This window comes from Ahaetulla prasina, chromosome 7 (genome assembly GCF_028640845.1).
Source record: "Ahaetulla prasina isolate Xishuangbanna chromosome 7, ASM2864084v1, whole genome shotgun sequence".
Taxonomy (NCBI): Eukaryota; Metazoa; Chordata; class Lepidosauria; order Squamata; family Colubridae; genus Ahaetulla; species Ahaetulla prasina.
The window spans coordinates 80,828,337-80,950,232 of NC_080545.1; the positions used below are offsets into that span (position 1 = coordinate 80,828,337).

A 121,896-nucleotide genomic window follows, 5' to 3' on the forward strand; every position below is an offset into this window, starting at 1 on the left:
AACTCCAGATTTTAGAAGAAAATAGCTGGGTTTATTCTTGACACCAGGTCATAATATATTTATTTAAACATAGCAAAATGTTTGAACATAGCATTGTGACTTGAAAACCATGATTTAAGCTTCGTGCAACGTGTTTAATACAGCAAGCCTGACCATTGTGGCTTCTTCAAGATGATAATCACAAACCATAGATTAGTACAATATGTAAACTTAACCATTGGTTCAGAAAACTTTGGTCAAATTATCCTGTTTTGCCTTATGTGTGTCATTGTTTTGTTACCCAGTGCAGAAGTTATGGTGGTTGGGTTTCTATGTTAAACCCTATTGACGTTGTTTGGTTCTGGTTTAGTGGATTGTATGAATCCAATTATTCTGGCTTGGAAACAATGTTTTTTTAATAGCAGGGTAAAATATCAATATGCTAGCTGTGATTAGGTGACACACCTCTAACTTTTATGTGTCTCACAGCTGTGCTTTGATGACACCATCACGTCACCATTTAAACATTTTTTAACCATACCATGTGGACCCTTCTTCTTAGCATAATGTCTGAACCCAGTCATTCAAGATTTCTGAAACTAAACTATCACAGGCAACACCAAGGTGCTTTTTTCAAAAGATAACAGGACTTTCTTGTTTATTTGTTTTTTAAATATTTGAATCCATTCCCCACCAGTCAGTTAGAACTGAAGAAGCTTCTTGGATGAGAAGTGAAACATTTTCAAATAAAATAATAAACAGCAACAACAACAAAGTCCAGTTGCCTTTTGGAAAAAGAACCTTTGGGACAACCATGACCTGAATGATTGAGAATCTCCATAGACATCACAGACAACACTTCTTAAGAGCAACTCATAGTTTGAATTTCAGAAGATCCAAGAAGGGTGTTGGGATGGATAGGAAACATACATCATTTTAGAATAGAATAGAATAACAGAGTTGGAAGGGACCTTGTTGGTCTTCTTGTCCATTACCCTGGTCAGACAGGAAACCTGATACTATTTCAGACGAATGATTGTCCATTCACAACTTCTGGAGGCAATTTGTTCCACTGATTGTTCTAATTGTCAGAACATTTCTTCTTCGTTCTAGATTGCTTCTCTCCTTGATTAACTTTCATCCATTGTTTCTTGTCCTGGCTTCAGGTGCTTTGGAGAATATTTGACTCCCTCTTCTTTGTGGCAGCCCTTGAGATATTGGAACAATGCTATCATGTAACCCCTGGTCCTTCTTTTCATCAGACTAGACATACCCAGTTCCAGCAACCGTTATTTATATGTGTTAACCTCCAGTCCCCTAATCATCTGTGTTGCTCTTCTCTGCTCTCTTTCCAGAGTCTCAATATATTTTTGCCAATAAGGGATAAGAAAGGGGACAAAAGAATTGGCATGGCGGTCTGTGCAAAAAATTCTGTGGCTTTTCTGGCAACTGAGGGAAACTAGAATCAGTTGAAGTGCGGAGGCTATGAACCTTTCATTTCCTACTCAACCATTTCTATCTTAGATCACAAAAGTCTTGTCCATTTTACTGGATGTGTCAATATGCCTCACTCCTGAGAAATGGTGTGTGTATATATATATATATAAAAAATAGCACATGCTATTGCTCAAATATTCTGCATTGTAGGCTTAAGTGAGCAACTACAATACAAGATGGATCCGTATGGGGATCTTTTTACTGACAGTGTTTTGCAAGGAAAAAATGTAGTGCCAGTTTGAAAAGGAGGGGAAAAAACATGCTATTGAATCTGAGATGTTTAAACTATTTATGTATGCACAAACCAGATTTGTCACCTGTTGTTCTATCCAAACAAATATGTGAATCTCCTGAATCTCTTCTATTTCTTTGGGTTTCAGAAAGAAAATCTTTTCTCACAACTGGCTTTTGTAAGGTGGGAATGAAAAGGAATAGAAACAAACATGTACATGGACTTAGTAAGTATAGACCATGTTGTTTACTGCATTAAAAAGCTCAGTGCAATGTGTATTTACAAGACTTTTAGTGAATAACCATTATGCTAACAGAATTTAACTAAAAGACTTCAATTTCTATACTTTATAAGGCAAACGTTTAGCTGCTAGGTTCAGCTTCCTCCATAATGACTTATCTTCAGCAAAGACTGAAGAGTACTAACAACATCTTCTCTTGATACTTAATGTTTGCCTACTACATGGAACCAGAGGTGGGCTTCACATAATTTAACAATTGGTTCACCCAGAATCGAAAATGTGAGCGCACACGCTCCCTTCGTGCACACATGGGCCTCGCGCACATGCGCGCTGCATCAAAAACACAGCGATTGAGTAGGACAGGATAGCTTTGTTTGCATGTGCACCTTGCACACATGCACGCTGTGTCAAAAACACGGCAATTGTATAAGACGGGATAGCGTGGGGGTGTATGGGTGGGCCTAGCCGCTGGCCATAACTACTGGTTTGCCCGAACCAGTCCAAATTGGCTGAATCCCACCCTTGCACAGAACTGTCGTGTCCCACTCCTCCGCTGACGGCCGGGTCAGGGAAATCCGAATCAGGCTTGCCTCTGCAGCTCTGCCCAAAGTCCTAGCAAAGTCCTCAGAGCAGGCAGGAGACCAGTAAGTGACTTCAGCAAGATAAGTTCGACTTTGCCTGACTCAGAGACTGCCAGAAAGCAGATCCTTTATATAGGCCATGGGGTGTGGCTCCATGACTCAGCACTCATTAAGGCCTGCCCCTCCCTTCCTTCTGTTGCCTCCGCCTATCCAATCTTCTGATGCGAGGGTCACTCCAATCAGCTGTTTGAAGTAAACTTTCCTCAGACTCACATGCTGTGGAGGAGGGGGAGGGGTCTAGCTGCTCCGTTTGCCTGGGCATGGAGCCAGGGCTGGGGCCGGGGGATGCTCCCTCCTCTGCAGCCTGCTTGGGCATGGAGCCAGGGCTGGGACCGGGAGGTGCCCCCTCCTCTGCAGCTTGTCTGGGCATGGAGCCAGGACTGGGGCCGGGAGGCATACATTCCTCCGTGTTCGGGAGCAGATAAGCAGACCCCGGCTGCAGTGAGAGCGGACAAGACACAACACAGAACATAGAATAATAGGGTTTGAAGGGACCTTGGGGTCTTCTAGTCCAAGCCCCTGCTACCCTATATCTTTCTGGACTTGGTGGGATGGATATACATGATCATAGAAAGAATAAGAGTTATCCATTACTTGAACCATTTGAGTTTGTTCTCCACAGTCTACAGTCCCAGGTGGCATTTTCCTTTGTGCTATTACTTTTCTTTTTCTTCCTCTGCTTTTAGCATCTTCAAGCTCCTTCCTGGGTCTTCTTCCTGGCTGCTTTCTATCTGCTATAGCTTCTTTCATACTTTATTTTTAACCCTTTGGGGCCACATGGCAAGTAATTCTAAGGAGTTTAAATTTTTCTTTCCTCTGCAACTGCCTACATGCCCGAGTTATAACCCTGACAATCAAACTACTAAAAAGAAAAAAAAATACTTTGATCTTGACAATCATACATAACATTTTTTCTGTTTCAAGCCAGTGCAATTATTTTATTTATTTATTTAAAAGGTTTACATGGCTGCCCATCATCAACAATTCAGGGCAGCTCACAAAAACAGTAAAAACAATAAAACAACCAAAAATAATAAATAGTAAAACGATAAAACAAAAACCCTGCACCTTAATCATCCCCTTAGAGTGCCCTGCAACAAGCTCCAATTATTCTCATGTCATGCTTTGCATTCTACCTTTCCATCCAAGCTGACCAGAATGCTTCTCATTAAAAGAAAGGAAAGATGAGCAGTAAGAAAAAAATTAATGCAAATTAACAGGCAAACAATTAATTAATTACATAGCCTGCTTCACCTTAACTTTTTGGCTTTATGGACTGTATATTTTAGAATAAAACTGGAACTATGCATATTCCAGAATCTGAAAAATTAAAACACAAAAGGTATGCCGATGAGTGGGATTTTTTTTTAAGTCTATTTTTTTAAGTCTATGATTTCCGTACTGTATACCCAGCCTCTGACAGAGTCAGCCAAAAGTGTCAAAGTTTTAGGACACGGTGTAAATTGATAATAGAACCGCACAACACAGGACTAATTAAGGCCACTTAATTAGCTTTCCCCAGCTTGTCGTCTTTCAAATATGTTGGCCATGTGGTTCATAATTAATTGGAATCAGAGTTAAACCTATTCAAGGACTGTCAAGAAGAAGACTGAATTATATACTGCAATTTCAGGACTCGGCAGGATAGGTTGTCAAGACAAAAACAGCCTCAAAATGATGATCTTAAGTGCTAGAGATATTCAATAACTTTAGAAAGTAAAGGAAATGACCTTGACAGAGACATGAAAGCTCCAGAATCAAAGCAACAAGAAGTGGCATTTCTGAAGTCCACAACAGACCAATAATATTCTGAAGATACTCAGGCAGAAATTTCTCTAATTCACGGAAGTATAAGAAGGAGAAGACAAGCGGCATAATCAGACTTAAAGGATTCTCTTTATAGCCAATCACAATTTTAAAAAATTAGCCTTCCTGCAGAGCGATTGTTTGCTCTACCTAGTGTTGCTGACAATAAGTAACTTAACTAAATAAGTAGATAAGTAGATTCCTTGCAGGGAATTGGGAAGCCATGCTTATAAATGTCTCCAACACCTGGAGTTAACAACTTAGCAACACCTGAAATTTGCACTGATTTAAATTCTGGGCTTCTTCCTTCCATTTTCAAGACACATTCATTGGGTTGTTGTTTATTTCCAAACCTTGACAGTTTCTCCCATTTGCTCCTTGTTTATAAAACAATTTCTGTTAGATACTGATAGCCTGATAGTTTTCCCTCTGGTCCGTCATTTGAGCGGGAAGAATACTCAAACGTGATTGGCTGAACTCCCTGACAGTTCCCTATATAAGGGCAAGCTGTCAGACAGGCAAGCCACTGGATTGTAGATAGCTGTCAAATAAAGAGCTGTTGTCTAAAGCCCGTTTCCAGTCTCTTTCCTCGCCCAACTTAACAATTTCCTTCTTGTGAACTTCAGCCCTTATATATGAAGATAAACATTCCTCTGTTGTGTCAGAAAGTCCCGCAGTTAAATTTAATCTGATAATTTTTAATTTGGATTTCAATGTTACTGTTTCATATCACTTTGTTGAAATCTTCTTAAGCTGGTCAAAGATTGCAATAAATATTCATTTATTTACTTACTTTTATAATTATTGGAATTTTTACTACATGAAGTCTTCCTACTGTTTTTAATACCCGATATTTCTTCCCTAGAATATTATTTCACATCTGCAATTCCTCCTTCAAGGATTGTATTTCTTTTTTTTTAATCAACCTAGCAAATACTGTGTTCTGTTTCTTAAAATACTTGTTTGATTTTTATGAAAAATTGAGAAGAGTCTTAACTAGCTAAGACTGTGCTTATTTGCCTGTCAGATTCGTTCTTTTTGAGGCCTTATATATTGCAAAGGTTACTGGCATTTTAAAAAAAGAAAGAAAAATAGACACAGTAAATGACATGACATTTCAATAATCAGGTTTCAGATTTTCACCTTTATGGCATTATGTTTCAGTGAGACATTTTAAGAATTTGCTTTTAAATATTTCTTTGGTTAGTCAATTTCAATTGGAGTTGAAGTATGACCTTATAATCTTCAGCCTGCAAGATGAAACGTGTTCCCTGAGGAACTAATGTTTAGACATACAGTCATGTGGATATGTTATACAGTAATGTTTAAATTTTCCAGAACTTTTTCTCACGATGACCCATGATCTCTGAGAAAATTCCAAGAGATAGGAGTCATAACAAGCCCAAGAAAAGGGGTGTCAAACTGGATTTCTTCAAGGGATAGATCAGCATTGTAGTTCTCAGAGGACTGGTGGGAAGGAAATAGGGAGAGATGGGACCGACATCGCTTGCACCACCCTGACAGCCAAAATGGGGCAAAGGGGGCTATGTGTGGTCCCCTCTGCCCTGTTTTTGGCCTAAACGGCCTCTTGCAGCACTTTGCTGGCTAAAACGGGCTGCAGGGGAGCTGCAGGCAGTCCCACTGCCCCATTTCCAGCCTGAATGGCCTCCTCCAACACTTTGCTGGCCAAAACAGCCTGTAGGGGAGCCACGTGTGGCCCCCTCTGCCCTGTTTTCGGCCTGAACAGCCTCCTGCAACACTCTGCCAACCAAAAATGGGCCACGTGGAGGCCCTGCAAGGCCTCCGTGTGGCCCATTTTTGGCTGGCAGAGTGCTGGAGGCCATGGAGGCTGAAAATGGGCCATGGGAGGCCGCAGGCACCCTCATGGCCTGTTTTGGTCAGCAGAAGCACCGTGGGCCGGTCCTTTGATATTTCCATGCCTGCCCCACAGGCCAGATTTAAGCACTCCATGGCCCAGCCTGTTTGCCTTGAGTTTGACCCCCCCTGCCCTAGAATGTCTTGAGAGCCCTCTTGGCTGGAGCTGTTCTTTAATTATTTAACAAATACAGGTAGTCCACAACTTACAACCACAATTGAGCCCAAAATTTCTGCTGTTGAGACATTTAAGTGAATTTTACCCCATTTTATGACTCTTCTTGCCACAGTTGTTAAGTGAATTACCGCAGTTGTTAAGTTAGTAACCTGGTTGTTAATTGAACCTGGCTTCCCCATTGACTTTGCTCATCAGAAGGTCGCAAAAGGTGATCACATGGACCCCCGGGACACAGCAAAGGTCATAAATAAGAACCAGGTGCCAAGCATCTGAATTTTGATCACATGATCATGGGGATGCTGCAAAGTTTGTAACTATAAAAAATGATCATAAGTCACTTTTTCCAGTGCTATTGTAACTTTGAATGGTCATTCAAACTGTTGTAAAGTTGAGGGATACCTGTAATTACTTTTAATAGGGGAAGTCCAACTTCTTTTTAAAGATCTGGAAAATAACGGAAGATCAAGCCAGTATTATTTTAAAATTTACTCTCATATTTGGAACTGCCAAACTCAGATCTTGTGAACCTGCTATAGACACAAATTGGGTGTTAAAAGTCAAAGTTCATGACTGCTTTATGAATAGCTATTAGTAGCAGGTTTGGCACTTACTGTATATATAAACAGGGAGGTGAGTAATATGTAAGTTTCAGTGCTGTAGGACTTGCATGTCTATTGGTTCTATTAATAAGAGCTGATGGGAATCTGATTCAGGCAATACATTATCTATTCCAGTCTATATGAATCTCCCAATTATAGAAATAGAATAAGCAAAACTGCACTAGAAAGCTATACTATAAGTGACTCTCTTCTGCTACAGATTCAGTCTTCTAAGATCGTGCCTGTATTACATTGATGGTCATGATTGTTTAATTTATTTTCTCTACATTTAATCTTCTTCTAAATATTATTGACAGACAGGAGTACAATGTGTTAATGGCCTTTTTTTAACCAGTAAAATTAATATCCATTACTTTAATGAATTCAACAGCACAGTTCGATATTGCCTGAGTTAAATAATAAATAGTTCTCCATTTCATAGACTGCAAAAACGCCTTGGATAGCGGGAGTCTAGGAGCTGGTTTCTTGTGGGAAAACTTCATCTCAGGCACTGTAAGTCTCTTTTACAACAGTTGCATTTAGGATGTACGAGTGTATGTGTATTAAAAAGTTTTTAAACATTGCTTTAAAAAATTACATTTCCTCTGAATTTCTGGGTCGACTTTATAGTCAATGTGTTACAGATAGTCCTTGATTTACAACAGTTCATTTAGTGACCATTGTAAATTATAATAGCACTGGAGATTTATGACCGTTTTTCACTTATGACCTTTGCAGCATCCCCGTGGACATGTGATCAAAATTCAGAAGCTTGGCAAGTAGTATATATTTATGTCATGTGTATCATGTGGTCATGTGATCACTTTTTGTGACCTTCAGACCAGCAAAGTTGGGGAAGCCAGATTCACTTAACGTCTGTGTTATTAACCTAACAGCTGCAATCATTCACTTAATAACAACTGTGGTAAGAAAAGTTGTAAAATGGGGCAACACTCACTTAACAACCATCTCATTTAGTAAAAGAAACGTTTCAAGTCACAAAGCATCCCTGGCCTGCTCTTGAGTTGCCATAGGCAAAGGGGATGGGAAACCGATGAAGCAGCACAGCAGACAAAGACAGGAGCACATTCCAGATATATATCTCTCAAAGCTGTCTCCCAGGGTTACTCACAGTGGCTGGAGGGGAGTGATTTTTACAACCTGCGAAACTGCTCCATTGGCGAATGTGATTGATGACACAATCACATTGTGGGGAGAGGGGGGAAACAGAGTCATGATTGGGGCTGTAAATTATGTGGGGTCAAAGTTGGCTTCACCTGGAACGTGCGGACATGAATCTCCTAATAAATAACTGGATTTCTTTTGAAGCTTGGCTCAAGGCTCATGATTTAATTAGGGCATTCTTCGGAATCCTGACAAAACATTGGGCTCAATTGTGGACAATCGAAGACTTCCTGTACTTCTTTACCACATATCAGATATGCCCTTATTTACAATCTACAAAATTTAACGCAAATATATTGGAAAGTTCCTAACCTTGCTGGACAGCACCAGATTGAGAAAAGCTGCATCCCGCTTTAAAATCCTGTATTAAAGAAGTCCGCAATCCTATATTACAATGCCCGCAAGCTAAAAAAACGAAACCGAGTTACCTCAGAGAAGAATTCAGCCTGGAAGACAGGTCCGTTTAGTTATTAGCACAACAATAGCCTAAGATTGCAGTGATTAACTTCTGCCTTTGGAGAAAACACGATGAGGGGATCACTGTGACCTAATTCTACTTAGTATAATTTCTCTGAGTTCGAAGAGCCCGAGATAGAGCACATTCTATTAAGAGCCTTTCATCTAATATTACTCTGGCTTCCAGAAATACAGCTGCCATATAATTATGGGGAAAGAAAATTAAGTGGTTAGGTTGATGTTTTTCACATCAAATATAGAGACCCACAATCAATGTTAGGGTCAGGTTATTTCAACTCATGTGTGAACTTAAGTCTCATCACGAATAACATTACCCTTAGTCAATTTCATCCACCTGTCACCTGACCCTCCTTCATTTTCCTGTAACAGTTAATTTTCACTCTTCCTTCCACAGGAAGGAAGAAAAGGACAGGATTTTAAACAGAAAATAACACTTGTTAAATGTCATTTTCAAGAAAAAGAGTATGATCCATGTCTGTTTCCTTCATTATAACAATGCTTGTTATAAAAAAATACCCAGTCAAATGCTTTAAATGTTGCGTTCATGCAATAAGGGAGACTTTAAGCCTCGGCAGCAATTAGCAAAATCCTTTCAATCTAAGTAAGAGTCTTCAGATATGGGCAGACTAGGGCCTATGTAAAGCCATAGCACCATTTTATCATGGGCCGCGGTGTGGCTCAGGCTGTAAGACAGCCTGTTATTAATCACAGCTGCTTGCAATTACTGCAGGCTCGAGTCCCACCAGGCCCAAGGTTGACTCAGCCTTCCATCCTTTATAAGGTAGGTAAAATGAGGACCCAGATTGTTGGGGGGGCAATAAGTTGACTTTGTATATAAATATACAAATAGGATGAGACTATTGCCTTACACAATGTAAGCCGCCCTGAGTCTTCGGAGAAGGGCGGGATATAAATGTAAATTAAAAAAAATGTAAAAGTGTATTCCAAACTCTCAGGGTGCACCTATTGGTGGAATTCAATTTTTTGTACTACCGGTTGTGTGGGTGTGGCTTGGTGGGCATGGTGTAGCTTGTTGGGCATAGCTTAGTGGGTGTGGCAGGGGAAGGATATGGCAAAATCTCCATTCCCACCCCACTCTGGCAACCAGAGGTGGTATTTGCCAATTCTCCGAAGTACTCAAACTACTCAAAATTTCTGCTACCGGTTCTCCAGAACCTGTCAGAACCTGCTGAATAGCACCCCTGGTACACACAGTCAATCCCTTAGGCAAAATTAAATAAACCAAGATGGGGAGCTCTCAAGAGAACATGAGACAGGCCAGATAACTACCAAAAAATTGTCCAAGGTGTAGAGGGAAGAGGGAATGGCCTTGAAGTATAGGAGGAAGAAAGTGGTCAGATCAAAAAGGACTGAGTCTGAGGCAGAAGTTTAACCTGGATAAACCTGAATAAAGAACCGTGGTGGTGCTGTGGTTAGAATGCAGTATTGCAGACTAATTCTGCCGACTGCCAGCAGTTTGGTCCCGACTGGCTCAAGGTGGACTCAGCCTTCCATCCTTCCGAGGTTCAGTAAAATGAAGACTCAGATTGTTGGTACCAATATGCTGACTCTACAAACTGTTTAGAGGGGTCTGTAAAGCACTGTGAAGCGGTATATAAGTCTAAGTGATATTGCTAGTAATAGCTAAACATCCCACACAAAGTCTTCCCTAGTTCTTTGAAAGATAAAGGGAAGGAGTGGAAAAATACATTAATCCTTGCAAGATTTTGTTACTACAAAACGTACTTGCCCAGTAAAAAAAAATAGTACTAGACACCCTGAGTTGTACAAAATAATGGTGAAATATAAATCTATAAAGAAATATTTTCACATACATCTATATGCATACCAAGTAGAAAAAACAAGGTCAAAAGACTCTCAACATGTCATAGCAGTTTGTGAAGGTCTGACGAGAAATAAGATTTCCTGTGACTATCATTATTCAGAAATAGCTTCAGTTTATTATTCAATTAAAAGAAAAAGAAGATCCCAAAGATAATAATGCTTCTTGATGAATTGTAGAAATGATTGCTCAGTTTCAATGCCATGAGAAGAGTACCTCTTACTGTTTGAAAAGGAGGTTATGGATCTCTCTCTAAGTGCAAAGCTACAATGCTGATTCTGAAAGCCCACAATTTCTCTTCCAGCCCTGACAAATAAACCACCACTCTTTTAAATACAAGTAAGTTTTACAGAAGAATGGAACATGGATTTCTGATATACATGCCTAGTTAAGCCCTATTGAATTCTTTGAGGGTGAATTCTTCAAGGCCTCTCCTGGAGCAGCATTTTAGTTTCCAATAGATCTTTTGGGATCTATTACATTGTATGCATCTTGAGGATTCAGCTTTTCTTAGAGCTATCCATGGTCCTGACATCTTGCGTGGACTCCTACTCTCTTTTTTCTTGGCTGAGAAAGGATTAACGAGCAGCATTACAAGCTTACTTTTAACACAAAACCAAAAGTGTGCCAAATATGTCGGATTCAGACTAAATATTTTGCCAGCCATTTTGTCTGAAGATACTGACATATTCATCCCCCCCCCCGGCATGTTTACATGTTTTATTCCTAGAGCTTTATTTATTTTTATTTTGTATTTATTTGTGACCCACGTTTCCTTTAGGAGACCAAGTGACATATATAGCACTCCTTCCCTCAATTTTTCCCCACAGCTGCAATCCTGTGAGAAAGAATGAAAAAGGATGAGTGACCCAAAGTAATCCAATCATTTTATTTGGCCAAGGATGGGCTTGAATCTAGTATCCCTGATGCCAGACAAATTATTAATCACAATATTTTATTACATACATATCCATCATACTATTCTATTTTTCTCAATGGCTAAGATGCTGAGCTTGTCAATGGAAAGGTCAGCAGTTCAGCGGTTCGAATCCCTAGTGCCGTGTAATGGAGTGAGCTCCCGTTACTTATCCCAGCTTCTGCCAACCTAGCAGTTCGAAAGCAAGTAAAAAATGCATCTAGTCATGCCGGCCACATGGCCACAGAGACGTTTTCGGACAGCACTGGCTCTTCAGTTTTGAAACAGAGATGAGCACCACCCCCTAGAGTCGGAAACAACCAGCACATATGTGTGAGGGGAACCTTTACCTTTATTCTCTTTTGCGGAAAGCAGTGTTATACAAAGCACAGAAGTGGTGGTTTAAGGCAAAACCAATTAAAGATTAAAAAATAAAATACAGTGAAATGTTATTTATGTAGCAACAGTACTTATACTTATATACCACTTTACAGTGCTTTACAGCCCTCTCTAAGCAGTTTACCGAGTCAGCCTATTGCCCCCAACAATCTGGGTCCTCATTTTACCCACCTCAGAGGGATGGAAGGCTGAGTCAACCTTGAGCCTGGTGAAATTCAAACTGCCAAATTGCAGTCAGCTGGCAGTCAACAGAAGTAGCCTGCAGTACTGCACTCTAACCACTGCGCCACCACTGTTCATAAATAAGATTCCTATAAATAAATAAGATTCATTCACTAATTCTATGCACTATCCATTTTTTCTAGTCTTGTAATCATCCTTGTTTTCACTATATGGTGTCAATGAGAAAAATTAATAAGTGGGTGCTCCCTCACTGGAGATTTTTAAGAAGAGATTGTCCATTCATCCGGAATTGTATAGGCTCTCCTGGCTGAGTTGGGATAGAAGACCTCCACGGTCCCTTCCAACCAGGAGTGGTATTCTCTTACCTTCCCTACAGATTCGCAAATGTAAGCATGCACACAGCTAAAAGGCATACTCCTTCCCTTTTCTGGGAATTTTCCTCTACAGCCCCCCCTCCCTCCCTCTCCCCCATCTTTTGTGGCTGGATCCCTCCCCCGTACTGCTGTTGGCTCCAAACTGACAGAACCTCCCTCTGAACTGCAGCCCCTGCTCTACTCCCAACCCTACTCAAGCCCCCGAGCCCCTGCACCGATTGGCTGGCTTTGGACTGTCCTATTTGCCCAAAAGCCCAATGCGAACTGTACTGCGATGAATGGACCACAACGAAGGGACTGAGATGGAGGGGCCATGGCCCAAAATGCTAAAGTGTAATAACACAGAGGCAAAACCCTGGTGGAGAAACAGGCAGCTCCAAGAGTTCAAGGCAAAATGTCCTAGACCCTCCCAAAGGTTCTTTTTCAAAAGGTTTTTTCTTTGAAAATATTTCACTTCTTATCCAAGAAGCTTCTTTAGCTAAACCGAAGGAACTTCTTGGATGGAAAGTGAAATGTGTTCAAGGAAAAACCAGGAAAGTCCAGTTGTCTTTTTAAAAAAGCACCTTTGGGATAACTACCTTTATGTTTTTCTTAACATACTCAATTTTCACTTTATTACAAAAAAAGAGGCATAGTTTTATATGCCTCCATTTTTGTCGCAAAAAAAGCATCTGCACCTTTAGCTTTATTCTTTTCCAACATCCCCACACTATTCATGACGCCTTTTTCATTTTATTTTTCTTTAATCCAATATTTATATAATTTTTCTCCATTCTGCACTTCAACACATTACTGTCCTCCCCATAGATCTCTCCACGATACTCATTCCAGCATTCCCTTCATTCAGCCTCATTACAAAACACTTTACCAGTTTTATTTATAATTACATCCTCTTTGCTAGAAACGCCTTTTTTTTAGAACACTTCACTTTGCTTATTATGGGTTTTTTTATCCACTTTCCACTTTATCATTCTACCAAGATTCTTTCTTATTCTTCATTAGCATAACTTTTATGGCATTCTCTAGCATTTTTTTTTTCATTCTGAACTACACAGGCAGCTTCTACAATCTTTCTGTGTCATATGATGCAGGGGTCTCCAACCTTGGCAACTTTAAGCCTGGCGGACTTCAACTCCCAGAATTCCGGGAGTTGAAGTCTGCCAGGCTTAAAGTTGCCAAGGTTGGAGATCCCTGATATAATGTAATGACAATAGCATTCCATAGTTGCAGAATCTTATAAGTCTGTCTGTGTCTTCCCTTCCTTTTGTTATTGTTAGCCCTTCAAGATAAGGTGACATGGTGACTCAGTGGTTAAGACACTGAGCTGGTTGGCTGGAATGCCGGCATCCCAGGTTCAAGACATGAGCACCACACAACAGGATGAGCTCCCATCCTCACCCCAGCTTCAAACCCAGCAGTTCAAAACCCATGCAAATGTGAGTAAATAAATAATACCATTACAGAGCTCCACAATGTCATGCTGGCCTGGCCATATAAACATGGAAATGACTTTGCACATACTGGCTCAATGGCCTTGAAACAGAGATGAGCACCACCCCATATCATCGACTAGTGGAGTAAAATCCGCAGGGATTCCTTTACCTTTACTTTTACCTTCAAAATAAGATAAGGGCCTCTGGTGGCTCAACAGGATAATGCAGCCTGTTATTAACAGCAGCTGCTTGCAATTATTGCAGGTTCAAGTCCCACTAGGCCCAAGGTTGACTCAGCCTTCCATCCTTTATAAGGTAGGTAAAATGAGGACCCAGATTATTGGGGGCAATAAGTTGACTTTGTATATAAAATACAAAAGGATGAAGACTATTGCTTGACCTAGTGTAAGCCGCCCTGAGTCTTCGGAGAAGGGCGGGATATAAATGCAAAAAAAAAAAAAAAGATAGACCAGATCAGAAAATAGACTCCATGAGAAGAATAGAACTATATATTGATGCCCAAAGTGACACGCAGAGCCATGTCGCCTGGCATTGTCCGTTCCTCTTCCGGGTTTCTGGCGCACATGCATACGTGATGATCAGCTAGCCTTTTTGCATGCGCCAGTGCTGGAAACTGGAAGAGCTGGTCTTCCGTTTTCCTGCATGAGCATGCATGCCGGCCAGCTGATCGTCACACGTGCATATGCACCAGGAACCTGGAAGACTATCTGGCCAGCGTGCATGTACGCACCGGAAGTCCAAGGTTCATTTTCAGGGAGTGCGCATGCACCCAGGGCAGCTCCTCTTCTGGGTTGCAGCCCAGGCAAGTGCACGCACGTGCAAACACGCTCCCTTTTTGGCACTCGGTGCCAAAAATGTTCACCATCACTAGACTACAATAACAATATGGCAAGTTTGCCCATGTCTTCCTTTCCCTCCCTCTTACACCTCAGAGAGTCAGGGGAGAAGGAAGGAGTTGCTAGCCTGACCCTCTTTGCAATACTCCCCCATCTCTCTGGATTTAACATTTTTTCATCTGCACTTGGTGTTACCCTAACAGCCTATGACTTCTTTCTCCGAAGACGTTTGATTGGTTCTGTACCAAGAAAACATGTCTATGCTGCTGAATTTACAAAAAACTCACAGAAGTAAATCTCATATTCAAAACACACTTTTCTTAATCAAATGATTATCAAACATTTACCATTCTTATTTATTTACGGATTGTCAAATGTCTCAATTATTCCCCCCGCCCTCATCTGACATAATAAATGTTATGTCTGGCACATTTATCGGGACATTGCACAATTTCCTCCTCAACTTCCTCTCTGGTTGTTTCATTGTTATTACTCACTGGAGCATTAAATGCAACCTATAGATTCCTACTTTTATATTCATTTACATTAGCCTAAAAAACAGCAGCTAATACTTGCCAGTGAAATTTTAGCTATTACATTGACAATCCCTCTTCCATATCTTTATCAACTTCACTCCAAAATAGATCACCTACACCGTGATGGCGAACCTATGGCACGCATGCCACAGGTGGCATGTGGAGCCATATCTGTGGGCACGTGAGTGTTGCCCTAGCTCAGCTCCAGCATGCATGAGCGCACCAGCCAGCTGATTTTCTAGCCTTCCGGGCCCACCGGAAGTTGGAAACGGGCTGTTTCTGGCCTCTGGAGCGCCTCTGGGGGGTGGAGAAGGCTGTTTTCATCCTCCCCAGGCTCCAAGAAAGCCTCTACAGCCTGGGGAGGGTGAAAAACGGAGCTACCGAGCCCACTCTGCCATTGCATGCCAAAAGCGGGGGGAGTGGGGGGGGGGTCATGCATGCAAACGCAGGGGTGGGACGCATTGAATTATGGGTGTGGTCATGTGCGTGACCCCCCACACTCCCCTTGCTTTTGGCACGCGATGTCAAAAAAGTTAGCCATCACTGACCTACACTCACATCTATTATGTAATTCTCCATTCACTTAGTTTAACCATCACATACAATAACTACTTTTATTTCTTATATTTTAATTCACAGTCTTTACCATTTACTCCTCTTGCATTCCAAGTTGCAATCTTCTACATGCCATCACTAGATGGGTTCATAGATATTGATTTCCACCACCCAGCATGGCTCTGATCAATCAAAGCTTTTACATAATACTTTTAAACTATAGAACATAAAATAATGCAGTTGAAAGAGATGTCTAGTCCAACATCTTGCTCAATAATTTCAGACGAACGGTTGTCCAGTCTTTTTTTGAAAGCCTCCACTTTCAAAATGGAGCACCCACAATTTCTGAAGGCAGGTTATTTCAGTGGTTGATTGCTCTCACCATTAAGAAATTTCTCCTTAGTTCTAGGTTGCTCTCTCCTTGGTTAGTTCCCATCCATTGTTTAGAATCATAGAAATATAGGATAGGATAGGATAGGATAGGATAGGATAGGATAGGATAGGATACCACAGCATAGCATAGCATAGCATAGGATAGCATAGGATAGCATAGCATAGGATAGGATAGCATAGCACAGCATAGCATAGCAGAGGATAGGATAGGATAGGATAGGATAGCATACCACAGCATAGCATAGCATAGGATAGCATAGGATAGGATAGCATAGGATAGGACAGGACAGGACAGGACAGGACAGGACAGGACAGGACAGGACAGGACAGGACAGGATAGGATAGGATAGGATAGGATAGGATAGGATAGGATAGGATTCTTTATTGGCCAAGTGTGATTGGACACACAAGAAATTTGTCATACAGTCATAAGTGGGAGGAGATGGGTGATAAGAATAATGAGAAGATTCATAGTAATGCAGACTTAGTAACTGGTTTGACAGTGTTGAAGGAGTGTTTAGCAGAGTGATGGCTTCTGGGGAAAAACTGTTCTTGTGTCTAGTTGTTCTGGTGTGCAGTGCTCTATAGCATTGTTTTGAGGGTAGGAGTTGAAACAGTTTATGTCCAGGATGTGAGGGGGTCTGTAAATATTTTCACAGCCCTCTTTTTGACTTGTGCAGTATACAGGTCCTCAATGGAAGGCAGGTTGGCAGTAATTATTTTTTCTGCAATTCTAATTATCCTTTGAAGTCTGTGTCTGTCTTGTTGGGTTGCAGAACCAAACCAGACAGTTATAAAGCTGCAGATGACAGATTCAGTAATTCCTCTGTAGAACTGGATCAGCAGCTCCTTGGGCAGTTTGTGCTTTCTGAGTTGGTGGCGAAAGAACATTCTTTTTTGATGTTGGGTGTCCATTTAGGTCGTGAAATATGGTAGCACCTAGAAATTTGAAGGCTCTACTGTTGATTGTACATGTGTCGTGCATTGACAATAAAGATTAGATTTGATTTGATTTGATTTGATTTGATTTGATTTGATTTGATTTGATTTGAATTATAGACGAGTTTGCAGGCCAACATACTATTGCCTGCATCTCATCAACCTATGGGGGAAGGAAGCAAACTGACCCAAATACTCAGGATATTTATTCTAGAAATTTAAAAATAGAAAACTAAAGTAATGGTATCTAGCACAATGAAAGATATAAACATTGGAAATGTTTATTAAATGATTATTTAATATTAAATGATTATTTAATATCTCCATGGGATAAAGCCATGGTTACATTTTATAAGATTCATATGTAAAAGTATCCATTCTGTCATGAATGCAAATTCCCAAGATTGGACCCAGTCCTATTTCTGATGGGAATTTATTGTCTACCATTCAACTATCATTAAACATCAGTCTGTGATATTGGGCTAATGAAACAATCTCATCTAATTGTCTTCACCGCTATAATTTATCATTTTTACAGTGCCATCAAAGACAGTGTGACAATTTTATGGAAGAAATATTAAGCCTCCCTTTTATGCATCTTGATAAAGAGCCGCACAAAGGGCTCTTCTGAATCAAACATAAAGAATTTCTTGAAGACTTCCAGAGAGGAGTCATGGTGAGCTAGATATCTCTGAAGAAGAAAGGATAGCATAGCGATGAAGATCGGCATCAAATGCTGAATTTTGGATGTCAAAATCTCTTCACTCTAGACAGACATTCCATGTGAGTAAACTGCAGAAAGTTTTATGCAGCTGGCTCATGAATTTAGTGGCTGGAGTTGACTCCAACTCAGCTTTTAGCTGCAATTTAGCCTATAAGAACACAAAGTATGACTAATTTCGTTTCTTATTCACCTTTGGAAATTGCTTCTTCATTGTTTGTCAACTATTAAGGAGTTTTGGATCAGCATGTTTCATAGTACTGGCTAAGTTTCCTTTAATCTTTATTGAAAGAAGTTTAAAAGATAAATTTATGGACTTAATTATTATTATTTTTTAAATAAAGAGCAAAAGGGTGATTGACTTTAGAAATTGACAAACAGAGTAGGGGACCAGATGAATTTGAAATAAAATTTTGAAATTAATTATAAGAATTTTCCAGTGGGAAAATGCTTCATACTCAAGTACTGTACATCTGGATAGGAATTTGAATGTCGGATGCTAGCGGGAACGAGATAGAGGAGAGCATTTAATCTGATTTACTAATACAGAATGGAGCAAGACACCTTAGCTTTAGATACTTTAGATGATTGTAACAATAGACTCAAATGTTTATTTTAAGAGTTTCTATTATTATAGATTTTTTTCTTTGTAGTTTGTATTAGTTTTTATCTGTTTAATGTAAGTGTTAATAAAATTATTATTAAGAGTTTCTTGGGGAAAAAATCTGACTTTTAAGGTAAAAAAAATCAGTTTAAGAGATATTGGAATGATTTCTTATTGTTATAGAAAACAGACTTTAAAAAGACAGCCCCGGACTTTGGAATCAGGATATTTCAACCATTAATTTCCTTTACAAGAACTAGCCAATCATATACTTACGATAAGTTGGCTCTATTGAGATTTTTATACACATTTATTAAATGCATAATATTGATCTGAAGCCATGGGATATGCATTGTTTTATCTATAGTTTTTCCCAAAGCTAGGATGTATTCTAATTTCAAAAAATCATGTAAAGGTAATCCTTGACTTATGACAATACTGGAGCCTGCCTATTTCGGTCATAAGGCGTTAACTGAACTCATCAAGTAAAAGAGCCCTTATCCTGGATCATTTATTATTTATTTATTTATTTATTTAAATTTTTATACTGCCCTTCTCCCGAAGGACTCAGGGCGGTGTACAGCCAAAGATAAAAACAATAAAGTATACAAAGTTAAAATATCAATTTAAAAAACATATTCAATAATGGCCGAATTAAAACCGTCAATTGACCCAACCTAAAATAACCCATATAAAATTACAAAAAGTTAAAATTTAAAATTTAAAATTTAAAAATCAGGCCAGTCCCGCTTGGATGAATAAGTAAGTTTTTAATTCCCGGCGAAAGGTCTGAAGGTCAGATATTTGGCGCAAACCGGGGGGAAGTTCGTTCCAGAGGGACGATCATCCCAATGCATATGTTAAACAAATGTAGGGGTGAATGCAGGGGTGCTTATATGCACATGGGGTGCCTCAGGGATGCCTGCCTTGGGCTTCCCAGGGCCTCCCTTCTGCAGAACTCAGTATTGTGGGCCACTCTTACTGGGCCATGTGGAGCAGCCATGAGCAAAGCATTTCCCCCACCTTCTGCCTTTCTATATGCCCTCTTTAGCCCAAAACAGGATAATGAGCCACAGTTTTATGGGCCTCTGGTGGCTCAACAGACTAATGCAGTCTGTTATTAACAGCAGCTGCTTGCAATTACTGCAGGTTCAAGTCCCACCAGGCCCAAGGTTTACTCAGCCTTCCATCCTTTATAAGGTAGGTAAAATGAGGACCCAGATTGTTGGGGGCAATAAGATGACTTTGTATATAATATACAAATGGATGAAGACTATTGCTTGACGTAGTGTAAGCCGCCCTGAGTCTTCGGAGGAGGGGGGGATATAAATGCAAATAAAATAAAAATAAAAAATAAATAAAATAAATAAGTTTGTGCTTTGCAGTTTCTATATTTCCTCGTGGGGAAAAAAAAGGTTTAAAAGGAAGGGGGAGAAACAGGAGCCTGGTGCAGTGAGACAGAAGAGACAAGGGCGATGCAGAGGGAGCTCCTTTACCATATTTGTAACCTGGCCTGGAGTGCAAAGTTACTCTTCCCCCTTCCTCTGCATTGCCCTTTGTTATCTTTAAATGTATTGCATTAACAATTTAATTGAGCAAACAAATATAAATAATACTTTGATTCAATCACCATATTATAGTAACAGGCATGTAGATTCCACTTTTCATGGCTGCTATTCCTCATGTTAGCCACAAGGTGCCAATAGAGCTTCTTTTCTGTTTTTAAGTTCCTCATACACTACAGTATTAGTAACAACATGTAATCAATATTCACTGTAGAGTTTAGTCTGGAAGTATGTCAAAAGCATTTTTGTTCACCCTGGACTGTATTTTCACATTGTGAAATCCTAAAAGTGAATCCATGTGTTCTTGTCAATGAAGTCTAAGAAATTTACTTTTAGCTGAAAACAAAATACCTTATCCCACCAGACTTGAAATCCTAGGCTTAGAAAACTTGGAACTCCGTCGCCTTCGACAAGACCTAAGTTTAACTCACAGAATCATCTATTGTAATGTCCTTCCTGTCAAAGACTACTTCAGCTTTAATTGCAATAATACAAGGGCAACCAATAGATTTAAACTTAATGTTAACCACTTTAATCTAGATTGCAGAAAATATGACTTCTGCAACAGAATCATCAGTGCTTGGAATACTTTACCTGACTCTGTGGTCTCTTCCCATAATCCTAAAAGCTTTAACCAAAAACTTTCTACTATTGACCTCACCCCATTCCTAAGAGGACCATAAGGGGCGTGCATAAGCGCACAAACGTGCCTACCGTTCCTGTCCTATTGTTTTTCTTTTCTTCTTCCTATATATGTTTATATGGTTATATACTATATAATCTTTTTGTATGATGTTGTGACAAAATAAATAAATAAATAAAATACAGATTAACAGAGTTGGAAGGGACCTTATAGGTCATTTAGTCCAACCCCCGGCTCAAGCAGGAGATCCTATGTTATTTCTGACAAATGGCAGCCCAATCTTTTCTTGAAAGTCTCAAGTGATGAAATTCCCACAACTTCTGAAGGCAAGCTTTTCCATTGGTTGATTGTTCTCACTGTCGGAAAGTTCCTCCTCATTTCTTGGTTGAATCTCTCCTTGGTCAGTTTCCATCCATTATTCCTTGTCTGGCCTTCAGGTGCATGTATATGTTGATGCTGTGGTCTGAGTTTTGAATTTAATGGGCATGATTATTGAATTTCATATCATGCAAAGCATGTTTCCAATCCATTATTTTCTGTAAAATGGATATATAAGTTCACATATCGGCTTTAAATAATGGATATTCCAAACTTAGATTTAATTCACTAATCTTGTAACATTCATCTATGAGCAGATTGCAGGCCTGTTGAAATATAATGCATGCATCCACATAAATCATCCACAAGTAGATATTCTTTTGTCCTTTTCCCCTTGTCCATTATTTCTTGCAAAACAGGAAATTCAACTGTCTTGGAAGATAAAATTGTTGCTGCTGTTTCAAAAATGCAGACCAAGAAAAGGCTAAAATGTACATATTTACTTCGTTCAGACTAAGACCATCCTTGCTTGTAAAACTTTTAAGACTATGGGGTTGAGAGAGACTTCATGTAGAGTCTTCTATTTTTATTTTATTGGGCTATTTTTTTTGTTCCCTTTCCGTTTTTTCATATGATCGAAGTAAGGAATGTACAAACAAAAACAAATTCATATAGTAATATCTGAATAACTTTTTAAAATTCTAAACACTTTAAAGGGAAGGCACCAATTTAATTAGAATCTGTATAGCAGCTCCAGAAATTAAGTTACTTTTACTTTCCAACATACCAGTAGATCAAGGGACAGCAACTGCATAAATCTTACTTAAAGGTTTTCAGAGAACTCAAGGGTGAGGTGAGATTCAAAACAGGTTTTTCATGCTTTGCAATTCAGGCTCTTGGATATTCCACCTGGGTAAGGAACCTCTGCATTTCCAGATGTTGCTGGTCTACAGTTTCCAACAGCCCCTCCAGCGTGGAAGGCAAAACTGCTTGGTTTCCTATTCCTTCACTACACTCTACGCCAGATCAAACAAAGCAACAAAAAAATAATAGCAAAACATTAACCAGTACCATATTGTAAAATTAAATTTATTGGAAGGAGCCTATAAAAGAAAGAAATATATAGACTGCATCCACAGCCAATCCAAGGTATCTTTCAAACTAGGAATTTGTTCACTTGTTCTTGGGAACTGGGAAAGTTTGCCACCTAACAGATTTTAAAAACTTAGGTGCAAAAATCAGCGAGGTTCCTCACTTCAGATAAAGTGAGAATGAACAACCTGCTTTTTCCAGCTGAATGCAAAGACAGGACTAAATCTTCTTTGAGTTTGCATGGAATAGTGCCTGCAGGGAGAAACATACTGTCAGTGGTGGGTTTCTAATGGTTCGCCCCGATTCGTGTGAATCGGTAGTGGCAGCAGCAGGAGGCTTCGCCCACCTGCCCAGACGTCATCACGGACGCTCTGCACATGCGCAGAAGGTTCTATGCATGCTCAGAAGCACCGCGCGCAAGCAAAGTGAACATGCACACACGAGCACTCACAGTTCCGAACCAGTAGTGAAGATAAGTGAAAACCACTACTGCATACTGTCCTATTCTTTGGTGGCTTATTCAAGGAACTACCAAATTATTTTTTAAAATCTCTCCTTGGCAAATTTTATCTTGACATTTTTATTTTTTTATTTTTTTATTTTTATTTTTTTGTTTACATTTATACCCCGCCCTTCTCCGAAGACTCAGGGCGGCTTACAGTGTATAAGACAATAGTCTCATTCTATTTGTATATTTTTACAAAGTCAACTTATTAAAGCTGCTATTCTTTTAAACATACGTGTGTGTGTGTGTGTGTGTGTGTGTGTGTGTGTGTGTGTGTGTGTACTGGTGTGTCTCGGTGTATCTGTGTACTAGTTTAGTCTAGTTGGTCAAGCTAGAATGAGTTCTATTCCCACTTTAGAAATAGAAGTTGGCTCGGTGACCTTGGGCCGTTCTGGACAGGCTGTAGAAATTCTAAACTGATATCCAATAGATATACAGTATCTATGGGGTCCTTGCAAAGTCAACCCTGAACCTCAGATTCTATGGTTCTTGGCTATTAAAAGCTGCCCGCTCAGTAAAGAGAAAGAAATTGTGAAATCCTTGGTGTTGTCTGGGCTTGGTTGTTTGCTTGCATTCATTTCACCACCCAACTAAGTAACATCATCAGCCCAACTGAGTGTGGGGTTTGCTCCCTGTTTATATACAGTAGCGTGTCCTGCCAGTTTTAAATTGGGATGTGCTTTTCTCCTTAATGGTTCCTTAATTGTTTTCTGGTTCTTTGTCTGGTGTTAATCCCTGCTTATGTGGATGTTGACTACTGGAGAGGATGTGTCCTTTTTGTTTACTTCTTAGCTTTTTTTATTATCTCTTTTGGATCTGGTTTATCTCTGTGTCTTTGCATTCTATATATTCTCTTCTGTTGAAAGGGGGGAAAAAGAAATTTGGTACGTTCATAAAATCACAAAAACATAGGAGGTATTCTTCTACCTAAGGAGCTGTGGTGGCGCAGTGGTTAGAGTGCAGTACTGCAGGCTACTTCTGCTGACTGCCAGTTGCCTGCAATCTCACCAGGCTCAAGATTGACTCAGCTTTCCATCCTTCCAAGGTTGGTAAAATGAGGACCCAGATTATTGGGGGCAATATGCTGACTCTGTAATCTGCTTAGAGAGGGCTGTAAAGCACTGTGAAGTTATGTATAAGTTCTATTGCTATTGTTATTCTACTCCAGGAACGCATTAGCTAACAAAATAAAAGCAAGTAGTATCAAAAAAAATGGTATTATATTGGCCAACCACAACCACTGAGTTGGTAACTTAAGAATTATTAGAATTCTAATAGCCATCAGTAATTACTCAGATACTCTAGTCTCAAGAATTGTTCATAAGCATTCAGGTATAGTTGCCCTTTGGAGTTGAGCCTTTGCCTTTAGGTGGTTTCCAAATTCAGCAGTGCTGGCTTTTATTTATTTATTTTATTTATTTATCTATTTGATTTCTATACCCCCTTCTCCCGAAGGACTCAGGGCGGTGTACAGGCAAAATAAAACAAACAGTGCAATATATAATTTAAAATGCAATTAAAAAAACTTATTTTAAAATTGGCCTGAAAATTAAAATATACAGTAAGCTAAAAACCCCATTTAAAATTAATTAATAAGAATTTTTTTTAAAAAAAAAATTGATAAAATTCAATTTAAGACAGCCCCGCGCGAATAAAAAGATGCGTCTTCAGTTCGCGACGGAATGTCCGAAGGTCAGGTATTTGGCGTAAACCCGGGGGAAGTTCGTTCCAGAGTGTGGGAGCCCCCACAGAGAAGGACCTTCCCCTGGGGGCCGCCAGCCGACATTGCTTGGCGGACGGCACCCTGAGAAGTCCCTCTCTGTGAGAGCGTATGGGTCGGTGGGAGGCATGTGGTAACAGCAGGCGGTCCCGTAAGTACCCAGGCCCTAAGCCATGGAGCGCTTTAAAGGTCGTAACCAGCACCTTAAAGTGCACTCGAAAGGCCACAGGCAGCCAGTGCAGTCTGCGCAGGAGCGGGTGTTATATGGGAGCTACGCGGAACTCCCTCTATCACCCGCGCAGCTGCATTCTGGACTAACTGAAGCCTCCGAATGCACTTCAAGGGGAGCCCCATGTAGAGAGCATTACAATAATCCAAGCGAGAGGTAACGAGCGCATGAGTGACCGTGCACAAGGCATCCCGATCAAGGAAGGGGCGCAACTGCCGAACCAGGCAAACCTGGTGGAAGGCCCCCCTGGAGACGGCCGTCAAATGATCTTCAAACGACAGCCGTTCATCCAGGAGGACACCTAAGTTGCGCACCCTATCCTTTGGGGCCAATAACTCGCCTCCAACAGTCAGCCGCGGCTGCAGCTGACTGAATCGGGGTGCCGGCATCCACAGCCACTCCGTCTTGGAGGGATTAAGCTTGAGCCTGTTTCTCCCCATCCAGACCCGTACGGCTTCCACGCACCGGGACAGCACTTCAACAGCTTCATTGGGGTGGCCTGGGGTGGAGAAGTACAGCTGGGTGTCATCAGCGTACAGCTGGTATCTCACCCCAAAGCCACTGATTATCTCACCCAACGGCTTCATATAGATGTTGAACAGAAGGGGCGAGAGAATCGACCCCTGCGGCACCCCACAAGTGAGGCCCCTCGCGGTCGACCTCTGCCCCCCTGTCAACACCGTCTGCGACCGGTCAGAGAGATAGGAGGAGAACCACCGATACACGGTGCCTCCCACTCCCAATCCCCCCAACCGGCGCAGCAGGATACCATGGTCGATGGTATCAAAAGCCGCTGAGAGGTCTAATAGGACCAGGGCAGAGGAATAACCCCTGTCCCTGGCCCTCCAGAGATCATCCACCAATGCGACCAAAGCTGTCTCCGTGCTGTACCCGGGTCGGAAGCCGGACTGGAACAGGTCTAGATAGACGGCTTCATCCAGGTAGACGGCTTTTCCTTTGTTTGCATGATGTCAGTGAAAAGTTCATTCAGAGTCATTACCAAGACTGGCTTTGATAATGTGGTGTGCAAACAGACAGGAATATGGCTCAGTGCAATGCAAAGCAGGCTTCCCCTTTCTCCTTTCTATTTATGGAATAGTATTTACCAACCCCAACCCCAGTTCTGAAATGTGTCTCTAATACCATTCTTTCTTCTTTACACCAAACAGCAAGAAATTCCAGGAAAGCAATTTGTTTTCCTTAAGTGAGATGCCATTACAAATTTGAGGGATCTTCATAATATTTATATATAAAACATAATGAAGAACATTGGAAGCAAATAAATCTCTCTCCCTATAGTCCCAAAGGTACTTTGGGCAACTGGACTATGTTTTTTTTTTCTTTGAAGACGTTTCATTTCTCATCCAAGAAGCTTCTTCAGCTCTGACAGGATAGTGAGGAATGATGAAGAGAAGCCTAGTTTCCAGGCCTTTCAAAATTGTACTTAAGAACCAAAGATTCCCTGACAGATTTACAGAAAAAAAGGTGGGAACTATAAAATCCAATCAAATACACGTACGATATCTAAAAGGGCAATAAAACCAGCTATCGTGTAAATTCACAAAAGGAGATAACGTAAAGGTAAAATTTGCAGAAATAAAAAAAGAACACATTTTCTGCTCTTAAAGACCATCCCATCCTTACTTTATTCAAGTCCTCGTTCATTCAGTCATAATGCCACTATGTGCAACTCTCAAAAAAAAATAGTTTTTACCAACCATAGGTATGCAAGGGTATCCGTAGAACGCTACCAAAAAAAGGAGTAATTCAACACTTATTCCTTTTTGGGTAGGGAAGAGATTGACACCAGCTTGGAAAATTTCCAAACATGGATTAGCATTCACCTGAAACTTCCTGAGTCACAGACAAAAAACAGTGTGTCAGCATTGCATCACAAGACGGCAGATAAGAGCTTACTGAAAATGTTAATTTGTAATCCAGAAAAATTACAAATCCAAGATCCAAGGGTGAACAGTTTATTGGTGTTATTTTGAAAAGATGAACATATTAAAAATTGTAGAGCCTAGGGAATAAATTGATATCCTCTTCAAACCATTTTAACTCAAAAGATGGCAACTGTTTCTTACAATGTCAGCGCAGCATTATAATAGGTACCAATGGAATATTTTAGCTCAGGGTTGAACTTTGGGGTTCCTTGGTATTCTCTGAGCTTGCAGAGTGGTGTTCTTGCAGACATTTTATTACCAAACTTGGTAACATCATCCATGCCGGTAGGGAAATAGGGTTTGCTCACATTTTATACATTAGTCGCTTGTTCTGTCAGTGTTGGTGAGAGTGGTCTTGGTGGGTCCTTGATTGGGCTGTTCTTTACTGTTAGCTTTTTTATCTGAGTCAGTAATTTCTTGATTAGGGTATTGTTTCTCCTTGACTGTTGGTCTAGTTTAATCATGGTGTTAATCTCTGGTCATTTTAATAGGTAATTGCTCCAAAGTTTTCCTAAGGTATTTTACTTAGTGAGGTTGGCACAAATCTATCAATTGCTCTTTCATATCAAATTTAGCAGATTATTTATAAACCTGAATTTAGTTGAAGAGTTAAGGCTATTGAGTCAGCAGCCAAAGGTCGAGGTTTACAGTGGATTCGGGACTGAGAGTTTATACAGTAAGTGAATAGTGGGATCCCATTACACTAGAAGTGGGGCCAGCTGATTTATAGAAGAGTTTGGAAAAGAGCTCCATTATAAGAGACCTGGGTGTGCGGCATTTTGTCATGCTCACAGAGAAAGGTGGGAGCACCAGGGTAAGGTCTAACTTTTGGAAAAGAGGTTATTATAAGAGGAGGGCCTGCGACTTTATGGCAGCATTAAAAAAAGTGATGGCAACTTTCCCAAGTAACATAATTTATTAAAAGGCCAAACTTTTGGTTAGCTGTTTGGAGAGCTTTGATGCTCTCTGAGCTTGTAGGTTTTACTGCAGACGTTTCATTACCAAACTAGGTAACATCATCAGTGCACTGATGTTACCTAGTTTTGTAATGAAATGTCTGCAAGACAACCACCAAGCTCAGAGAGCACCAAGGACCTTACAATTCAACCCTATAGCTAGTTTTGGACAGCTGCTGCCCACTTCATCAGATACATAGAAGGAAGCAAGCAAGCCTGTCTTCCCATCCCTTCCCCCCCAAATTTAAAATGGGAGGGAGAGGATGAAATCAACCAGGTGAAGAAACAAAAGCACTCCCGAGGAAGTGGAATAAATAAATAAATAAATATTTTCACAGTCCTCTTTTTGACTCGTGCAGTATACAGGTCCTCAATGGAAGGCAGGTTGTTTAGCCATTGTTTTTTTCTGCAGTTCTAATTATCCTCAACGAGCCCACTATCCCTTAACTCCCGAGCAAGGGGGCAGAATCGAGTCCCGACCGGCCTCGATCTTCTGGCCGCCTTCTGCAATTGGCTTCCCACCGCCTGCCCCGCCACCAGATTGCAGGAGAATTTCACAGCCGTTCCCGGAGCGCCAGAGGCGACCAGGAGGGCCAGCTGGATGGAAGGTGACGCGCGCCCAAACAGGAGGCGGAGCTGCCCCGCGGGTGCGGCCGGCAGATTCCCGCGGGGGTGAGTGGAAGGGAGGGGCTCGACTGTTGCAGCCGCGCTCATCCGCCAGAAGGTGGAGACTAGCTCAGCCCCTCGGCAGGTCCCTCAGCCCTGCCCAAGCCTAGCCCAGCTCAGTCCGTCCCGGCCGGAGCGCGGCCGACAACTGCCCGCCAGTCGTCGAGTTCGCCCAGCCAGCATGGCAGTTCCCGTCTCCGGTTCCGACTCCGGCTATATCCGCACCGTCTTGGGCCAGCAGGGTCTGGACGAGCAAGACAGTTCCACGCTCGCCTTGCCGTCGAACCTGTCGGGCGGGAGAGCCGAAGCGCAAAAGTCGCTCCGCATCCAGAGGCAAATCCAACAGACCTTGGCCCGGAAGAGCAGGAGCTCACTGGTCAATGGTGAGTGGCTACGGTCGGTAGGGAAGCCGACTTCCCAGGGCCCTTTTTCGCCTCCCTCCAGCTTTTTTCGGAGTAGGTTTTCTTGAAAGTTTCCTTTCCCTTCCTTGCCCACCTTAAGGTGCGAGAACCAATTTTTATAACGCCTCCGCTTCCTCCTCTATTTCAAGGGCAGTGTGAGAGGGGGAAAAAATATTTTTTTAAAAAAAAGTCTCCTCTTTGCTTTTTAAGTTGAACCCTTGTAAAACTGCCCCACAAAGGGCCAGGAAAAGAAAGCGGATTAAATTTAAGGGAAAGTTTTGTAGGAACAAAAGTGTTTGCAGAGTTTTCTTGGTGTTAGGCAGGGTTGAGTACCTGAGTTAACCACCTGCAGAAAACAAAGTAACTTTCGGAAACTTTGAGACTTTCAAGAAAAGATTGGACTGCCATTTGTCAGAAATTGTGTAGGGTCTCCTGCTTGAGGGGGGGGGTTGGACTAGATGACCTATAAGGTCCCTTCCAACTCTTGTTCATCTGATTTCTAACTTTTAACTTTGGACTGGACTGGAGAGAGATGTTTTTAAACCTAAGCAAAGGCACCTGTAATGCAATCTCTTGTTTACAGGGAACTTATAATGTTGTACAATCTGCAATTTAGCAGGTAACTCTTACAGTTCATTGGCAATCTTGCCATTGCTTTAAAATAGGCTTAGAGAAAGGTATGTGAAAACCAGCTTGCTGTAGCTGTTAGGGTATAATCTAGGAGACTGTGAGTTCTAGTCCTGGTTTAGGCACAAAGCTGGGTGGGTGACCCCCCCCCCTCTCTCTCAGTCCTAGGAAGGAGGCAATGGTCTCCTTCTGAGGCAGCTTCTAAAAAAAAGAAACTTCTAAAAGTTTTTAGACTTCTAAAACTTCTACAACTTGCAGTATTTTTGGCAGCTTCTAAAAAAAAACTTGCTAAGAAAACTGGGGAGAAAATGACAGAGATAGGAAAGTGTATGGAGGATAAGGCTACTAATGTCCTGTTAACAAAACCATACATATATAGTAAGTCAACTGGTAGGGAACCTAAGCTGTTTTCTTGCGATATACTGTATGTCTCATAATGTTGTGGGAACATTATGCTGGTCTAGGCTGTGGATAAAGCAGCCAATTCTCCAGGTAGATGAATCCATAATTTCTATCCTCCCTTCTTTTCAGAAGTTTAAAATAGCCTAGATCAGGAATCTCCAACCTTGGCAACTTTAAGCCTGGTGGACTTCAACTCCCAGATTCCCCAGCTAGCAAAATTGAAGTCCTCCAGGCTTAACATGCGTCTGTCTCTCCTCCCCCTCTCCCCCCCCACCCCCGCCTAAGTGACTATCTTCTTCCCATTGTTCTCCCTTCTCTCACAAGCCTGTGAGATAGGACAGGCTGGGAGAGAGTGTCTGATCCAAGTTAGCCAATGAGTTTCTTGGCTGAGTGGAGAAATTTGAACCTGGGTCTCACTAGAGGTCATTATTCTCCATTTGTATCTCTATTAACAGTACAAACAGTACAATGTCAAGGTTCCAGAAAAACTGGACCTTGACCGCTTGAAGAATGTTACCATACCCCTCAACCCCCCTTCCTCCCCTCAGGGGAAAAATGTGGCAGCGACTGGGACCCTAAAGTCTAGTATGGTTTCCAGGCCTGACATACAAACTATGAAGTTCTGCTTCTTCCCCTCTGTTCCTCCTTCCTTTTCCTCTTTCAATTTCATATATATATATTACTAAGTCACCTTGTCAGAGTCACTGGGAGTTGGGAAGCATATAAATTTAATAAATCATCATTATTAACATTGAGGATGGAGCCAATGTCCATACAAACCACCCCAGTTTAAGATGGGTTATTTAGGTCATTGCAGATAACATTTTTAGATAGAGTAGGATGGACCATTTTCAGATTTATAGTACAGCCGACTTTCATCTTGCATAAGGTCAACTGATAAAAATCTGTTGTAGAATACATGCAGCCACACCGCATTGCAAATTTTACTGCTTTCTCTGATATATATTTAAAAGAGAAAAAAATCTGTGCCCATCTTTATAATACTTGAAATTAAAAAATCTCAGTATTAAAAATATTTCACTTTTAATGTTTCGTCACACATTACATTATGTTATATGATAAATACAATATCAGAAATAAATACTACTTTACTATTATTGGAATGAAATCCCCATAATATCACTTACCTGTTGTGATCACTAGGCCTATAAAAGCTTTACATAGTTAACATAAAATGTTTTCAGCCAAGGCTTTTACGCAATAGTTAAAACATTCACTTTTCCAATCCTGTACGGGTAGTCCTCGACTTATGACCACAATTGAGCCCAACATTTCTGTTGTTAAATGAAACATTTGTTAAGTGAGTTTTGCCCCATTTTATGACTTCTTGCCACAGTTTTTAAGGAAATCTGTTGTCAGCAGGTCACAGAAGGTGATGATGTGACCACAGGACATTGCAACCGTCATAAATATGAACCAGTTGCCAAGTATCTAGATTTTGATCACATGACCACAAGGATTCTACAGTGGTCATAAGTGTGAAAAGGGTCATAAATCACTTTTTTCAATCCCATTGTAACTTTGGTCACTTAATGAACTGTTGTTAGTTGAGGACTACCTATATATTAAAAATTTTAAGTCTTATTACAGAAATCGATATTTCAAAGAAGGATGTGGTGGCTCAGTGGCTAAGATGCTGAGCTTGTCGATTGAAAGGTCGGCAGTTCAGCGGTTTGAATTCCTAGTGCCATGTAATGGGGTGAACTCCCGTTACTTGTCCTAGCTTCTGCCAACCTAGCAGTTCGAAAGCGTGTAAAAAATGCAAATAGAAAAATAAGGACCACCTTTGGTGGGAAGGTAACAGTGTTCCATGTGCCTTTGGCATATAGTCATGCTGGCCACATGACCACAGAGACGTCTTCGGACAGCGCTGGCTCTTTGGCTTTGAAACGGAAATGAACACCGCCCCCTAGAGTCAGGAACGACTAGCACATATGTGCGAGGGGAACCTTTACCTTTTTATATTTCAAAGATCTAGTCAGGGAGCCCTGGGAATGCTGGTAGTTCTTTGATATTAAGTTGAAAAAGACTAGAACAGCGGAACCATATTAACACCACTCAATAAAGTGGCTTTTATCACCACACAAATTTGGGGTGACTTGTGTGCTTTCTCCCAGGGGCATCCTCTGGTGAGCCTTCACTTCTGCAGTTGTGAGCACCATCTTGACACTTCGGTGTCCCTTGTTGACCCTTTCCTGTTACTCTTTTCCCTGGCTGTGTATGTATCTCATGTGCAAAAGAAAAATTCTAGTTTCTTTGATTTTCCCCCACATTACCCAACCAACTATTCAAAAAGAGACCCTGCTAATCAACTAAGTCATCAGATTCTTCCAAACTGCCTTGACGTTTTAGTATTTGGAAGTCAAGTGATATGTGTTTGAAGCAGGCCTTTTGAGGGTAAGTTCATTTGGATCTGTTTCAGCGTCCATATTATCCCTTGGCAAATATTATTTTTGATACTTGGTATGTATTTAGCATGAATGCTTCAGTGAAGAAATCGGAGGTTGCTATTTTCATAACCCACTAAAAACAATGTATGGTATAGAATTGCATGAAGCATGATTTGTCAACAATAGAGTAACGAATATATTTATCACTCCTTCTTACTGAAATGTTTGAAGACTTTTTTTTCCCCAAACTCTTTGAAATTCTGGCTCTTTCATTCAAGAATGGAAGCTTGTCTCTATTAGCTGTTTCTCTAAACGTAGAGACTGAATGTTCCCCCAGGGTGACAAGCATATGACAAATGTCTTTCACTAGATAATTCTCCAATCAATCCAAGTATATCTTAGATACACTTCTTGGCCTGAAGGTGCCAACCATAAATTAACCTACCTCTCTTTCTCCTCGTGTTTTATCTCTTTACAACACAGGTAATTGTAAAAGTTCTGCATAGTATATAGCAGTGGTGGATAGCTATGGCCCCTTTATGACCTGTGGACTTTGTCTAGAATTCCTGGGTTGCTGGCTCAGGAATTCTGGGAATTGAAGACTACAGGTTGAATAGGGATCATAGTTGCCCTCTGATAAATAGGCTATGGCTTTATCAGTCTCCCAACTTAAGGTTTCTATGAAACATCACAATTCATGTTTCCTTGCTTGTTCCAGTCCAGAGATGGATAAAAAGGTAGCCAAAATGTGTGTTGTAGCCTATAGACTTAGATGACAAAACTCACTATCTCCTGAGTGGAATAAGACAGGTTCCCTAATTGCTTTTAATTGTGAAGTTGAGATAAATTAGTTTTGCGACTTTAGGTTTGTGGGTTTTATGCAACTGTATGCCATTTTGTATGTGTGCATGATATAGTCACTGACCAAAACAAAGCAAGATTGATTGTGTTATGTATTAATGCTGTACCTTTAAATATTTGAGCGGGAAATCAGCACGTTGCTGATTGGTCAAAACCTCCAACAGAACTGTATAAAAGGAGAGGGTTTTCGCCCAGCCTGTTGCTGGGTTCACCCTATATTAAAGAGCTGTTGTCACTACCCTGGTCTCCAGCCTCGTTACTTCCCGAACTTAACATTGGCGACGAAGGTGGGATCTCGAGGCTAAGGAGAACCAGAACCGAGCTGAAGCACGATAGTTCCGAACCCAGCAAACTCAGGGCAGAAACGCGGAAATGGCAAACACGCCACCCGCACTGCATAACCCGGCAAGGAGAAATGGGAACGATATGACCCGCTTCAAAGCTTTCTAGAAGCCAACGAACTACAGGGGATCCCTGATAACCGCAAACGGGCTTACTTCTTAAGCCATTGCGGGCCGGAGGTAATCGAGATTGCGGAAGCCCTGGCAGAGCCAACGCCGATACAATCGGTATCGTGGCCGACTCTGCAGACTTTGCTGAAGAACCATTTCGCACCGACGCCGTCCAAATACGTGCAGCGGTTTGAATTCGGAGAACGTAGACAGATGGAGGGCGAGTCCATCGGTGACTACATGGCCGCTTTAAGAAGAGCGTCCAAGGACTGCGGATACCGAGACCTAGACGAGGTGCTACTCGAGCAACTCATCCGAGGGGTCAAGGACATCCGCCTACGGCGACGGCTGCTAGCCAAGAGCAACCTGACACTAGCCAACGCTCTGGACGAAGCCAGAGCACACGAAATGTCTACTAAAGCAGCAGAGACCCTGCAAAAGCCTCTTCAATCCAAGGCGAGCGCAAAGCCAACGCCAGTACACCAGGAGGAGATTCAGTCCGAATCCGAAGGTGAGGGCGAGGATGAGGAAGGGGTCTGCCGGACCGAGAAACGCGACATTGAGGACCGTGATGAAAAGCGGAAGCTGCGGAGGGCAGCATCAGCGCCAACGCTGCAGGTTTAAAGACGCAACATGCCGGCGGTGTGGGAAGAAAGGGCACTTAGCTCAGGTCTGCAGAGCGCCCAACCTTCCGCCGAAAATCCAAATCGGCCAATCAAAACGCGGAACCGGAAAGGCGGCCCGCGATTGGTTCAAACAAGAAAGGCGCGAAGTCTAACCAAACGACTGTCATTATAGGCCGCGCCTCAACCAAAGTGGAAAAGAAGATTTTCACAAAGCCCAAGATAGAGGGAGTACGGTGCAGGCTTGAAGTAGACACGGGATCAGCGATCACCATTATGTCCTGGGACACTTTGGCGAAGTCGCTGCCGTCCGTCGCGAAGCGCCACCTGCAAGCACAACGGCTACGAGTGCACGACTACCAGGGGAATCGCATCCCTGTTCGAGGGACCACCTCCGTCCGAGTCGAGTATGGTCCACATAAAAGACCCTGCCCATCACGATCGTCGAAGGAACTCTGCCCAGTCTGTTGGGACTAGACTGGTTTCGTGCCCTGGGCATGGGAGTGACTGGCATCTACAAGTGACTGTAACCTGAAAGACATTCTCTTTAACGAGTTCAAGATGTCTTCAAGGACTGCCTGGGCAAGTACAAGGGACCCCTATTTCCTTCAACTTAGACCCCAGGTAGCCCCATTAGGCTTAAGGCGAGGAGAGTCCTTTGCCCTAAAACCAAAATTGATAAGGAGCTGGATAAGCTCATTAATCAAGGGATCTTGGTGCCAGTCGATCACGCAAGGTGGGAGACGCCAATCGTCACCCCATAAAACCGGACGGGTCAATTAGAATTTGCGCTGACTACAAGGCGACGCTAACAAAGCCTTACAGAAAAGCGCTTACCCGGTTCCCGTGGTGCAACACTTATTGCACTCTTTGGGGCAAGGGCAAGTCTTTGCAAAGTTAGACTTGGCCCAAGCCTACCAACAACTGCCAGTAGACGCCCGCACAGCCGAAGCCCAAACGATTGTGACGCACAGGGGGGCCTTCAAGTGCACCCGATTGCAATTTGGGGTCAGTGTGGCACCAGGGCTGTTCCAAAACCTGATGGAACGACTACTGCAGGGGCTCCCAGGGGTAGTTCCCTACTTCGATGATGTCCTAATTTCAGGGGAAAACATGGAGGAATTGGGGGAGCGGTTACGGAAGGTCTTGAGCATTTTCCGGACAGCCGGGTTAAAAGTCAAGACAAACAAATGCCAGATAGGGGTCGAATCCGTCGATTTCTTGGGCTACCGGATAGACAAGAAAGGAATTCACCCTACTGAGAGCAAGGTTAAGGCAATTAGAAGGCTCCAGCGCCCAAAAACAAAGCAGAGCTGCAGGCATTCCTAGGATTGGTTAATTTTACGCGGTCTTTTAAAGAACAAAGCAACTGCTATGGAACCGCTGCATAGGCTCCTAGGAAAAAATACTGTTTGGTCTTGGGGAAAGTCAGAAAATAGGGCTTTTGAAGCAGTAAAGAACCTGCTCTCAAGTGATAGCCTACTCATCCAATATCACGACTCATTACCCCTAGTGTTGGTTTGCGATGCCCCTTATGGGGTGGGGGCTGTACTCAGCCATAGACTTCCAAACGGCACAGAAGCCCCTATAGCGTTCTACTCTAGAACGATGTCCTCCCCAGAGAGGAACTACAGCCAATTAGACAAAGAAGCACTAGCCATTGTGTCAGGGGTCAAAAAATTCCACGAGTATGTCTTTGGGCGGAATTTTGAAATCGTGACTGACCACAGACCGCTACTAGGATACTGGCTGGCGATCACCAACGCCTGTGGCACTTTCGCCACGCTTGACCCGATGGACTATATTCTTAGCCGCTTATTCGTACAAGCTGCAGCATCGACCAGGAAAAGAAGTGGGGCATGCAGGCGCGTTAAGCCGATGCCCACTACCAGGGGCGATCAAGACCCCACTCCGGGACACCCATCCTACTTATTGACTCTTGACTCTGGCCCAGTCACATCTAAGGAAGTGGCTCGGCATCATACCGACATTGTGTTAAGGACTGTACTCGGTTGGGTACAGAGAGGGTGGCCCGCTGCGGTGACGGTTCAAAGAATTTGTTAAAAACGAGATGAGCTCTCGGCTCAAGGGGTGCCTGTTATGGGGTGATCGTGTAATAATTCCTGAAAAGTTAAGGGGAAAGGTATTGGACCTCCTCCACGAGGGTCACCCAGGGATCGTAAGGATGAAGGGGTTAGCCAGAAGCTATGTATGGTGGCCACTCATGGACGCAGAGATTGCTGAGAGGGTAGGGAAATGTCAGGCTTGCCAAGAATCCAGACCTCTACCCCCAACGGCCCCAGTCAGAGAATGGGAAAAGCCCCAAGGGCCCTGGTCAAGAATCCACATTGATTTTGCGGGCCCCTTTCACGCCAAACATTCCTAATTGTTGTGGATGCATTTTCTAAATGGTTGGAGGTCATACTCATGAAATCCACTACGGCCGAAGCAGTAATCGCAACCCTGCGCCACCTATTCGCAACTCACGGGTTGCCGGACACTCTGGTGTCCGACAATGGGCCTCAATTCACGGCAGCCCAGTTTGAAGAATACCTGGCAGAGGAAGGCATCCGACATGCCCTCTCTGCGCCCTTCCACCCTGCGTCGAATGGTTGCAGAGCGTTCCGTCCGGAGCGCTAAGGAGGCATTGTCCAGGCTCAAGCCAGGTGACTGGCAAACAAAATAGACTTTTTCCTAGCCATCCAGCACAGAACCCCAAGCACGCCACCGGAAAAGCCCAGCCGAATTGCTAATGGGACGGAAACTCCGTGCCCACTTGACCGCTTGAATCCCCATTACACACCAGAGGGTTACAAGGAAAACTAGAAAAGACAAGGAAATGAGCATAGGCGACCGGTGTGGGCCCGAAACTATGGGGACGGCCCTAGTTGGCTCACAGGACAAATAATTAAAGTAACTGGCCCAAAATCATACGTGGTAGAGTTACCCGACAACAGAGTGTGGAGGCGCCACATAGATCAGTTAAGGAAACGAATAACCGACCGAACTGAACCAAATGAAACATATCATGATCAATACCAATTTGATTCCACAGCCAACAATGACCCGGGGGAGGCGCAAGACTTAGCTGAGATCCCAGAGTTCCAGCGACGCCATCAGGTTCCCGAGGGAAGCGGCAGGGAAATTGAAAAAAGTAATCCAAGGCCCGATGGCCAAGAAAAAGAGTCGGCCAATAATCCGGAGCCCGTTGGCTCAGAGAAAGTGCTGGGAGGAGAAAATAGCCCCTCCGACCAGCTCAAAACACCACCCAGAACTGAACCGCGCAGGTCAGAAAGGACTAGGAGACGCCCAGGTTATTTGCGTGACTACGTCGAAAAATAACATGTAAATAATTATGTAAATAGAGGCAAAGTGTTTTCTGGGAGGGGAGGAGTGTTATGTATTAATGCTGTACCTTTAAATATTTGAGCGGGAAATCAGCACGTTGCTGATTGGTCAAAACCTCCAACAGAACTGTATAAAAGGAGAGGGTTTTCGCCCAGCCTGTTGCTGGGTTCACCCTATATTAAAGAGCTGTTGTCACTACCCTGGTCTCCAGCCTCGTTACTTCCCGAACTTAACAGATTGAATGATTGATATAGATTATTCCAGATTGTAGGAAGAATTCCCTTCTTTTTGCAATATTGCAAAGAAAGTGGCTCTCTGCTTTTACTATTTTGCAAACTGGACTTGAATTGTTATGGTTCTTCACTGACTTCCTTCTTGGTTCTTATTGTTAGCTTGTATGTCATTTGAATGTCAGATTAGTCTTAGTCTAAATATCCAATCACAGGACAATTATCACTTAGCATATTGAACCATTCAGATTCAGGATATTGTTGGAATTCTTCTAATGGGTGATTTATTTAATGAAATAGGGTTAAAGACAACATGACCTAGGACAATGCCTGATCCAAGTTATCTCTTAGGTTAACTTACATTATATAGTAGTGTTTGTTCTAAAGATAGAACAAAGTAGGATTCAAGATTATGATCAGAAGTTCTCAGAGGAAAATTGAGCTACTAAATGTTTTTTTAAAAATCTGAGATTTCAGTAGCTAGTTTTTAGAGAGTAGTTGATCCAATATTAGGATTTGAATGATATGTTATAGTTAATTCAAAGCCATGTACATCACCGTGAATGGATCTAATGTATGATACTCAATCCACTGTAAAAATACATACTATGATTTCTTAAAGGCTCTTAATTTGTCCTCACCAGCAATCAAATACTGTAGGGGAAAGTCTTTTTTTTACAATTGCATTAATAGAAGAAGTTTAACTTCTTTCTTCACTGACAGTAGGTCTACTGCCTTAAGAATTTCAGCCAGCATTTGGTTCACAAAAGCATTTAAAAAAAGAAAAAGAAATGCACAACAACTGAGCTTTTATCAACTTTCTCCTGAGCTTTTACAGTAGTCTGTCCTGTATTTACCTTTTATTTAATACTATGCTTTTGAATTGTGCATTTCACAATCAGTAAGTGGAAGTTCTTTAAGCAAAAGGATTATCTATTGGCTCCTTTCCCAGTGGATATATTTGAAAGTGTGAGTGTTTAAGAAGCACAGGGCCTATCCACCAGTGGATTTCTTAAAGGAACAGGTGGCTGCCTGAAGGCTAGAACTATAAATATTAATAATAAATGTCAATAGATCCTGGAAGTAACTACAGAAGTGTAAGGCTTAATGTTACAGTGACTCAAGAATATACTATATTAACTGGGGTTACAGACATGAACGCAAAAGTTTTATCTGCATCGGCAAAGATTTCTACTAAGTTGTTTTTTTTTAATTTAGCCAAAGAGGTAGGAAATCAAATACACGGTTACTTGAATTAATTAAGTGATGATAAGTTTGGGTGAATCTGTAGAGAGAGAGATCCAATTCTGTAAGATTAAGGGTAAAAGCTTTATCATCAAAGTTCTATACTGCCTAGAACAGGGGTGTCAAACTCAAAGCCCGGGAAACATGGAATAATTAGATCTGGCCCACGAGGCCACCCTGGAAACACTGAAGGACTGGCCTCTGCCAGCGAAAATGGAACTTGGGAGGGCCGCATGCAGCTGAACTTTGTTTTTGCTGGAAGAGGGTTGCAGGAGGCCATCGCAGCTGAAAACGGAGCTTGGGAGGACTGTGTGCGGCCTTCTCAAGCTCTGCTTTTGCTGACAGAAGGTTGCAGGAGGCATTTGCAGCCGAAAACGGAGCTCAGGAGCCTGTTTTCGCTGGCAGAACGCTCAGGCCACCACAGGTGTCCCTGACATGGGTGACATCAAACTGGCCACACCCACCCCAGCCCTTCCCCCCCCCCCCGAGGTCAAACACAACCCTGATGCGGCCCTCCATGAAATCGAGTTTGGTGCCCCTGCTCTAGAAAACACTGAGACGTTTCAATATTGGCATTCTTTGTGATTCTTCTTGCCTACAAACCTTGATACAGATAGTCAATAGATTAAGACCACAAGTGGGACCAGAACTTCAGTCACCAAGCAGTGTGATTGTTAAAATAGTCGCATCCAATTCTGCAATTTGGTGATCATGTGACCCTTAGGATGCTGCAGTTGCCCTAAGTACATACCCGGTTTCCAAGCACCCAAATTTTAATCATATGACTGTGGGGATGCTGTGATGGTCATAAGCACCAATGCAATGGTCATAAGTACAAGAACTAAGTCATAAATCCCTTTCTTTGAACGGCTAATTATACAGGTACTCCTCGACTTAAAACAGTTTGTTCAGTGACTGTTCAAAGTTATAACGGCACTAAAAAAAAGTGACTTATGACCACTATTCACACTTATGTGTGAATCAATTGTGTTGTAAATGTTGTACCTTGATGAAGGTATCTTTTCTTTTATGTACACTGAGAGTATATGCACCAAGACAAATTCCTTGTGTGTCCAATCACACTTGGCCAATAAAATTCTATTCTATTCTATTCTATTAATGACCTTTGCAGCATCCCTATGGTCATGCGACTTAACATTCGGATGCTTGACAACTGGTTCATATTTATGACGGTTGCAGTGTCCCGGGGTCATGTGATCAACTTTTGTGACTTTATGACAAGCAAAGTCAATGGGGAAGCCAGATTCACTTAACGTCTGCAGTGATTCACTTAACAAACATGAGAAGAAAAGTTGTAAAATGGGGCAAAACTCACATAACCGATTTCTCACTCAGCAATGTAAATTTTGGGCTCAACTGTGGCCACAAGTTGAGGACTATCTGTAGTCATAAGTTGAGAGCTAGCTGTAGAAAAGAAAAATAAGTTGCCTGTTTGGTGCCATCCTGAGGGTATAATTATCAATCAATGCAATCAAGGGAACAGAAGTACATTTATTAAGATTATTGTGCATTGATGTAACTTTGTGAATAATTCTCCATTGTTTGCAGAGCAAAGATCATTGAAAAACATGACCTTATCAGAGGCTGGCCAATGGGCTTGATTGAAAATTGGCATTGGGCCCATAGGCGGAAATAAACCTGGTAGAAAGATGTAGTATAAATCTCTTATTAGAATATACCTGTAACTGAGAAATCCTAAGAACAGTTTAATTTTCTGTGAAACATTTGCAATTTACGTTTAGTGGCAACAGCTTTTAGTTTCCCTGTCGCTTTTTTATTTATTTTTATTTTATTTATTTTGTCACAACAGTATATATAAGCATTGACATGTAACAACTATATAATATATAAGCATATATATGAGCATAAGTATGTAATAACTATATTAATCAGATATAATGAAAGGGAATAATAGGACTGGAACAGTAGGCACGTTTGTGCTCTTATGCACGCCCCTTACAGACCTCTTAGGAATGGGGTGAGGTCAATGGTAGATAATTTTTGTAAAGCTTTTGGGATTTTTTCTATTTTTTTTTCCTTTTTCTACCTTTTGATTTCAGATCGTTTTGCATTGTTGAGAGACTGCTTTCTGGAGACTTTAATATCCATGCAGTAATTCCTCTAAATGCTAGAGTAAATGTTTAAAGAACTATGTAACGATTGAAGTTTCTTAATACAGGAACTGCATAATTATACATTAAAGTGTGCTTTATTGCACATGCACCCGTTTGAAGTTAAAAGACGTTTGATCGCAACGTAAGACCTGCAATCCTCAAAAGTGATCATTTGTACGTAGGAGTCTGTTTCAGGGATTTCTTTATATAGCAGTGAATTTTCATACACACACAAAAAAATTCTGCACCATTCTTCAGTTCTTTTCCCGCAGAGTTCTTCAATTCTAAAAATGTGACACTGGATTACATGTCTGACATTGTTCATTTTCTATATACAGAACAAAAGGTTTCTGTTATGTATGAACAATTAATTTCAAATTTACTTGAGCAAATAGGGCATATAATTCTATGGGGATTATGCAACTAAAAAAGTAATTACATCAATTATTTTGGGATGTTGCTCTGTTTTCCGTGGTACAGATTTTTGTTTCTCGTCCAATATCTCTCTGTCGAAATTTAATTTTTTAAAGGGAGTGTTTTAAATATATTTTACTATGTTAAATAAGCTCCAGGTGATATATAAGATGTTGCCTTACTTTTCCTGGAACGCTGGAATGTTTATAGTTCAACCAGGCTTCAATTATTAATAAATAATATCTTTTGCTAACAAATCCGTCTACAGTAAACAAGTGTGGTAAAATGGCCTTACATAGTTTAAAAATATGTTTCGTTGTTTATGGTCAATGGATTTAATTTCTTGATCTCAAATACGTGGTCTAAGAAGGATGAATGAAAGGATAGCAAGGAAAGAATATTATTGAAGACCTTCAAACAGCTGGAAAATAATGGATCTGGTTTTGTTGGGAGTTTAATGAGCAAAGCTTGAAACCAGGACAAAGTTGAGGTCCTGAAATTGGAACTTAATGCAAAATCCCAACATCAAATCCTTTTTAAGAGTACTTGATTTCACCATGAGCTGCTTCTTGTTGGCGGAATATTATAAGCTAACCATTTTGTGAGGATCCTAATGATAGACTGCTGGTTTTCTGACTCTGAAGACAAGGCATCCAGCTTTAAACTGATAAGATCCCTTCCTTTTTACTTTGAAATCTAATCTCTCCTTTAGCCTTTGTTCTAAATAATTGCTTTTCCTCTGAGTGAGAGGAAAATAAATAAAAGAAGGCTTTCTGGCACCTTAAAGGCTAACCGATTTATGGTGACACAAGGTCTCCAGGAATGGAAGCAACTTCATCTGATGAGGTAGATAGTCTTCGCCCCCGCCCCCCCAAAAAAGTTTGATTTCTAAGTTGCTATACTAATATCTGTATGTGTGTGAGAGAGTTTGCTATATCAAATTACAGTGCTTCAATCTGCCAAAAGTATTCAGGAGATACTATTGGTACTATGGTACTATGATAGTATTGGTACTACTATTGATACTATATAAAAATTATCCAAGTTTTATGCAAAGGAAGTCATCCAAGCCCACACTTACCAGATGCTAAATGGTATGAACCCAGATGAGTTTGGGGTAACCCAATGATTAGATCAGATGTAAGCCCTTGAGAAGCTATCTACTAATTTGTAAATGAATTGCTAAACTGGAGTGGCTAAACTGTATCAGGACAGGCAAAGCCTTGGTGTATTTGTAGGCAAACACATCTACGTATGTTTAAATTAGATCAGGGTGGTTTTATGCAGAGAAGGAAGAATATGGATTGAAAGATGAATGAGACCACTGTGGCAAGAGTCTCTTGACGGCTGAACCTTGAAACAATGCGGATAAAGCATCTTGGTTGTTTTGTTTTTAGTATTTCCTATGAAGACTTATTTGAGTAATTAATATGCAGCTCCCTTTAGCTTTATTTTCATAAGGGAGTTTCCATTGAGATTCACTGTATTGCCTCTCACCCAAATCATATGGTTTGTGCTCTGGCAAAGAGATTCAAATTATTTTAAGAATAATTAATGGGTCCTTTAAGTAGTTGCCCCAACAACATGGAATATTTTCTTTGTTGTTGCAGATTTACTCAGTCTCATCACAGACCACCTTCATTAATTAGGGGTAACCAGATCGGGAGGTCGTATAACACTTGTGAAAAGAAATTTGGGCATTTTGCAAGCAGCGGATGTCCACTTGCGTAGGATCAGCAACATAATCTTCACTGCAATGGGATGTACTGGAAGGAAGGGTGCAGTTGTATCTCAGGCACTCCTTGAAAGTTTAAATACTGTTTATGTGCAGAAGTTCTTGCAAACCTTTGTATGACATTAAGATACAGAAAGACAAAACAACAACACATCACTGGAGACTTTACCAGAGGCAAATATTGTTGTGCCTGGAACTAAATGGCAAGACAGCATGGATTTAGGTGGTAAATCAGGACACAATGCCGTGGGCATCTTGCCACCCAAATTAAAACTTTTTAAAACGCAAAAGTGAAAATAAAAGAACCCTCATGAAAGAGCTAAATCTTCTAGATTTCTTCTAGGTTCTTGCAGAGCTCACTAGATTTCAACCACTTTCAATTATTCTCTCCCTCCCTCCCTCCCTCCCTCCCTCCCTTCTCTCTCTCTCTCTCTCTCTCTCTCTCTCACTCACTCACTCACTCACTCACTCACTCACACACACACACACCATTCCCCATGCCCAATAGGGTTGGATGACCACTACCTGAAAAACTTATCCATCCTTGATTTGAGTTCAAGAAAGGTCCATATCCAAACTGCAGAATGCCAAATGGCTACTACATAGCAAATATATTTCCTTATTGTCATTTAGTGGTCACTTCGATTTGTGAAGCCAAGGTACAACCATCTAAGCTAAGGTCAAATTATCTTGCTATGCTGTTTGAATCCAGAATTCACAACCAGCCACTGGGAAACGTTTCTACTTTAATCTGTAAAGTATTGCCTTGGACTGTTTGTTAGCACCAAAATGTTGTTAACTGATTTCTAAATGTAGATATTATTTTCATACTAGTAGAACCTACATCAGTTCTCCTCCAAATTTCCTGTTTTTGTTTTCCAGCTGACAGTTTGTAGCTTCTGTGAACACTTAAAATGTGTTTTATAATCTGAGGTGATTGGCCTGTTACCAGCATTAACCATTAGAGGCAAAATATACAGCAATTTATATTATATATATCAGAAGTGTAATATATATATTATATATATATATATATTATATATATATATATATATATATATGTATGTATGTATGTATGTATGTATGTATGTATGTATGTATGTATGTAAAACAATTCTGCTCTTGTGCTACGACCTTCAACTTTTCTTTAGTTTAGTTCTTTAGTTTTAAATTAAAACTAAAACATCTAGTGAGGGAAATCACATCACCATAGTACTTAATCTTGTCCAAACCTTTTAATCAAGTAATTTATTTCACTTCTGCTATATATTTTGGGCATATTGCTATCTGCCTTTAAGAATTTCACAACTCAAGCAAATACAAGTATTCCAGTTTAATCAACTGAATTTGGTATGCTGGAGACCTTAGGATAAGACTCCGAGCCTAAGAGAATGATTAAAAAATAAATTAGAACAGAAATCCGATTGTAACCAGAGAAATAGGACAGCTCAAATAATTTGATCTTTCAGGAATGCAAGACAAAACAGGGTTCCTGCCTCTCACATTTTCGGCAGAAATGCTTAACTTTCCAGGTATGGGTAAAGAGTTCCATTAATCCACAATTCTGTCCTACAGTTTTATCTGCCATATGTTTCTTCTAATCTACGCAGTTTGCTGGTGGTCTCAGGGGAGACTGGGGAGGGAGATTAAGGAATGCTTGCTCTGGTTGTAATTGAAAGATTCCAGAGCATGGGAAAGTAATGGAGGATCAATAGCTGGAGTCAGTATAGAATAAGCAAAAGTTTATTGATACAACAGACAGACAGTCTGCACCATAAGAGCGGGCAGATGCATTCTTATGGGAACAGGGTGTTTTTTTTTTAGTTTAAAGATAATGATGCATCTTATTTAGGGATGGTTTATGTCCTGTTTAACCATGCTGCAGAATTCTAACTGATGGCGTTATTTATCTTAGGAGTGGGAAAGCTATGAACTTTCTACTGGTCTGAATTCAAATACCATTGTTTCATGGCCATTCAGACTCCCTGAGATTGAGCTCAAACATTTAGCAGAAGGGTAACAGAATTTTAAATCCATATTTAACCAAGAAGATCTCAGAGAGTTGGGGTGCCAGAGGACCTTCAAAATAGATGAGCTTACGCCAATATTTTAAGGGCCAAGATGTACGCAATCCTCAAAGGAGATTAGGCAGAAGTCTAGTTTAATAGCTGGATATACAATGGGGTATATCTAACAGAGCTGACTTCAGTACAGTATTTACAAACGTAGGCACCATTGATCATTTAATACATGACCTTAGCCCTGTAGATCTTAATAACTGTCATGCTTGTTAGCACTGCAACATGCAAAATAGCATTTGCAAAAATAGTATTTCCCCCGCCTTCAATTCAAACTTTACCCTTCCAGGATGTTAAGGGAAAGAAGAAACTTAACCCATGAAGGATTTAACCTGATAATGCTGATGTAATCAGTTTCCCAAGACTGATGATGCATGATAGTAAAGATTAGGTGGTTTTTTTTAAAAAAATTTTGCCGTGATAGACAAGAAAGGCATTTTCCCTACAAGTAAGAGGCAAAAATCCTGACATATATACTCAAACCAACTTGGGATGTAGAATCGCTGTGGCATCTACAAACATAGAATGCCTGCCTGCCTGCCCGCCTGTCTATCAAGTTTATATGCCACCCATCTTGATATCCAAATCAATTCTCTATTGATGAGAAAGGGAGGAATTCTTTTGACAAGGCTTTCACAAATGAAATAACTGCAAAGAATACATGGTAGAATGTAGCTTTATTTCACCTTTTCTGGATTGGTATATGGCAAGAGTGGTGATCTGGTTAGCTACTGGCTACCATCTGTAATTTTAAAAAACCAATTAAATAAAATTTAGCTTTTGCCGTGTTTGAATTCAAGTTCTCAATAGGCAATTCAAAAAAAAAATTTTTTTTTAAAGTTTTTTTATTTTATAGACAAACATACATTTAAAACATCAGTAATTCCTTCCGTGTGACGTCTCAGTGTTTTCTTCCTGGCTCCATCTTTTGTTGTTTCTTCTTTTTTCACTCCAATTTAAGCTATTACCATTTTTCCCCAGATACATTATTATCATTTTCTCACATAATTCTCCATTGCTCATCTATATCTTTCTTCTAACCAATGATAAAATTTATCCCATATCTTAAAATATTCTGAATCCTCTTTCTTTAACCATCAAAGTTAATCTGCTTATTTCTGCACAGTCTAAAATTTTTCTAATACTTTCTCCTTCCAGTGGTATTTTCTCTGCTTTCCAATTTTGCGCAAAACAATTCTTGCTGCTGTAAATACATGTATAATCAAATAAATATTTTCTTTACTGATTTTCTCTGGTAGGATCCCCAATAAAAACCACTCCGGTTTTGAATCAATATGTTGTTGGGTCGTTTCTTCTAACCAACTCTTTATTTTCTCCCAATAGTTTTTGGCTTCCAGGCATGTCCACCTCATATGATAATAAGATCCTGGTAACTGATGACATTTCCAACATTTAGCTGATTTATCTTTAAACATTTTTGCCAGTTTCTCAGGTGGCATAAGGCAATTCAAAAATCAAGAGCAGCTAAAATAAGGAGCAGCAAACCTAAAATAATTGTACATATTTCTTTTACTTTGAACAGCTTTTTTATGTTTAAAAAAAACATAAAAGGAAGAATATGAATCTTCAAGTTGTCCTTAAACGGTTCTTGGACACAGTTGTTTTGGACAGCAAACAAGTTATATGTAAAATGACTTCTATGCTATAGAGAATCAACTCTGGTTTCTACCCTTGTATTTATAGAAATAGGCTGAGATACATTTTACACAAGTTTTTGTTTAGTGCTGTAGGGAAAGTATTCCAAGTATGGTTGCTTTGTTATTTCTGATCTCACTAATAAAGCATAAAAACAGTCTAATCATCATTTATTGTTCATTGACAGAAACCCACTTGATGGGGCTTCCAGATTCTTTGAATGCTGTTGCAATATTAAATTTCGAACGTAGTGCCATAAAATTCTGGGCTTCAGTTTTACTATGCAGAAATTTTGAAAGTGTTACTTGATGTTTGTTCTTATATTTTTTCTTATAACTGTACAGTGTTCCCGGTTTTCGTTCAGAAAAGATAGTGTGTTCCACTACTGAAGTTTGAAGTCCGTATCACTAAAGTGGCTTTAAGTGGCTTTTGAACTTAGATAAAATGAACGTAACATGAAACTGTGAAGCAAAGATTTGACATTACATGAACCTGGAAAGTGCCCTACTGAATACAGCATCCAATTTTTACTGCCATTCAAAGTAAAGGCCTTGCTTATATCCTATAATCATTGTGGATAAAATGTTGTTTAATATTCTATTTGCAAAGGTGGGACACGCACTTATCCAACCACAAAGCAAATATTTTGTCTGGTTGATCGCTGCAGTATTTGAAAAAGAAGAAAATAACTAGATGATGTGATTCTTGAAGTGCTCTCTAGTTATTTTTACAAATGTTGAAGTTCTTCTAAGCATGTTAATATAGATTGTCCTCAAGTTTTGATGATTGTTGGGATGAGAATTTCCATTGCTAAGCAAAGCTTTTGTTAAATGAATCACACCTGTTTTATAACCTTCCTTGCCATGATTGTTAAGCGAATCACTCTAAATGTTAAGTGAATCACACAGTCTTGTCGGAAGCTGTCTGGGAAGGTTACTAATGGCAATCACACAATCTCAGGACACCACAACTGTCGCAAATACATGCTGGTTGCCAAAGTGCCCAAATTTTGATCATGTGACTGTGGAGATGCTGTGAGTATTTTAAGCATCAGGGCCAGTCATAAGTCACCTTTTTTTTTTTAAAGTTGTGGAAACTTTGAATGGTTACTACGTGAATGGTTGTAAATTGAGGATTACTCTTCTTTTTATTTCTCATTAATCCTGATTTGGCTTTCCAGCTGATATAATTCAACGGCCTCAGGTCTAATTTTACAGGTAGTCCTCAACGTACAACCAAAATTGGGCCCAAAGTTTATGTTGTTAAGTGAATTTGTCTCATGTTATGACTTTGTTAAGTGAACCGCTGCAGTTTGTTAAATTAGTAACACCATTGTGAAGTGAATCTGGGTTCTCCATTGTCTTTGCTTGCCGGAAGGCTGCAAAATGATTCCTGAACACTGCAACTGTCATAAATACAAGTCAGTTGTTAAGCATCTGAATGTAAACCACATGACCATGGGAATGCTGCAATGGTCATAAGTGTGAAAAATAAGTCATAAGTCACTATTTTCAGTGCCGTTGTAACTTCGAACCATCACTAAATGAACTGTTGTAAGTCAAGGACCACTTGTATTATGTGATTTACTGAAAGCATATTTTTCCTGCATTTCTACAGGAGGTTTGCATCGGGCTAGCAGTGTTCCAGAGTATGTATATAAATTAGATGGAGTGGAAACAGACTTTGCTTCAAGACCATCTTTTGCAACTTCATATTATCAGTCTCATCAGGTGAGAAAGCTTTAATACTTGAAGGTTTATATAAATGTAGATTAGATCTTATTTGGCTGCTTGAATAACTACTTGTTATTAGTGAGAATGCCTACAGAGTTTTTCTCAGGTTTTGCGTTTAAAGTGCAAAGATCTTTTCACCATTATTATAAATTCAACAACTAGGTATTGTAAACTTCTATCTTAGTACCTCTCGATTTTAAACTTAGTATCTTTAAGATGTGTTGACTTCAACTCCCAGAATTCCCCAGCTAGTGAAATAAAAATATGTGTTTTTTTTCTAAACTTCATCCAGTCTCCTCTTCTTTCCATTCCTTCTCTCTCATCCCCTGTTTCTCCATTGCTCAAAAAATATTAAATTAGCCTCCATTTGATATCAAAGGAAACTATTTTGAAGCTTCATTGCAGCGCAGGTGAAGACTTAGGTTTTAAAAGGAGAGGTCTCCATGGTTGGGAAAAATATCTCTGGTTCTAGTAGCATCTTCTAAACCAGGGGTCAGCAACCTTAAGCACTCAGAGCCACAAAGGTCCTAACAGGAAAACCCCCCGTTCATTTCTGGAGCTGACCGGAAGTCCAGTTTCCCCCACTATAGAGTCTCCTCCTAACATGGCATCCTTTTTCTTCTACCTGTCCTAACTGAAAGCCCTATCAATTATGGAGCCGACCGGAAAACCTGCCCCTTGCCATAGAATCTCTTCCTGGTGCTCTGTGCTTTTCCTCCCCATAACCGGAAACTACACTCAAAATTGTGGCGGCGCCAGGGAGCCACAGCAGAGGGATAAAAGAGCCACATACGGCTCCAGAGCCACGGGTTGCTGACCCCTGATCTAAACAGTTTATTGATATCATGTCTTTGTTTCAAGGGTATGTTTGCTGTTAGAGTAGAAAGAAATTCAGTAGCTGTGTACAGGTAGTCCTCGACATACAATTGGTTGCTGAGCAGCCGTTCAAAGTTACAGCAGACTCCAAAAGAGCTACTTGCTCCCTGGATTTGAAGTTCTGATGTTCACCCCTCCTCCCATGGTCACATTACATTTTAGTCCATATTTAGAGCTGTTTGTAGCACCCCATAGTCACATGACCATGATTTATGATGGTTTTTCCCGAAACCAGTGTTTACTTCCAAATTCCAGTAGAAACGCTATATAGCAAACAATGGGTTTGCTGAACAACCACTGCAAAAAGATTGTAAAATTGGTTCTGGTCGCATGGTGACCCACTATATGACCATCACAACTTTCAACCGAAATTGTAGGCTCGATAATGGTTATAAGTTGAGGATCTATTTGTACATTGAAGAAATTTGGTTTCTCAGCTTGCAATCTTATACGCACTTATTTAATGTTAAGACATACTTGACTTCTGAATAAACGCATGTAGGACTGCATTGTTAATTGCCCACTTTGTATGCAAATGCTGACTCTGTGTATTCATTACTGGCCAATAGTACATGCTGCAATTAAAGGACAGAAAGAAATATTATTTTATAACAATAATCATTTTAAATTGTACAAATGAATCTCGGCTATATAGTCAAACCAAGGTAGAATCAAAACAGAAATATTTTAAAGAGGAAAAACTGTTCTCTCATACAGTCTCCCTACCCGGAAGGAATTTAATCCTCAAATCAGACTGGAGCTTCTGATTGTACATAAGCCAAAAAGAATTTTGTCTTTGTTATTATATTTTCCAAGGCATAGCATGGATCCTGTAGACTCAAACATCTTGCTTGGATTAAATTGTATGCCCCAGTTTTAATTACAGTGTCTGCATTTATGTAATTGCTTGCTTTGCCTTGTCATTTCTCCACTATCAGTAATCTACTTTGCACCTGCCTAATTCCTCATGTAGAATTAAAAACTATTTCATCTATTTTTCATGCAAGGTTACAACAATTAGGTTGCACTGGGAAGGGAAGGATAGGAATGTAATATAAAGGAATGTAATATGTGAGGAAACAGCAAACTATTGTACAAGGTAACTGAAATAACCTTGAAAACTGGGTGGCTGCTTGTAGAGAGTAGTAATTTATCCAGGGATAGATTCTCACATGTAATCACATCCCAGAAAGAAACACTGGATATAGAATGATGAAAGCTGAATGTAAGCGAAATGGGAATCAAAGACAGGATGGTCAATGAATTTTGCAGTCCTGCACTTGTATATTTTATTTATTTATTTATTTTATTTATTTTATTTTATCACAGCAATATATGTAGGTATCATACAAAAAGATTATATAGTAAATAAACGCATATATGGGTAAATATAAGGAGGTATAAGCATATATATAGGAAGAAGAAAAGAAAAACAATAGGACAGGAACAGTAGGCACGTTTGTGCGCTTATGCACGCCCCTTATAGTCCTCTTAGGAATGGGGTGAGGTCAATAGTAGAAAGTTTTTGGTTAAAGCTTTTAGGATTATGAGAAGAGACCACAGAGTCAGGTAAAGTATTCCAAGCACTGATGATTCTGTTACAGAAGTCATATTTTCTGCAATCTAGATTAAAGCGGTTGACATTAAGTTTAAATCTATTAGTTGCTCTAGTATTATTGCAATTAAAGCTGAAGTAGTCTTTAACAGGAAGGACATTACAATAGATGATTCTGTGAGTTAAGCTTAGGTCTTGTCGAAGGCGACGGAGTTCCAAGTTTTCTAAGCCTAGGATTTCAAGTCTGGTGGAATAGGGTATTTTATTGTTTTCAGAGGAATGGAGAATCTTCTTGTAAAATATTTCTGGACACGTTCAATTGTATTGATGTCAGAGATGTGGTGAGGGTTCCAAACTGGCGAGCTGTATTCTAAAATTGGTCTAGCAAATGTTTTATATGCTCTGGTTAGTAGTGTGGTATTTTTGGAAAAGAAGCTACGCAAAATTAGGTTTACAACTCTTAGAGCAGTCCTATTCAGAGAACTGCTGTGCCAGTATAGGAATCTATTTTTCCAGCAAGAGAGAGAGAAATAAAGAGAGAACTGAGGCTACTGATCCTTCTGTTTTAGGCGACTAGAATATGGAGATAACAAACTGGAGAGGAGAGAGATTGAGGTAGATAGGTAGATGGTGTCTGGAAGATTCCAGCCTAATTTGATGGAGACAAGAGAAGGTATAGGGAAAAAAATATAAACAAGTATCAACAAACACTATGAGGATTTGAAATAAGAAGAAATGGAAGAATAAGAGCTAGGATGGCCAAGGTCAAATACAAAGAGCCTGAGATTAAAAAAGTCCATTGCAATAACAATGCACAAATGTCACCCACCCAAAAGAAAATATAATTCTCAAACTAGTAGAATGTTTAAGTCTTTGCGAAGCCTAATACCAAGTCTTCGCTTAATGAGAAGGAAAGTTTTGAGAACTGACTGGGTATAAATTCTAAAATCCCATACCCACTCATTAATAAAACTGTCAGCCATCTTCTATGACTATTGTTTCCTGAAACACCTATCCAGTTTTTAGTTGTGTTCTCAGTGGGAGCCTGTTATCTACATACTTCACTCAAAGACTTCCTTGAGATATGAGCCAATGAATGGGCTCAACTGTGACTTGCCCAACACAGTCCCTGATTTGGAAACACATTTCATGTTTCATCAACATCTTGGTTCCTCCCTGTAGGACAAAAAAATGGATCGTGAACAAAGTGGGAACCATACCGTCATCATTCCTGAAAATGTGATCTCAAACACCTTAAGAGGGAATAGTTTCACTGTGATATTTGTAAATATTTTAAGGCAAGACAGTGTCTTACACTTTCTAACACTTTAGGTGTTAAATGGTGGAAGAAACGAAAAGACACACACACACTTTATCTTTAGCATATCTAAGTGTGCAAATAAAATGTGTATGTATCTTCTTTGGATTAATCACCAGGAAAGTTAATTATAACTTGGAGTTTCATTGCATCTATTCTGGTTGCATACTTTAGTTCAGGGGTCTCCAACCTTAGCAACTTTAAGCCTGGAGGATTTCCTTTAAGCCTGGAGTTGAAGTCCTCCAGTCTTAAAGTTGCCAAGGTTGGAGATCCCCTGCTTTAGTTTATATAGGTAGTCCTCAACTTACAATCATTTGTTTAGTGACCGCCCAAAGTTACAACAGCATTAAAAAAGTGACTTATGACCTTTTTTCACACTAGCATTGCAGCATCCCCATGGTCACATGATCAAAATTCAGGCGCCTGGCAACTGGCATGTATTTATGATCATTGCAGTGTCCCAGAGTCATATGTTCATATTTTGCAACCATATGACAAGCAAAGTCAATGGGAAGCCATATTCTCCTAACAACCATGTGACTAATTTAACAGCTGAAGTGATTCACTTAACAACCGTGGCAAGAAAGGTCATAAAATGGGAAAAACTCACCTGACAAATGTCTCGCTTAACAGCAGAAATTTTGGACTCGATTGTGGCCGTAAATCAAGGATTATTTGTACTGTACCTACTCATTATATTATTAATAATAAATTCTATACAACGATGAATTTCTTGAAATGAATATTTTCCACAGATTGAGACACAAAAGACAAGTTTCCAAAAAATATTCCCCCTTCTATTTGTTACTCCTTCATGAGACGCTTCCAATTGATTGTGCTTTTCCTGGTTTTACTTAGTTTTACTTTGTTTGCTTTAATAATAATAATAATAATAATAATAATAATAATAATAATAATAATAATAATAATAATAATAATAATATTTTAATTTGTATACCGCCCTTCTTTAACAGATTGGCTCCCAAAGTAGCTATGAGAATGGCTGGGGTCCTCGCAGCCTCCCTTACAACTACAGGGCAATGGAAGAGAGGTTCCACAGGCAGCCTTTGAAGAGATTGGAGGTTTCTCCTGAAAGCAGTCCCGAAAAGCCACTTCTCTTCCACACTGATATGCGCTATAACAGGGCTTTAACAATTCGACAGAATGAGAGCAAGAGAACCTGCGCCTTGCCACCAAGATACGCTCGTTCTGAAATCCTTGGCTACACAAGCCGCAGTGCTTCAAGCAGAGGGCCCAGGCAGTTCTACATTGGGCCAACCAATGAGACCATGGTGGACTGTATACCTTTCAATCCAGGAGTGCCACTGTATCAGCGTGTGGGGAATAGCCGGAGTATGAGCAATCTTTTGGAGAAGGAAAATTATCTCACTTCTGGGACTGCAGTGGGCCAAGCCAGATCTTCTTTTCATTCCCAAGTTGGAACCCAGCACAGGCATTCGAGCTGGCATCAGAACACCGTCAGGGCCCAGAGCACGAGGGAAACATCCCTGCCAACGTTCGCTGAGGCAGGTGGGAAGAGGATGACAATGACAGCGGCTATGGCTGCTGCTGGAGCAAATGGCATTGTTGAGCATGAAAGGATATCTTCCAGCAGATCTCAAGTAGGGTATGTCTTTGAATTAGCAATGCCCAAGACCAGGGTGTTAAACTCGATTTCATTGAAGGCCACATCAGGGTTCTGTTTGGTGGAGGGGGGGGCTGGTGAGCATGGCCAGGGTGGACGTAGCTAGCTTGGCGTTACTCATGTCAGGGGCACCCAAGCTCTGTTTTCACTGGCAGAAATTTGCAGGAAATCACCACAGCCAAAAACGTCACCCTCCCGAGCTCCGTTTTTGCTGGCAGAGGCACCACGGACCAGTCCTTCACTGTTTTCAGGAAAGGGAGTTATTCATGTAATATCAGGTCAGAACAAGTTTGTGGAGTGAGCTAGTTCCACCTATAGCAACAACTGGTTTGAAGGTAACAGTTGAATCTTCTAGCCGATACCAGTGTTTGCTGATGCAGGATAGAAGCCAGGTATCTCAATCCAGATAGAAACAGCTGATAAATTTGAGACACGTAGAAAAAAGATGAGTACACCTTAAAAAATGTTTCTTGAAATAGCCTTTACTTTTCTTTATAAATTATTCTTGGCAGTTCTAAATAGGGAGTGATAAATAAAGGAATTGAGGCATAATTATCAGGGCTGCAAAGTCTAAATGACTGGGGTTGAATCTACCAATCAAATAGATAAAAATAAATTATTATTTTTATCAAGTAATACTTTTGCTAGTATACTTTATTTTTAGAAAGTTATTTTTAACAGAAGAGGAGTCATTCTCCTTTAAGAAAGAAGAAATCCCTCTTCTCAGTATGTTTCTGATTGTGCTACCTCCATGTGTTACATCATATATTTAGGTTGGCACATCATGTATGAACCCACCCATTAAATAAAGAGAATCAAACCAAGGTAAATAACAGGAGTGGCTTTAGAGTAAGTTGTATGAGAAAACTAAGTTTACTAGCATCTAGAGAACTAAGGATCCCTAAGTTTTACATATATTTGAAACTAAGCAGGAGAAGCCATGGAATAATTGAAACTGTACCTCTTTACCAATGTCATAATAATTATGAGAAAGAAGACATCATTGTGCACCTTCAACCCTTTAAAAGAAAGATGCAATATAATGTAGCAATGAGTAAATAACACACTTATTTGGATTAATAATAGTCCAGTCAAGAGGCTAGACAAATGGATTGGAGATTTGTTAGAATAATTCATGGTCTGAATCTAGAATTTGTCTATCATGGAAGTCAACTTACATCTTGCTAAATCTCAGAAGGATTCTGCTTCTTAATAGGCTTGTTAGGACTTGTTCTATGCACCAGAGAATGGTTAAATATTTGGTTTCTATTGATTATATCCATCCATAGAAGCAAACTAGGCAAGGTTGATGACTTTAAAGACAAATATTGCCATCATGTCTTATTGTGTTCTAAGATTGCTATTCACTGATAGGGAGCAAATAGAAAGACTGAACTGATACACAATAGATGAAAGGCAATCAAAAATATCTCAGGGAAGTAAAGAAAACCTTTGTTGTATATCTCTGTGATCCTGGCAATTGTAGACCTGATTAAACTCGGGAATTATCAGTGTTAATTGAGAGTGGCTGGAAAAACAGACTCATGCTTGACTTATATAACAATGTAGTGCATAGATTATCATCATAGTTTTCCATAGGCACAAACAGAATCACGTTGCCTTATGCAATGGATCTGCAATGGGCCATCACGCTAGTTTAAAAGCACAGAGATGGCCCTATGGCCATCAAAGCTCTACCTTTCAAAAGAGAACAGCTGGGAAGATTCAAGAGAAACCATGGGAGAGAGAATACTACTGATCCTACACCTGTACCTGCTCTCTGAAATAGCTAATATGCTTTGCCTAGTAGTAAGGCTGGTTATTATAAAACGCTCCATCAAGATAATTAGTGTGTGGGGATTTCTTCTTCTTTAAATCACCCATAGGATTTTTCCTCTTTCCTGCTAGCTAGAGGCATCAGTACCTTCCAAGTGGTTGGAAGCTTATGGGAGTTAAATTCAATGCATCTACTGTAATCAGTTTCAAGTTAGAAAGGCTACAGCAATATAAAATTGGACAACAGTTTATAGAAAAGTATATATGTTGTATATAGTGACTTTATACAAGAGTGATCTATGAAGGGATAGATGGATCAAATGCAATCTGAAGTGCAAAATGGTTCTGCTTTATTATATGTTGTTTAGTGTTGTCCCTTGAAGATGACATTTAATGACAAAGCTGTTATTTTACTAAAGTTTCTTGTAGAAAATCTGGTGGCCTTTTAAGATATCACAAGACAAACTGTTTTTAACCACTGTAGGTTCTCTCTGGGTCAGAAGTTAAACAGGTTCAGGTCTGCTTGGATGGGAGACCCCAAAGCAATAGAAACTGAAGAAAATATCCCAGAAAAAGCCAGTGACAAAATTTTGTACCAAGAAAGCTACAGGGACACAATTATGTCAGACTCCTCTTCAAAAAGAGTTTATCTTTTGCCTTCTCCTGTTGATTTGGTGTCTGTTTGTGTTTAAACCATCCAGGAATCCAGAAGGAGAGATGAACCTGGAGCGGGCAGTAAATATATTGCAAAGTGAAAATCCTTTGTCCTCTCGAGTTCTTGCAGCCATTGTTTTTATACAGCACGAGAGCTTTCAGAGAGCAGAAGCCAGAAGGAAAGTGAGTGAATTTTTTTTTCTTTCTTCAGATTTTCGATACGTCTTGCATATGAAGTCTTGTATATGAAATTGGTAGAGGAAAATAATGGGCCGAAAGGAATGGGAAAACATCCTGGATGAAATCCTGTGTGGATATTAACTCATTTAGCTCCAGATGAGCCCCGTTTTCTCAAAGGAATGCATGTAGAAGGGAAGATAGGAGCAGACGTGAAACAAACAAGAAAATTAATTTTCAGGAGCAGTCAACCAAAATAAGCCCGCATTGATGCCTGACCAAACTTGGCTATTTTCAGAAAACCAAACAGTGTTGGATATGGTTGATAATTGTGATGGAACACTTGCCACAAAATATCAAAATAATACGCTAGATTGGCGATATAGGTAGTCCTCAACTTACAACCACGTTTGGTACAGAAATTTCCAACATAAATTGTTGCACAGTAGGTCAAGTCAGATCCAATTTTACAACCATGTGTATAGCAGTTGCTAAGTGAATCGTGCAGTTGTTAAGCAAATCCAACTTCCCCAGTGGGAATTTTTTGCTGGAAAGTGGCAGAAAAGGTTGCAAATTATGATCCCATGACTGCGGAAGGTTGCAGCCAATTGTAAATGTGAGCCAATTTCCAACCACCCAAATTGGGTTTGGGTGATGACAGCAGCGTTGAAATGAGTAAATGAGTTGTAAATGACAGTACAGGTCAAAAGGAACATTTCTCCAAGACCACTGTAATTTTGACCTGTAGTTAAATGGTCGGTCAAGGACTACCTGTAGATAGACAGACAGACAGACAGATAGGCTGATAGATATTTTGTGGAGGAAGGCATTTAGCAAATTAGTTGTTGCCAAGAATTTATAGGAGACTAACTTGAAGGAGATTTTACCTCTTTATTTGTAAGGTCTATCTCCTATATATATTGTATACTCTGTGTGTGTGTGTGTGTGTGTGTGTGTGTGTGTGTGTGTGTGTGTGTGTGTGTGTGGAGAGGGAGGGAGGAGAGAGGGAGAGAGAGAGATGATAGAGATAGATACATATGAATGTATTTACGTGTATTCATAGATCAACTTTTGGTTAGCTTAATTCATTGATAAAAAAAGAGGCCTCCTTAATACATTCAAACTAAGAAAGACATACTTTTAAGAAAAAGCCATTGGATTTGGATTTGGATTTGGATTTGGATAGGGAGTTTCCGATCCAAGTATCCATTCCAACCACAGAGCTCACTAGGTGATTTAAGGCCTATCAGCCTCTCTTATTGTAATCTACTACCCATGGTTGTGGGTAGGAATAGAATAGCATGAGGGAAAGTCTCACATAATGTGTCTAAAGGGGAATGAGATATAAAAACTAAGTTTGGTCTTACCCCAAAAACCAACATTTTATTCTAGTGACTATAGATAACAAGACTGAACAATAACAAGAAGAGCCCATGGCCATCTGTTTTGTCACGTTTTCCCAGAGAACAACCTGTATATTTATCCTACATGGTAGATATCTCTTGAAGCAAGGTCACCTATCCTAGTCTAGTATCCTCTAATTTTTAGAAAATATAACTCCCAGCATCCTGCTATTTCGCCAACTTGACTGAGTTTTCTAGTGTTGTGAATTCTAGCAGATCTGAAGGACATCAGATTGGGCTCCGCGGGCTCTTGACTGAAACATGTTTTCATTTACTAGTTTCCTGCCATAATAGGAAAAAAAGTCTAGCTCTCTCTATTGCTCCTTTATAAATAAAAAATGTCCTCACCTTCCCACAGGACTTTGGGCTGGAAATCTTTGAGGCACTTTCAGCCCACACAGTTCTGTACCTCTTGTTTCAGTTCTAAATTTGGCACATCAACAGCTTTAAAAGAGTGTTATGAAACTATTTGTACAAGGGCTTAACATTATTTAGCAGTAATATCCTGCCCTAATAAAGCCTGAACCGCCTTCATATCTCAACAACTGATAAACATGGAGAAAATACTGATCATAGTGAAGTGTTGAGCATTCCCCAAACTATCAAAACAAATTCTCTTTCCTTCCTCTTTATCTCCTTTGCGCTGAACACTTCATAACAATCAGAAAACTATTTATGCAGACCATTTACTGTACTATAATTTAGCAGAAATCTGGCTCAGAATGTATTTTTTTTTTAATTCAAGGATTCCATACTTTATGCTCTCTAGATAAATTAGACTTTCATAATCCCTCACTCAAAACTGAAAAGCATTAGATGTACTTAAGCAATCTTCAGTATTCAGCAACCTTGGTCCAGCAAAACTGATCTGGCCAGACAGTTGTTAACTTCCTACATGTTAATTATTCCTGGGTGTATGTTCCATGAAGCTCAACTGCTTTTATTTTGTGGCCTTTATTTTAAAGTATGTGTTCTTCTTGTTTCTAATCAATAGAAGAGTGTTTTATAATTAACATTACATAAAATAACAATTTGAACGATTTGTGTTAATTGTCTGCCCATTTATCTGAAACTTGATGGTTTGCTGAATTCAGCCTATTGGTTCCCTATGGATTTCAGTCATTGTTTGTGGTAACTAACGTTGGTGGGATTGAGTCCAATATGCTGAGTAAGCTAAATTGGAGAAAACTGATTGAATGCTGTCTAAAACCATCTAAGTTGGTGTAGGAGATATATTTGGAGAAAGAGTTTTCCAGGACGTAAATTTTAAAATCAAAATAGACAACTGCTATATAGTACCGAATATGAGAAGTATCAAGTAGCCTGCTACTGAGGACATGGAAACCTTATAACGAAAAGGTGCTGAATTTAAACTCATAGGCATTTTTTTTTTTTGCATTTATATCCCGCCCTTCTCCGAAGACTCAGGGCGGCTTACACTATGTCAAGCAATAGTCTTCATCCATTTGTATATTATATACAAAGTCAACTTAATTGCCCCCAACAATCTGGGTCCTCATTTTACCTACCTTATAAAGGATGGAAGGCTGAGTCAACCTTGGGCCTGGTGGGACTTGAACCTGCAATATTGCAAGCAGTTGCTGTTAATAATAGGCTGCATTAGCCTGTTGCGCCACCAGAGGCCCTATAAGATGCGGACTCAATATCAATATCAATATCAAGCTCAATATCAGAGAGCAATCAACTACTTGAAGGAACTACAGGTAGTTCTTGACTTACAACAGTTTGTTTTGGGACTGTTCGAATAGTGGTTGGTTTTAAAAAATTTTACTACCGGTTCTGTGGGTGTGGCTTGGCGGGTATGGCAGGGCTTGGTGGGCATGGCAGGGGAAGGATACTGTAAAATCTCCATTCCTATCCCACTCTAGGGGAAGGTTACTGCAAAATCTCCATTTCCTCCCAATCAGCTGGGAATTGGAAGGCAGAGAACAGATGGGGGCGGGGCCAGTCAGAATTTTTACTACCTGTTCTCTGAATTACTCAAATTTCCGCTACCAGTTCTCCAGAACTGATCAGAACCTGCTGAAACCCCCCTCTGCGTTCAAAGTTAAAATGACACTGAAAAAAGCGACATGACCAGGGGTGGGATTCAGCTAGTTCAAACTGGTTCAGGCAAACTGGTAGTTATGGCCAGCGACTGGGCCTGCCCACCCGCCCCGGCGCTATCCTGTCTTATACAGTCGTCGTGTTTTTGATGCAGCGTGCATGTGCACAAGGCACACACATGAGCGAAACTATCCTGTCCTATACAATTGCCATGTTTTTGACGCAGCGCACATGTGCGCAAGGTACGTAGTCTCACATTTTTTATTCTGGGCGAACCGGTTGTTAAATATGTGAAGCCACCTCTGCTTATGACTGTTTTTCACAGGACTGTTAAGGCATTCCCATGTGACTCAGTTGTGTCATGTGATCACAATTCAGATGCTGACTGACTCATAATTTTGACAATGTCTCGGGGTCATGTGATCCCCTTTGGTATCCTTCTGACAAGCAATGTCAATGGAGAAGCTAGATTCACGTAACAACCCTGTTACTAAATAAACAACTGCAGTTATTCACTTAATAAATGTGGCAAGAAAGATTGTAAAATGGGGCAAAGCTCACTTAACAAATGTCTCACTTTGTAACAGAAATGGTGAGCTCAATTGTGGTCATACGTTAAGGACTACATGTACAGCATTCAGTAGAGTTCATTTGCTTAGTTGTATCTTGCTGATTTTTTAGTAAGTCAAGCCAAGAGGAATTTGGCAGCTAGTAATCATCAATTTGTTTTGTGCAGTGAATTTCATAAGTTAATGATGTATATGGTTATTAAATTAATATTGAGAAACCATCCCCACCCTGGTGTTTTCTTAAAATAGCATTGCACATAGATTTCATATATAAAGAATGAGGCACTACAGTATTGTTGTGGGATAGCCTATGACTTAAATATTCACTTTATGAACTTTATTTTGTCGCCTTTATTTTGTTAAGCTGGCTAACTCTGATCCAAACTATATTCTTGTCTTTGAACATATATTAATAATCTTTCATGGAAGCCAATGGGTTGCCTTATGATCTTGCAAAAACTAGAGAGAGTCATGGAATTATAAGAAGCAATATTAGTAGCAACTTACAAGAGCAAAAGACTTACAGAATGGAAGGAGGAGGATCATATTGAATAGAATAGAGTAATATGGAATAATAACTTCATTATCACTTTGAATGTGCACTAATTGGCATGCATTAAAATGAAATTTTGTTGCATACAGCTCTCACCACCTCCAATATACACTACATAAACATGACTAAATAAATAAATAAATAAATAAATACAAAATTATGTATATACCCACATATATTATATGACACAGAGAAACAACACAGTCTAGTTCAGATGTATACATGTTCATGGCAAGAAGAGCGAATCTTGCAAGTTTACCAGACAGATGGCATAGGGAACAAAGCTGTTACAGATTCTGGTATCCTGCTAGAAATACTTCGAAACCTACTCCCAGAGGGGAGCAACAGAAACCCGCTGTGAAGTGGGTGTGTGGGATCGCTAACAATGCTTTGAGCTCTAAGCACATAGCGCTTATAAGCAGTATCCTGAAATAGGGGAAGCGAGCTTCTTAGAATCTTCTCAGCTGTCCTTATCACTCTCTGTATGGGCTTTCTGAGGCATTGCTGCCACCAAACCAAACAGTGATGCATTTTGTTAAAACACTCTCAATCGTGCCTCTGTAAAAAGTAGACAGGACAGAAGGAGAAAGATGTGCTCTCCTCATCCGACGCAGGAAATTGATGTGAATAAGCTATCTCAGGGATAGGCAAATTGATACCCAATACAGGTAGTCTTTGCTTACCAACCATTATGAAGTTATGAAAGTGCTCAAAAAATTAACCACCATTACAGTCAGTATATGTTGTCTTGTGCCGACCTTTCTCACCCCACCCCATCATAGAGCAGATAGTTTGGAGAGATTTACTATAAGCTGTTTGCACAGCAGGCCTGCAGCTACCAGTCCCAGGTGTTATTGTGTTGCTTTTGTTATGTACAAAGAGAAATAAGCAGCACTCAAACATTGTAAAGGGTGGGAGAGTGGTTAAGAGGCAAACAAAAGCCAAAGGTGTGAAACTGAGAACAGTATCTTATCACTTTCCAGCCAGAAAGCACATTCAGATCATGTAATTTCCCATTTAGAATGTAGAATTGGCCAAGTGTGATTAGACACACAACAAATTTGTTTTTGGTGCATTTAGTAACCACTTTGCTTCGCGGCAGAGTTGCCAGTCCTAGTTAAGATCATTAAGTGAGGACTACCTTTAAACATTTAGATTATGGTGCCCAGACTCTCCTGCAAACATGGTTAATGATTAGGGGAAATGTACTAAGCCACACTGGCTCAGTGGCTAAGACGCTGAGTTTGTCGATTGAAAGGTCGGCAGTTTAGAAATTCGAATCCCTAGTGCTGTGTAATGGGGTGAGCTCCCGTTACTTGTCCCAGCTTCTGCCAACCTAGCAGTTCAAAAGCATGTAAAAAATGCAAGTGGAAAAATAGGGACCATCTGGTGGGAAGGTAACACCATTCCCTGCGCCTTTGGCATTTAGCCATGCCGGCCACATGACCATGGAGACGTCTTCGGACAGAGCTGGCTCTTTGACTTTGAAACGGAGATGAGCACCGTTCCCTAGAGTCAGGAACGACTAGCACATATGAGCAAGGGGAACCTTTACCTTTACTAAGCCACATTTTGTTAGAACATCTCAGATGGTTTTTTTTTTCTTGAGTGAATTTTGTCACTCAGGTACAAGTTTGTTTTTTAAGAAAACTTTTGGGCAGTATAGTATCCTGAACTCGAGACACTGATTTCATCCAACGGGCAAATAATCCTTTGAGATAAAAACTTATCCGTATAAAAATAAATGATCTTCTCTTCACAGGTGTATTCCTTAATTGGTATTCCCAAACTTTTAGAGCTTCTGAATGTGCAGAATGAGGAAGTACAGAGGGCAGCGTGTGGAGCTTTAAGGAACCTGGTATATGAAGACAACGACAACAAATTGGAAGTATCGGAGCAGAAAGGCATTTCAATCCTGCTGAGATTACTGCGACAAACCAGAGATGTGGAGACTAAAAAGCAAATTACAGGTAACTAATGAGAAACTGTTTCATAGTGCAATACAGATTCTAAAACTGATACTCTGGTTTGTTACGCACACATGTTGTGTTGGGTTTAGTAGGGGTTGTTCTCCGGTATCTTATAAAGCTTGGGAGAACAATTTTTTATATCATGACTTATCTGTCTTGTTTGCATTTTAAGTAGTTTATTATTTTTAAAAATACCCTGTGTACCTACATAATCGTACAATGGATTTTAGCTTTTCAAAAAAACAACGATCTGAAAATCATCTAATGCACATATATCTTGTGTGTTTTATTCTGTAACTTTTATTCTGCAATAGTTATTTGGAAGTAAGCAGCTTTATTAAATCAGTGGGACGGAATACCAAAATATACATGCGTAGAGTCAGTCCATTAAATGAACAGAATTTATCCTTCCCAGGCGAATGTCCCTCTTAAGTATTCATTTTTCTAGATCAAGAAAACACAAGATCCAGGGGTGAAATCCAGCAGGTTCTGACAGGTTCTGGAGAACCGGTAGCGGAAATTTTGAGTAGTTCAGTGAACCGGCAAATACCATCTCTGGCTGGTCCCAGAGTGGGGAAGGAATGGAGATTTTGCAGTATCCTTCCCCTGCCATGCCCACCGAGCCACACCACACCCACCGAGCCACGCACACAGAACCAATAGTAAAAAAATTGAATTTCACCACTGATGAGATCCTATGTAGGCTGCTATGATAATGGAAGACTGAAGAGCTGTGTCAGCTCCTCTTATCAAGCCTATTCCAGCTTGCCTTCTAGCTCTTTTCCAGATGTGCAGGGGCTGCGGTTCCCATGGTCTTAAGCTATCCTATCTTGTAATTCCAGGAGTTCATATATCTGGAAATAATAATATGCTTCCTTCGGGCAGTCTACTGACCTGGGTGGAATTGATTGGGAGAGAGAAGAAGATGTCAGAGAAAAATTTAGACTATCACTTTTGGTTCTAGCTTCACAGACTGCTGATTTTCAGGCTCACCCTCCCCTTGGTATGCGTTTTTTCTCAAGGGAAACAAAATAGCCCAAGAGAAGAACTACAGTGAAAACAGAAAGGTCTCGTTATTGGCAGGCTAACAGCCGTCTTCCCTGAAACTGCATTTCTTCTTTTGAAGCTAAACCCAGCAAAGGCTGGAAGAACAATGCCCTTACATGCCTTAGCCATCAACCACAGACAATGAGACAGGGTCCCATGACTCTGTAACGTCATGGCTTTGCAATGCAGCGATAACAACAAGCAGAGGAAAACGGCCGGGCTCAAAGTTCAAGCCAAACTTCATCCCACTCTCTGGAATGATGACAACCTCTCTTCAGCTTAATCACAACTGCAAATTAGGCAGCCTGTGATGGTGATGGGATGGGTGGGAAAGTTGTAGAAAGGTTGATGGCATTACCAGTTTGTTTAACACCTCTATTGATTGTGTAGCCCTTATGTCATTGCTCAGGAATGTTCGGAGACTGGCAGAACACAGATATAAATCCTGTTAAAAGATTGCTCTTTTTTGTGCATTCTCGCCATTAGAGATGCTTTTGAGTCATGTTAAAATCTTATCGTTAGGTGGTGGGAAGAAGCCTCTGGTTATCCGTAGGCTCTGCATTTTAGAGGTTTAGCAGTAGAGTTAAAATCTTGCACAATAAAAGTGCTCGAAATACAATGGTTGCTTGTTCCCGGTTATCTAAATAGCCTCCAAACATTTTTCTGGTGAAATTTCCTTCTCAAAACTGTGGATTGTTTCTCTTATCAATGTTTCTTAATCATTTATAGCGGGTTATTGTATCTCAACATTGTTATGTAAGAACATAAGGAAGAACTTGTACAATTATTATGGGGTCCTGTAATCCACCATTATATTTCTCATTACGGTCAGTTAGACATCTAAGAAAGCTTCTGTTTTATGTTCCCCGGAATCCAGTCTCCAGTTTAGAATAGAAGTCTGTGGACTTTTCTGTGCCTTTCCACCTAATCTATGCATTTTGTTTGTAGTTTTTCTAACTTGCATTGTTGTGTACGGTGTAGGTTTATGAACTGTTACAATGCACTTCAAACTTTAAAAAGGTGTAGAGCTCAGCATTTGATGACACAGATTTAGAAAGTGTCATTCTTATTTATCCACCATGTTTAATCTGAGATAAATACCAGTAGTCCTCAACTTACACAATTGAGCCCAAACTTTCTGTTGCTGAGTGAAACATTTGTTAAGTGAATTTTGCCCCATTTTACGACTTTTCTTGCCACGGTTGTTAAGTGAATCACTGAAGTTGTTAAGTTAGTAACATGGTTGTTGAGTGAATCTGGCTTCCCCATTGACTTTCCTTGTCAGAGGGTTGCAAAAGGGGTTCACATGACCCTGGGACACTGCAAAACCATCATAAATACGAACCAGTAGCCAAGTATCTCAGTTTTGATCACATGACCATGGGAATGCCTCAACTGTCGTAAGTGTGAAAAACAGTCAAAATTCACTTTTTTCAGTGCCATTGTAACTTTGAACAGTGCCATCGTAACTTGACTAAATGAACTATTGAAGTTAAGGACTATTTGTACTTTCAAATCCAAAATAAAGAAAACTTGCTTTTTTATGGATCTTTAAATAATGGCCACATGACCGTGGAAATGTCTTCAAACAGCGCTGCCTCAATGGCCTTGAAATGGAGGTGAGCATCCCCCACCCCATAGTCGGCAACAACTAGGGGAGTAAAATCTATAGGGACTCACATAGCTTTATAAGAACTGGCTGCATTTTCTGTTCCGTCAACTGCTCATGTTTTATGACAGAGGTTGAAAGTCTCCTGAAAGAGAACTGTGGAAAAATAACTGCCAGATTAATAGAAACCCACATTTTCTCTATATATTATAATGTAAAGTTGGTAGTGAGAGAGAGCAGCAAAGCTCAGGCAGCCAAAACTAGCTTTTGAAGGTGAGCCAAAAAGCCTTTGGGGAGCATCTAACCTGCACTTGATCTTGTCTCATAGAACATACATCTAAGAAATGAGAGAACATTCCTTCCGCAGGAAGGATTATAGGACAGGCAGGCGGGCGGGCGGGCCTGTCATGAGGAGAACATAAATATGAGAAGCAGCCACACCTCTCTTGCACTAAGATTCTGTCAAGCTGACGCTTTTGATTACGGAAATATGTGCATGCCATGAGCAACTATTTCTTAAGATCAGTGCATATTAAGATTTGATCGTTCCATTTTTTTTTCTAAAAAATTGCCAGATTGGCTCTTTTTAATCTCTTTATTTTAGAAAGTCTTATTTTTAAAAAAACAACAACAACCAGTTTCTCCTTGGTAGGAGAATAACTATGGCAGTAAGGCCCAAATCCTACGTATTGCTTGTCCCCTGCCTTCCTAACTTGACAATATAGGTACTATATTGGCAGTTTTCAAAAGGATGATTATTCAGAAGCCAAGAATGAAAAGTATCGTGCGGAGATTTAAATGCCATCTGCACTGAACTAAGATTTAAAAGAAGTGTTCTGGGATTCAGGGCAGTGAGCTGAACAATTGTTCTCTTTGTACAACAGATCCAGTGTGCATGTGATATACTGTCAGATGATACTTACAAATCTTCTTTTTTTATAAAAAAAAAAATGGGGGAAAACGATGCTTTTAAACTCTTACCGTCAACTTTTACAGATTCATCAAATTCCAAATTAGATCCAGACTTCCCTTCCCTGGGCACACTTTTAATCTGAATTATTAAATCACCAGACTAGTTTGTTTGTTTTTTAGTACCATTTAAACATGACCACGTTGTTAATAAATTCTTCATAACCCCAAAAGAAAGTTTACTTTTATCATAGTGCTAGCATAAATTCAGGGTTATAACTGGTAGATTAATTATTGCAAACACTGCCAAAGGGTTATTATTTCAGGAAGAACTCCAGAAGGGAGGGCCTCATATCTACAAGCCCATTAGGCTCTACAACTTATAAAGGGTCCCTGTTGGGAAGACGCTGTTCCTATTGAAAAGAATTCCTGTTGAGAAGCTGACAAAAATAGAGAAAATCCTCTGCTACAGCAGTTTTTTCTCCTGTGTGTCATAATTTATTCCCAACCCCCCTCATAAATTAATAGCCACCATTCACTCCTGTAGAACACAGGACATCATGAGATGAGGACTTCCCTTGTTGACTACAATTGCAAAGATCTGAGCCTACTCCTATCTGCATACAGCCCTAGATTTGACAGTTACACTAATGAAAGTTACACTACCATCCTGTCGTTTGCTTCTAACTTGGGCTACATTTTGGCAAAATTTTAGGGATTGGCTAATCTGGCTGGACTCCTGTGCAACTAAAAGTCGCCCAGAAGTTTTACGAAGAAAAAAAACAACATCCCATTTGTTATTTGAACTTCTTCAGAAATATAAGCCCAATTATGACAGTGTCTTTAATAATAACACTGGTTCTGTTTAGGTCTCAGTGAAATACCGTATTTTCCAGAATACAGTATTTCTTTCCCCCTTCCCTAAAAGAGCGTGGAAATGTTGGAGTGTCTTATATACCGAATACAGCCATTTTTAGCCTTCCAAACCCCCGCCCTGCGCATCCCATTTTTGCCAAAAATGGGCACGCAGAGGATTTGGGAGGCCTGCAGAGTGCTGGTGCGCGTGGCAGGGGAAGGATACTGCAAAATCCCCATTTCCTCCCGATCAGCTGAGACTCAGGAGGCAGAGAATAGATGGGGGCGGGGCCAGTCAGAGGTGGTATTTACCAGTTCTCCGAACTCAAAATTTCCGCTTCTTCTACCGGTTCTTCAGAACTGGTCAGAACCTGCTGAATACAATCTCTGGTTTGGGAGACCTGCAGAGTGCTCCTGGGGGCCAGGGAGGGCAAAAACTATTTTTTCTTGTTTTCCTCTTCAAAATTTTGGTGCGTCTTATACTCCGGTGCATTTTATAGTCTGAAAAATATGGTAAATAAAATGGGAATTCTCTGTTCCAAGGAAAGAAACTTTGGCACTCCAGAGGTTAGTGAACTACAATTCTTAGTAGCCCCAAATAGCATGGCCAATGGTGAGGGAAGATAGATGTTTTAGTTCAGGAACATCTAGAAGATTGTTTATCTCTGCTGTAACAATAAGCCAGAGAGCTCACAATTTAAAAGACTTAGGTGTACTCTCCTGGCAGGACAAAGTTCCAAATAGCTCAGTCTTCGAATGTGCTGGAATTTCTAGCATGTATACACTACTGAAACAGTGACGTCTATGCTGGTTTGGGCATGTTGTGAGAATGGCTGATGGTCGGATTCCAAAAGATCTCTTATATGGAGAATTAGTGCAGGGAAAGGGCCTCAGAGGGAGACCACAGCTGCGATATAAGGATATCTGCAAGAGGGACCTAAAGGCCCTGGGAATGGACATTAATAACTGGGAAACCTTGACCTCCAATCGTTCAGCTTGGAGGCTAAAGACGCAGCATGGCCTTCTCCAATTCGAAGAGACATTTGTTCGGCAAGCTGAGGCAAAGAGGCAGTTCCAGAACCAGCAAAATCTGGGGGCTGGGCAGGGGACAGAATGTATCTGCCCTCAGTGTGAAAGGGATTGCCACTCTCGAATTGGCCTTTTTAGTCACCCTAGATGCTCTTTTAGGATCTCTTTCCAGAGCAGGATACCATAGTCTTTTGAGACTGAAGGATGCAAATGAATGAGGTATACTATGATGTTTGTGTAGGCTTCTAGCATGTGCCATAGATCAGAGGTCTCCAACCTTGGCAACTTTAAGACTTGTGGAGTTCAACTCCCAGGGAGTCTTAAAGTTGCCAAGGTTGGAGACCCCTGCCATAGATAATAAGATGAAAAAGTAGAAGTTCAAGTGGTGAAGTTTTGATGGAGAAAACTACATATATTAACTTTAGATTTACCATCCAAGTATTGGCAAAAGATGTGCCGGTGAATTCTTTATAGACCTAATACATTTTTCCACCTTATGATTAAGGAAACATGAAACACAGGAATGAAATAAGTCTGTGATCCAAAAATTCAGTGAATTCCATTAATCCATTCATTATCTATCTGACAAAACCCCCTGAAGAGCCACTTTATCATCCTGTTCCTTTAATGGCCTTTGCAGGTTTGTTGTGGAATCTCTCCTCCAATGACCAGCTGAAAAATTTATTGATCCGGGAAGCCCTGCAGCCATTGACAGAAACTGTCCTCATTCCTTATACTGGATGGCCAGATAAAGATTATCCAAAATCAAGCATCATCCCTGACCCTGATATCTTCTACAATGCTACAGGATGCCTGAGGTGAGTTGTTTACTGTGCGTGCTTTGCAATCCAGTTGCAAGGCTGTGATGGAATGTAGTTTGGAGTTGGGGCTCTTTCCAAGAAGATAAAAAGACACTAGAGCTTGGAATGTCTGGTGGGCAGAAAGAGAGCAAGGTCAGACACTTCCTAGAAACTCACATACTATAGTTATTGCAGATAATTGCTTTAGTTTGGCAAGATTCTGTCCATAGGTATACAGCAATAGGGGAACCACTCACACATAGTTCTTGGTTTTTCAATATTTGAAGACTCCTTAGTGTCTTCTAGTGGACTCTGGGCAGTGAACGACAAAACATTAACAAATTAAATCATAGACATTCTTATGAAAGACACTGAGTCAACTAGGACCAAAATGATGTTAGAATAATATATTTTACCTGTTTGCAAAATATAAGAAAGACTGAATGTATTCTGAAGGAAGAGTATAGCAGCTGCCATTATGAAGGGTTATCACACATTCCATGGACTACACAGCTCTTGAAAAGACAGATCCTTTAGACCAGGGGTGGGTTCTACTTACCTTTACTACCGGTTCGCAACGGGGCCGCACACACATGCACAGAAGCTTCTTGATGATATCCAGGTCAGTGGGTGGAGCCTCCCACCAGTTTTACTACCGGTTCTTGCGAACCGGTCTGAATCGGGGGCAACCCACCACTGCTTTAGACCAGTGGCACCGCGGACTGCTTTCATGGAAGACAATTTTTCCACGGACTGGGGATGGGGGGAGGAGGCGCAACCCAGGTGGGGGGGAGGAGGCGCAACCCAGGTGGGGGGGAGGAGGCGCAACCTAGGTCCAATTATTCTAATATCCATAAAGTGGTTAAATTGAACATTTCCAAATGTGATTAGAAAGTGAGTTAGGCTGGCTTAGTGTTCTTATTAAAGTCTATGACTCTACTGAAAACAAAAATATATCCCTCAGTTCCTGACACACAGACTCATAGGCGACTGCTGTTATACAGTCTTCTTGAGAGAAAGCTGACCATCAGAGCACTTGTGGGCAATCTCCCATTCTCTCCTTCTCCAGAGAGCTTTGAAGGACAGAATTACTCCCTGATCTTTTGTTCTATCTAGCAGTAGTTTCCACTCATTCATGTAAGATGTCTTCAATCAGCCATGGCTCACAGCCGAAGCCCCAGGAAAATTAGTTTTGATGAACTTAGATAAAATAAGGGAGTGTTGTTTATGATGGCAAAATAGTTATGACCACCTATCTTAATTATGGGAATATGTGGTGGGAATGTAGTCTGGTTTCCCAGCAAGGAGGGGCTGCATTCCAGAGGGCAAAGAGAATGCAGAGTTTGGAATGTTTGGTCAGGAGGAAGAGGGTTAAAGCAGATCCTTCCTAGCATATATCTGTAGTTATGCAAATAGTTTTTTTTAGTCTGGCAAAATCCTGTCTATAAAACAATAATACAAGAAAAACAGTAATGAGTACTCAGGCCTAATTCCACCTCTTCTTTGTTCTTGGGGCCTGACAGAATTAAATAGTAGCCTTGACACAACTGAGCTTTGCAAGAGCAGAGAAATACTTGTCATACATTCCTGGGTATTTAGCCATATCGGATTCCAAACACCATTCGGGGACTTTATTTTCTACAGTCCAAAAAGTAGTGTTACAAATTTCTCCTGTTTGTTTCTATTGCACCAATAGAAAATTCACAGCAGATCAAAACATACAAAACTTGGTACAAAACATAGCAAAACTGAGGATCTTCTTAACATCAGGAATTGGGACCATGGCATCTGTAATACGCATAGATAGCATCAACAGTCTCCAAAATTAAATTTGTATTTCTTTTCAACAAGGCAAACATCTGGGATGTCAAATTTTGGATAATTTTAAAATCTGAGAAGGTGCCCAAACATTTGTGTGAAAGTATGCAGTGAAATTTTTGACCTGTGTTTTAGATCTACAAGAGGTATTGATTTACTGAATTGCTTTGTGGTATGTGGTCACACCTGCAACTCTAATCCATAAAACAAAGGAAGAATAATGTAAAACAGATGACGTGTTTTAAATGGTTAATCTTTTGGTTTTGTATCATAAAATATTTGATTTTACAGTGTCTGGCAAGTACATCTCCACTTTCCATAAGTAGACAGAATTAATAGGAACAATATTTAATATGATCACAATAATTCAGAACAATTCATTTCAGAAATAAAATTAATTTAAATGATGCTGCCTTACCAAATTGTATAAATCATTGTAGAATCCATACTGTGAAGCAGTTTTCTGCAAATCCTTCTGAGCTGTAAGTTGGGGTTTCTAAAAACTTATCTTGAAAACAGTAGGCCGCTTTTCTCAACCCTGGCAACCTGAAGAAGTATGGACTTCAATTCCTAGAATTCTTCAGTCAGCATCCACACTACAGTATGCTGAGGATAAATCCTGAAGTATAACAGAAGTACAATGAAGTATATAAGGAGTGTGGTGGCTCATGTAGTTAGGACGGTCGGTTGGAGGTTACCAAGCCCATGTTTGAGACCCGAGTGCTGCTGCGGGCTGGTTGAGCTCCCATCATTCACTCTAACTCCATTACGGAGATGTGAAAGGAGCCCCATGGGTGTCCCCGGAGTAATGGTGATGACTCTGGCTTATCCTTTCAACCTGAAAGAAATATCTGAAATGTGTATTAATAGCTCAGGATTGGAACAAGGGGTCCATGGTGCTATCCGAACTTGGTTGCTAGCACTGATGATGTTAACTAGCTTGGGTAATGAAACATCTGCAGGAAAGCCACCAAGCTCAGAGAGCACCAAGGACCCCTCGTGTGTCCTTTCAAAAGGCAATTGGACTTTGTTTTTCCTTGGCGACGTTTGGCTTTGCATCGGAGAAGCTTCTTCAAGTTCAGACTACAGACCAGGGGTGAAATGTAAAATTTATTACTACCAGTTCTGTGGCTGTGGCTTGGTGGGGGAGGGGAGTAATGTGACTGGGTGGGTCTGGCCAACTTTTTTTTTAACTTTTAAAAGCATTTTTCTATAGCCTCTTCGGCCGAAGAGTTCGTAGAAAAAATGCTTTTAAAGGGTTCTGACAATCCCAGCTAAGTTGCCTGATTGCCAGAACCTTTTAAAAGCATTTCTTCTACACCCTCTTTGGCCAAAGAGGTTGTAGAAAAAATGCTTTTAAAAGATTCTGAGGATGCCAGCTGAGCTGCGCAATCATCAGAGGTTTTTTTTTTTACTTTTAAAAGCATTTTTTCTTTGGCAGAAAAAATGCTTTTAAAAGTAAAAAAAATCAACTCTGATGATTGTGCAGCTCAGCTGGGCATGGGGGGGAGGGATTTTTGCTACCGGTTCTCCGAACCACCCGCTGCCATCGCTACTGGATCAGGTGATCCGGTCCAAACTGGGAGCCTTTTACCCCTGCTACAGACTGATTTCCGTCAGAACTGAGGAAGCTTCTTGAAAGAGAAGCTACTTGTCTTCAAGGAAAAACAAAGTCCAAAAATAACCTACATCACTGGAGGTTTTTAAGAAGAGGCTGGAAAGCCATTTGTCCAGAATGGTATGGAACAGTGGTGGCGAACCTTTTACTCACCTAGTGCCGAACAGGCTCGTGCTATGCGTGCATGCGTACCATCTGTGCTAATGTGGGGCTCCTTCCCCATGCACTGCACGCACAACAGCACCATCTGCACATGCACACAGATTTTGCACACAATCCCACTGTGCGCTACACACACAACCACACCAATGCTGTGCACCAGTACTCTCGTACGCATGCGCAAACATGCGCACATGTGCAGGAGAGCTCCGAAGACCAGCTGAGTCCCCTGAATTATGCACATGCGCACCAGAGACCCAAACACCAGCTGGGGCACACGCACATGCGCAAATGCAGATGGGTTGGCCGACAAGTCGCATGCCCGGAAAAATGGCTTTATGTGCCACTTCCAGCACACGTGCCATACAGTAGCGGGTTTCAAAACCCATCGTTACTGGTTCGCGCACACACAACGCTTCTACGCAGAAGCATCCAGGTGGGTGGGTGGAGCCTCTCATTGCCACCGCTATTGGTTCACCCAATTTGAGGCGAAACAGTAGCAACCCACCACTGGTGCCATAGGTTCGTCATCACGGGTATAGATTCTCCTTGAGCAGGGGAGGGGGTTGGACTAGAAGACCTCCGAGGTCTCTTCCAACTCTTGTTATTCTGTAATTCTGTATTTTGTTTTGTTTTTTATTCCTGCTCCTTTTTGTCTGTTTAAAAGAGACCAGGGCAAGGTGGAGCTAAAAAGCCTGTGATTGGAGATCAACAGCTGTTAGCCTTGATGGCAGAGTGACTTCGTCTGAAGGCCATCTGCTGGGAGATTAGTGGGCTTCCTTGTGCAATCAGTTGGCAATTGTGAGAACAGACTGCTTGACTAGATGAGCCAGGGGTCCATCCCAGTGGCTTACGTTCTTGTTGTTAACTAGCAAAAATTTCTTACGGCACTACAAGACACTGTTGGTATAACTTCAAAATAAAAAACGGTGCTTTGAATAATAAGGTAAACGTACAACATTGCCTGTTGGTTGGATTATTCCATACGCCAACTTGTGTGATGATGTTGTCTTCACAGGAAGCTTCTTTCCCTGCAGGATTTTTTTCGTTCTGGGTAGAGAATAAGAGCAGGTTATTGTAAAGTGAGGCTACTAACAGAGCAGTTGGGAAAATAATTTGCCTAAATGCTTGTACATCTGCCAGATTACACAGCCTAATTTGTTTTCTCCTTTTGTCATGCTTACATTGCTGATGGCTTGGGCGCTACAAGGAATGCAGCCCGCAGCCTGTAATACAGAAAGAAAGTTTTGGTGTGTCGTTATTTATACATAATACGCATCTGATACTTTTAGTAGAGTCATAGCACTTGGAGGAGTATTAGAACTGAGAGAAATTATTGACTCTTGTGCTGCTTTGGGGAAAGCAAACAAGGGTTAACCAAGGACTTGTCTCACTGCAAAGCATAACAATAAAATCTTACGAATTTTTTATAGAATATGGTAAGAGAAGAAGATACGATTTTTATACACTCTTTCCTCTGTTTAGGAAGAACATTATACCAAGCTATGGTTTGTTGTTTATTAAATAAACCACAGCTGAATTTGACACAATATGCTAAATAATACCATACTTCATAAATTTGGTCTGGTGGTTAAGGCACCAGGTTAGAAATCAGGAGGCTATGAATTCTAGTTCCACCTTAGGAGTGAAAGCCAGCTGGGTGACTTTGGGTTGGTCACTCCCTCTCGGTCCAACTCACCTCACAGTTTTGTTGTGGTGGAGGAAATAGAAGGAAGAAGGAGTATTAGGTATATTTGCCACATTGAGTTATTTATAAAGTAATACAAGTGGGATAAAAATCTAATAAATAAATACTTCACAAATTATTCCGATTGATTTTGTACAAGGTGAGCAAGACTTACACTAAATCCCTTTCACTCTTTAAATTAAGTTTTGACGTTGCTCCAAACCTCAGGTCAGCTATAATAAATAATTTGTCACTAGTCTTCTATCAAATATGCCAGTGGAAAGAAGAGACTGTAGTGTTACTTCAAAGGACATGGTGACAGAATAAAGCATTGGTTGGAGTAGAGCTTCTCAGTCTTGTCAACTTTAAGATGCATGGATTTCATGCTGGCTGGAGAATTCTGGGAGCTGAAGTCCACACATCTTAAAGTTGACAAAGTTGAGAGTTGGGGTGGGGGAAGGTATCTGCCTCCAAACGCAGCAAAATCTTAGAAGTGGGGTTTATGTCGGAGTATGGTATATTCAGGGAGTGATTAATGAACTTTACCTTTGATGGATGAATGGTGTTGTGGCAAAAGCTAATCTAATTGAAATCAGATTTAAATTTAATTAATGTAGTTCCTGTGATTTCCATCTGTCACTTTAATATGTCCTTGCCACAATGACCTATGGTTGATTAAAAAAAGAGGGGGGTTGCCAACACTGTATTACATATGGTGGATGAATCCTCCCAACATGGGCATGTTTGTGTATGGGAGGGAGGGGGGATGGAGGCAAAGAAGGAGGGACAGAGAGAGTGGGACAAAGGGCGGGGAGAGAGAGAGATCACACAGAAAAACTCAGTAGATCTGCAATTGAAGCATTTCAGTGCTGATACAAGGAGAACTTCCTTCACAGCATTTGAGGACAATTAGAAAGCTAAGGAGATACCGGGCAAGACCTTTCAATTGACCTAACCTCTTTACCTGAGGCAGTTGCCTTGATCTGCTTAAGACAAGGCCAACTCTCTACACTTCCTCGCTCCCCTTTTTCACTGCATAAACGGATAATAAGCAAACAAAGGAATCATGAACACTTTCTTTGGCATTTCCTGATGGAAGTACTTTCTTCATGTTGCTTCATCCTAAAGTTTAAGCCTTGTTTGTAGTACTTTGTTTGCATGTCAGATGTCCCAGGTTTAGCACCTGTAGTTAAAAGGTTATCACTGCGAAAGGGTGACCTTACATTTGAGATTGTAGATGAGCTCCATGGAAGCTAGCATAGATAGATATAAGCATATGCCATTCATTGTGCCTAACCTTTGCCTAAGCTTTAGATGATCCCTTTAAATAATAAAGCCAATTTCACTCCGTTGTTCGGCAACAAGCTTGTCCTTTTTATCTGGAGAGGTTTCCTGAGGGCATATTGTCACCATATTTTCTTCCTGTTAGCTATAGCTGAAACTTCATTCTTAACAGTTGAATTTCTGACATAGCTGGAGCAGGTTTGTGTAGACCAGGAGTGTCAAACTCCATTTTATTGAGGGCTGCATCAGGGTTGTGTGACCTCCAGGAGCCGGGGTCAGCGTGGCCAGGATGGGTGTGGCCAGCTCAATGTCACTCGTGTCTGGGGTGCCTGTGGTGGGCCAAGCACTCTGCCAGCATAGTCCTCCTGAGAGCCCGCCTTGAGCGTGCGCCCCCCCCACTCCACCCCGCACGTGCAACCCTCCTGAACTCCATTTTTGCTGGCAGGAGGCTGTGGCAGCCGAAAACAGAGCTCAGGAGCCTGTTTTTGCTGGCGGAGGCACTGCGAGCCAATCTTCTGCTGTTTCCAGGGCGGCCGCGCGGGCCAGATCTAAGTACCCCATGGACCGAATCTGGCCCCTGGGCCTTGAGTTTGTCACCCCTGCTGTAGACTGTTATCATTTCTATAGATCAGTGGTTGTCAACCTGTGGTCCATGGACCCCTGAGAGGCCGCTATGTCATCACAGGGGGCCCACAAAGGCTTGAACAATATGTTATGTTATGATTTAAATAATGAGTTAAGTCTTGGGATTCCGTGACTATGATTCATGGCCGCAAAAGATATTTAAAGGGGGTCCATGGTGAAGAAAAGGTTGAGAACCACTTCTACGGACTGTTATCATATTATATTGTTTTTGCTATTATATTATTATAATTATTATTATTATATCATATTGTTATAATATATTGTATTGTATTTATTATATATATAATATATATAATATTATATTATATTATATATATTTAATATATAATATATTATATTATATATTATATATATAATATATATATATATATATTATATATTATATTGTTATATTATATTATATTATATTATATTGTTATATTATATTATATTATATTGTTGATTGCCAGCAACAATCATATTGTTGCTGGCAATCCTTATGATTTATATTGATATATTGACCATCAATTGTGTTGTAAATGTTGTACCTTGATGAACGTATCTTTTCTTTTATGCACACTAAGAGCATATGCACCAAGACAAATTCCTTGTGTGTCCAATCACACTTGGCCAATAAAACAATTCTATTCTATTCTATTCTATTCTATATTAACATTGTTCTGTCTGCAGCAGAAATAAAGTTTCAGAATTATATCCTTTTTTTATTTCTATTAGGTTTAATATAAATTAAAGGTAAAGTTTTTTCTGTCAGTTGTGTATGACTTTAAATATAAATTTAAATATAAAATATAAATTTAAATATAAGTTTCTGTATTTATATAAATTAGCTTCCTGAGATCAAGATACATAGGCATACTTTATCCAAGCAACTCTTTACAGTGGTTTTCAAATCCTTACAATAGGTTTCCTCAGGTCAGAATGAGGGGTTTGAATCTATTCTTAATTATTACATATATTGAATTAAGAGACTATTCAGTGATTATGGAGTAAAATATTTTGTTTTTTGCTTTCCGTGGACCCGTCATCCATTTAGGTAGGCCTTATTTACTCTCTTGTCTGTAAAGAAAGTAATATCTGTATGCCATCTCTTGACAAAGTGTTTATTGTTCCTTGCAGCTAGTTTTTAATTGCCATCTAGGACTTATATCTTATTCATCTAAATGTCCATTCCGTAACAGTAAAAGACTCTCAACATTGCTTCAGGTGGTTTCAGGCCTTTTATCAGCTGTGGGAAAATAATTTGAAGTGGGATATTGTAATAGTAATTGTGGGGGATGGAACATAAAATGAGATTGCAGTAGAACCTCTGGTCACAACCATAATTCATTCCATAACTTTGGTCGCATCCCAATTTTGTGGTGACCCAAACCTATTTTTGGAAATTTGGCACTTACCAAAAAAAATTGGCGTGGAAGAGGAAATTGGCTGTGAAAAAAAATGTGAATTTTTTGGTTGGAACCTGATTTGGTCGTGGTCAGAAACGTTCATGATCAGAGGTTCTACTATATTTCTTTCACGCAGAAGTTCATCATCCTTTGCATTGCTCCACCACCACTTTCTGCCCTTTCTAGACTGTCTGATCATGGGGATTTTCAGTCCCCTCAAGTGGGATAGAAAGTCTAAAATATCTTAACCAGGTTACTCTTCAACTCTGGAGTGGTCATTCTAATTATTTTTACTGTCTTGAACAAATGTTCTATCTCTGCTTTTAGAACCTTTTATGAGATGATCTTGGGAAGCCCTCAGTACCAAAAAACATGGGCTCTATTTTTATCCCTCTTTTGTTTATCTAAATTAAATTGTGATTACCCCAGGTCTCACTTACCTTATTTCCCTGATGCACAATCCAAGATGTCAGGGCTGCATGTAATAGGATTTTCCTGGGCAGCAAAAATCCATAGGACCACGACAGTAGATGAAGCCAGTGAGATTCAGAAAACTTGAGTGCTTTGCTTCCATCTAAGATTTTTACAGCCCAGGTATGGTGTCCTAGATCAGGGGTGTCAAACTGGCGGCCCACAGGCCGGATGTGTCACAAACAGGCCACACCCACCCCAGGCTCCATAAATAAGGAAAACGTTGTGACAGCAACGTGACGCCGCAAGTTTGACACCCATGTCCTAGATCCCCAATAAAAATATTGGATAAAAAAACATTGCTACCCAGGAATAATAGGATGGAAGCTCAAAACAATTAAATACATGATAGTGAAAAGTAATTTAATTGCCTACTGCCTTATAAATGTACTATCTGACATACCATTCAAATTTAAGTGCAACCCTTAGTCTCCAGACATTAACTTCCTTCATCACTTAATTCAGCCCATTATTCAACATACAATTTACAGTCTTCTACATTATTTCAAGCAATAACATGAACAAGCAATTATTAGACTGCTAGTTGTAGCCCAATTAGGCTACTGAGACTATAGAATATTAATCTTCCATTGGTTTCACCTCTTGAGAGTAATAATAAAACACATCTCCCTGAAATATTTCAGCACCAACTAGATCCATGATGGTGAGTATGACATTTGTGTTTATTACCGCCCAATGGACAGGACCTCCTATTGTGTTGTGAACACTAAAGACTCTGATTTTGCATATAACATGAATTAATCCATTTACAAGTATTGATTTCTTTTTCTTTTTGTTCTTTGTGGGCTGTTATGTTCTCGACTACAGCTATCAAACAAGCAGCTGGATATAAATCCTGCTCTTTGTCTAATGTGCAGAAGTTGGCTCTTGGTTCTGCAGCCCAACAATTGCTCTTAGTACCAGGACATATTGGAAATCACATGCCATTTTCCAGCTGCTCGGTTGGGTCACAATTGTAAGATTTTTGCAAACATTCATGGCTGATTCTTCATTTTAGAAATAAGTCAAGTATTCTAACCTTATGGTAGATATACATATTAGTAAATTAAGCATTCTAGTGCAATGCTCAGACATCCTTCACTTTAAAAAAAAAAAGCAACACCTAGTATGGAAATAATGAAAGACGTATCAGAATGACATCATAGATATTAAGCAATATGGTATTATTAATAAATGATGCATTCCCATTAAAGTTGATTTGCTCAAAAACTCTGAGTTTCTACAAACCATCTATCTTTGGATGACTAACACTGTGTAGAGCAAACACTGTGTAGAGTTTGTGTCAAACTCAAGTCCCGAGGACTGGATCCGGCCTGTGGGGTGCTTAGATCTGGCCCGCGGGGCCACCCTAGAAACAACGAAGGACTGGCCTGCAGTGCCTCTGCCAGTGAAAAGGGAGTTCAGGAGGCGGCCTTCCCAAGCTCTGTTTTTGCTAGCAGAGGGCTGCAGGAGGCCATCACAGCTGAAAATGGAGCTCAGGAGCTCATTTTCACTGGCAGAGCGCTTGGAGCACCACAGATGCCCTGATACAAGTGACATCAAGCTGGCCATGCCTACCCCAGCCACACCCACCCTGGCCCCCTGAGGTCAAACACAACCCTGATGCAGCCCTCAATGAAATTGAGTTTGACACCCCTGATGTAGAGCAATGAATTAGTATTAGACTGAGGCATCTCTTTTTAGCCAGGGTTTGTATCATACTGTACTTGAATATTTCCACATTCATAATTTGTCTTTTGTTACTGTGAGTGAAGAAAATAGAACCGAACCTTTCTGTTGCAACAGCAACTCTTGTTCAGTCAATTTAAGTCTGGTCTGGGGTTTGAACAAATAATTCCCTCAACACTATCAAACTATTTACTAAATCTGCACTACTATTAATCTTCTCATTGTTTCCATCACCAATCTCCTTCCACTTATGACTGTAACTTTGTTGCTTACATCCTTACAATTTATACTGATATTGATCGTTTCCTGATTGCTTAATTGTAGCCTATGACTATCATTAAGTGTTGTATCATTAAGTGTTGAATTTGTACCCTATGACTATCATTAAGTGTTGTAAGTGTTGTACCTTGATGAAGGTACCTTTTCCTTTATGTACACAGAGCATATGCACCAAGACAAATTCCTTGTGTGTCCAATCACACTTGGCCATTAAAAAAATATTCTATTCTATTCTATTCTATTCTATTCTATGAAGACAATGGATAAGCTCTAGTTCTCTATTTTACTCTCAGAAATAAAGACTACTACAGGTTATTAAATCATGGCAAATTATAAGTCTGTGAAATAAAATGATTGTACTATGTTACTTTACTTGCACAGTTATTTTTTTATTCTAGCATTCCATGGTAAACAAATCAGTGTAATGTCTATGCTGATTCTCAGTCATCCAGGTCATGGTTGTCCCGAAGATCCTTTTTCAAGAGACAACTGGACTTTCTGGTTTTTCTCTGAGACGTTTTGCTTTTCATTCAAGAAGTTTCTTCAGCTCTGAGAAAAAGCACCTTTGGGAAAATCAGTGTAATCGTTTCTACATGTACTACTACTTACATTTGATGTGTTTGATTATTGTTTATTTATTTATCAAGGGACCCAGTGCTATCAGATCGCTTTCCTCTTTCTTTACTAAAAGAAAAAAAAATGGGAGCAGAAGCCAGAGGCTTAATTAAAGAAGCTTAATAGAAAGAGACTTAATCATGTACAAAGGAAGAAGTGGGGGGAACAGATGTCAGGGGTGGGAATCTCATCTGAGAACAGAAGCAAAGGCCCTTTGAGAGAATTCTTGGATCTGTTTTCAAAATTCAAACTGTGCCTACTGGCTCAAAAAAGTTGAGAATTCTTGTATTTGACAAATCAAGCAAAATCAAGAAAACGAATCAAGTCAAGAAAGAAAGATGTTAAATTGGGAGGAATGAGAGACTATTAGCATTTGAAATTAAGAAGGATGGAATTATATTTCATGACTCTCAGAAATCCTGAGTTCCAAGTTTTGTCATTCCTGGTCATTATATCTTGATGGTTGAAATACTCTACTGTTCTTAAAATTCGCTGTATCCTTCATTGCATTTTTTTCCCCATTCTTTAATATTGAAAGATAATCTGCAATGGGTGGAGTCAACGTAAGAGTATCTTGTGAGAATTCATGCAAGAGATTAATCACTATTTTTCTATCCCCTATATCCATATACTTCAGGGACTCAACCATTGGCAAAGTAGCACATAAGTGATTTAATAGGGTATTTTCTCAATCTAACCCAGGGGTATCAAACTCAAGGCCCGGGGGCTGGATCCGGCCTGCTGGATGCTTAGATCTGGCCCATGGGGCCACCCTGGAAACAGTGAAGGACTTGCCTGCAGTGCCTCTGCCAGTGAAAACGGAGATCAGGAGGGCCCTCCCAAGCTCCGTTTTCGCTGGCAGAGGGTTGCAGGGGGCCTTCACAACCAAAAACGGAGCTCAGGAGCTCATTTTCGCTGGTAAAGCGCTCGGGCCACCACAGGCGCCCCCCGAGTGACATCACACCCACCCTGGCCGCACCCTTCCCCTCGCTAAAGTCAAACACAACCCTGATGCAGCCCTCAATGAAATCGAGTTTGACACCCCTGATCTAATCTATAGCTCTCCTTTTCCCAGATGAACCCCCAACTGAATATAGGTAGTTCTCTACTTACAACCACAATTGAGTCCAAAGACTTCCATTGCTAAGCAAGACAGTTGTTAAGTGAGGCTTGTCCATTTTATAACTTTTTTGCCACAGTTGTTAAGCAAAACACTTCCATTGTTAAGTGAATCATGCGGTCATTAAGCTAATCTTATTCTCCCCCCCCCCCCCGGCCAATTGACTTTGCTTATTGGGAGCCGGCTGGGAAGGTTACAAATGGTGATCAAATGATCCCTGTGCCACTGCCTAAATACATGCTACTTGCCAGGCATCCAAATTTTGATCATGTGACCCTGGAGATGCTGCAACAGTGGTAAATGTGAAAACTGGTCATAAGTCACTTTTTTTAGTGCCACTGTAACTTTGAACAATCACTAAAAATGGTTGTAAATCACGGATTACCTGTGCTAAGAATGCCATCCCATCTTAGCTTTCAGGTCCAGGCAAGATCAATAAGGAATTTCTACCTACTAAAACTTCCTTCCTTCCTTTTTTCTTTCTTTTCTGTCCTTCCCCCCTCCTTCCTTCCTTCCTCCCTCCCTCCCTCCCTCCCTCCCTCCCTTATTTATTTATTTATTTTTATACCCATCCATCTTAGCCAAGTGGTTTTTTTTCAGATCAGACCATATTCAGAATTACAGTTTATTATTCTGTTTATGAAATATTTATTTATTTATTTATTCATTCATTCATTTATTTTTATATCCATCCATCTTAGCCAAGGTTTTTTTTCTCATCTTCAGGCTTCAGCTTCGTGCTTCTGGGAGCAATGTGTGATCGCAGCTGTTTCTTCCTTTTAACTGCTAGTGGGGATTTGAACTGATTGGGTGGGAGCTTGGCTGTGCTCTGATTGGATGGGGGTGGTTTTGTGCTCTGATTGGCTGGGGGTGTGTCCTGTATTGGTGGGGGCTTGTTTGTGCTCAGTTTAGTCTGTGTTGCAGGAGGATTTGAGCTGGTGAGCTGCATAGCTGTTTTTTGGCTTTGTGGTCGTGCTACATCTTCATAGTGGGTGTCAGTCTGCTGCATGTATGGATTGGAGGGGTTTGAAATGGCTAATGTTGCAGCTGCGGTCTGGCTTCTGGTCCTTGGTCGTGCTTCATGATCAGTGTGGGTTTGGGTCTGCTTTCTGGGTGGATGTGCGGTGGTGACATCCTGTGTGGACCTCGTGAGTGTGGGTCTGGTGTCATTCCTCGTGTTAGGGACTCGTTTGTCAATAAGGCGGGTTTCCAAATGGCTGGTAGGCGGAGGTGTCATCTCGTTTGTTCATGCTGTGTGGGCGTTTTCTATCTCAATGGCTTCTCTGATTATTCTGTTGTTAAAGTGTTCAGTTTTGGCGATAGTTCTGGTCTTTTAAAGTCAATATCATGTCCTGTGACTTTAAAGTGTTGGACCAGGGAAGAAGTTAGTTCCTCTTTTTGAATGAGTTCTTGTGTTCTTCAATCGTGCACTTATTCTTCTGTTGGTTTGTCCAATGTATGTGGTGGGGCAGGTGGTGCATGGGATTTCATATACTCCTTGATTTTCTAACTCAATTTTGTCTTTGGGGTTTCTTAAGATGGTGGATATCTTCTGGTTTGTGCAGAATGTTGTCTTGATGTTGTGTTTGTGGAGGATCTTGCTGATTCTGTCTGTGGTGCCTTTTATATATGGGAGGAGGGCTGTGCCGTTTTCTTGTTCTCTGTCTTGGATTTTAGTGGGGGGTTCTTTTGGATTAGCTTGGTAATCTTATTTGTTTGGAATCCATTGGATGTTAGTACGTTAGTGAGAGTGTCTAGTTCGGGTTTTAGGTGTTGTTCATCAGCTAAGCATTTTGTTCTGGAGATGAGTGTCTTGGCTACGGAGTTGATCTGTGCTGGGTGGTGGTGTGAGAGTGCGTGCAGATAGCGGTTTGTGTGTGTTTTCTTCTGGTAGATGGTGTGCCCTAGGGAGCCATTGGGTTTCTGTAGACTAAGACATCCAGGAAGGAAGTTGGTTATTAACTTCTGTTTCCATGGTGAACTGTATTTTGGGGTGTAGGCTATTGAGGTGTGTGAGGAAGTTGTCAAGTTTTTCTTTCCGTGTGGCCAGATTATGAAGGTGTCGTCTACATATCTGAGCCAGAGTTTGGGTTTGTGATCAGATTTTTCTAGAGCTTGGGTTTCAAAGTGTTCCATGTAGAGTTGGCAATGACAGGTGAGAGGGTGATCCCATGGGTGCTCCTTCTACTTGTTTGTATTTTTGTCCATTATAGATGAAGTATGTGTTGGATAGGCAGTGGTTGGTCAGATCTAGGATGTGCTTGGGGGTTATATTTGTTTTGGATAGCTGTCAAGGCTTCTTTGATTGGCACTTGGGTGAAGAGGATATGACATCAAAGCTCACGAGTAGGTCGCTGGGCTGTAAGTTTTGTTTCTTTATGATCTCTATGAACTGGAATGAGTTTTTACGTGTGAGGTGATGGATTCTGCATAGGGCTGTAGTTGTTTGGCGAGAAATTTGGCTAGGTTTTGTAGAGGTGAGCCTATGGAGCTGACTATGGGTCTGAGTGGGGGTTCCTTCTTTGTGTATCTTGGGAGGCCATAGAGCTTAGGGCATCTGGATGATTTCTCTCTGGGAATGATTCTTTGTTGGATTTCTTCGCTGATGGGGGAGGCTTTTATTTTGGATCTAGTGGTTTTTTCTAGGTAGGTGGTGGGGTCTGTGTTTAGGGGCTTGTATGCAGGGTCTTGGAGTAGGTTGGTTAATTTGGTTTGGTAGTCAGATGTGTTCATAACCACCGTGGCGTTGCCCTTGTCTGCTGGTAGGATTATTATGCTGGTATCTTTTTTCAGGTTAAGTAGTGCTGTCTGTTCCTCTTTGGGTAAGTTGCTTTTGGGTGGCTTGCTGGTGCAGAGGATGTTGGAGATCTCGAGTCTGATTTTGTTAGCGTCATCGGGGTTGATTTTGGTCAGGCTGGTTTCAACTCCGCATATAATGGTTTCGGTGGGGATGTATTTGGGAGTGACTGCAAAGTCCCTAAACCTGCATACAAGCCCCTAAACACAGACCCCACCACCTACCTAGAAAAAACCACTAGATCCAAAATAAAAGCCTCCCCCATCAGCGAAGAAATCCAACAAAGAATCATTCCCAGAGAGAAATCATCCAGATGCCCTAAGCTCTATGGCCTCCCCAAGATACACAAAGAAGGAACCCCACTCAGACCCATAGTCAGCTCCATAGGCTCACCTCTACAAAACCTAGCCAAATTTCTCGCCAAACAACTACAGCCCTATGCAGAATCCATCACCTCACACGTAAAAAACTCATTCCAGTTCATAGAGATCATAAAGAAACAAAACTTACAGCCCAGCGACCTACTCGTGAGCTTTGATGTCATATCCTCTTCACCCAAGTGCCAATCAAAGAAGCCTTGACAGCTATCCAAAACAAATATAACCCCCAAGCACATCCTAGATCTGACCAACCACTGCCTATCCAACACATACTTCATCTATAATGGACAAAAATACAAACAAGTAGAAGGAGCACCCATGGGATCACCCTCTCACCTGTCATTGCCAATCTCTACATGGAACACTTTGAAACCCAAGCTCTAGAAAATCTGATCACAAACCCAAACTCTGGCTCAGATATGTAGACGACACCTTCATAATCTGGCCACACGGGAAAGAAAACTTGACAACTTCCTCACACACCTCAATAGCCTACACCCCAAAATACAGTTCACCATGGAAACAGAAGTTAATAACCAACTTCCTTCCTGGATGTCTTAGTCTACAGAAACCCAATGGCTCCTAGGACACACCATCTACCAGAAGAAAACACACACAAACCGCTATCTGCACGCACTCTCACACCACCACCCAGCACAGATCAACTCCGTAGCCAAGACACTCATCTCCAGAACAAAATGCTTAGCTGATGAACAACACCTAAAACCCGAACTAGACACTCTCACTAACGTACTAACATCCAATGGATTCCAAAGAAATAAGATTACCAAGCTAATCCAAAAAGAACCCCCCACTAAAATCCAAGACAGAGAACAAGAAAACGGCACAGCCCTCCTCCCATATATAAAAGGCACCACAGACAGAATCAGCAAGATCCTCCACAAACACAACATCAAGACAGCATTCTGCACAAACAGAAAAATATCCACCATCCTAAGAAACCCCAAAGACAAAATTGAGTTAGAAAATCAAGGAGTATATGAAATCCCATGCACCACCTGCCCCACCACATACATTGGACAAACCAACAGAAGAATAAGTGCACGATTGAAGAACACAAGAACTCATTCAAAAAGAGGAACTAACTTCTTCCTGGTCCAACACTTTAAAGTCACAGGACATGATATTGACTTTAAAAGACCAGAACTATCGCCAAAACTGAACACTTTAACAACAGAATAATCAGAGAAGCCATTGAGATAGAAAACGCCCACACAGCATGAACAAACGAGATGACACCTCCCGCCTACCAGCCATTTGAAACCCGCCTTATTGACAAACGAGTCCCTAACACGAGGAATGACACCAGACCCACACTCACGAGGTCCACACAGGATGTCATCACCACACATCCACCCAGAAAGCAGACCCAAACCCACACTGATCAGGAAGCACGACCAAGGACCAGAAGCCAGACCGCAGCTGCAACATTAGCCATTTCATACCCTCCAATCCATACATGCAGCAGACTGACACCCACTATGAAGATGTAGCACGACCACAAAGCCAAAAACAGCTATGCAGCTCACCAGCTCAAATCCCCTGCAACACAGACTAAACTGAGCACAACCAAGCCCCCACCAACACAGGACACACCCCAGCCAATCAGAGCACAAAACCACCCCCATCCAATCAGAGCACAGCCAAGCTCCCACCCAATCAGTTCAAACCCCCACTAGCAGTTAAAAGGAAGAAACAGCTGCGATCACACATTGCTCCCAGAAGCACGAAGCTGAAGCCTGAAGATGACGAATGAGACTTCGTCGAAACGTCGCCAAGACACTTCCAATTTTACGTGGGAGAAAACCCGAATAACCAAAGACCTACATACAAACACCCGCGAAAACCTCAGAAAACACACACACACACACACACACACACACACACACATATATATATATATATAAACATATATATATATAAAGACCTATATATATAGGTCTTTGGTGAGGTTTTCTGAGGTTAACCTCAGAAAACATATATATATATATATATATTGTCACAATGGTATATATAAGCATAAGCATGAAATAACTATACGACATATAAGCATATATATAAGTATAAGCATGAAATAATTATACGAGTTGGATACAATCAAGAGGAACATTAGGACAGGAACAGTAGGCAGGTTGGTGCTCTTATGCACGTCCCTTACAGACCTCTTAGGATTATGTCATTCAGATCTTTTTTTTTAAAAAAAGCTTGCATGTTAAGTGAGATAAAATTAAAAGGTAATATAAAGAGCAGCATGCAGCCCTCACTTCAGGCATCCATTCAAAGGATAAAGAATTTTGGAAAGGGTGGGGGGAAACGGACACATTTTTAATGTCTTAAAATCCTTGAAAAAGGAAATGTGTGACTTAGCTTGACAGTCTTCCACGGCTGCTAAGACCGCAAAGCAACAATCCTGTTTTGTTTATCCAACATCAAATAATTTCCTTTTTGCTAGGGCTGCAGCTGTGAGGTTAGTTTTGAAATGCATTCAGTGGGCTCCAATCCCAGGAATGGATTTCAGAATTCCACCCTTATCTCTCTTGTTTTAGTTAGCTCCCGCCACACAACTATTTCTATATGCACAAGAAAAACTGTTGCAAACATGCCACTGTCAACAGTGTTTGCAAACTGACCAAAGGGTGAACGTGCACTTTCAAGTGTAGTCATAGCTTTGTGAAAACGCATAATCATTTTTTTTCCACATTCGTAATGAGCTGGGAGCTAGCTGAGCAAGAGAAAACAGCTTTGGAGCAGGCAGGAGAAACCCAAAAACCAGAAGCTGTTTTTATTGAGGTTCTGGTACACATTCTCCAATAATCTCTACTAAAAAGCAATCCTTTGTACTGCAAAAAGTAATAGATTAAAAGGACTTTCTGGGATTATCATCATGCCTGTTTTTCAATATATAGGGAAGAAGGTGGTTTATCCTGTGAGGTTTTGAGTTTATCTTTCTTGTAAGATGCTAACCTGTGGCTGCTTGAACGCTTACTTGTTGCTTGATTTGTTTTGCTTCTTTTATATTTAAATTGTGAGAGCATTTTCACACAGAAGGATAGCATTTTGATATTAGCTCTTTCTCTCTCCACTGCTCAAGGAAAGAGTCCTGGTTTGATTGTGCAACAGGACAGTCCCAGTTGTGGTGAAAAATTGTTTGGAAACTTTGGGGAACTCCCACTGTTTGAAGAATCAAAAATCTTTAAAGGGAACTATTCCAAGCCCCCTCTCTGAAAATAGTCTAGGGAAAGCTCTTCAGACCAGCAAATGAATGAGAAATGGAGGGGGGGGAATACAGATGTACTTAACTTATGACCATAACTGAGCCTGCCCATTTATGGTCAAAGGCATGATGGTCATAAAGTAGATCATCGTATCTACTTTAAAATAGAATAGAATAGAATAGAATAGAATAGAATAGAATAGAATAGAATAGAATAGAATAGAATAGAATAGAATAGAATAGAATAGAATAGAATTTTTATTGGCCAAGTGTGATTGGACACACAAGGAATTTGTCTTGGTGCATATGCTCTCAGTGTACATAAAAGAAAAGATACCTTCATCAAGGTACAACATTTACAACACAATTGATGGTCAATATATCAATATAAATCATAAGGATTGCCAGCAACAAGTTATAGTCATACAGTCATAAGTGGAAAGAGATTGGTGATGGGAACTATGAGAAGATTAATAGTAGTACAGATTCAGTAAATAGTTTGACAGTGTTGAGGGAATTATTTGTTTAGCAGAGTGATGGCTTTCGGGAAAAAACAGTTCTTGTGTCTAGTTGTTCTGGTGTGCAGTGCTCTATAGCGTCGTTTTGAGGGTAGGAGTTGAAACAGTTTATGTCCAGGATGCGAGGGGTCTGTAAATATTTTCACAGCCCTCTTCTTTATCTGATTGTACAACCTTTTTTTTTATGTTGGTTATAAAACAAATTCTGTGGTTATTGAGCAAACACCATGGTTGTTAAGCAAATCTATTGTCACTATAGAGCTTTTTTTTCCAGGAACTGAAAGTAAACAACCAGTTTCTAGGGGGGGAAAGTGTTGTAAATTAGGGTCATGTGACCATGGGACATCGCGGGCCATTTCCTAAGTGCTCAAAATGAGGTCATATGGGGAAGGCCAAAATCAGCGCTTCAAAACCAGATTATAAGTAGCTGTTGAGGGATTCGTCGTAACTTTGAACGGTTGCAGCATGAGGAATTACCTGTGTAATATTGGCAAAGAAGAATGAAGTACAATAGAATGGCTGGAATCCAGAATAGCAAGCACTCCATGCAGCAAACATTTTGAAGCTTCTTGAAAAAAAAAAAAGAACTTTATTTCGGCTAATGCATGTTCCTCTCATTTGCAGAGTTAATAGGAACACTTGAAAGGGGAAGATTGAGTAGCAATAAATGATGCTTAACTTCTCCAAAGCACCTGAGGGTAGAAAGACAAGAAGCAATAGATGGAAACTAATCAAGGAGAGAAGCAATCTAGAACTAAGGAGAAATTTCCTAACAGTTAGAACAATTAATCAGTGGAACAACTTGCCTCCAGAGGTTGTAAATGCTCCAACACTGGAAGTTTTTAAGAAGAGATTGGACAACCATTTGTCTGAAGTGGTGTAGGGTTTCCCGCCTGGGCAGGGGGTTGGACTAGAAGACCTCCAAGATCCCTTCCAACTCTGTTATTCTATTCTATTTCTATTCTATTTCCTGTCCCTGCATGCATGTTCTCTCTTGCTCTGGATAGAGAATAGAATAGAATAGAATAGAATAGAATAGAATAGAATAGAATAGAATAGAATAGAATAGAATAGAATAGAATAGAATAGAATTCTTTATTGGCCAAGTGTGATTGGACACACAAGGAATTTGTCTTTGATGCATATGCTCTCGTGTACATAAAAAGAAAAGATGCGTTCATCAAGAATTCTAAGGTACAATACTTAATGATAGTCATAGGGTACAAATAAGCAATGAAATCACACTAGGAAACAATCAGTATAAATCGTAAGGATACAGCAACAAGTTACAGTCATACAGTCATAAGTGGGAGGAGATGGGTGATAGGAACGATGAGAAGACTAATAGTAATAGTAATGCAGACTTAGTAAATAGTTTGATAGTGTTGAGGGAATTATTTGTTTAGCAGAGTGATGGCATTCGGGGGAAAACTGTTCTTGTGTCTATAGAATGTGTAGTGCTCTATAGCGTTGTTTTGAGGGTAGGAGTTGAAACAATTTATGTCCAGGATGTGAGGAATCTGTAAATATTTTCGCAGCCCTCTTTTTGACTCGTGCAGTATACAGGTCCTCAATGGAAGGCAGGTTGGTAGTAATTGATTTTTCTGCAGTGAGAGAGACAGAGAGACCAACCTCTGGATTTTGGCGGGGAGTAATGAAAAACTAATCATAGAGGACATTTATATGAGAATGTGGACAGTAAGAGGAAGAGCCCCTCCCTGCCCTCAGACTCACTGTCAAATCAATTCAGAAGAGAAAAGGGATGCAGAAGGAAGAGAACATCAAAGTGGTTCAAAAGTAATATAATTTTATTGCAATTTTAAAAAAAAATATAGAGAACACTCTGTATAAAAACAAATTTAAAGAAAACAAAGTTCACACATTTAACAAATAATATGATCTCTGCTCACTGTTATATAAGTGGGTCAAATTTCTGAAAATGCTTTTATTGATCTTCAGTTGTACAGTGTAGAAACAGCTGCTCTTTTTGAGTTGTCAAAGGAATAACAGAAACCTGGTTTAGAATAATCACAGTCCCTGTGCAGAACACAACAACACTTTCAAACGTTACTGTCTGTTCTGTAATATATTTAACAGATGGGTTTTAAATGTGTCTAAGTCAATTAACTTGGGTATATCTGATTCTATATAGATTTGGGCTGCCTAGTAAAGAGTGTACCCATCTGTCATTTTGTAGTTGGTGTTGCCACTATGCAAGAAAAGCATTAAATTTGCTTTCCCCTGTGACTATCGAAGTGGTTTCCTTGTTGCATAAATTGGTGCTAACGAGCAAATGTTATTTATTCTCTGCTTAAGATAATTGCCAGAATGTACAATGAATGATTTTCTGTTGAGAAGCAAATGGCTGGCGGTGCAATCTTATACTTGTCTATTCAGAGGGTAAAGCCCCACTGATTTACTGCCTGTTCAACATATATAGAATTACAGTTTAATAACAAGAGATGAAAAATAAATAAAATGGGATTTTTATCATAGAATCTGTTTTCTGTAAATTAAGCAAAACTGTCCAGCAGAAATGTTTCTCCTTACTGGTTATAAATCTCTACTCAACATACTTCTGAATTAAATGCACTCCACACTGTTCTTAAGAGGATGAAGCTTCGTGTTAAATAAGAGGAAAGTATTAAAGTAATAGATGTTGATCTGGAGTTTGAGAGACTGCATCGGTTGGTGGGGACTTTCAGAAAAAATATTTTTAGTAGTTTTTGAGTTTTATACCAAAATCCTTCTCATCCAAGAAGGCATTCTCATCCAAGAAGGCATTCTGCTTGGTAATGCTGACATTTTGTTGTTGTTTTTCATACCAACCATGCAAATGGAAGGAAAACAACATTCACGATTTAGATGTCTGTTTTTATCTTGAGGAAGAGGAAGATGACGTTGACTGATTTTTCTTGAAGATAAAGAAGACATGTTGCTTCTCATCCAAAAAGCTTCATCAGTTGTGCAAAACATCATCTTCTTCCTCAAGATAAAAACAGTTCAGTTGCCTTTCAAAAAAACCGCCTTTCAGTCATATTCTAAATCTATGTTTCTAATTTTAAGTGCATTTTAAAATGGCATCCTAAGTCAAAGATTTGTTTTCTGCAAGTAGGTATTTTGTATAATTTATATGGTGCTTTGTAACATAGTTTAAGAAAAGTTATATAAATTGCTTCATGCGTGAAGTGAACCAGTGGAAACACTTGTTGAAACCCACCACTGGCCATATTACTTCTTGATATAGCCGTGGGGGCTTAATCTATATTCAGTTGAGAATGTAGACACAACTAGAATATAGAAATCATAAAGGCCGTTGTATGTATCTCAGACTAGGAATATTACAGTTTGGTAAAAGTGTGTTGATTGCTCCAAATAAGGCTGAGAGTGTTTTTTATGCAAAACCAAAACTTCCACTACAATGGTCCCTATATTGGAGTCAACTAGGGATAAATAATATAATTCTGATTATATAAATGTTTTATATCACACACACCCCGTTATTGGCCTATGCATTGCAAATTGGCCTATGCACAGGTAAATTATTTTATGGCTGAGTTAATAGTATTATAAATAGTAAACACATCATAGAGGTTAATGTAGTCCTTGCTTAGTTGGGGCCAGAATTATAATCACTAAGTGAAGTAGTCATTACATGAAACATGTGACTGCATCACATAGCAAGGGCAGTTACGGTAGTCCTGGTTACAGTCGTTAGATAAGGACCTCCTGCTTCTCCTACCCTGCTGTGCTCATCTCTGCTTCAACTTTTCCACCCACGTGTTGGCCACCCTGATATCCACCCCTACTGCATCCCCATCCCTGGCTTACCTTCACTACCTTCTTCCTCCTGCTAACAACAAGACACATCTGGCTAAAACAGCTGCTGGCCCTTGGTGAAGCCTCTATAGTGCCTTCATGGTGGCATCGGCCAGCTTCACGGAGGCTTCACTAATAGCTACCAGCTGCTTTGGCTGGAAGTGCCTCAATGGTATGGGAGACAGAAGATACTCCTAGGACCAGTAGTGGTGGGCAGTGGCACAGGAGAGCCAAAAGAGAGAGAGAAGAGGGAGATAGGCAAGAGAGGGGTGAAATGCACCTTGCAGTCATAAATGTGGACAGGTTGCCAAGCACCCAGATTTGATCACCTGACCATAACTGTAACTTTGAGCTATGGTAGCACAGTGGTTAAAATGCAGTATTGCAGGCTAACTGCCACAGTCAGGAGTTCGATCCTGACTGGCTCAGAGTTGACTCAGCCTTCCATCCTTCCGACATCAGTAAAATAAGGACCCAGATTAATGTAATATAATATAACAACAGAGTTGGAAGGAACCTTGGAGGCCTTCTAGTCCAACCCCCTGCCCAGCCAGAAAACCCTACACCATCTCAGTCAGATTGCTGGGGGGCGGTATCTGACATTTGTAAATGGCTCAGAAAGTCCTGTAAAGCACCATGGAGCAGTATATAAGTCTAAGTGCTATTGATATTTCAGGACTTTCCATAAATAGCATTCGTTTGCGCCATCATTACTTTGAGTATTCGCTGAACGGATGATCATTAAGTGAGGACTGTCTGTAATCTATCCTGACATTAAACATGGATGAACAATAAACCCAAACATGAATGCAGTGTTTATAAGTGGAGCACTAAACACAAAAGTGGAATCTTGTGTTTATAAAATGCTTCACAAAAACAGAGCTAAGAAACTGATGTGTAACATTCTTGTGATCAATTTTATTGCATAATTTACAGAAACATGAGTTCAGCTGGCCCTGAAGGGAGAAAGAGAATGAGGGAATGTGAAGGATTGATTGATTCGCTGGTGTATTATATACAAGGAACAACTGCAGATCGTAAACCAGACGATAAGGTAACTTTTCCAAACCAGTGAAATCTCTAGGATTAAGATAGAGCGCATTTCTTTCTGGCACAGTCTCCAAAGTGGGTTAATATTCACCCCCCTCTTATAAATCATCTAATGACTTTATGATGTGAGTTTTGTGGACATTCTGATGTTTTAAAAGTCCTTGAAAATCTAGCTGTTTTCTCAGGCTTTGAGGTCGGGTGACCGCTGAATCACTGTCCTTATTCTGATTTTCTCCTCTGGACGTCCATGAACAGTTTCTTAATTTTTATTATTTCTTGCTTTTAAAGGGTAAACTGCCCAGAGTTGTTTGGAATCAGGCAGCTGCTGAAATATATGAATAATAAATACATCTCCAGCTATAAAATTCTTAGCCCCATGTTAATATAATCTGCTGAAAACAACTTGCTTGAGATTACCCAAAAACACCCCTACAAAGCGGAAACACAACATATGCTAAAATACTACCAGAGATCTACAACTTTGCATCCTCCAGATGCTGCTCTCATGTTCCCAGCCATAGAGGTTGGTAATGGTGGGAGTTGTTCTGCAACATGTCTTGATGGTGCAAAATGGAAGAAGTATGGAGAGTCTTATCAAACCTAGACTTTCGGCTGGGCTTGTGCACTCCAGTGTTGTCTTCGCTTTCTTTCCCTAAATTAAAAGGTTTAGAAGACTTGATTAAGTATAAGGCATCCATCATCCTCCAGCTCTAAAACAATAGAAACTGAAATAGGTTAAGCTTTGACTTAATAGATTTAACTTAACTAAATTTAAGGTTTGAACAAGTAAAATTTAATACTTTAAATTCAATCCTAACTGTCTGACAGATCGTTCAAGTATGAAATAAATTAAAATTTCTCTTCTTTTATTAGTTGCTCTAACTTGTGTGATCTGAACACACAACTCCATTCATTCATTCATACATTCATTCATTCCAGAACTCTGTTGTTTACCTGATAAGGAATTAGAGCTGATTTGAAAATTTGCAATACTGCTGCTATCCACAGTCTAGGAAGAACTATAAAATAAGGCCAATGATTATTTGAATGCTTGAATCTACAGTACATTCCAGATTCCCCCCCCCCCCATTACTTACACAGTCAGAGTAATGTATTTGTTCATTTTTTCCAGGCTACAGAGAATTGTGTGTGCATTCTTCATAATCTTTCTTACCAGTTAGAGGCTGAACTCCCTAATAATTATGCTGAGAAACTTTATGTGCCAAAAAGGGATGATCCATCCAGGAACAACATTGGATGTTTTGGAACAAAGAGCAGGAAAGCAAAGCAGGTAACAGAGATGTAAGGAGGGAACAACAGTGTTGCAATAGGCAGCCCAATATCTCTGAGAAACCTTTGTCTGAAAATCACACTTGTCCATCTTACTGTATCTTACTGGGAATGCTGGGGATTTTAATCTTAATAGAGATGACGGGCAATATTTTGAAGGTTGACTGATGTAGAATATATAAGTAATATGGAAATATACTGAGTGAAAAAGATCTGTTAAACCTGAAACAATATTCATAAAATAAAGATAAGTAGCCCTGGGCAGGGAAAAAATCTGAAAAGTACAGATGGGGATTATTTTGATGGGCAGATGGATGCATTCATGCATGCATCCATGTTGTACCATCAAATTTTCATTGACTCTTAGCAGTTACATAGACAGACCTTCTCCAGGATTAAATATATTTATTAGGACTAAACCAGAATGCTATAGAACAGGGGTCTCCAACCTTGGCAACTTTAAGACTTGTGGACTTCAACTCCCAGAATCCCTCAGCCAGCAAAGCATGAATTCTGGGAGTTGCAGTCCACAAGTCTTAAAAGTTGCCAAGGTTGGAGACCCCTGCTAGAGAAAACTTGCTAATCTTATAGAACAATTCATCATGTCCAGTGGTATAAAATTAAGGTATGTAATTGTGGCCACATTTGTAAGATTTCAAGACAAATTTGTTAATCTAGTTTTTCAGATGTCTCCTCACCCCAGAGTGTTCTGTGGATCTAACAATTATTTAAGATTATAAAGAGGGAGCCAGAGTATCTAACAGAGAGGTTTTAAATCATATAAAACCAGACACGTCACTGGAAGCTGAAATCTTAAGACTATGTCTAATTTACTTTGGCCATGATATGCGTGTGAATTCATTAAGGAAGGCAATGTTACTAGGAATGGTTAGTGGACAGAGAAGAAGGAGCAAGCAAAGAACACACTGGCTTGATAACATCATAACTGATGCAAAGTTAAGCATACAATTGAAAGAAGCAGTACATGATGGGGTAGCATGGAGAGCACTCGCTTATAAAGTCACCAAGAGTCGGGCACAACTAAATGGTTAAAAACACAACCTAAAGATAGATATAGATATAGCCATTAGATTTGAATTTCTTTCCTCTTTAAAGTATACTGTGTTTTGGATGAAAATAAAACTGGTCGTCCCCAATAATCATGAGTAATCAGCAGATGCAGCAATAATTTCTTTTCCCTGGTTGTTCTTAATGATCAGTCTGCTGAAATAGGGGTTACAGAGGGTTTAAAGGTAAAGGTTCCCCTCGCACATACGTGCCAGTCGTTCCTGACTCTAGGGGGTGGTGCTCATCTCCGTTTCCAAGCCGAAGAGCCAGCGCTGTCTGAAGACGTCTCCATGGTCATGTGGCTGGCATGAATAAACGCCAAAGGTGCACGGAACGCTGTTACCTTCCCACCAAAGGTGGTCCCTATTTTTCTACTTGCATTTTTTACGTGCTTTCGAACTACTAGGTTGGCAGAAGCTGGGATAAGTAACGGGAGCTCAGCCCATTACGCGGCACTAGGGATTCGAACCGCTGAACTCCCAACCTTTCGATCGAAAAGCTCAGTGTCTTAGCCACTTACCTTTACAGAGGGTTTATGCACTATTAAACCCAAACAATGATTTACACATAGGCATTCATCAAAATTTAGGACTGTTGGTCTTTGTATTTTACTAGCTACCATTAAGGAGCTAGACGAGCTGTATTGCAAACAGATTTTGATTCTTTCTCACTTCATTTCTAAAATATTAATCTGTTTGACTTTTTAGAAGCAACATGATACACCTCTGCCGGAAGAAAAGAGTAATCCCAGAGGCGTTGAAAAGCTCTGGCATTCCACACTGATCAGGATATATTTGTCCCTAATAGCAGAAAGCACTAGAAACTTCACTCAAGAGGCATCTCTGGGCGCTCTGCAGAACCTCACTGCTGGCAGTGGACCAGTAAGTATCTGAAAAGGAAATGGATGTGGCTGGTATTAATACTGTTATTTTACTGTTGTTTCTCTTGGATAAGCTCAAAGCAGCACATAGAGGGGAAAAAAAACTTATAATGGAGCCATAGAGAATAGAACAGAATGATTAAACCAGTATAACATTAATCTGGTCAGCAATAAAGGCAGAGGTGGTATTCAGCCGGTTCTGACCAGTTTTGGAGAACCGATAGCGGAAACTTTGAGTAGTTCGGAGAACCAGCAAAAACCACTTTTGGTTGCTCCCCCACCCCCTCACCTATTCGTTGCCGCCCGAGTCCCAGCTGATCGACTGGGTCTTCTTTTGTTGCCCTGCACAGGACAACGTAGCTGGAAAACAGGTTAGTGGGGTGGGGAGGGAATGGTGATTTTACAGTATCCTTCCCCTGGAGTGAGGTGGGAATGGAGATTTTACAGTATCCTTCCCCTGGAGTGAGGTGGGAATGGAGATTTTATAGTATCCTTCCCCTGGAGTGAGGTGGGAATGGAGATTTTATAGTATCCTTCCCCTGGAGTGGGGTGGGGAGGGAATGGAGATTTTACAGTATCCTTCCCCTGGAGTGAGGTGGGAATGGAGATTTTACAGTATCCTTCCCCTGGAGTGAGGTGGGAATGGAGATTTTACAGTATCCTTCCCCTGGAGTGAGGTGGGAATGGAGATTTTACAGTATCCTTCCCCTGAAGTGGGATGGGAATGGAGATTTTACAGTATCCTTCCCCTGGAGTGGGGTGGGAATGGAGATTTTACAGTATCCTTCCCCTGGAGTGGGGTGGGAATGGAGATTTTGCAGTATCCTCCTCCTGCCATGCCCACCAAGCCACGCCCACAGAACCAGTAGTAAAAAAATTTGAATCCCACCACTGAATAAAGGCCTGGATAAGACTAAGTGACATTTACAAATTGTCCCTTTGGTACCTAGTCTCATTTTATTTTTATATTTGAGAGGGGTCAACTATGGAGAAGAGACTACAAAGGAAGAGCTGGTCTCTAGTTGCTGTTTGTCTTTTAATTGTTAAGAATGTCTAGGGAACATTGATGCCTACCTTTGTAACAAAGATAGCTGATTTATTTCATTTTGAGGTGCTCCTAGGTAAGGAAGATGGAAAAGGAAAGGATAGAATTCATTTTATTTGGGAAGCATAAAATTAACCATGGTCCAGTAGCTAGCATAGTGAGGAGGGGAAGCAACATAACCAACAGGCTAGCCTTCTGAAAGGAAGACTAAGAGAATAAGGGAAGAGTTTGTAACTAAATGAAGTTAACAGGACATCTTAAAAAGGACCACCAGCCCCAAAATTTGCTGTACCAAGTTGGGTCTCACCTATTCTTATTTCACCATACTTCCGTAATTTGAGTACGGCCTTCTGTATCTTTCAGCAGTAGCAGAAACTTGTGATGCTTCTTCAGTCTAGACATTACTAACAACAACACCATTTTTGAAAAAGCATAAATTGACAAAGCACCATCCTCTTGGAAAAGCACTTTGTATAATTGGGGTGCTGCTTGGTGGGTGCTTTTATTCTTTATTTTCCTTTTAAAAACAAAACCACTTTAAGGGAATTCCTGTACAACTCTAGGTCTGGGTTAAGATCTTCAAGGACATTTCTAGATCTGTTCTCCTAGCATCCCTTCCTTTCTAAGGAAACCATCAGTATCACCTGCCACAAAATTCTGATCTTCTTTGGAGGTGGGGACATTTTCTTAATATTTGAAATGCCTTTGTTTGGGGACTGACAATAATAACAATCCTCTTTCTGGAAGAAAATTATGCACTGTACAAAAGATTCTGTGATATGGAGTGGGTGAATTCCCTAAGTCTAAAAGCTGTATGTGTTTCCTGACAGATGCCGTTTGGGGTGGCTCATATCATTGTCAAGAAAGTCAATGGCCTCCCAAATCTTCAAAGCATGCTACATGTGACCAACGTAAGCGTCAGGAAAACAGCAGTCTCCCTACTCAGGAACTTGTCTCGTAACACCTTGCTGCAAAATGAAATAGGTAAATACACAGTCCTAATGAAGGTTATTTGCATGGGTTTTAATTGCATGATAGGATGTTAATGATGGATGTTAATTATGGGTCGCACGCATGCCCACACCCAGAATTCAATGCGCCCCAACCCCCCACGCATGCACGTGTGACCCCCTCCCCTGCGCTCCCCCTGTTTTTGGCATGCAGTGGCACGGTAGTCCCATTTTTCATCTTCCCCAGGCTCCAAAGGCTTTCTAGGAGCCTGAGGAGGGCAAAAAAAGTTCTTCCCCACCCACCCAGAGGCCCTCTTGAAGTTGGAAACAGCCCATTTGCCGACTTCCGGTGGGACCAGAAGGCCCGTTCTTCGCCCTCCCCAGGCTCCAGAGCCTTTCTAGGAGCCTGGGGAGGGCGAAAACGGCCTTCCCCACCCCGGAAACAACCCGTTTGCTGATATGTAATAGTTAGCCACAAGACACTATTTTAGTTGCTTGGGAATCAGAATTAGAGAGGTATGATGGTATCCACTAGTTTTTGCCAAATTTTGAATCTCTAGATGTGTTGAGGGCCCAAATTGTAGAAGATTTGCAGCTGTTTGAAATGTTGGGATTTTGCAAGCCCTACAAAATTTGGAGGGCTTCAGATTATGGAAGATAATCTGCAGGCCAATGCTGTTATCCAACTACATGCCTACCCATAAATCCCAACATTTTCATGGAGTATATTTGCAGGGGGGGGAAATTGTAAAATTTTTCATTAGAACTAAACATTGTACCCTTTAGTTAGATACAAGCATATTTTTAAGAACGTGTGACGGGTATATTTAAACTTTAGAATAAGGGCACATCTTGATTATTTTTCAGCCAGAGTACTATTGCCAGAATTGATTGCCATGCTGCCAAATTACATCCCAACATCTGATGTGGACAATGAGATTGCGGCTTCTGTTTGCTATGCTTTGTACAACCTGACTCAAAACAATTCCTCAAGCGCTCGGCTTCTCTTGAACAATGATGGCATTTCAAAGATTATGAATATCAGCACAAATGACAAGTAGGTATCCATTCCTAAAGTAAATATCTATAATACTTAAAGTTTGCAGCAAAAAGTTGCATGAAGGAGATAATTTTTTTCTGTTCTTGTTTTTTTAAAACATATTTAAAGGGAGTCTGAAAATACATATTTTTATGGCCTCTGATCTCTTCTGCCTGTCCTTTTCCTATGCCTTTCATTTGGATCTTTTATTTTCCTTACTAGGTTTTTTTTTTTATTGAAACTCTGTGAAACATTTTGTTCTTTTCTTTTTAAAAAAATTTTTTTTATTAATTCAATTTTAAAAACAATGGACATAATTTGACATCTCTAGTTTCTAACATTTCCATCTTAATTCAAGTTAATACATAATATATTCCTCAATCTGTATACAAATTTACATATATATCTTACTTCATTACATGTCAAATATACAACGTAATTCCTCTTAAACAACTATATCCATATCCTATAAACCTATATCTCACTCACTCTTATTTTTGAGTTCCAAAGTGAGTTTGTCCATTTCTGCACAATTGAAGATTTTACATAACACATTTTCAATTTCATGCTGGTACAATGCTGAACTACTTTAAATGTTCTTTTTCTTTTTTTTTTTTACTATTTTTCTCAGCAAAAGTGGTAGAGCTGCCTCAATCCTCTTGTATTCCTTGTGGTCTCATACTGATCTCCACAATGCTTACAAAAAGGTAAGCTAACAGACAAGATGGGAATCTTTTGAAAATGCTTTACAAACCTTTGGGTTACTTTTCTGGGTCCCTGTTAAAAAAATACACATTCTGACCAACTTAAACAAAGCCTTTTCAATCTAAAGCAGGGCTCTCCAACCTTGGCAACTTTAAGCCTGGAGGACTTCAACTCCCAGAATCCCCAGCCAGCAAAGCTGGGGGATTCTGGGAGTTGAAGTCCACCAGGCTTAAATTTGCCAAGGTTGGAGAGCCCTGATCTAAAGACCTGACTCATGCAACGTTTTATTTTTCCTCCTTGGTATCAGTTTTCTTCGTTTTTAAATGAATGTCATACTTTGAATTATTTTTGTTATTCGAAATATTTTAATACTGAACCCTAATTAACCCTGTTAGAGATTTGGAATTGTTAATTAAGATGGAAATTCATGTACTTTTGTAAGGTTTGCCATGGTGCTATGCTCACCGTAGAAAATGCTTTTGTGAATAGAGTACGCAAAGCATTTTTTCAACTGGGCTGCGCTTAGCTGTAAAAGTCTTAGGGTCGGTCTCAAAAATGGAATGATCAAATTGTTACAATAGCAGGGGCGTGGTGGCTCAGTGGCTAAGACGCTGAGCTTGTCGATCAAAAGGTCGGCAGTTCAGCAGTTCAAATCTCTAGTGCTGCCTAACGGGGTGAGCTCCCCGTGAGCTTCTGCCAACCTAGCAGTTCGAAAGCATGTAAAAAATGCAAGTAGAAAAATAGGGACCACCTTTGGTGGGAAGGTAACAGCGTTCCGTGCGCCTTTGGCATTTAGTCATGCTGGCCACATGACCACAGAGACGTCTTCAGACAGGCTCTTCGGCTTTGAAATGGAGATGAGCACCACCCCCTAGAGTCGGGAACAACTAGCACATATGTGCAAGGGGAACCTTTACCTAATGTGACCAAAAGGGAAACCCATTAAATACACAACAGGGAAGTAATTCCATCAAATGTGTTTAATTTCAATTAAGTGTGAATGAAACTGAAAAGGAAATTTTGATTTGCCTTTGACTAATTTTAGAATGTAGCCTCCAGCATACCAATCAAAAACTAATTGCGGCAACTAATTGGCTCAACAGAGACTGCAGGTTCCTGCTTTATTTGCAACATTCAGTTTGTTTATGTCAAGGGCAACAAGCCCATTTAAATTAATAGAAATTTTCCACATATGTAAATACAATATACACCATCAATCGGTGTCAAATTAAACGTAATTTTAATTGCATGATTAACTTCTATGTTTACTTTTTTATGTAATACTACAGAAGGTTGTTTTCATAGGAATCACAATGCATTCCTCCCTACCTTGTCACAATCCTGACAAATACATACATTTATATAGAATAGATAGAATAGAATAGAATTTTTTATTGGCCAAGTGTGATATATTTGTTTATGATCACGATAACAATCTAGGCTAGTTGTCTCACATGTGGTACTCCCAAAAGTATTGAAACTGCAGGTCTCCAAATTACTAGGCAGCGTGACTAACAAATAGAGGCCAACAGTTGATCTACACCCTCCTGAGTCTAATTTAAGTGTCTTTCAGATCCACACTAATTTAAATCAATTAAATCAACCTCAATCCAATCTTAGGAAAAAATGAATTGATATTCTTTCTAGGCTCCCAAAGTAGCTTCAATAGGATGTACATCTCATTCTTAATATATGTTTAATAATTTACCTTTATGTTTTCAGTGAGAATTTACCTCTGTGTTCCTGGAATTGTAGTTAACTATATTCCATTTCCTTTTAATTTTTTTTATTTTTACTTTAAAGGCTGGATATAAGAAAACGGATTTCATCAACAATCGAACATTAAGAGCCTATAATTTACTGAGAGACTGAAAACCTGGACAGGTCTTAAAGATCTTTGTGGAAAAACAATACAGACATGTTAGCATCATTCACTCAGTACCAAGAACTGAGAAAAAGTGAAAGAGTGTTTTATATTTACAACTGGTGTCTGGAATAAAGTGTTGATTCCCATATTATCTGCCATTATAGCCATGCTTATTGTTCTTCTTAAAATCAGAACTCATCTATAAACATAATGAATTCCAAGCTGAAGCCTAACAAATAATTTTAATATCAAGCCTGAAACTGACAACCATTGCACACATTATACTCGGTCAGTTTGGGGGCAATTGTCCACATCAATGTCTTCATTTTGTATTATGGGAAAGTAATAACCAAAGATGGGATGTGGGAATTCTTGCTGAAGTCTTGTGTTAGTTTTCTTTTTGCTAAACTTATTATAGTGAGTGGGTGCTTCATGCAAAACTGCTTCTTATTTGCAGATATTTTATGAATGTGCAGACTTTTGTATAAACTGCTTTTGAATAATATTTTCCCAGGTTGTAATATTTCAGTATAATCCTGCAGGTGTGGTTACTGGGTTTTTTTTTAACTGAAGTATTGTTGAAGATATTTTTAAAATTCCTTAAACCCTGAATTTATCAGTGCAGGAGACTTTTCAAAGTTTGTTGTGTCAAATTTGTTCAAACAATGCCAAGTTGCTACCTTAGAGCGTGGTCTCTTTTATGATCATTTTGACCAGAAGAACCAAATGTTTCTAATAGTTTTAACTATAACATTTATTGGGAATGGGCATCTGCTGTGTGTGTGTCTGTGCGCACGTGTGTGGGTGTGTTTGTGTGTGCACACGAGAGAGAGAGAGAGAGATCATTTGTGATGCTGTCATATAAAAGATGCAATTAATGCATATTGCATAATTAGCATCATTTGCATCATTATGTCACTTAGGTAAGATGGGTGGTGTAGAAATTTAATAAAGACTATAAATAAATAAATAAACTTTGTCACGGTACACATAACTCTTGCCCGACAACTATCGACTATGGAAATAGCATTTATTTAGGAAATGTGTTTATTTACCATAGGAAAATTTATATTGCCACCTATTCACACATGGCGACTCAAGGTGGTGTACTAGAATATAAAAACCTCATATAAAAAACAATAAAACTAATAAAAGAACCATATAATAAATTAATAAAAGATATAGAAGGATCTTGACAGACTTGAACATTGGGCGCTATCTAACAAAACGAAATTCAATGGTGAAAAAAGTAAGGTTCTACACTTAGACAAAAACAAAATGCACAGGTACAATACATGTGGTACCTTGCTCAATAATAGTAACTGTGAGAGGGATCTTGGAGTCCTAGTGGACAATCATTTAAATATGAGCCAGCAGTGTGCAGCAGCTGCCAAAACAGCCAACACAGTTCTAAGCTGCATAAACGGATAAAATCAAGATCACATGAAGTGTTACTACACTGTAATGCTGTGGTAAGGCCACACTTGGAATACTGCATTCACTTTTGGTCATCATGATGTAAAAAAGATGTGGAGACTCTAGAAAGAATGCAGAGAAGAGCAACAAAAATTGTTAGGGGACTGGAGGCTAAAACATATAAAGTGTTGTGACTCGTCCTCCCTCCTCTCCTTAGCCGGGCCCCTCCCGTCTCCAACCGGGCCTTTTATCAGACTCAGAGTCTGATACTGAAGATGAACGGCCTGTCATGCCTCCAGCCCCCGGCCCTGGCCCCATGCCCGGAGAGGATTCCAGGAAGCACTCATGTAGTGTGTGTTCCTTTGGCTCAGCCTTCAGAGCAGGAAGCCAGCCAGGTGCTAGAATTACTCGGCCCTACTCCCTCTGACCCCTCCCTTTCCCAGAAGCTGACAGCAGATCCAGCTGAAGACAATTCAGGGTGGGAGGGCCCTTGCTTCCGGAGATCTGAGAGGCGACGCCAGCAGAAGGAGCGGTGCGGCAGGTCTGGATAAATGCTGAGTCATGGAGCCACACCCCACAGCCTATATAAAGGACCTGCTTTTGGCATTCCAACCTTGAGTCAAGCAAAGTCTTATCTAGTTTGCTGATATCGGACTCTTTTGCTGAAGTCACAACTTGGACTCCTGCCTGCTCTGATAAACCTCGAAGGAACTTGGCAAGCTGCAAAGGCTTTGTTGCCAAGTTTGTTACGGACTTCCTTGACACTTCCGTTCATCGGAGTGGGAGTGGGACACGACATAAAGAACAGTTGCTGGAACTGGGTATGCCTAGTTTAATGAAAAGAAGGATTAGGGGAGACATGATAGCAGTGCTCCAATATCTCAGGGGTTGCCACAAAGAAGAGGGAGTCAAGCTATTCTCCAAAGCACCTGAGGGTAGAACAAGAAGCAGTGGGTGGAAACTAATCAAGGAGAGAAGCAACTTAGAACTACGGAGAAATTTCCTGACAGAACAATTATTAAGTGAAACAACTTTGCCTGCAGAAGTTGTGAATGCTACAACACTGGAAGTTTTTAAGAATATGTTGGATAACCATTTGTCTGAAGTGGTGTAGGGTTTCCTGCCTAAGCAGAGGGTTGGAAGGTCCCTTCCAACTCTGTTATTCTATGTAAAATAACCCCCAGCCCCGGCAACCACACATCGCATGAGCCATTTAATGGGCTCCATCCCGTTCTGCATTCCCCAGGCCCACTGGCAAAACCAGGTCTTCAGCGCCTTCCGGAAGAGTGTTAGTGTGGGGTCCATCCTAATTTCTGGGGGAAAGATGTTCCAGAGAGGGAGCCGCCACGGAGAAGGGCTTTCTTCTGGGTCACACCAGGTGTACCTCCCTAGGGGATGCTTTGCACACATACTAAGTTGAGGACTGGTGATGTCCTCCCTTAGTTGTCCTAAATACTTGTGAGATGGACTGTGTGGGCCAATTTCTCTTTCGCCAAAGCAACAGGCAAGACTCTGCTCCATTTACAAGTTCAGACACATGGAAAGATAGTATAGGCATGTGACGATACTGTGGGTCTGCACTGCATGTAATAGCAAAGGTGAAAGACTCCAGATTACCTGACAAGAGCGCTGAATAATAGTAGCACATGTTAAGAGTGGCTTAATTATTTATATTACTCACACAGTCATAAAACGCCCTTGTTTATTGCTTAAATTAAATTTACAAATTAAAGTAAATGTATATGCTGCTCGGTCTCTTTAACAGCTCAGTGCAATTTGTTTCATGTGGCTGGTGAGAAATAGGATCCGTCCCTCTCCACTGAGATGTCTTTACAATCGTTTTTTAGGAATACGTGCACAGGAGATATTTATTTAGCCTTCCCACACCCATCTCAACAATGCATTCTTTCTAGGAGAAGCTAAGAGGGTGTGACCTTCTTGGTGTGAAATTCTATTTATTGTTGAACACTCCTGGTTGTGAAAGGCAGAGAGGATATGTCAAATCCATTCAGACTTTCCAACTGCCGATCCTTTTCGGTGTAATGTTTTTTTACTTTAGTCTCTGCAGTGATTTTAACACAGCATCCGATCTAGGCGGACCTAGAAACCAAACACAACCTGCAAGATACACGACAGGGAAGCCTTTCTGAAAAATAAAACTTGGTTTGTTTGGGTTCAGTCCCTGCCTGGTGTTCCAAATACATCCTCGTATTTATTCCTGCATTGTAGATTTAGGTGTGTAGTTAAAAATACGGAATGATTCCACATGCGATTATAAAAATAAAATTCTGTAATCTTATTACCCCATACAAGAAATCATTTTGGCCCGCAAAAGTGAGCTTGCTGCCACCATCAGCACATTCTTTAAAAAACAGCTAATACTAATATGGATATTGTAGCTCAGGAAGCTGAATTGCTCATCAGGGGTCCAGATAAGGCTGATCCCAGCTCCCATCATCCCTCTATTTGGGCTGATTGAGAATGATAGGATTTGTAGCCCAATAATATCCAAGCCATTTGGAAGTACTTAAAGCACCCCCCAGTTTTCTCGGACCTGAATCGTTTTTGAGAAGAAATTGTACAACTAGCAATAGAACTTAGACTTGTATACCACTTCACGGTGCTTTACAGCCCTCTCTAAGCAGTTTACAGAGTCAGCCTATTGCCCCCAACAATTGGTCCTCATTTTACCAATCTTGGAAGGCTGAGTCAACCCTGAGCCTGGTGAGATTCAAATTACCAAATTGCAGGCAGCCAGCAGTCACCAAAAGTAGCCTGCAGTACTGCATTCTAACCACTGCACCCAGTGGTGAGATTCAAGTAATTTAACAACCGGTTCTCTGCACTAATGATTTCTTCCAACAACCAGTTTGCCAAACCGCTCAGAAAGTTAACAACCGGTTCTCCCAAAGTGGTGCGAACTGGCTGAATCCCATCACTGACTGCGCCACCGCAGCTCAAATCAATCATAACTCATTGGAAATGCCAAAATCAGAAAACAGGGTGTCAGCTCAAATCAATCATAACTCATTGGAAATGCCAAAATCAGAAAATAGGGGTGTAAACTGACGACGGGAGCTTTGCTGCAAACAGAAGCATATTAGCAGTATGGTGTTAGAAATCAGGATTGAGAGGTGCCAGGTCATTTAGGTGGAGGCCGAGAGCTTCCAGCATTCAAGATCCCAGCTGAGTGCATCCTGATGTTGGAATAAATTCTTGATGACCAATTTTTTAAAGATGAGCTGGAAGAAGATGAGCAGTTTTCCTGACAATGTCAGGAAAGGGGTTTGCTATTGCTTGGGATGATAGGACAGAATGGAGAGGGGAGCTAGATATTTTATCTTTCAGTCTTGGGGTTGGTTGCTGATAGTTTTCCGTCCAATATAGAACCAAGTGTTTATTTGTTTCTGAAATCTCACGGACATGTAGGTCCTATGGTGTATTTAAAACCGAATTGCAGCTGTTATTGGAAAGCTTGACTCAAACTAAAATCCTGCTTTGCCCCACAGTCTTCGGATACAACTAGAAACTCTGTTCCTCTTTAAGCTTAACTGTGTTCATAATTATCCCTTTGCTGTTGGGTTTATGACCGTGTAATCATTAAGTAGATGACTCTATTTGAGAAGGGCAGGGCATGCTCAGTCCTTGTTAGAAATGCAGATTATCTTTGCAGGACACTTGCTTTTCTTTCATTCTCTACTAAAAGGATCATTTAAAGCATTGGTGGGAAAATAATTTAATAACCGGTTTGCCCAGGGTCAGGTTGGTTGTCGTAGGAGGCGTGGCCCAACCTGACCCTGGGCGAACCGGTTGTTAAAATATCCCACACACACACACTCTATCAAAGTGGATCCTGGGCGCTGCACTGTGCTGCAAGGGAGAAACAGGCAACGGAGTGGCCGGCACAAAGGAAGGAGGTGGAGCAGGGAGAAGAAAGAAGGAAAACAGCCTTCTCCTTCCCTCATGCTGGCCACTCTGTTGCCCATTTCTCCATTGCACTGCAGTGCCCAGTATCCATTTTGATAGAGGGGAGGTGGGTAATTTAACAACTGGTTCCTGCAGACCAGTGCGAACCAGCTGAATCCCACCACTGAATTAAAGGGAAGGTATTAGAAGGCTTAATGATTTTTGGACACCATACCAGGGACTTGGTTGCTCAGTTAACATTGTGGGGAAGAATTCCCTTGTTAAGGTCTCTAGCAAAATATCCCAAGAGATGTGAGCATGAAAACATATAGCTCCTATCTACACCTTCATGTCAGAACATATTAAATGTGCATTTAGGTTACATTTCAGCAGATTTGGGCAGCCCTGTTACAGCTTTACAAACTGAAAGATAAACAAGCGTTTTTCCTTATTCATGTAGACCCCTTATTCATGTAGAAATGTAGACCCCTTATTCATGTAGCTGCTGCATTGAAACATATGAACATATTCCATGACGTTAAAATATGGTTTATTATTTATTTGAATGCTCTTAATGGTAATTTTGTGATTGGGTGAAACATAAACATCTTGAATTTCCACATGCCTGTTCCTGATATAGTAAAAAGCACACAATTAGCCTCCAAACCCCTTTTTTTTATTTTAATGGCTGTGAATTCCTTTCATTCACAGCACATGCTGAATCGCCAAGAGTTTATAAACAGCCCAACAGAAGTCTACCACAGTCCTTCGGATAAGGCTGGTAAACACCCACCTTTATCGTCTTTGACACAATGCCAAAGACCTAATTGGCAATTATCTTGGCACGGCCACATGGAAACACAGAGTCAAAAATGGAGCTTCAAAGTACAAACCAACGCCACAACATAGCTTCCTGCAAAGGTGCTGTGTCCCACTCCTCCGCTGACGGCCGGGTCAGGGAAATCCGAATCAGGCTTGCCTCTGCAGCTCTGCCCAAAGTCCTAGCAAAGTCCTCAGAGCAGGCAGGAGACCAGTAAGTGACTTCAGCAAGATAAGTTCGACTTTGCCTGACTCAGAGACTGCCAGAAAGCAGATCCTTTATATAGGCCATGGGGTGTGGCTCCATGACTCAGCACTCATTAAGGCCTGCCCTTCCTTCCTTCTGTTGCCTCCGCCTATCCAATCTTCTGATGCGAGGGTCACTCCAATCAGCTGTTGGAAGTAAACTTTCCTCAGGCTCACATGCTGTGGAGGAGGGGGACGGGTCTAGCTGCTCCGTTTGCCTGAGCATGGAGCCAGGGCTGGGGCCAGGGGATGCTCCCTCCTCTGCAGCCTGCTTGGGCATGGAGCCAGGGCTGGGACCGGGAGGTGCCCCCTCCTCTGCAGCTTGTCTGGGCATGGAGCCAGGACTGGGGCCGGGAGGCATACATTCCTCCGTGTTCGGGAGCAGATAAGCAGACCCTGGCTGCGGTGAGAGCGGACAAGACACAACAAAAGGCCTATGTGCCTTTGCTCTTCCTTTATGTCTTATGGGAGGGGCCAATCATCACCAAGCCTTACTCCCAAGTCGTCCCTTTTGTTTTAACTGTTCTTGCCTTCTGGCAGCTCTGCGCATGCGCGCACTAGGAACAGGTTCCCTCTGTTCCTCTGCCTCTCTGATGTCCAACTCTGGAGGTTCCAGAGTCCGCACATAATTCCCAGATGGCCCTGGCCCCATCTCTGCCTCTGACACAGAGCCCTCGTCTGAGCCTTCCCAGACTCCAGGCCTGGCCCATGTTCCTCCCCAGCCTTCTCACTGTCCAACTCTGCTGCCAGCTCTGCAGGCTGCTGGCAGACCGCAACAATGCCAGAAACTGAACGTGCAGCTTTTCAAGTCAACAACAGTGTCTGCAGCAGCTTCAATTTAAAAAGATCAGAAGAGATCAGAAGAAAAACAGGGCAATACAAGGCAAGGAAAGAGCAGGGGCAGCTTTGGCGAAACCAGGAAGACGGGAGTGATAACTGGAACAATGTTGTGGGATAGAGAGGATCTGACAAAAATAGGACAGTCACCGTGAGTTTTGTCAAAAGGGCTGAAGAGAGAACAATGTTGAGGAGCTGCAAGTAATCAGTGAGTTGACCAGTAGCATATATTAGTAGTTCTTTGGAGTAGCCCTCAGGCTCAAGGAGATTCAGTGGATGTTATGCCTTATTAAGCCTTGCTTAGAAGAGGATGTTAACAGTAACAGAGTTGGAAGGGACCTTGCAGGTCATCCAGTCCAACCCCTTGCTCACGCAGGAGATCTGTACTAGGAATTCAAACCGCCAAACTGAGAACTTTTCTGATCGATAAGCTCAGTGTCTTAGCCACTGAGCCACCTATGTGACAAGAATCTGCCCTTTCTGCAAAGACTGATGAGCCTTGGATTCCCACTGAGTAGAAGTGAGTACAATGTCTGCACTGATGTCCTTGAGGTCATTACTATGTCTCTCACATCCCAGCTTTAAAAATTTGGATGGCCGCTACTTGGCAGCAAAGACTCGTAGAAAACTCTTTGCTGTAATGTCATCATTTCTGGATTTTATTTTATTTTTTGCAGTCTTGACCTGGTTGCCCTGATACTCTTGCTGAGCCTGGATCCTGAGGGTTAAGTCTAGCATTAAGAGATACAAAGAAAACAGTGTCTGGTTTGAATCTTAGGGAAAAGTCATGATCTCAATACATTCCTTAACTTACAACAGTTCATTTAGTGACTGTTCAAAGTTATGACGACACTGGAAAAATAGACTCGTGACCATTTTTCACACAACTGTTGTAGCTCCGGCCCCCGGGCCTGGCCTCCTGGAGCTGAATGACTCAGATAGTGAGGAGGAGGAGCTGGCAAGGCCTCCTTCCCCCCCCCGGACCCTCCTCCTCCCTGGCACCGTCCCAGATTCCAGCTGCAGGCCAGGAGGAGGAGGAGGAGGAGCTGACAAGGCCTCTTTCCCCTGACCCCTCCTCCTCCCTGGCAACGCCCCAAGAACCAGCTGCTGAGGATCAATCTTGGCTAGATGCGAAACAGCGACGCCGAGATAAGCGTGCGCAGCAGAGGAAAAGGTGGGGCAGGCCCAGGGAGTGCTGAGTCATGGAGCCACACCTCACAGGAGATAAAAGCAGGAAGAGTGCTCCCTAGGCCCTTGTGTCGGACAAAGTTACGGACTACTGGTTCTTTGACTGCTTTGGACTGAAGGCTGGAATTTCTTGTGAGTACTTTAGATCATCCTGCAGACTCCTGGTTGCCCTGGCAACGGTCTGTCGGCATGCTGCTTCTTGATAAGGACTTGGCTGGCACATGAAGGAATGTTGCCAGAACTTTTTGTTGCCAGAAGAAACCCGGCCAAGTGTAAATAAATTGCTGGCAGACAGCCTTGGCTGGAGTGTTGCTTTTGGGAAAGAAGGGAGGGGACAGAACAACAACCTTTGCAGCATCCCCATGGGCATGTGATCAAAATACAGACACTTGGCAACGGATTCATATTTATGGTAGTTGCAGGGTTCCAGGATCTCATGATCAACTTTTGCAAGCTTCCAACGAGCAAAGTCAATGGGGAAGCCAGATTCACTTAACAACCATGTTGTCAACTTAACAATTGCAGTGATTCACTTAACAACTGTGGCAAGAAAAGTCATAAAATGGGGCAAAACTCACTTAACAAATGCCTCCCTTAGCAACAGACATTTTGGGCTCAATTATATTCGTAAGTTGAGGACTACCTGTACCCAGAATGTTCTTTTATTTCTGTATACTCTACGGAGACAAACCAACTGGTTTTACCAGTCCTGGAAATAATGACAATGGCTTTAATCTGCCCACAATAGTGAATGATTTATTTTCCATGGCCCTGCTTTCACTTTTGAATCTAAGCCAGGCAAAGCTTTAACCTGATATAATTATATTCACAGGTGCAGGGGAAGATTCTTTAAAAAAAACATTACCATAATTTAAATGTATTAATATGTGAAGTTCCTTTGTTCTGCTGAAGCTAGGAAGAATATCTCAGTTGAGGCATATTCATACAGCCAACAACTTCAGCCAAGTCCTCCCCATCATTTGAGCTGCCAACTTGTGTCTCTACTTTAAGTTTTGTCTTAGCTTGTGTATTCAACAGAGTTATAGCAATTATGAGTTAACACAGTATGTGAACCCAGGAGTTGTTGAACCCAGGATAAGGCAGTTCCCTATGCACATAAACCATGTTCAAATTGTCAAGTAGCAACAAATTAAAACTGGGGAAGTTAAAGAGCAGATCCTAACATCACTCAATCATGTCATTCAACTCAAACTGAATATTCAAAGTAAATCAAAGGCTTATAGCAAAGGCTATTTTATTTTTCTATTTTTTAAAAAGTTTTTTATTTATAATACAAATTAAAAACAATGGACATAGCATGACATCTCTGATTTAAGCATTTTCATCAAATTTTGTTAATACACTTCCTTATCTCTATACATATTTGCACTAATTATCACATTTCAAATACGTATATTCTTTCATCCATATAAATTATTTCGATATCTAATTCAGTCGTATCTATCATAACAAATTAACATAAAAACTTCCAAGCATTTTACTCATCAATGGTCCTATATCCCAGCATTTGTCCTCCTTTCCAGCCAATAATAAAATTTGTTCCAGATTTCATAATTCTATGATTCATTCTTATCTTTACGTTCCAAGGTCAGTCTATCCATTTCCCCCGCAAATTAATATTTTAGCTAACACTTCTTCTTCTGTGGGGGTTTCTTTGCTTTTCCATTTTTGTGCAAAAGCCAAGCTTGCTGCTGTTAGAATGTGTAACATTAGGTGAATTGTGCTCAAAACTAGAATTCTAGTTTTGCTTCTATATTTTGCATTAGTATCTCCTCTATCTATTGTCTTATCTGGTGCCAAAATTTTTTGGCTTTCCTGCACTCCCACCACATGTGATAAAAGGTCCCTGGCACTATCTCACACTTCCAATACATCCGATGAATGCTTTTTGCTTCAGCTCGGGAGTTCACGGCTTCCATGACGGCCTTGGACCTGATTCAAGTAGTTGATGGCCCTACTCACATTGGGGGTGGCAAACTGGACTTGATTTTTATCTCTGGTCAGTGGTTGAAGGATCTGGACTTGAAGGAAATAGTCACTGAACCTTTGTCATGGTCAGATCACTCTCTCCTTCGCCTGGACTTTCTGACCGCCATTCAACACCGCAGGGAGACGGAGCCAATACGTTGGTTCCGTCCCAGGCACCTGATGGACCCGGAGAGGTTCCGGACGGAGCTTGGGCCATTTCCTGAGGGTCTGGCTCACGGCACGGCTGAGGAACTTGTCGCGGCTTGGGAACGGGCCACGGCGGGGGCCTTAGACCGTGTTGTGCCTTTGCGGCCTCTGACCCGGCGCAGGTCCCAACCGGCTCCTTGGTTCTCCGAGGAGCTGAGGGGGATGAAACGCCGGAGAAGACGCCTAGAGAGTTCCTGGAGGTCTAGCCGTTCAGAGGCTGATCGGACACTAGTGAGGTCCTATAATAGGACCTACCTAGTGGCACTGAGGGAAGCGAGGTGTTGCTACGCCTCCTCCCTCATTGCGTCAGCAGATAACCGCCCAGCCGCCCTGTTTCGGGTGACTCGTTCCCTCCTTCACCAGGGGGAGCGGGATGACCCATTACAGGGACGTGCTGAGGAGTTTAACGGTTATCTATAAGATAAAATCGTTCAGCTTTGGGATGGTCTGGACCAAAATTGCGGTGATTCAGGTGGGACATCTGAGGGTGGTCTTGGTGACATTGTTTGGGATGAGTTTTTTTTTTTTATTCAAAAAGTTTTACAAAGAAAAAAAATTTTTCCCCCTTTCCCCCCAACCCCTCTCCCTTCACAAACCCCCTCCCCCTCCCCCCCTGGCTTCCCGGAACAAACACAAGGTATAGTTAAAAATAAAACAAACATATGCTAAAAAAAATTTTTCCCAAAACTATTATACCAATTCTCCCTCTCTAGCTCTGACTTCCTCCTTACATAACCAAATCCTTCAAAAAATTAACAATAAACAGTAATAAAATATATAAATCAGTAGAACAAATTAATCCTAAAATATTTAAAACCAGCTAAAACATAAAAATCCAATCCAGTTCAGAGAATATCTCCCTTATAGCTTCTATAACCATATAACCATATAATTTCCCCCCCAAGTCTTTCTTACATAAGATCTTTCAAGAATATTCTATTTAAAATTCAATACAACAGATTATAAAATTTATAAAATTTCAATAGAGAAAATTACAATATTATTTAATTAATTACAATATCTATTCAACTTTAGTCCTTCCTCATCAAAATCCAGTATATCCAAATATCTAGTCTCTTATAATCACAAATTGCCTTTCGGGGACACTAATATCTTTGTCTATTAATATTTTAAAAAAACCTTGTTTCAAAAATAATACTTTTGTCTCTTGCCATTTTTTTTGGTACATTAATCTCTGTCTTTCCTTCATTACTCCTTTTAAAAAGTCAATCACAATATTTCCTAGTAATTCCTTATGTCCAGAAATCCAAAAATTACTGCCGTATATTCCATCAGTCCAAAAAGAGAACTCTTGGGAAACATTAAGCTTGTGAGTCTTTTCCATTTGAGGGACAATCTCCTGTAGCACAAATTCAGGCAGCTCATCCAAACTATTTAAAGAAAACTTCTTTAAATCACCTTGTTTCTTCACGATTAAATCTTCATATTTATCCACTTTTATTTGTATGTCCTCCATTCCATTTTCCGAATAATTGCACTGGTTAATTTGCTCCAAACTCTCATCCAAAACGTCCCCATTTTTTATCAATTCGTATTTTTGAATAATTAAATACATACTTTCTGTGTAATCCTGTATAAAGTCACGAATCCATTCTTCTGAAAGAACCTCCATAACAAAATTCCTGCTGAGAATCCCCTTGTAAAGTACTTAAACAACGTAATATAATCCAACAGTCCACAGTCAAACACAATAAGATAAAATCTCCATTCAGTTTCGATTCAACAGCAAAGCTCCCTTTGATGTATCGCTCTGCTTTCAGTTTCTCTAAAACAAAACTGAAGGGGGGGCGGAAGTCAGAAAATCAAAAATACTTGCAAACCAATAATTGTTCCTCACACTCGTTCCGCCTGCTTTTCGTATCCACAAAAAGAAATCAATTGCTAGCAGAAGTGGACACCTTCCTCTTTTCCTGCTTTTTCAGGAGCGCAGAGAATACTGGAGGTGGGGGAGGGGTAAATAAGGGGATTCGACCGTTCAGGACTTTGTATTACAAAAACAAAGCCCCTAGGAGAATCTACCCAATTCCTCCCCCTTGCTCTGTCTCTCTCTTTCAACCAGAGAGAGAAATGAAGCCGGGATCAGTTGTTAAATCCGGCTTTTACCATATTCAATGCGGAGTGCCATAAATTAGCACCCAGCGAGAAAGGTGGCGCCACCCAGAAGCCTGTTTGGGATGAGTTTGACCCTGTGGCTCCCGAGGACATGGACAGGTTGTTGGGTAGGTTGAATGCCACCACGTGTTTACTGGACCCGTGCCCCTCCTGGTTGGTGCTGGTCACTCAGGAGGTGACACGAGGCTGGCTCCAGGTGATTACGAGCGCTTCTTTGTTGGAGGGAGTCTTTCCGGCCGCCTTGAAAGAGGCGGTGGTGAGGCCCCTCCTCAAGAAGCCTTCCCTGGACCCGGCTGTTTTAGGTAATTATCGTCCGGTCTCCAACCTTCGCTTCGCGGCGAAGGTTGTAGAGAGTATGGTGGCATATCAGTTTCCCCTACACCTGGATGAAACTGTCTATCTAGACCCGTTCCAGTCCGGTTTCCGGCCCGGTTACAGCACTGAGACGGCTTTGGTCGCGTTGGTGGATGATCTCTGGAGGGCCAGGGACAGGGGTTGTTCCTCTGCCCTGGTCCTATTAGACCTCTCAGCGGCTTTTGATACCATCGACCATGGTATCCTGCTGCGCCGGTTGGAGGGATTGGGAGTGGGAGGCACCGTTTATCGGTGGTTCTCCTCCTATCTCTCCGATCGGTCGCAGACGGTGTTGACAGGGGGGCAGAGGTCGGCCCCGAGGTGCCTCACTTGTGGGGTGCCGCAGGGGTCGATTCTCTCGCCCCTTCTGTTCAACATCTATATGAAGCCGTTGGGTGAGATCATCAGTGGCTTCGGTGTGAGGTACCAGCTGTACGCTGATGACACCCAGCTGTACTTTTCCACACCGGGCCACCCCAATGAAGCTATCGAAGTGCTGTCCCGGTGTTTGGAAGCCGTACGGGTCTGGATGGGGAGAAACAGGCTCAAGCTCAATCCCTCCAAGACAGAGTGGCTGTGGATGCCGGCATCCCGGTACAGTCAGCTGAGTCCACAGCTGACTGTTGGGGGCGAGTCATTGGCCCCGATGGAGAGGGTGCGCAACTTGGGCGTCCTCCTGGATGAACGACTGTCTTTTGAAGATCATTTGACGGCCGTCTCCAGGAGAGCTTTCTACCAGGTTCGCCTGGTGCGCCAGTTGCGCCCCTTTCTAGACTGGGATGCCTTATCCACAGTCACTCACGCCCTCGTGATGTCTCTTCTGGATTACTGCAATGCTCTCTACATGGGGCTCCCCTTGAGGGGCATCCGGAGGCTTCAGTTAGTTCAGCATGCGGCTGCGCGGGTGATAGAAGGAGCCCCTCGTGGCTCCCATGTGACACCTATCCTGCGCAGACTGCACTGGCTACCTGTGGCCTTCCGGGTGCACTTCAAGGTTTTGGTAACCATCTTTAAAGCGCTCCATGGCATAGGGCCGGGTTACTTACGGGACCGCCTACTGCTACCGAATACCTCTCACCGACCCGTGCGCTCTCACAGAGAGGGACTCCTCAGGGTGCCGTCGGCTAGGCAGTGCCGTCTGGCGACACCCAGGGGAAGGGCCTTCTCTGTGGGGGCTCCCACCCTCTGGAACGAACTCCCCCCAGGACTTCGTCAACTTCCGGACCTCCGAACCTTCCGTCGCGAGCTTAAAACACATTTATTCATCTGCGCAGGACTGGATTAGATTTTAAATTTATACTGGTTTTAAATGGGTTTTATTATTTATATTGCTTTTAATAATTCGGCCATGTAGGATAAGTTTTTTAACTGTTATTTTAGTCTGTATTTATATGTGCTTTTTACTTGCCTGTGAACCGCCCTGAGTCCCCTGGGAGATAGGGCGGTATATAAATGTGATAAAATAAATAAATAAATAAATAAAATAAATTTTTGCGGGTGGGAGATGCTACCTATAAAACATCTTGTATAAATTTTCTTTGTATGTAGTTGCTAAGGTAATTTTTATGTTTGTTTCCCAAAGATCCTGCCACTTGCCTAGAGTGATATTATAGCCAAAGTTATAATAAGTTTGTGCCAAAGTTTGTAACAAAGTTTGTGCCAAATTAACATAGTTTCTTTTACCTGTTCTTCTAACATATCTTGTTCCAATAAAGAATGATATATTTTCCTTATTGCCTTCTCCTCTGTTCTTAATAAAATTTTATCCAATTCTGTTAACTCTTTTTTTATGCCCCAATCTTTTTTATCCTTCATATATTTTGATTGTACTTGGAGATATGTTCACCATTCAAGTTTAATTCCTTCCTCTTTTAAATTTTCCCTGAGTTTCAACTCTCCCCTCTCATTTAACAAATCTGTATATGTAATAACTCTTCCTGCCTTAATGAAATTTGGGTGTGTAAACATCTCCAATGCTGATATCCAATTCGGAACTTCCATATAAGTACATTGCTTAATCTTGATCCAAACTTCCAAAAGTGCCCATCTTATTTTATCATCTCACCTGTAATATAATTATCATGCAACCAATAGCTGTAAAGAACTACAGCTAAAGATTACAGAACCGAAGAAGCTTTTTGGGATGAGAAGTTAAACGTTTTCAAGGGAAAAAAATCAAGGAAGTCCAGTTGCTTTTTGGAAAAGCACCTTTGGGACAACCATGACCTGGATGATTGAGAATCTCCATAGACATGACCCCCTCATTGTTGTCATCATTGGACTCCAAAGGATTTAAACAAATGCAAACATACCATAAGCAGCAGAGTTTCGGGAGGAAACACCATCTTTAAATCCATCTGTAAAGAAGGGAAAATATTTGAGTCTAGGAAGATTTATTAGACCACAGTAAACATTGGTTAACTATTACTTGGTCAATATAGTTAAATTTTTAGTTCAGCCTAGATGCCTTTCCTCACCTTTCCATTCTCCACAAACTTTTTATGGTTGTTTACAGCTGATTTTATTGGGAGAGGAGCAAAATGTGTTGACTTGCATTACTGAAATGCCATGTATGCATGTATCTGAACACTTCTTCAGGGTAGTCCTTGCATGATTTAAAATCAGATCCTGAGGTGGTGGCTCCGGCTGTAAGATAGCCTGTTATTAAAACACAGCAGCCTGCAATTACTGCAGACTCGAATCCCACCAGGCCCAAGGTTGACTCAGCCTTCCATCCTTTATAAGGTAGGTAAAATGAGGACCCAGATTGTTGGCGGGGCAATAAGTTGACTTTGTAAATATATAAATAGAATGAGACTATTGCCTTACACACTGTAAGCCGCCCTGAGTCTTCAGAGAAGGGCGGGATATAAATGTAATAAATAAATAAATAAAAAGATCTTCACTGGCAGCTGATCCAAACTGGTTCAGTGGTGGTGTATTTGACATGGCAGCAAAAGTAGCCTTTTAAAAAAAATATATCTGAATTTCTATAGCACTTGTAGGCAGTCGAGTTCCACATTACCAGAAACTGGAAATTTCACATACCACCAGGACTCCAGATGTGCAAGCAATTCTTTCAAGGGAAAAGGAAGGCTTGATGACTCAGCAGCTCATCATCCAGATGGATGTTTGGCTGACAAATGTACACAAAATGAATACCGCTTAGAAAGGGAATTTATTTATAAGTTCCACTTTTATGGAGACCAAATCTGATATCAAGCATTTAGGTCCCCTTTTGCATGGAATGAGGTGAATAATATCTTGTGACAAGCAGGCCTTCTTTATTCTTTGTTCTGAGGCATGCAGATTTTGAAGATCATTGTGAATTGCCACCAATCTGCTTCTGAAGAACTGAGGGATAGAAATTGGGGTGGCATGACAATTCTCACCAGATTTGCATTCTTTGGCAGTCACAAATTTCAACACTGCAGGTGTGAAATCCAAAATTTTTCCCTACTGGTTCTGTGGGCTGTGGCTTGGTGGGTGTGGCTTGTTGGGTGTGGCAGGGGAAGGATATTGCAAAATCTCCATTCCCACCCCACTCCAGGGGAAGAATACTGCAAAATCCCCATTCCCTCCCCACTCCTGGGGGAAGGATACTGCAAAATCTCCATTCCCACCCCACTCTGGGGCCAGCCAGAGGTGGTATTTGCCGGTTCTCCAAACTACTCAAAATGTCCGCTACCGGTTCTCCAGAACCTGTTAGAACCTGATGGATTTCACCCCTGCAATACTGGCTATAATTTATGTAGTTGAAATCAGTCCTCAAGGTATTCCTTGAGGACTCCGTATCTGTAGGAGTCAGACAGATATAAAATTGCAGGCAGCTTATTGACCAGTAACAATTGTTGATGGAAAATTATTAAGCAGTTGAGCTGTGCTTAATTATTAAAATGCTTTAAATTTTGCACCTTTGCAGAAAGAATGGCTGGTGAATATAAGGCTTGGTGTTGGTGATTTAAATGACTGGTTTAGGTTTGTGCAACTATGGCATTCAATGCAGACCTGCAGCAAAGTTTTAAATAAAAAAAACTAGCTATATTTTAAAGGGATGGCTTGCTGATGCCACTGATTACCCAGATTCATATTGATATTACCCTTTGTGCCAATCAGACATCCTTTCAGGTTATTTTAATTAAAAATAAGAGAAAAGTTGAAATGAAAGTTCCACCTTCCAGCACTATATTTATTTCCAAGAATGCCATTGAACCAAAGGTTGTGCTAACAATGTCTTCTCTTTTGATTATTCTTTTTGTTTTTAGCTGTCATTTTCACTGTATTTCCAAAGAATTCCTTTGGATTTATCCCACTTTGGTGCAAATTCATGAAAAGCTGAACAGCCTAGAATTCCTTTGAGTGTTTGGGGAGAGATAAACGTAATTAAGCTTGATTTAATTCTGATCTTGATTTATATGTAGAAAGGCCCTCTACATGTATTCCCCAGTTTTAAACAATTGGATTGGACATTTTAATAAAATAATAATAATAAATTGTCAAGGGCATCCTTTCAGCAAATTTTAGTTACCTGTAGGAAAAGGTGGGCTGACTTATTGCATTTTTCAGATGTCAGAGTTGGGATATCTACCTGTGGTTACGTATAGAATTAAGGACCTTCAGACTTAACTCTTCCTTGACCCAGGTCAGTTTTTATAGCTGCATTTAATGCTAGAAGTTATGTGGGGGGGGGAACTGGGTTGCAGATACAATTTTGACATTTCTACCCATAATAAGCTTTACATTAGAGAATAGCCACAACTTATAACTGGCAAGTAAATTTGTTTCTGGAACGAATGAGACCTGATTAATCATTAATTTGGATCACCTCATACAGCCCATTGTCCACACAGTTTGCAACTGCTCGGTTCCTTCTGTTCGCCAATGTAAAGAGGGATTTAAGGGAGAATGTAGTAATCTCCACCTCAGGTTTGAAAGAGGAACACATTTCAGATAACATCAAGCTTGCACTTGCTTAAATCATCAGCCAAAGTGGTTATCTGGCTGCTCAGAATTCAGTCCAACACCTGTTCATGCACCACACAATTCCATTAAGAATTTTTAATAGAAAAGCTTTGCTACAGGGTGTGTCTCAAAACTGGACTTTTGAACAGCCTAAGGGAACAAGCTTTGTCTTGATTTTGTTGTTGGCACATCCACTCTCAACGGCGTAACATAAGCCAGCAACCGGTATAGATTCGCAACTTGTTTTATCCACTTATTTCTCTTTTTGAATACTGGGCCACTTCTAAGTCTTGTTTAAATTCTTCATCTTTTAGGCAAATTGTCTGCACAGACAGACCGATATATCAACGCCAAATTTCCCCAAATATATTAGACTGGATGCTTGTAAAACCATGTTTTATAGGTACACTTCAGTGCAAAAAATATGAGCTTTTTTTTTTCAAAACAGAAAAGACAAATCAAACTGTCTCCTTCAGCAATAAGGAAAAGATAAATCTCGTATGAATTCAGTTAAATTCTGGTTTAGAATAATAAAAAAAATCTCCCCAAGGGCCTGAGAATATAACAACATCTGTGCTCATCCTAGCTGGGAATTTATTAGAAAAACACTTGAGTGTCTGTTTATCCTTGGAATGCAGTAATCGCACTTTTGTGTTATGAGCTCATTTTTCTGCATTGTGTATTCATGGGTTTTGTGCTCAGAAATATAACTGCAATGACCAATTCATCCATATTTGATGATCAAAAATGATTCCCCCTGTGTATAAAACCTATATGTAAGAGATTTCAGTGACATGGCTGGCTAAAATTCATACAATAAGAACTGCGGGCTGGGTTTAAACTAGACCCAGCTGTTTTGCATTATGTTTCAACAGAATACTTGAACAGAATTCACAGTTGTCACTGTTTACTTTGTTTAAAAAAATTACAAAATAGAAAAGACTTAAGTCTTAATTGTTCTTGGAGGAAAGAAAAACTAAATATAAAAAGTATGCTAGGTTCACACCATCTGCTAATTTATTTATTTTAACTTTTAATTCCACAAGTTATAATGTGGGTGATTGTGGTTCACCACCCTAATTTATAAAGCACAATCTACAAGGCAATGGCTGAGTACAAACATCACATTGAGATACAAATCACATTATAGTAGAGGTTAT

General features: G+C 40.7%; 1 protein-coding gene and 1 long non-coding RNA gene across 2 annotated transcripts; one reads left to right on the forward strand and one right to left on the reverse strand.

Moving 5' to 3' along the window:
- Positions 1-28,126: 28,126 nt before the first annotated feature.
- Positions 28,127-103,505, forward strand: PKP2 (plakophilin 2). Its single transcript, XM_058191045.1, has 13 exons — positions 28,127-28,486; positions 48,339-48,451; positions 53,178-53,830; positions 56,326-56,461; positions 62,810-63,017; positions 69,107-69,284; positions 93,722-93,839; positions 94,968-95,126; positions 96,901-97,074; positions 98,949-99,102; positions 99,936-100,125; positions 100,739-100,814; positions 102,616-103,505. The coding sequence occupies exons 1-13, from the start codon at positions 28,285-28,287 to the stop codon at positions 102,682-102,684; spliced, it is 2,430 nt and encodes an 809-aa protein (XP_058047028.1). The 5' UTR covers positions 28,127-28,284; the 3' UTR covers positions 102,685-103,505.
- Positions 70,791-74,087, reverse strand: LOC131202253 (uncharacterized). The gene is made up of 3 exons (XR_009156107.1): positions 74,046-74,087; positions 73,818-73,911; positions 70,791-71,703 (listed from the first exon to the last, which is right to left on the reverse strand). It is a non-coding gene; the product is annotated as an uncharacterized LOC131202253 (long non-coding RNA).
- Positions 103,506-121,896: the final 18,391 nt, after the last annotated feature.

Bases quoted from the DNA above. Each gene is read 5' to 3' on its own strand.
- PKP2 (XM_058191045.1), top strand. From the start codon at position 28,285: ATGGCAGTTCCCGTCTCCGGTTCCGACTCCGGCTATATCCGCACCGTC. The intron at 28,487-48,338 runs GTGAGTGGCTAC...GCATTTCTACAG, and splicing joins CAGGAGCTCACTGGTCAATG to GAGGTTTGCATCGGGCTAGC. The intron at 56,462-62,809 runs GTGAGTGAATTT...TTCTCTTCACAG, and splicing joins GAGCAGAAGCCAGAAGGAAA to GTGTATTCCTTAATTGGTAT.